At 35.0% G+C, this 109231-nt stretch overlaps 8 protein-coding genes and 3 long non-coding RNA genes across 27 annotated transcripts in view; 6 read left to right on the forward strand and 5 right to left on the reverse strand.

Moving 5' to 3' along the window:
• The window catches only part of LOC113496802 (peroxidase-like), a 14114-nt gene extending 10957 nt beyond the window's left edge, over nucleotides 1-3157 (reverse strand). The window contains exon 1 of one of the 3 annotated variants that reach the window (XM_026876138.1): nucleotides 2865-3157. In XM_026876138.1, the coding sequence (XP_026731939.1) occupies nucleotides 2865-2968 (104 nt within the window). In that variant the 5' untranslated portion in view covers nucleotides 2969-3157. The other 2 variants (XM_026876141.1, XM_026876142.1) reach the window with 2 other exon arrangements.
• A 1810-nt stretch (nucleotides 3158-4967) lies between these two features.
• On the forward strand, nucleotides 4968-6647 carry LOC113496803 (mediator of RNA polymerase II transcription subunit 4). 2 transcript variants are annotated; one of them, XM_026876144.1, is made up of 5 exons: nucleotides 4968-5199; nucleotides 5276-5456; nucleotides 5542-5693; nucleotides 5774-5952; nucleotides 6280-6647. In XM_026876144.1, exons 1-5 carry the CDS (start codon nucleotides 5132-5134, stop codon nucleotides 6453-6455), a joined length of 756 nt encoding a protein of 251 aa, XP_026731945.1. In that variant the 5' UTR covers nucleotides 4968-5131; the 3' UTR covers nucleotides 6456-6647. The 2 variants fall into 2 exon arrangements, with proteins under 2 accessions (XP_026731945.1, XP_026731944.1); XM_026876143.1 differs by having other exon boundaries at nucleotides 4969-5199; nucleotides 6277-6647.
• Nucleotides 6648-6733: 86 nt separating this feature from the next.
• On the forward strand, nucleotides 6734-8700 carry LOC113496804 (putative inner dynein arm light chain, axonemal). The gene is made up of 6 exons (XM_026876145.1): nucleotides 6734-7139; nucleotides 7219-7350; nucleotides 7495-7644; nucleotides 7728-7856; nucleotides 8118-8315; nucleotides 8561-8700. The coding sequence occupies exons 1-6, from the start codon at nucleotides 7053-7055 to the stop codon at nucleotides 8594-8596; spliced, it is 732 nt and encodes a 243-aa protein (XP_026731946.1). The 5' UTR covers nucleotides 6734-7052; the 3' UTR covers nucleotides 8597-8700.
• Nucleotides 8701-8936: 236 nt separating this feature from the next.
• LOC113496801 (protein lap4) lies at nucleotides 8937-72418 on the reverse strand. Of its 12 annotated transcripts, XM_026876131.1 has the most exons (37): nucleotides 72079-72418; nucleotides 70717-70834; nucleotides 57870-58038; nucleotides 52683-52803; nucleotides 52299-52591; nucleotides 51962-52207; nucleotides 51638-51807; nucleotides 50152-50241; nucleotides 49190-49299; nucleotides 46040-46219; nucleotides 45154-45279; nucleotides 43591-43743; nucleotides 40725-40797; nucleotides 28811-29016; nucleotides 28435-28568; nucleotides 28200-28284; nucleotides 27828-28062; nucleotides 26882-27072; nucleotides 26567-26678; nucleotides 26146-26411; nucleotides 25686-25778; nucleotides 23382-23642; nucleotides 22137-22247; nucleotides 21854-22033; nucleotides 20474-20632; nucleotides 20066-20209; nucleotides 19700-19795; nucleotides 19228-19311; nucleotides 18689-18808; nucleotides 14200-15615; nucleotides 13733-13838; nucleotides 13455-13626; nucleotides 12978-13110; nucleotides 12617-12703; nucleotides 11935-12114; nucleotides 10876-10920; nucleotides 8937-10384 (listed from the first exon to the last, which is right to left on the reverse strand). In XM_026876131.1, exons 1-36 carry the CDS (start codon nucleotides 72235-72237, stop codon nucleotides 10903-10905), a joined length of 6597 nt encoding a protein of 2198 aa, XP_026731932.1. In that variant the 5' UTR covers nucleotides 72238-72418; the 3' UTR covers nucleotides 8937-10384; nucleotides 10876-10902. The 12 variants fall into 12 exon arrangements, with proteins under 12 accessions (XP_026731932.1, XP_026731936.1, XP_026731935.1 ...); XM_026876135.1 differs by lacking the exon at nucleotides 10876-10920 and having other exon boundaries at nucleotides 15388-15615; XM_026876134.1 differs by lacking the exon at nucleotides 10876-10920 and having other exon boundaries at nucleotides 15106-15615.
• Nucleotides 72419-72897: 479 nt separating this feature from the next.
• On the forward strand, nucleotides 72898-75602 carry LOC113496805 (pyrroline-5-carboxylate reductase-like). Its single transcript, XM_026876146.1, has 5 exons — nucleotides 72898-73206; nucleotides 73479-73735; nucleotides 74024-74257; nucleotides 75027-75238; nucleotides 75404-75602. Exons 1-5 carry the CDS (start codon nucleotides 73125-73127, stop codon nucleotides 75462-75464), a joined length of 846 nt encoding a protein of 281 aa, XP_026731947.1. The 5' UTR covers nucleotides 72898-73124; the 3' UTR covers nucleotides 75465-75602.
• Nucleotides 75603-78610: 3008 nt separating this feature from the next.
• On the reverse strand, nucleotides 78611-80001 carry LOC113496806 (lysozyme-like). The gene is made up of 3 exons (XM_026876147.1): nucleotides 79204-80001; nucleotides 78963-79121; nucleotides 78611-78802 (listed from the first exon to the last, which is right to left on the reverse strand). Exons 1-3 carry the CDS (start codon nucleotides 79331-79333, stop codon nucleotides 78672-78674), a joined length of 420 nt encoding a protein of 139 aa, XP_026731948.1. The 5' UTR covers nucleotides 79334-80001; the 3' UTR covers nucleotides 78611-78671.
• Nucleotides 80002-80098: 97 nt separating this feature from the next.
• Nucleotides 80099-89307, forward strand: LOC113496809. 3 transcript variants are annotated; one of them, XR_003400844.1, is made up of 4 exons: nucleotides 80099-80113; nucleotides 84061-84228; nucleotides 86054-86416; nucleotides 88384-89307. It is a non-coding gene; the product is annotated as an uncharacterized LOC113496809 (long non-coding RNA). The 3 variants fall into 3 exon arrangements; XR_003400845.1 differs by lacking the exon at nucleotides 80099-80113 and adding an exon at nucleotides 83879-83893; XR_003400843.1 differs by lacking the exons at nucleotides 80099-80113; nucleotides 84061-84228 and having other exon boundaries at nucleotides 85929-86416.
• A 3023-nt stretch (nucleotides 89308-92330) lies between these two features.
• LOC113496807 lies at nucleotides 92331-93669 on the forward strand. The gene is made up of 2 exons (XR_003400842.1): nucleotides 92331-92437; nucleotides 93388-93669. It is a non-coding gene; the product is annotated as an uncharacterized LOC113496807 (long non-coding RNA).
• A 1165-nt stretch (nucleotides 93670-94834) lies between these two features.
• On the reverse strand, nucleotides 94835-103457 carry LOC113496767 (extensin-2-like). Its single transcript, XM_026876089.1, has 11 exons — nucleotides 103347-103457; nucleotides 102792-103013; nucleotides 101554-101765; nucleotides 100920-101069; nucleotides 100486-100572; nucleotides 98803-98836; nucleotides 98168-98398; nucleotides 97610-97729; nucleotides 96674-96885; nucleotides 96137-96286; nucleotides 94835-95006 (listed from the first exon to the last, which is right to left on the reverse strand). The coding sequence occupies exons 1-11, from the start codon at nucleotides 103354-103356 to the stop codon at nucleotides 94914-94916; spliced, it is 1521 nt and encodes a 506-aa protein (XP_026731890.1). The 5' UTR covers nucleotides 103357-103457; the 3' UTR covers nucleotides 94835-94913.
• A 588-nt stretch (nucleotides 103458-104045) lies between these two features.
• LOC113496941 lies at nucleotides 104046-106121 on the forward strand. The gene is made up of 4 exons (XM_026876343.1): nucleotides 104046-104827; nucleotides 105114-105182; nucleotides 105486-105630; nucleotides 105936-106121. Exons 1-4 carry the CDS (start codon nucleotides 104078-104080, stop codon nucleotides 106103-106105), a joined length of 1134 nt encoding a protein of 377 aa, XP_026732144.1. The 5' UTR covers nucleotides 104046-104077; the 3' UTR covers nucleotides 106106-106121.
• A 267-nt stretch (nucleotides 106122-106388) lies between these two features.
• On the reverse strand, nucleotides 106389-107623 carry LOC113496631. Its single transcript, XR_003400837.1, has 2 exons — nucleotides 107359-107623; nucleotides 106389-106951 (listed from the first exon to the last, which is right to left on the reverse strand). It is a non-coding gene; the product is annotated as an uncharacterized LOC113496631 (long non-coding RNA).
• Nucleotides 107624-109231: the final 1608 nt, after the last annotated feature.

Consider the following 109231-nt stretch of genomic DNA (forward strand, 5'->3'; position numbering starts at 1 on the left):
GTATTTAATTGCAGTAAATAATTATAATTAGTCGTACACGAGTATTTCTAAATCCTAGTATCACTGACAAACAAACAAATGACAGATCCTTGTTTATTATCGATATAAACTGTCTAGAAATCTGAATATTGTTTGTTTATTCGACGCACTACTATAGTACGCACGATTAAATTAAAAATATTATGTAGACACGATATTATTTGAGCACTTCGGAAAACAACGTAATTTTATATAATTTGCAAATACATTTACTGAGAGTGAACTTATTTGTTACGAAACTGCGCAGTGATAAAAAGAAGTAGACTCAAGAGAAAGGTAAATCAAATCTACCCGCCTGTTGATAATTCATTGACTTTTGACAGTAGCTTGGACAAATCTAAGGTAATTTTATGTTGTTTATGTAATCGTATAATGTAAGGTAACGATTTAACGTTTTAGGTCAATAATAAAATTGATAATTAACCACGATTTCGGAAATCTTCACCTAGTACTAAAATTATCAGACTTGGGCACGTTTGGAATACAGGAATTTCACATAAATTGAAGAAGAAGCTGAAAAAACAAAGTAACAATAGACATAATATTGTACACACTTATAAGAACTTTTCAAATCAGAAAACCAGTATTCCTGAGAAAGTATTTAATGTGCATTATTTTCTTCCTCTTTAAATAAAGATTACTGAATTCCTCCATCTTACATAAGGCAAGCACTAAGCCCTAGTTCCTACGACCGCTGATCCGTATCAAGTAGATGGCTTCAGGCCATTGGTCTCATAGATACTCGCTTGTAAACCGGACAAACTAGGTTATTTTTAGAAGCATTATAAGAAACCTTGCGTGTATTCTTGTATTAGCTTTTTACTACATTCTTTGTTTGTTTTGCACTAGTGGATGCAGTTAAAAAGCGCATTAATCTCATGAGTATGACCATAAAGTGTAGGTATCGCTTAATCCCTTTCAATTTAGGTTAACATGACGTATTTATTGTTATATCTCTAAAGTGGATGATGCAGTGCAGACCGATCCTTTTTCGTTTCGTTTTTTGTTAACTTGGTACATAATATATTTACGTAATAATATACGAACGCTTGACTATTTACAAAAAGTAGATCTAGTTATGTGCTGTAACAGTACGTATAATATACCTAATTCGTAATTCAGTGTTTCGAAGCCCTGAACACTCTTATACGAATTTAGGACAAATATTTCACAAATTTGAAGAAATATATCCCCTTATTATTATCCTTATCCACAATTTTCAGTACACTAGCTGTCCTATGTCAAGCGTGTGTTGTATTGTACACAACGTAAACACAGTATTACATTTCGACAAAGTGTTTTCGTTTCTTTCTACTGGTTTTCTAAACAAACATCGTTTTTTTTTCAGAAATCGGACTATCCAATAAACATGGTATAGTTTTGAATACTCTCTCATAGTTCTTTAAATCGTAATGACTGTTAAACGTGGATACTTAAGCCTATTAAAATAGGAACCGGCCAGCAAGAGCAATATTAAATGTTTGGCTTATATATTATGAAAAAGCTCATGAAGCTTCTAGATCGAGACACATTCTCGTTATCAATACATATAAAAAGTAGGTCCCGATAAACTGCCACAATAATGCCATATTTATATTGAATGAATAGCCAATAGATACCTAGGTACTATCAATACCATACGATAAGATTAACACATAAATTCTAATTAAACATTACTGATATATAAATAGGAAAGTTTCCATATTGCTCTAGAAGTTATCATCAAAACAGTTTTGGTGGAAAGCAGCCGTTTTAGCGGATATTGTTTTTAAACTGATCGATATGTTTACTGTATGAGGATACTAACTCATACGCCATCAATGACAAAACACGTATACGATACAACGGAAACCAAGTATTAACCGACGTTAACGCATGGATGTGGATAAGTATTGTGAATGATGGCACAAAGGTGACGGGAATAGGATCCATGCGGGCAAGATACGGAGGAGGATGGCATAAGCAAAAAGGAGGCTAGTGCCCATGTAAGAAGATTGATGATGATCTGGCTGTTAGCCTGATATTTTTTGCTCTTTTTGCCCTTTGATATTTTTGAGTGAGTTTGGATGATCCCAAAAAGGACAGTGATTATGTTCCCTCATTATAAGAAAACCAACGGCAATTTTAAATTTTAACCAATTAAGCTGAGTGAGATTAATCACTTATGTTTGTAGAAATTAAATAGATAGCTAAAATCTCAAGACATTGTATTGATATTTAAATTCAGATTAAAAACACGTTTACCGATATCGCTATACCGAATTATTTGAATAATCTTTATATTGTATACAAAACTTACCTTCCTCAACATGTCCTTGCAAAAAATTGTCGTGAATTTATTTATTGTCCGCTTTTTATTGGTGATAAAGTCAATTACTTATTTTGTATATTTAGGTCGATATTTACTAAAACAATTAGCATGAGGAATATGAGGATTGTTGACAAAAGGGAAACTTATGTCTAATTCACACCGCATTTTGTTTTAAGGTCAATGACTGTTACGGAGTCCCCTCTGAGCAATGACCCCTTTTTTGGCCGCCGATTATTATGTAAACATTACAATATATAGGTTAGGACCGTTTGGATCCCTCAGTCAGTGGGTCGATTCGTCGAGAATGTTCACTCGTGGACCGATTTAGAGCGATAAAAATAAACTATGTGCATCTGTACATAAAGTGCATTTAAGGATATTTTGTGTTATTTGGGAAGTTGATAAAGCTCTTACAAGACCCCAAACCGCGTTTTGTTTAGAGAGTGATTTGTTAGTCATTCTATTGTCTACAGTTTTACTAGCACCAAGCTATAAAACTATACTCCAGACTTACGTGAAATGCTCACTACATCCATCGCATTCCGACTTTCTTCTAGAACATTTCTTCGTATCCGTGTTCAACATGGACTTTCCTTCAATGATCCGTTTAAACAACATAATAATAGTAGCAGGATTTGTTGTTTTCGGCAATTGTCGCGCTTGTGGCGAATGTTTGATTTGTTTAACACTGCTGATGACACTTTCTCAAAAGAGCGATGTTCCATTAGATTGGCAGAGGAGCCAGTTTCACCTCTACTGCCAAACTCGGACTGGAACTAAACTTGAGGCAAGCCAACAGGCGCCCGATCGAATCAACAAATGTAACACCCCCCGCCCCGCCATCACCCCGTGCTGCGTTGATGTCATAAAAGAAACCTTCGCCACAGAGTAGATAATAACATGTAGGTTACCATGGTCAGTGATCGTTATTGTTTTAATTTGAAGCGTTTAACGACACTACATTCACTTTTTAGTACTTATATTAGTAAGAAGTTTTGACGACCTCCGTGGTCGAGTGGCGTACGCACCGGTTTCAAGGTGTCGCTAGCTCTGAGGTCCCGGGTTCGATCCCCGGTCGGGTCAATGTAAAAATTCACATTTCTACATTGTTTCGGGTCTGGGTGTTTGTGGTACCTTCGTTGTATCTGAATTCCATAACACAAGTGCTTTAGTAACTTACTTTGGGTTCAGAACAATGTATGTGATGTTGTCCGCATTTATTTATTTATTTATTTATCATTTATTTATTATTATATTTTTGCGCTAATTATGTTATTTTCACGGTAGAAATCGCATAGCAAAACATTGAACTAACTGATTTCTCTAGACTGTGACATAGCCGCCTTTATTTGTGTGCCATTTTATAATATTGCTGTGTTAAACTTTTCTTTAGCCTTGAATCTCTTGTTTAATAAGTAATATAGTAATATTTAGGTACCTGGCTACTCGCTATTATGAACGTTTTGGTCTTTAAAGATTAAATTTGCTGGTAAATCTATATTTTATATTTTTTTATATGACAGTTAGATTCGTTTAAAAAATAAATTCTTCGCCGGAAATACTTTTTCACAGCTGCATTTATTGATACTATTTAATAAGACTGCAAATTTTATTAGATGATCCATTTCCTTTTTAATATCTCTCAGTGAAAATAAGATAGCAAGCAGCAAACTTATTAATCTTAAAAAATTATGACGCACACTAATAAAGTCCCACGAGCACGTGGAGAGCGCATGCTCACAGCGTGGTTGCAACTTTCCCCCCGCGTACCCCGCAAACGACCCCGCCACCATCCACATTCCCCGCGCCATCAGCTGATCACGAGTTAACCGCGTGCACAAAAGCCGGTTCGCGTGAATTGCAGTAAGTATACAAACACAAATCAAGGTGGATAGGTAGGTATAACATTATGCCGTTCGCTGCACGAATATGACTCGCTGTGAAAGCAATGTTCGTATGAATGCAATTGTTTTCGAAAGCAATGTAAGTTAAAACCTGCCTATCATTTGGAAATGAAAACAATTTGATAATGTAAAGCTGAGGTTCTGAAAACAGTAGAAAAGAACGTATGATGAAGTAATAGATAAGTACAAGTACCTGATGATAGATCTTAGGTAAGTATTATCGATGAAACTTACATGATTTGAGTTAGGTTTAGAAAGAAAATTGAATTTGTTTAATACATAATATTTGATATGTTATTAACCTTCAGACCAAAAGTCCAGCCCAGTAAATCTAGGCCTACCATCAGGGCACTATCATGAGACCAATTCTAAAAACATAATACTATTTAAGTACATAATTATAATTAAAATTATTTTAAAATTATGTTTCAGTTCTTGAATTCAATTCGCCTTAACATTTACCGTTACTTAGTTATGTATGCGCCTTAATTTTTTCGTATTCTGTATTCCGTATTTCGTAAACTTTATTACATAGCAATTTTATTCCGTTTTATTCCTAAAAACAGCAAACCTTAAATCAAAAAGAAAATATTAGTGGATTCACTTTATTCGCTTAAAAGTAAACCATTTCTAAAAATTGGTGTGTGAAAAGACGAGTTATCCAAACCGAATTCGAAGAATAAAAAAAAATGAACAAGATTTGTCATTACTGTCAAGCATCATGTCATTTTGAGTTCCTCAAGCGAGCACTGTTTTGCTTAGTTTTGCTGATGTAGTTGGCATAGATATTTACAAATTCTTTATTGGAACCTACAATATATAACAAACAGTGCCTGACTTATTTCGGTGATACAGAAAAGTTATCAAAATAAGTAACATGGCCTCGCATTTGAGTACAAAAGACCGTCTACTAGCATTAATAGACGATATCGAACTCATATCAAAGTATGTTTATTTTAACATTTGGCTGCTATAGCATTTTAAAAGTTTGTATAATAAAAATATTAACGTAATATTACAGAGAAATGATAGAAGTATCTATAGCACCAAAACCACAGAAGCTATCGGCAGCCGATCATGCAAGCCTTACAGAATTGTTACTTTCTAAAGATACTGAATTGAAGAAAACTTTGGAATTAGCTGACGAACAAGCCAAGATACAACAAAAAATGAATGATCTCAAAGCTGAAGTTGAAAACAAGGTAATACCTCTATTTTGAGTCCTTATTATTTTTATATTATACACATCAAAAAGTGCCCCACTAATTAATACTATTCTCAAATTAGGACCAAGATATCTTCCATTTACAAAGACAACTGAAAGATGCAGAACAAATCCTGGCTACATCACTATATCAAGCTAGACAGAAACTGGCATCAATTGTCAAATCAAGAAAAAGACCAGTACCATCTGAAGAACTTATAAAGTTTGCTCACAGGTATGAATTTCAATATATTTTTTAAATAGTATATAGATTTATGACTAAAGAGTACTTACCAAGTGCCTTTTTATTTACAGAATCAGTGCCTCGAATGCTGTAAGTGCACCTCTTTCATGGCAGCCAGGAGACCCACGCAGACCGTACCCAACTGACTTAGAGATGCGATTAGGAATGCTCGGCCGGCTCTGTGACCTGCCACTTAATGGTCATACACCATCTACATTGAATGAACTACACAGAATGACCACAGGTGGAGGTGAGTCACCACATTTTATTAGTAACATGTTACATGTAAAAATTTCTATTAAGTAATTATGGGTATTTCCATACTGGTATGCAGTTTATTACTCATTTGAAGATATATATTATATTTGCTGCACTTCCTTGTATCTGACTAAACATAGCTTCAACACTGACTTCTTGCTCTGGCAACATTCCTCTTCTTATTTTTGTTTTTACTGATACTTTCAAATTAACAGAGGCCTTTTTTATTTACTTATGACTAAACTACACTCGGGTCTTTTTTAAGTCTATAATATAGACTAATTCTTAAAAAGCTATATCAAAACTGTGTTTTCAGTAGTGCCTGCTTCAGCTACTAACCAGTTTACCTGGCACCCAACTGGTGAGCTTCACATGTCGGTCGGCGGCGGAAACTCGGTCGCCATTGACGGCCGTGGTAAGGACGCGCCGAACCAAGAAGACGTTGAAGTCATGTCCACAGATTCCAGTTCAAGTTCAAGCAGTGATTCCCAATGAATAAGAAAATAAATTGTTTAATAAATATTAAACAATTGAAGTTTATAAATTGAATATTCAATACAGTTTATGTGGCAGAATGAAGGACGATTTTCGTTTAACTGTGCAGTGCACAACAAGACTGTTGATGTATGAGTGATTTAGATGTAATTTACTGAATAAAGAAGTTTCAAAACTTACTACTCTAAAAAATGTTTTATTTGACTAGAAGTCTAGAATACGCATAATTGAAATTCTAAAATTGTTTTCCCTTCTTACGTTTTCGTATAGGTACCAGTCGGAATTGCTTAATGCTTAACTGTGCGTCGTCGAGGATCAAACCCGTATGAAGTGATCTTTACAATATGTTGACAGTGTAACTCAGCAATCGCGTTGCAAATTTTATTAACCAAACTGATGATGATGATGATGATGTCCTCCTAGACGTTTCCGTCGACGGCGACTCCCTGGTATACCCTATTAACCAAACTACCATGGACACGGTTACATTTCTATTCAACAGGCAGTTACTATGGAGACGAAACTTTGTTTACAATACAAGACGTGTCTACCGTTCGTTGTCATTGACAAATAATAATTATTCATAATTAATTAGAAATGGCTGAAAGGGCTCCCGTGTCCACGGAAGAAACCTTAGTTCGTTATGACAATCCTGTTTTGGTGACTAAAAAGAAAGAGAATGTCGTAAGTAACTACTGTTTTGAAATTTGCTTGAGAAGACTTATCAATTCGTTCACGTTGCAGTCTTCGGTATTTATTGTAGATATCTCCTCGTGCTGCTGGGGCCGTGCAACCGTGTGTGCCAACAGAAGCCAAGAGGGAAACAGAAGAGATTTTGAATGCTATTCTACCGCCAAAGGAATGGGAAGAAGATGGCCAAATATGGACTCAAAAGGTAACGGATTTCTTATTAGATTAAACTAGTAGACACAAGTGTTACTCACTCGTTGGTTTAAATATCATAAACTTTGTAGTTTCTTAACACCTGAAAAAATATTATTTACTTGTATACCTATGGTGAGCATGGTGTTTTGTTTAGATATCATCGAATCCAGCCACACGTTTAGATGTAATAAATCTACAAGAAATGCTTGATACGCGCTTACAACAACGGCAAGCGAGAGAAACGGGCATTTGTCCCGTACGCAGACAACTTTACACTCAGTGCTTCGATGAACTTATACGACAGGTACGCTTTACTTTAACCAATCTATATACTGAATATCTAAATTCAACTGTCTTAAATGCCATACTTACTGATTTGCACCACAGGTGACAATAAACTGCGGCGAAAGAGGCCTCTTATTGCTAAGAGTGCGCGATGAAGCCAGGATCACGATGGAGGCATACCAAACGCTATACTGTAGTTCCATCGCGTTTGGTATGAGAAAAGCTTTACAGGTAAGAGATAAATATTGTATTCTATCACGGCATCACTTTATCATCAGGGTCTATCATCCTCGCGATTGCGAAAGAGTCTTGTCGCTTTACGCCAATGCAATCATGTCATGCAACGTAATGCGCTTTTTCGCTGGTAATACGAGGTAGTATAGCCTCGAATAACTTCAACAGGACTTAATGCTTTTAGCAAAGCTTTGATCTTCTGATTCAGTGGTTTCTTTTAAGGATTAAATACTAATCAATCGTTTCAAATATTCTCAGTCAGAACAAGGTAAATCAGACTTGATGGATCAAGTGGCCAAGTTGGAAGCAGAACGTTCCGCTCTCGAGAAGCAGTGTATGGAGTTGAAACAAAAGACAGAACAATTGGAGCGACGTGCTGCTGAACTTAGAGCCGCTGAGGAGAAACGTCACCAAGAAGAGTTGCTGGCGTTGAAGAAGACAAACGCTCAATTGAAGGTTCAAATTATTCTTACTTGTGTCGTTGTGTACGATAGGAAATACAGTACAGTGCATTTTGTTGTTAACTGTACAATTGAGCTAAGAGGATTTTAGAGATATTTTGTCACGTTTGTGAAAATGAGCCTTCAATGACATAAAAAATATATTTATAAATTTATATGCTGAAGGTAAAGTTACTGATTTGGAACCTTAAAGTCTACTATGAATTACTGTATTAAGTGTGTGTCTTTATATCTTTTCAGGCACAACTGGAAGGCATTATCGCGCCGAAGAAGTAGAAACAGTTACCACTGTGCTTAGTTCGTTAGTTATTTTTAAGATGTTTTTGTTGTTCTCCTAGATTATAGACATTTAAATTGTGTTCCGCAAATATATTATTATTATCTATTAATTAAATAACTTTGATTTTTTATCTTTTGCAATAATATCGTTTATTAAATACATCAGAATAGTCTACAATTTGTAAAGATATTGTATAACGAACGAATAAACCTACCATCTGTTTGGGCTAATAAACCTGCTAGTTACTAAATAAAAATTAATAATATTAGAAATGCACTTTCAAAGTATATACTTATAACGCTTCTGGCATTGGCTAGTTACAAATAAAACATCATACACATTTTATTAAAATATATATTAAAACATTTAATTGGGACAAACATACAATGTTTTCAATAGTTTACAATGCACATATCACTAGAAAGGTATAAAGGACATACATTCTTCCATTCAACTCTTCAATTTATTATTCGTGATATATACTTTTTTAAATATTATCAAACTCAATAATACATTTCATACAATCGGAATTGTACACTTTGTTTATATCAGAAATATATCAGGACATTTACAGCAAATCTTAATAATACACACTATAGTCATACTGAATCAAATGCGTAATTCATCACCATCTGTAGGATTACAAACAATTACATTTAAATCTAATTTAAATTATAGATCAAAACAAATTAAAAAATAAAATAAAACGTGAAATTTGAATGATACAATTTATCGTATTATTATATAAAATTGATTTCAAGAAATCAAGGCACCACATACAATTATTAAATTAACATTACATTAAATTAAAATATTATTACACCAGCAAAACACAAAATACTGAATGAATCAACAATAATTCGCGAATAAACTAAGTGATTGTATAATGCAAGTATAGAAAGATAAATGTATTATGTCATACCGTTCAATGTGATGCCAGTTTCGTACCATTAAGTGTTGTAGATGGTATGTACATTAGTATGCCGCACTCGGCCCGCATTCAAAGTCTGGTCAGCCACACAATCCTAAGCAGGTACAGCATCAACATTCAGTCAAAAATTAAAAACTTGCACGGAATGAAAATTATTTAAAATTAAATACGTAAAGTATTAAAAGAATAATAACTATTAATATTTCCAAAAATATATATTAACACCTATCATTAACCTAAAATCTCCGTCGCAAAACTAAAATAAAAAAAATAAAAATTGTGATCAAAATAAAATGCCACAAAACGCGTCTCGCTAGTGGATTTCTTCAAGCGCCTTTAAGTAACATAACAAGTCGGTGGAATCTAAATTTATTATCACAGTTACAATACAAAATTAAGATGGAAACTCGTTTCACTAACGTTCGTTTCGTTGAAGAAATCTACAATCGAGTTCGATTCTCGACAGCGGTCGAGTCGTGTCTATTGCAAGTGTGGTCGTAGTCGATGTGTTGTCATGGGGTTGTTCCTGCAGGTAGGTAGGTAGGGGGGGGGGGAGCGGAGATGAGACGTTAGGATAGAGATCTCTGCGAGTCTACTGAGGTTGGTCTGAGTAGGCGGTGAGGCGCTGCGCGGGCCCCACGGGGATGGCGGTGACCCGGCCGGCGCCGCCGTCCAGCAGGGGGTTGACGACCTGCACGATGTCGGGCTGCAGCGAGCTGTCGCCGCCCTCGCCGCAGTCGGCCTCGCCCTCACCTAAGCTAATACTATTCTCCTCGAGGTCGGTCGGCGCGGTCTCGCTACTCGGGCTAGTCGTTAATTCCAGAGATATAATTTTTTCTTGCGTCGTTTCCACCTGTATAGATAAAAACTATTAACACAAAATCTAGGTTTTATGACTAGCGAAAAATGTAATGACTTTAAGAACCAAAATGAAATCTTTAGACATATGTTTTTTGTATTAATGATGATGTTATGAACTGGCTTCTGAAAATAATAGTTTAGAATGTACATGAAGTTCTGTCAGTAGTATATACAGAACACAGTCTCATGACAGATGGATTTCATTAATCTGAGGATAAAATGTAACAAGTTATATTTTTGTGCTCAAACATGTGACATCTCAGACAACAAACAAGACAAAAGCGGTCGCTACAAATAGATCACATTTTTGAGTACCGTTGTTGTGTGTCTTTGTTACCTATGGAATATTACATGCACTAAATACAGTGTTACTGTTCTATAATAAGTTTGGCGTTAGTAGGTTAGTTTTGCTTCTGCTGCGAAAGCAATGATGTAAGCTTTAGTAGGTATATATGTTTCTGAAGAGTAATAAACGCAACAAACCATTGTTTTCGTTGAAGCTTGCCGTGTCTAGAATCCAGGTATCGTCTGACAAATTACACAATAAATTAAGTTAGCATGCCATGCCAAAAATATCATGCAACACTCGTGAAAACATTACATAGATACACAGAAATAAAAAGAAAATAAAGGACACATTTGGGAATCGGGATGCTGTCAAATGAGGCAAATAAATAGTATAAAACATGGGATTCATAAACGCTAGTTACACTAAAACCTGAGTCTTTGTTATTGCCACGTCAATTTTAGTTCTACATGTACGTGAGTGTAAAATACTACGTGATTATCTACGTTTTATAACTGTTTTTATTGAAATAGTCATATCTGTTAATCGACGATGTTTTAGATGGTCTTCAAATTTTGCTAACGACTTACATCCTTTAGTGTTTAACTAAAAACTACTTTTTATTTTTTCATGATTTATTGAAAAATATACATACTCTATCAATGGCGTTGTAGATTTTAAACCTTCACAAATGTGTATTTAAGTGTTTTCTGTCTGCGTGTTAGACATTTTAGGTATCTTGAGTAGCGTAGTATTTAATATTTATTATTTACTAAGCCATAGTAAGCATGATTTTTTTTCCTTTCTCGCTTTTTAGCTATAGAGTAAGTAACACAAGATGTAAAATTAATTATAAGTTGATTTGTAATCTGAAGATAACTTAAACATCATCTATGAAACAGATATTTCCATTTTTCTACGAAAGTCTACAGCAGTTGTGGTGTTTCACGTTTGTGTAGTGCAAATAAGTGTAATTCGTTATGTGCTTTTTAGGCCCCGCTGACAAAAAGTGTTTTTACACGAAGTTAATCTTTGTCAGTCACAATATTTGTCTCCATACAAATTCATAACGTAAAGATCGTTTGTCACAGTAAACAGTTCCGTCATCGTCTACAGTCCGTCATAATAGTTGCACGTTGAAAGCTAAGCGTAGTTTGTAAGATATACAAAAGATATAAAAACCACACACGATACGGCATTGCTGTGTACAGCGTCTTATGTAGCACAATGTACAAGTCGCGGCGTCATACGCGTACCTCTTTCTCAATGACTTTCTCAATGTACTCGACGGTTCGCACTTTAGTCTCGCCGGTTGCCGGGCACACGTACTCCTCGGTCCGGAGGGTAATGCGCTCGTCTAACAATTTTTCTTTCTCCTTGACGGCCAGTATTTGGCCCGGTTTTGTACGTAACGCGATACGTGGCAGGGGCCATTTCTATAATTTGTAAAGCCAAGTTTGACATTCGCAGCCCTTTGTAAACGTACAACAATATGCCAAGCGACATTGATCCATACCCATTTGATTATAAGACATAAGTACAAGTGTTTATAACCACAATGTGTTAGTTACATATTTATCTAGATCAATTTTAATTGCTAGTTATTGGAGAAATATTTCTTTTTTTACTATTTAAATTTCATATAAACAGCTCAAAAGAGACTTTTCCAATTAAGTTTTGTTGACATAGACATATAAAATATAATATCAGTGTTAATCACAATGTTAACAAGTACAGACAAACAAATTAATACAAGTTATATTATTGGATTATGACAGAACATTCTTTATCTGAAATGGGGAAAAGTCAAATAAAATAATTGTAAGTCTAGAATAAATTCTACAGTCTTTTTCCCCATTGCAGAATCGGTTGCTTTAGTGGTTTAATTTGGATGACACTTATTTAGGACATAAACAATCTTTAGTTCTGAATAATTACCTCGGACTTTTCCCTTGGTGGATCTTCCAGAATGTCGTTGGCTGGCCCCACCATGCTTTTTATAACTTTTTGTGATTCGAGTGCTTCCTAAATCAAGTCAATAAAAAAATATGTTAACAAAGAAACTTAATAAATACATATATTACGAATGTTATAGGTGCAATGATAACCCTAACAAATTACAATACTAGTCCTTTACCTATCTGTTCTAACTGATCTAAATATCAATGACAGAATTTTGAAGTTTCAATCTTCGCCAAAGGTTTTAAATTTAAGGACGGAATAAACATTGTTCATAATTGATATTTAGTAAGTATACATGAAGTACAAAGTACGTAGAGTTATGCTTTAAGATGCTAACCTGTTCGAGTGATCGTAGTCTAGCAGCCCGCCAGGCAGCCCGCCTCGCGGCGCGCGTGGCGGCGTCCTCCACCTCCCCGTCTCTCGCGCGTCTACGCTGCGACTTTGCTGACGGACTCACACCACCGGACACACTGGAATTATATTTGTCTCTATTAATATTTAAAAAATATATAAATATTTAATTTTTGACGCTTTTCAACCCCATTCCTGCGAGACAGAATGGGGCTCGTCAGTGAACTTTTTGCCTCTTGAGAGTAGCCGGATCTTTATTTATGAATATTAAACATGCTAATGCCCGAAGCTATCCAACACCATTTTCCTAGGAAAAGTCCCTTGTACTTAATAACAGCTGGAGAGCTTCGGGCTACAAGTCTAAATGTTATAACACAAACGTAAGCCTCTTGATTTCTTTTCATGTCGCATTATTTGCCCATTAGTTACATACTAACTGCATGGAGTATAATAAATTACTTACCTATGGCCATTCTCATAAGGTTCGTCGTCGGAATGCGAGCTATATCCACTCTGACGGTCCTCTCCAGGGGACCATGAGCCGAGCTCTGACCGCGACAGAGATGCCATCTTCCTTTCCTCTTCTTGCTTCAATTTCTCCACCTCATCCGCTGAAAGGAATGTGAAAACTTTTTCTGGAAAGAGAAAATCAAGAAATCTATTAAATGCTCATTTACATTAGGAAGGAGTGAACAAAAATGGAGTTATGTTAGCAGAATTCAAAGTATACCGAATATTTACCTGGCTTAGGCGACGGTTTGTGACTTTCTTCCATAGCATTTTCGAAAAACTTTTTCTTATCGCTGACAGACGCTTTTACAAAATTACCAGAATGAGGTGGGGAAGCCTGTGGACATTTGATTTTATTAAACTCTTACCAACTATTTACTGCCGCAGTTAAACAGTAATGAGTTAAAAAGCTTATGATATTTACAAGCTATGAAAATCCCTTATCCAGGCTTAACACCCATGCAGTCAATGTTAAAAAACCATAACTATAAAATAAAAGGTTATTGCGGTTAGTAAATAAACATGCAAAATATAAGTAATTGCAAGTTAAAAACATAATTCGATGGGGGTAAGTAACAAAAATGGGAAATGGAGGTATGACTATATGTGGTTTTAGTCAATAGTTCAGGTTGGGTTGTCGACGAACACAATCAAAAGAAGCTGAATGTGTATGTGTGTGCGAGGATAAGATGCCGTACATTGATGTTTACCTCGCCGATGGCGAAGGCTTTGATTTTGCTGCTCCATGCGGGTTTCAGGACGGATGTAGGCGTTGGGCTCCCTTCCCTCAAGGGGCCCAAATTGTTCGACAATAGATCGGTTTCGGGCACTGTCGTCACCTCACCGAAACGGACTCTTCTTTCTGATTGAACACTTTTAGGCGCATCGTAATTATTAGTGGGGACAGATGATGTGATATTTGCATTTATATCCTGTCCTAAAGTACTGACCGTAGCGGTCTGTGATTTGTGATTCAAATATCCAGTTTGATTAGAGGAGCATACGGGGACTGTGCACGTGTATGGATTATAAGTTCCAGCTACAGTGGTAAGAGATGGATAGGGATTGATCGGCGGATATGTGTTAGAATGAACCATAGCCGATGTAATATTATCTGTTCTTAAATCACGTAATGACCGATGCACAGGAACATAAATTATTCTTTGATCAATATATGTTTGATCTGGGTGTAAATTACATGGGGAATTAGGCACGTGAGAAACAGAAGGAAGAGTTTTATACTGCGCATGCAGTAATGCTGGAGGATCGGGTTCTCCACTAGGACTGACAGAAAGCTCGTTGTAATATTCATCTTTTGTCACAAATGGAATTTCAGTAGTCCGAAAGATGTTACTGGAAGGCACTTCCGAAATGATGGCTGAGCTAGGAATATCAGGAACAGCGGGTCCTGAGACCAAACGTGAATATGCTTTATAGTTTATAGGCGGAGGGACTTCAGTTTCTGGAGAATTGGTAGAATTTGAGGACTGCATGGATGTTTCGGCCACCGCAGGCTCAGGCAGCACAATCCGTTCAGGTATGACGATGATAGGTGGCAAACTTTGATCAATATCTTCTTCCTCTATTATTTCACTATCACTTACGTAATTATCAAACAAAGGCGGAGGAGGGATGATGAGGTCGGCGTGAAGTACTCGACTCGCTTTAGGGATTGGTCTCGAGACTTCTAATTCGGTAGACGGTTGGTTTCGGATTAGTATAGAGCTAGCCCCTTCGCATGCATCGTTAGTGTCTATGATCATCGGCCCCGTCGGTTCGTCATCATGCACGTCATGCAATGAGGGTCGAAATATCGTTTTCGTATCGTTCGTTGATATAGGATCAGGGTATTCAGGTTCGTCCATCGGCTCTTGTGTGAAACTAACTCGCTTCGTATGCGGTTTGCGAGGCACTTGAGGCTTTTGTTTGGCGGGGGCGGGTTGCGCGGGCGGCGCGGGTGGCGGGTGGCTGGGCCGCAGCAGCGGCGGCGGGTCGGCGGCCGAGCCGGCGGCGGGCGTGGGCGGGGGGGTCGGTGCGGGAGGGGGCGGCGTCTTCGCTTTCTGCTGAGTGAACACCGCGAGCGGCGAGGGGGGCGCCGCTTGCGAACTAGACGACTAACCAAACCAACAAAATATACTGCACCTTGCGGTACTTACGCAACTCATTACTTTAGCTAAATACGGCTAAAAAGACCAAAACAAAGTGCTAGGTACTCAAGAAAATCGAGCCAAATACATTTAATGGCGCTTATTCACACGTTAAACAATAGCCAAAGCTACTTGCACGAAAACACCAGTACGAAAATCATTGTTAAGTAACGTATAATATTATTATCTAGCGTAAACCAAAAGCGTACATTGGCAATCAACAAAAATCTTCCAAAATAAATGTCATTGAAAACTTGCTAACATAAAATTAAAGAAAACTTCATCTGAAACATCATTGTATTTAATGCAACACTAAACATAACTTCAATTTAGAACAATTTTGTACATTTAAAATTAACATAAAATAAAATAATTAGCACAATAGTAATTTATTATAAAATGTAAAATAATTGGCAGTTGAGAATTGTAATTTGGCCAAACATTCTTACGTTAAATCTTACACAAATTTCAAATAATTGAAAACATTTAACAAGTATAAACTGAACATACTAACTTCTTAATAAAAATAACAAGAAAATACCGTCCAAAATGTCCAAAGCGAAATATAAACGTTTCAAAAGTTATTACGACAAAGTTAGTCGAGTCCATACATCATGGCTTATGTATATTAATAGAAGTGTTTAAGACAAATGTGGATAAACAGGTATATAAAATTGGTCTTTTGGAATGAAGAGTACACATTACATAGAATAACTACGTGTTACATATACATATCATACATACAGGTTTAGGGAATTTCATGGGGTTGACAAGAGTTCAACTACTGCATATAAATACTTGGTCGCATCGGGCTGTATCAGAATGGATCAGGATTGACATGTACACAGATATATCAAAGGAATAATATATCATTAAGATACATTTTTTTGACGTAACCCAAATCTACTTTATAGAAAATGCTTGGTATAGAGTATTGTATATGATATAGAAAATAAGCGAAGGCAACGTTTCATCCAAAAGGTTTTTATAAACTTTTTTGAGGTGATTAGAGCTGGCGATTAGTAGATACGTATGAAATTGAGATATAACAAATTTTATTATTTCAAACAAAAAAATTGTTCGACTCATTCATATCTTAACTAAATATTTACCCTTCTCATTAGTTCCTAAGTACAATGAGTCATTTTGTTTAATATATACACATTTACCATTTCATTATACATTTTTTTTACTAATAAACATTTTCATGTTTTACATGAAGTATACGTAAGGTAGACAGCAAGAAGCCATAACATTATTATAAACGGAAGAAATTACGTTTGGATATAGTGAAACATCAATATATCTGTTGATTATAATTGTAAAACACGGACATAAACTATTATCAATGCAACTTAATAGCGTTGCATTTCATAACTACTTGGATTCAAAACATCAATTTAATTCATTATAATAACACTTATTAGATCGGACATTCAAAATTATAAATGTATGCAGGTTAGTCTGGCCAGAAATATACAATTCTGATTTGATTTCGATAAATGCTCTAACCATCCCTGTAGAGGGCGAGACCTGTGCCCAGAAGTGGCACATTTTTAGGAAATCTTGGACATGTGCAAACTAATGACCTAAATTACTCCATTATAAATGCAAGTTATTTTAAAAATTGCACATGTAAGTAAAGAAGTATTCTTGTTACGAAAACGCCAAATTGATCTTGTATTCTGTAAATTTCTGGCGAAACTAGTACATAATGTTCAACACGGACATTCAGTATTTTCCTAGACATGTCATATATCTCCATATTTTATTGAACATTAACTATTTACATCATTATTTGGACAGAAGTTAACATTGGCGTACTATGTGTTTTCCTCCTTTTCTTCTTGGTTTGCATTCTGCAATGGACGTAATACGCTTTGTCATTAATTTTATTCAAACTGCACCAGTCAGGGTTGTCTTCTAGGCAGAACCCATACAAGCTAACACATGACGACATTGAACTAAGCTACATTAAATTAAAATAACAACGACATCGTCTCGCTATAAAGTATACGCTAATAGTACTAGGGTACATTTAGAAATACTATAACATTTCAATGATTATAGACGTCCCAACAGAAAGAACCTAAAGAAATTGAGGATACATGCAAAACAGTCCTTAATAGTCAATATGGATGCTGTAGACCATACGTTACACTTACAGCCTTAAGACAGAAAGTTCGCCATAAAGAGATAGGTGTACTAAGGTATTTGTAAAGTGCCACCTTTCCATTTCATTACAAACCAACTACATATTAAAGGCTCATTTGGATATACTAAACAACATTTATTTTGGAAGACGAGGAGTTAAACATACGTATAGTATACTTAAATTACTCAATACAGATCCAAGTATATTTTCATGCAAGCAATATTTATACTACAAAATATACAGTGCATGCCATCAATAGACAGAATGTCTCGTGCATTAATATACAGCAAAGTTGTTTCGGCCTTTATAATACGAGAAAGTTAATTATAAGTATAATATAATACAAAGCTAAGTTTAATTTATCATGCTGTAATATAAACTTTTTAAATATATCAGAATATAAAGCTTATACACTTAAAAAGATAATGTTAAATCGAATAGTACTTTAAAACTACATGCATTCGGGTAAGAAGTACCTATATATATACAGTTGGTCACAGAAATAGGTGGTATATTACAAGTAATTGGTTAATATTGTGACATCAACTTTGCTGCGACCAGCTGTCAGTTTTTTTGCATTCAGGAAAGTTCTTTTTTTTTATTTAATAAAAAAATCTTAATATTTGATTAAGACAGAGCTAGCCATTCCATACAAGTTGCAGTCCTCTGTCTTTGAGGTTCAATCAATTATGCTAACCATAGGCGAGCAAACTCGCAATAGATCACAACTTATACAAAATCGGCGGCAGTCAAATTAAGATTTTAGTTTATTTTTTGTAGCAGCTTTTTTTAGCTATTGCTAGCAATTATTACGAACCAGCATCAAAGAGAGCCAAAGTTATCTACTCTAATAGGTACTGTAGTGTATGGTGGTTAGGCACTAACCTGAGGTTGAAGTGTGTGCTTGGACATAACAACAGTCGTCGTCTTGTGTTGTAGTTCCGGCGATATCGGTGGTGCGGGCTCGAGAGCCATGCTCTCTACAGCGTGGACAATATCCAACACCTAACGATTACAAAATATATTTAATAAATTTAAGATATAATAGGAAATATATAGATATATACTGTAAAATTACAGGATCTTTATCAACTTAGTATCATAATGGTTGACGTTCAAATGGTGACAGAGCTTAATACCCATGGGCATCCCCACGTGGCTATTCCCACCCTATTATGTGTACATATACCTTATAAAAATACATTTTTTTTTATTGTAATCGCTTAATCCCTTCGGAGGATTTACTGCTACAGAAAAAAAGGCAGAACACATTCCATTTCTTGCCTCGGGGTTTAAAAACATACATTAATGAGATTTTTTTGCTGATTGCAGATTTCAATTTTCGAATCTTGACTTGACAGTCCAATGATATTACCACTGGGCAAGTAATGATGATTTAGATGTATGTATGAATAAAGGTTTACCTTTTCGGGTGTAGATTTTTCCCTCAGTTCTGCGACTTGTTTCTCGTGTTCAAACTCAACCAGGTCCTGTTGATAAAGTTGCTCCTGAAGTCAAAATTAATACACATGAAATGTATTACAACGTAGCACTAAGGTATTTAATTTAAAAAACTTATTGGAACAAATAGTAATAAGTTCCTGGATCAGAGTTGCTAAGCATAATAACAACACTTTGTTCCATATTTAGTAAGATGAATAGGCGAATAACATAGTCTATAATATACCTGCGAAAATATAATTATTTCAAAAACTGAGTGGTTTAGGTCTTCATAATGAGGTCCCGGACATAGACAGTAATATATTTATTTACACGAAAACATTCACAATTAACCCGTGTCATATAAACATTGTCAAGAATATCGAAGTAAAAAAACATGCATGCAAACTCAATAATCGAAGAAATAATTTTGAAAGCGCCAAAAAATATACAAACCTGTTGTTGTTGGTGCAACGGTTCATCCCTGTCCAGGCTTGACGTTGAGTGAGACAGAGAGCCGCCTGTATCCGCCGTTCCGCTCTCGCTACCAGTCTGTGCAAACATTGGCATAGTCTATCTCTTTCTAACAAGCGTTCGCCAAAAAGTTTTTGGACAAATTGGTGGGTGATTGTTGACATGCGCTTAGGAGCGTGCCTTTATTTATAAAGTGTTTCAGTATGCATATAAAAAGTGTTTAAGAGGCGTGTACTTTCAAAAGCATAAGCCCTGGCATTTGAAGGTAGAACAAGACTCAGTTGTTTTGTTTTAAAAATCAGTATTAAGGGTATAAAATTGCAAAATGTATAGTATTTTTTCTCTTACAGTGTTTTTCTCTGGTCTGGTGTACCCGTAGCACACGACGAGGTGCAGCGGTGCGTTAGTGGCTGATCGCAATGCGTTCACAGCTTCGTTGTGTGTCGCACCTAGCAGCGACACACCGTTCACTTCTAATAGACGCATGCCAACCTGATACAAACAAATAATACAATTCAAATAAACAAATAAATACAACAGTGAATGTGATTGATTTGGTAAAATTGCATTGCAAAAAAACAGGGGGAAACATGCAACAATTGTATTTAATATGCATAATAAAAAGGTGTGGCCAAACTTTTTTTTTCGGAAAGTTCTTAGTACTTAAACATATTGATAAGTAATAAGTCTAAAGTTGTGGTGTACTAAGCTAGTCACTCTGGTCATCTTTTTCAAAGTTCACATTTTTCAACCCACCTTAAGTCTGCCATCTCTCCTGGCGGCACCACCGCTGTTGATCTTGGATATGAAGACGCCCTCATCGTTAGGATCGTTAGGGTTCCCACGCTGGCCGTTCAAACCGCCCTTAATGTGCATTCCTAGTTTCTCGCCTTCTTGTTTGACTATTGTTAGATCCTGCATTAAAAATATAATTAGAAACGTTGAAGATAATTTTAATATTGAAATAAAAGCTATTGAATAATTTCACAATATTATCATTCAGTATGTAGAGTAGAAATCTTATTTTACTACGTTACCGTGTCCATCGGAAAACTTAAACAACAACATTCACGAACACTTATAACATGCAGAGCTAACAATACCTCATGCATTCAAGGTCAACAAAAGCTTTCACACTAATAACGTACAACATTCTATACAATCAAAATAAAACCTAGCACATGACAGACAAAATCGTAAAGGGTTTTCTTTAGAGGGGATTATTTTCAGTGTACTGGGTTTTACAGTAGAAGAGCTATAAGCAAAGGTTACTGTATTTATATAGTGTGTCGCGTTTAGGTACTAATGTATAGGATAAGCTGTATTACGAAATAACCATTCCGAATACGACGATAGCTGGGCACACGGATTGACTGGATGGGGGGTTGGAGACTGACATATATTAGTAAAGTAACACACATAAGTTCGAGATCCCCGAACGACGTTCACACTTACAGTTGCATCAACAATCTCAACTTGTATGAGACCCTGAACGTGTCGTGGTGGCCGTGTTGCGAACGTGTGGAACAAACAATGTATTGCGTTTTATAACGACAAAATATATTTTATCTACGCTCTTCAAGACTTGTAAGCTTGATTATCGAGGAAATACGTTAGTAAGCGACAGACTTCGCAGCAAAGAGGTACTAATTGCTTTTGTCAGTATAAATGTTAAACAATCATGTGCATCAATGCATAAGCGTTATGCATACTTTTTATTGGTCTTGTACCGCCAAATGACTACTAAGCGACATTACCCAAATCATTCTACTCGTTAATGCACATTATGCCTTCAACTTCTCACCATGAGATCCACAAATTCTGTTACTTGCATAACATGCAAAACATTGCGCGATGTGTATATAAACACTGATTACGATAAATCATTACAAAACATACCCATTTTGGGAAACTGCTTTTTGTCAAATTAGAAGCATTTTATCACCAATTCTTGATCAAAATTAATTTGTGACACAGGATTGTACTATATTGAAGATTACTATTTAGATGACGTTTTACTACGGTATCTTAAATTAATGATGAATATTGTCTCCATTGTTGCCAAAAGCAAAATACGCAAGAAGTGATCAATCCCGTGTCACAATGCAATGTTAAGTGCGAGGTGACATCACGTACCTGGAATCCGTTCGGCAGCGGGTCGTGTCGCACGGTGAGAGCGAGCGTGTTGCCGGGTTGCAGCAACAGTTGCACGGCGTCACGATGCGTTGCGCCAGTCAACTCTGTGCCATTGACTTTCAGTAGACGATCACCCATTCGCAGTTTCCCTGAACGAGCTGCAACCCCACCAGGAACCACCTAGATACGGACAGAAAATTTTGTATTTTGTCTAGGCGTAATCGTATAATTCCAAAATACATGAAAAAATCTTCCAATATCTTCTTAAACATTGATTACTTACATGTGATATAAATATTCCAGGTTCTTTCCCACCAAATGGCACGCAAGAATGATCGGTCCCGCCAATAATACTAAAGCCGAGAGATCCTCCTTCTTTGACTAAAATCACATCCTGTAACAAAAGAAAAATACGTTGGACAAGTGGCTTTTTTGTAGGAACAAACCTTACAATCAATAATCGTAACAAAATAACTTCACCGGGTAGTAGCTCTCTAACCGAGAAGTTATATTTGTACTTTATATCTAAAATTTCAGATTCGATACTTTGAACAACGATTTTGGCCTATAGTTCTAAAATGTCTAGTGTACTACGTAGACTGAAAGGTGGTATGCAATGAAAGGTCATGCAACGATTGATTAAATTTTGAATGCACAATTTTATGTGTATGTTATGAACTATCCAATTGTCTAAACATTTTGGTTAAGGAATAAGCATGTAATATGTGACAGTATATTTTGCACTGTTAAGAAGTCTAATTACTTCTTATATTAAAAGTTTTTTGTTGGTATTGGATGTAGTTACGTTGTGTTACGTTGGTAATGTAGGTACATTATGAAAGGGAAGGCTTGGGCTTTTTATAGCCGATGAGCCGATGGCGTTATAGAGACAGGGGCAAAGAGGCAGAGCGGAAAATAGCTTTAATACTCAAACTAATGCAAGCTAGCGAGATCAAGAACATGTAAGTTTTGTGGCGCTTTGTATCAGATTCACTTAGCGTGAGCGTTTTTTGTTTAGACAACTAAACCACTGGTCAAGTTTGGTGAAATTCGGAATGATGATTTAGTAAGTAGTTATGGAAACCTATATTTGGTACTAAGTAAATGATACCTCTTGCAATATCGTAAATAGAACTAGCTTAACACAAAACCTCTTTCGACAAACCTTAAATATATCAAAAACTATTACATGCATATTCCCTTCTAAAACTTTTAATAAGTATTTTGTGAGATACTAGATGCAACATTAAACAATTTTGACAATTGATAAGATCTGTAAAAATACTTACTCATACATATTATATTTGTTGCAGGAAATAGTTATTTAAAAAATTAGGCCAAAATGGGATTAAGGAATATGTAGTTCTTTTACTCTATTTTGCACATTACCTTCCACCTGAATAAAAACCCGACACTTTAATATAAAAATGTTGTCCTCAGCATTTATATAGAAAGCATCTTGGCAAAACCACAGTTCAGTTAAAATAATATGTTTGTGTTCGCGCGAGTAGCGAGGCGTCGTTCTTACTTCGATGATGAGCGGCGCGACGAGTTGGTTGTCGGTGATGCGGGTGACGGTGGTCTCGGTGAAGGTGGACTTGGTGATGGTCTCGGTGACGCGGCCGAGCGCGGCGGGCGGCGGCGGCAGCAGCGCGGCGGGCGCGGCGCGCTCCACCGTGACGCGCACGCCGCGCTCGGGCGGCGCGCTGCTGCCCGCCGGCCGCGCGCCGCCCAGGAAGTGCGCCGGGATCATCGCTTGGAACTCCTCGTTGGTTATCGGCCGCGACGGCTGCGCGTTTAACACGTTCACATCGAATCAGTCATGGCCACGAATGGAACCAACATTTGTGTGTACCACAAATGTTTGTTCCAAGCCTGGGAGTAGGTTACGTTGTGTTTTTTACTAGCTATATAAATAATATTGAAGAAAAATAACTAGCATATTAGATTCAGTTAACGTATCATTGTACATTATTCTATATTTTGGTTAAGTATCTTGACTAAAATGGACTACAATATATTCAGCTACTTATTTAATAACGGTTTATTCACGCTCAGCCGACTCGTTTGGGACCGAGTCTTAAGACGTCCCAAAACTACTCATACGATCCCGTTAAAATGTGAGCGTGAGTAATCTGTTATCAATTAAATATTCCGTTTCAAAAAGGAATGACGATAATTTATATTAAATTGGTGATGTAATAGGTATCTAATACTTTACTTCATGTTAATGTAGATAACGGTATTACAATTGTTCGCAGTCGTTGTTGAGTGACTAAAATTAACATGGATATTTTACTGTGATTTCTTTATCTTAGGTGATAAATAAGCACTTCATATATGCATTATGTGATTGCAAAATTACAAAAATTACCCAATTTTGAAAAAAAAGCGTTGTACTTCATCTGTCCGCAACTAATCGCACTTTCTCTTGCATCAATCCTATTTTGTCAATTAAAAACGTCATTTACTAGAACGATGAAGAAAGTGGTAGATGAAATCATACAAAGGACAGCTTAGGAAGCAACCCTCGTGATTTATTGATACTATTTATTTTTCTGGATTTTGTTTTACATCCGACTAAACTTTTTCCTGAAGCATTAAAGAGTGTTTATAACATACAGGGCGACCCAATTCGTTGGACATGACGGTGAACATTTTCTATCTCGAAGATATTATAGCCTGTGACTCTCACAAATTAAGTGGCTCTCCAATGGGGTTAAACGGGAGTTTAAGGACTTAGTAAATTTTGGGATTACTCCTCTGTACCGGAGAAATTTTAGCTCTTTATTATATAAGATAGATTTAAGCATTTGTATTTGATATATTATGACGATTAGAGCCAACAACACTCTCTCCAGTGACTTGTATGTATGGTATATACTTTTACGGGGATGTCAATAGATGATGTTTTTAGGACTCGCAAAGCATAGATTACTGAAATGATTAGTTGGGAATTCATTTCATCTTATCGACATTAAAATCAAGAAGAAAAAACCTTGTAAATACGTAGATTTCCATCTTTTACAATCTGAAAAATTAAAAAGATATGTTGAGAGATATATGCTACAAATCTACAATCTTATAAAGACACATAACATGATCATTATATATATTTTCGTCTCCTCTAGTCTTGCTAAGTAATATATAATAATTCTTTGTAATCCTAAAATGTATAATAATTACATAAATAAAATCTAAACGTTGACTAAAGTTAATAATCGTGTAATATGGCATAGTTATAAACAATGTTGCGTCGACAATGTTTATTGGCGATAGTGCAATTATACAAAGTAAAGCTTAAGCTTCAAATAATGCGCTAACTAGTGAAGACAATCAAATATCACACTATACAAGGTGCAGAATAACTACGATACATAGTATATATTTTAGAATAAATGCAATGATACGTTAGCATTTCCAAACTTACACTTTGAATCACATTTGAATGATATTATTTATGCCCATGTGGTTTAAATACAGTATTATCTAAAGACCGAAAGTAACAGAATATTAAAGCATACATATTTTAAAGAAAGCACGGAGATAGCATTGAACCCAGAATGAATAGTTATGACCGATATTAAATCCAAACATCACGAAATATGAGCTCTATATTTCGGAATGCATTGGACACAATACCTTTCGCAACTATTACGGGCTAAATGTGATCGCCGACTTTCAACTAGTCTACATAATGGAGTGAAAACAGTTAAGGCGTCGCACACAATAGTGGTAAAGCTATGACGTAAAAGCTCGGATGTGAACGTGTTAAACCAATACCATCACCTGCGAATCTGAGTACTATATTTATGTAGGAAGTTGCTCTTACCTGTATATCATCGAAGACGTCGTCGTTAGATCCGTGCACGTTATTGGCGCCAGGTGTTAGGGGCGTGCTCGCACTGTTAGTTGTTGGTTTGGCCTGGAGTGAACGATTATTTATTTGAATGTATATGCGTAGTCAGTAGGAAAATAAAGCAGAATGTTTCAAGTTACTCTCGACACATGTTTTTTTTTTTATCAAACTATTGGCAGTTTTTATTGAAATGTGCTATTTAGTGTGCAAAAACTTGAAGTTGGTTAATCTAAGATACGTCTATGTTAGTCCTATACTCCAGATGGCATAACATTACCTTACAATATGATTGCTGCAGTTGAGAAACAGAGACGAAACTCTAGGCTTTGTAATAGGATGTTACAACGGCAATAATAAAACTTTAAGCTGTGGAGCTGGGCCCTCTGATATTGAGAGTCTAAAGGCTGGATAGATAGCGTTGCCTAAGCCTCACCTGTCCGTTGGTTTGACTGAGTTTCCTGGGTGCGGGTTGCGGTGGGACGGCGGTGGGCAGCGTGCTGGGCTTGTGCGCGGGCGGCTGCGGCGACGGCGCCGGCGAGTGCGACACGCGCGGTGCGGTGTAAGTGTTAGTGTGGTTGCCGATGGCTGTGCTAATGTGATTCGTAGTGGGTTTCGGTGTCGGAGTTATGTTCACATTCTGCAGGCTCGTCTTGTGCTCTCTCACTTCTTCTGATGTTGATTTCCGCGGTAACAGCTCGCCTATACAAGGAAAATAAAATTTAAGTGTTTTTTTAAGGCCAAGCTGTCTACAGACTACACCATAAGCACTTTTCTTGACAAGAAATAAAACGGCCAATACTTAAAAGCCTATCATTTGCAACTGTGCTAAATAGATTATAGATTTATTTATATACCTTGCTCCGTTGTGATGGTCCGTTGCAGAACGAGTCTTACAAATCTTTCGTGTCCGGTGAGAAGGGATACGGCGGCTTCGTGAGGAGCGTTCTCCATATCTACGCCGTTTATCTGAGAAAATAAATCTATATTAAGGCTTTCACTGTGTTACTTTACTAACTTGTTAGGTTGCTTGTGAAATATTTAGGGCGCTAGATAATAATATCTTTGCTAATTAAAAGTATTTCCTAAAGCCAATTCAGTTCTTAATATTTATAACAAGTACAAGGTAATTAAATTGATTAATCTTAAACATGATATAAAATTATTCTTACCGAAACAACTTTATCGCCGACGAGCATTTTGCCGTCTTTAGCAGCAGCACCTTGTGGCGAGATACGCGAGATGTAAATGGCGTCGCTGTCATCTCGGTACGGCGGGGAGCCCTTACCGCCGGCTATACTGAACCCGAGACCAGCTCCGTCGCGGATCAGAGTCGTGTGAACTAGCACCTTCTGTTGATATACTAGAAATGGAAAGAGAATATATGAATCAGACGATTTTTTTGTCAAAAATCTACTGCATACTAGGCAGCTTAGAGTAAATGAGATTATACATTTGCCATTTGCTTTTTCTTTGAATAAATTTTATGAAACTCGTAGAAACGAAAGCATTTTAAATATATATCTGTCGCAAACGTAATTCTGTGTACACCAAAATATAAACTTGAATAGGCCGATTTTTTTTTCTAGAGTCCTAGCCATAACAAATAATCCATCCAGTCATATTATGCAAACATATTGTACATAAATAACTGCAAATAATGATGCTAATCAGTAAGTTATAAACATTATCGTAATATCTTACCATTGTCGTATTATGATGGCAGATTAGTAATTACATACAAGATTATAAGTTGGTTGAACAATTTGGACCGGTGACTGCACACGCTCTCTAATGCAGAGAAACCCAATACAGACTTAGTTTATCACGTCATTTAATTTGCATGTTTGCCGTGCGATTAGTTCCTTTACATGTAATTTAAATATCGGTACTTGGTTTTGCACTCTCTGAGATAAGACCGCTAGGTCTTATGACATCCCTGAGACAAAGATTTTCTCTCAAATAAGTATTTTGTAGTAAGTAGTATTGGAAGTTACAAAACTGATTTGTGTTTAGCGTATATCTATAATTTCCACACACGAATAGAAAACGTCACGCAGCAAAACGTCGCCCTTAAGGTATCATGCTGCCTGTAACTGCTTGGGATTTTCGACTTACCGGGTGGTATATATGGGTCCACGACGGGTGGTGGGGGGGACGCCTGCAGGCGCTGGTAAGTGTCGGTGGTGACCTGTCCCGTGGGCGAGGGGCTGTAGCTCGCTACCGGAGTGACCGCTGTCGGGACCGGGACCGGCTGCGGTGCCGGTTGCTCCTTATATTCCGGTTCGAACTCCTGAGCGTACTGGTTGCTGAAGATAAGCGGCTTAGTCGGAACACCGCGACCGGTGGTAACCTGTACAATCATTTGCGTGTTCATCGATAGTTTATACGATTGTTGCAATAAAAAACATTACAATCTGTTGCGTAGTTAGCTCCGCGGTGATTTACATAATACATACAATGTTATGTGAATACAAAATGAGATGTTACCTGTCCATTTTCCAATGTGGAAACGGTATCGGTAGTGCTTGATACAGAATGATGGCTCGCACCGCTCGGAGCTCGGCTGTGGGTTCTGAATAGAATTGTTTTTATAAACATACATCATTATAAACAAACATGAACTCTACACGAATGCCACGTTTTGTTCTAACTAAATTAAGTTCATACATTTTGTTTCACAATAGTGATGAAACATCAAGATAAGGTGTACAACGGCACTTACCTGGTCGAATTGGGTGAATCTCTGGTCACGACAAGTGTTAGCGTTGGCCCGCTTGCTTTAAGTACTTCCACTGCATAATAATGATCCACCTCTACCACCGACGTACCGTTCACCGAGAGCACCTTGTCGCCAACCTGAAACAATGTTTACATTTTAACTTTGCAAATAACCTTAATTTTTGTCCGCAGCTTTTACGACCTTAATAGACAGTACACGTTTTATTCTGTGTTGTGATACAATATAATAGAAATTTATTGCATAATTTTAATGGCCGAAATCTTTTCGGTTAACGTAATAGTTCCGGAAGCGATTAGTTGCGGTGTGCTAATACTAAACGGTGTGTTAATTCCTAGTTTGGGAAAGATAACCAGCTTACCCTAAGTCCAGCATTATATGCGGGACCATTTGGTGTGACTCTTGATATGAATATGCCGTCGTCGTCGCCGACGTAGGGTGTGGAGCCGCGGCCGCCGGCTATGCTCAAGCCCAGGCCGCCAGCGGTGCGCGCGATGCGGACCTCGATGCATCGCTGATCGTTAACTACACGCACTTCGCTCTCCGCCCTTTCTGACACCGATTCACCTGATGAAATTAATATGGATGAGTTATTTTATTTAATACAGAGATAGGTGTGTTGATAGATACCACACCCAGTTTCGACGAATACAAGGTCCTCGATACGTGCAAACAAAACAGCTTCAAGAATTTAAAATCATTATGTCATCGATCAAAAATATGCTATCGTTGTGTTTTGTTAATTCCTTTATTTACCTTATCGGTGAGACGTCTATTTTTTATTAAGATATCGAGTCTAAGTCGATTACTAATTGTTTGGAAATTTTAGTTCAATGTCAACTGTGTTTTATCAATAGGTATATTACTGGCGATAAAGCGATCCTTTATATGAAATAGAATTCTTCTGTAACGCTCATTGTTTCGGACTAGTGATTTCCGCCACCACGCAGTAGTAACACGTATCTATTGTCAACAAGTGTAAGGTCAAGCGTAAATATGAAAACGGATATTTGTGAGAATAATAGAACCGGTTGTGCATAGACAAATGAGACTAATTGTCAGGGTACAGTAATTAGACAAGATTAGTACGAGACTTTGCTCTTAATGCTCGGAAAACAAATTGTTTAACAAGGTCTGCTTTGAGTTAATGGCAAGTGGGCGATTAAAAGTGCCGTCACTGTACTAATTATTGACCCTCCAGTGAATAGGAACAACGAGCTGTATGCAATGTAGTGCATATGTTGACAAGGTCGGCGCAGTTACGATCATGAACACAAAAATAACCAGTCACGAAATAGACATTACGTGTGTGTGACCTGAGCTTGCGACCGACACGAATTTGAACTATCGGTTACTAAATGTTAAATCTGATACCGCTAGATGAGAAACGTTTCATTCTGAAGACCAACAACAAACAGTGCGCTATGACAATTATTGATGATACGTTTCTACGCAACCGGATTTCTAATTCCACAGATCTTCAATGCAAACTGTATGGAATTGAATAAATGATCGGCGCGTCAGTTTGCAGCGTTCACACGACAATCAACATGTCGAGACGAATGAATGGACCTCAGTGAAATCATGATCCAGAATGGTCGGGCCCGCGTCCTGTCTTGTGCATTACAATAGCCAATCAGTTGCCTTACTTTCACCCAGGGATAAACTTAATGGTATAACTACACAACTATTGTATCCCAGAACGAGTCGTGATAGTTTACAGAGGGATTCGTGACTCTCATTTTACAGTAGTCTTATTGGAAAATGCTCTTTTCTAGGAATGATGGTAATTTAGTTCCAATCTAAATGTAACGGACAGGTGAAAGTCAGTGTTGTGGAATAATACTGTAAGTAATTTAACGAAAAAGCATGTAACTAATAAATAATTGCTACAAGTACTTTATGAAAGTAATTTAAGTAAAAGCAGTAAGCAATTTTCCTCTAGTGTTTGTAGCAAATGCGCTTTTTGTTGGCAAGCGCACTCGAACATTGAGTGGAGGCTTTAAGTTAATAGCAGTGTAAGAAATTACGGCTTGATGACAGGAATAGATCCTGAGCTGCGAGCTTGTAGCGGTCCGTTAATGTTAAATTAAGAGTGGCAATTTGATTTAATGGCGGTGGTAGGCGCATGTTCACGTAATCGTTGTAAACACACACAGCCTCCGCCACCGGCGTCCGCCATCATTACGCCGTAAATCTACTAAACGTATGACTTCATACATACATCATGTGCAACGGTAAAGCACCATCATGTCCAGTATTTTTATACATATGTACGTCAATCGTAATTCTCATACGTACTATATTTTACAAACGGTATTCAAAAATTGCGACCATTATAAATCTTACTAAATGACTATAATTCAACGATAGATTTGGCTTTTTATATTATAGATAATCACTAAAATATTTATCAAAAGAAAATAGAGCTCATGCACCTATGAATAACAGCTCTACCATTAGAAACGTGTGACAGCGAACATAAAAAAGATGCGAGGTCTAAGGTCACAACAAAAAGATTATCTTACGATATTTCTTCTCATATTTATCAGGCGGAGATTATACAACGTCTAGTATAAGAACCAGGAAAAGAAAATAGGAAGGTTTATGTTGAATCGAAAGCTGTTTTCTTGCAGTATCGGTACCCTACCAACAATTTGCACGTTTCGAATATGGGCTGCAAGCACTGATTACAGTTATGAAAGATAATTTGAGCGAAGGCAAGCAATTTACACGAAAAGGACATTACTATGGTACAAAAGCTGTACCAAGGTAATTTATTTAATTGTAGCAAACTAAATCGTAGTAAAAGTTGTTCTTAATGTAACAAGCAACGAATACGGTTTCCAAAACATAGTATAACTTGAAGCTATTTCGGAAGATGACACATCCTTTAAAGGTCATCTGTTAGTAGTACACTAAGGGCGAAGTATACATACATCAACAACAAGAGACACTTCAATAGTGAAGTAACCTTATAATCAGTTTGTTCTTCTACGCAGTTACGAAATAAGAAGTACAATAACAAGTGATACTTATACTAGACCCGCCCGAATACGTGAACGATGACCGCATAACATAACTACCAATTCACCTTCACAGTCTTCACACTAGTATTTACAAACCATGTAAAATATGTTACGTATGGCCTATTTAACAGTGGCGGTAAGCGTTTAAATGTTATTGAGTGCAAGTACGCTAAGTCTGTAGTGTAATAATATGCTCATTGTGTTGCGGTCTGCAGCGGCTAGGATCAAGTGCACATTACCTACATACAGATTAAGAAAACACATTTTGAATAGATTATTCAGATGCGAACATCAATAATACATTAGCTATCGATGTTTTATTGATCAGATTAACCTATTCATGTCGGAATTTGAATATTGAAACTTAAGTAAATAATATTCGAAATGTACTGTTACAAATTGCGATTTATAAGAATTCGTGTCGTAAAATTTGATTACAGCCATTTTATTGTTAAGAAATTGTTTATATGTGTTGTTATTTATATTAATTACTATTTGAACTAGGTCTTCGTAACTATTCTTTTACTTATTAAAAACATAGGATCACGATACGAGAGCTATAGTTATTATATACATTTTGTATTTTGATAATTGGTCAATACTGGCCAATATGGCAAGATGTTAGGTAACTATAATGACTACGTTTATACTTAATTGGTAATTATTAAATTAATAAAGATAGGCAAGTACTAACATTACATCTACTCGCAAGTGATTATTAAGTGAAAATGAAAGGTTTTGTAGCGTCTCCCACAGTAAAAACATAGACAGTTAGTTGCCGAGGTAAGTTATGTTAATGAATATTGAATGTGAACTTTTATTAAAAGTTCTCATAGAATGTGAATGTTATTTTCTAGGTAAAACAATGATGAACCTTGACTCGTTTGTCGCGGAATATTGTAGAGCACGATATCCGTTCCCCAACAACATTTCCATAACCATAATAACAAAACTAAATAACACTAGGCGCACAGTTACGCAGCTGACTGTCATTTGACAAAACATACACCTTTAACAATACCGAATGAAATATTTGGTGAATTTCACAACCACGGTTTTGTGTTGGTTGCATGAACATAAAAAGTGAAAATCGTCCATTATAATGTTAAAGTAAATTTGCACTACTTTCAGCCTAACATAAACTGCATTAAACCGGTCAACTGTTGCATAAGGACACGAAAAATAAAATCGAAGAGAAAGTAAACTTACGCTTTTTTCTCCTGATCACACCCATTTCCTCGTATCAAACTAGTCCTGGCTTACTTCCTGAGTAGGGGCAGTTATGTCCGTAGGCGGAGGTTGAATTACCGGCTCACGTTACGATACTATCGGGCTAGTAACGTACATCAATCAACGCAAGGCACCGGCCGGCTATTCGCCCTAATGCATTCCGACTAGGTCATTGTCCAATTTGATTATTAAATAAATTATACGAACATAAAGATATAAAAAAACTCAATCTTAAATGAGGATCAAATGTTATGTGTTTATGTTTGTAACCGGCTATAGATTGGATACGGTAAATCAAAACAAACAAATCGTGAACACCGAACTGTTTAAGAACGCGTGTAGTGCGCGCAGCCCGGGGCGCATGCGATGACGGAATGCGCGCGCTACCACCAAGAGATGTGGCGGAGGCTGTGGCGCCGGCGCTGCGCCCGCGCCCGCGACCTCTCCGCCCGATTAAAAATAGAAAGTCTCAACCTGGCGCATACCGATTCCTTTATTTTTACCCTAGCGTTACCTACCCATTATCTGTACGGATCGATCGCCTCTACATCCGATCTTGTTTGATTCGATTAAGTGATAAATATACTATACCTATTTATTATTGTTATTATCACTTCTGTTTTTAAATTATAGTATTTAAAGTAAACACTTGTATACTTTTCACTACCATACAATTGCCGATGTCGGTACCGATGTTACCTATAATATTGCATTTTTTTGTTTCTTTACGTAATGATAAACGTTTAATAAAAAACATACGCAATCGGACAATTAATACGTCATTAAGTGGCAAAGTCAAGGTAAAGAATGCAATTACCGTCATCATTGTTATGCGAAAACAGAAAAATATTACTTACATTTTGCAATACTTGCTGTTCTAACTGCCATATAAGTTTGACATTTAAACGTTGGCAAGGAATAAAAATCTCCAACATCTCAAGTCAATTAGAAGATTCGTCCAGTGGCAACAGCTAATCTCAAATTAATTACAATACACAAGATGATAGTTAATTACACTTCGGCGCGATGTAATATTACCAGCCTATCGGAGAAAATTAGAAATCGCGTTGCAGCCGGGATATGGCTTTCAGTTTAACTGTAGATTATTATACAGGACTTCAGCTTTCGAAAAGCAATCCGACCGGTGATCTACTTACTAGTAGTAGGCAGTGCACACCTTGCAGGCTGAATTAATGTATGCAAGGATGCCAATTAGATACGGCACGCGTCACTGTCAGATGTAATGGACGTTCAGACCTACTTAATATAGCGCCAACAAACTCGTTCTCGAAAGGACACTTTTCTCAACGAACGAACGTTTATGCGTCTACGTTTCAAGTAACGGTCATGGTGACATAGCTCTGTAAGAATTTGATACTGTTTCTCCGTAGGTGGATTTTGCGATAAAATATGTTAATCCGTGGAAAGTTGCATATTGCACAGCACGCCTCACCTTAGCCATTCAAAATCTCTAAGACTTTGATTTTAATTATTTTTTTCATCAATTTTTTAAGCCATTTTTAATTTAGATTAGTTAATAACATAAATCTGTTTATTGGAGTTCTGAATGGTTAGAAACCATAAAAAAACATGCGAAAGTATTAAGACAAAAGCCAATCTATTATATTAATAGGGGCTCATGTTCACAGGGTATCATGTTATTGATGCGCTTCAATAACTCATTTCACAGGTTCACTTTCGAGATCTGCGCCCGCGGCACGGATGTTAACCGCAACGCACGGTTTCCTGTGCATCGCCAATTCTATACGCAACAGGTATACATACTCTGTGGTTTAAAGTCCCCGCCATTTGAGAACACAATTGTAATAAAAACACATTATCTGGATATCGATATAAACACACGTCCTTAAAATACAACAGAATAGATAAGATTAGTGATACTGATAACATTCCAGCGTCAAGTGCGATTGCGAGCAACGTGTCTCTTGATGCAAGAGATTAACAGAGAGAGAAATCGAAAAGGGTTACGTATATCTGTAATATGCATTGTAACAGCAATAATAATTAGTAAGTTCACGAGGCCAGTATACACAATAACAAGGACTTTCACGGCGTTGAATAAGACGCGGATGCACGAAGATTGATAATGCAAAAGAACAACATGAGTGCACTACCTACAGTAATTACTATAACAGAGAAAGGTGTTTTGTATAACATTATAATAACATGACCAAATTACAATCTATGACATTTATTTATTGGGTTTCGAAAGTAAAACACGGTAATTTACGTGCGTATGACGTGACTGATAGATCCCATGCTTAGTAGGTAACAACCATTTTGTTACACAATCACATTCTTACATGTATTCTCAAATAATAACAGCTATTTAAAATTACCCACTCATGTTTTATGGTCTCTTACTTCCGTTGTTAATCTGTTTCAGGTATTTCCTACTCCTTTTATCAAAGATCCGTCATAGTTGACGTCATCAGCGATTGAAGACCAAAAACTGTTGGGTATTATATTAAATCTAACTGCACAGCGAGTAAAATCGAATGTCGATGTTATTTTTAGTGAAGTTGTGAGTTCACGAGTGTCAATCGTGCTCTTCTCCTTTTCTATCGGGCATCGGTGCACGAACTCGGCTCAGGCACGCGCAGCCCTGCCTGGCACCACACCGCCTCCTCTACTGTGCTCGCTTCGCATTGAAAGCTCATCTGTTATTATTTGTTAGGGTCAACCAACCTCAACTTTATAGACTCTATGTATCCATTGTACTTTCTATCCGATAGCGCCAAACATTACACAAGAGATATAGATTATGGTTTATGAACCATTTGTAATATATTTTATAGTGTAACAATCGATTACATAAAGGCCGTATCTAAAAAAACTGCAAAAAGAACAAGTAAATTCGAACGTATACTTTCAAATAAGGCTATCCTACATAAAGATAGAACACAGAAATGAAGCATTGTAGTTGCAAGGTGTGAAATGACAAGATAATAAGACAGTTAATCTTGTTCTTTATAGCTTCTATTCAAATCGTTGAAATTTAGAAAGTTGGGTCCAAATTAATCTAGTAAGTCATATTAAACAATACCTACTCATGTTAACATAAATAAGGATCGACCGCTTAACCAAGCCATTGATTGAAGTTAAAAAAACGGGTTATATCGCCTTGATTCACTAAAATACATCACAAATAAACAAAATTAAAATTCACTCTTGCAATCCTTGTACGAAAGTACATACGCGACGTACTTTTAAAGAAAAACAATATAGAAACATTTACTTCAGAGTCTGTGAGTCTGCAAATGTCAGATAAATAAAAATCTATTGGTTCTTAGAAACCACACCCGTACGCATCCTTGTGAAAATGCATCATACGGAACGTTTAGCTGTGACTATCGTGTCATCGAAACGCTGGGAGTTGTAATCGAATTGAAATCTTACTTGCTTTGAATGTAAACTCCATGATGGAACACATGATTCCGCGAACAGCAGACTTTGTGACTGCCATATTGCAAAAAATATTGCTGAATTATAGTTATTTTTTCACAGCACAAAATTTTAATGTACGTTTCGTAAAAGCATATGAAATACTGATACACGAGGCAGCTAACAACGGTCTGGCTCATTAGAGCGCACCAGTAAACGCGGGGAGAGTGCCCTGCTGCAGCTATTGTTGTCCGTCCCTCGGGAGGGTTGGCCCAGATGTCGTCCTATTTACGCACACACGCATAATAAACCTTTGTTTATATATAGAAATGACGAGTTATTGTTTGACATGACATTATTACAATCAAATTCCAAGCCGAAATTTAACAATCATACCAACTTGAATAGACTCAAGCATAGACCCTGCAAGTATTCAAGAAATTCCATATTTTCCTATGTTACAACTTGCAAGTTTTCACCACTTAGTGTAATCGATTTGTAGAGATCTGTAACGAGTTATAAATAACCACACTGAATTTAATTGTTGGGAAGTTGTTTACAAAAACAGGTTAGCTCTAAGCTAATAGGCTGTTAGAATATCGATACTGAACATTCAAAAGACCGTGGTGGTTAAGCTGAAAGCAGAATATTTTATGCTAGTTATACTTTGATATAACGTGATATATTGCAGGTTAACGACTAGATTAGTTTCTATTCAAAACGACTTTCTACCTTGGATTTCTCTTCGGAGTCGACTGTACTAAGTATAATTTACGTACCAATAATATTTTAGTAGAAATTTTGAATACAGAAAGAAGAACTAACTTTACAATTAAGGTAGGTAATTGGGTTCAGTAAAACAGTGCCATATTTGGTAAATCTGGATAGTAATGACCAAGTACTAGACAGATTTTAACTACGGACGATGTTTAACATAATGATGGATTGCAAAATAATATTTATACGCACCATATCCGTGTACAATTGGCTCGAGTTCACTGATTCGCACTCGTCTTGGGCCATATTTTGCTGGTAATGTGTGAGGACTATTTGGATAAATGGGACTGGCTCTCTGTTGGTCTTGGCTGCTTATTGATCTTGGTAGAGATCCATGCAGGCGAGCTGAAGGGTCGTTATATGTAAAGTTGTCCCTTTGTCCATCAATTCGATTAATTGGTCGTGGTAGCGTTCCATACGATCGAGGTTGCGGATTGTCATAGTTTATATTACCCCTTTGCTCATCCTGATAGTTTCCTGATCGTGGTAATGTTGCATGTTGTCTGACAGTCGATTGATCGTTATATATTGGGCTATCCCTATACTGTTCAGTACGACTAACTGATCGTGGCAGCGACCCATGCAATCGAATTGATGTATCGTTATAGACACGCTGATATGTTCCCTCATTATGCAGCTGCTGTGGCTGGTAGCGATATGGCTTCGTCGACTCAGTGTAATCAATATACGGGTTGTTTCTAGCCCTATTGCTATAACCGTTATTTGCAGGTTGTTCGTAATGATTTAGCGCTTGCAGACTCTGAGCTGGATATCCATATTGATTTGGTTGCCTGCGGTACTTGTCGAGTATATCAAAGGATCTATTGTGAGGTGCATAGTAACGGTCTGTAGCGAATATTTCGCTTACCGGTAATGTGCTGCTATTGTTACTTGAATTGCTGTTATTACTTCTACTGCTGCTTCTGAGATTATTTCGACTCAATGAACCATCACCACGCACGCTCAATTTGACTTCAAGTCTTTTCTTGTCTTTCATTGTCTTGATTCAACACTCACATGTATCACAACACTTTAAGATCACGACTTGTAGCTTATTATGGTTAAATTAGAAACGTTGTCAGACATAGTAACAAATTAATTATAGTTTACAATGTTATACAACGAAGTAACTTATCACGCTAAAGAAAGTAAATTGCACTTACAAGGTACAATCATGAACGATGAGTAATGATGTATAAGTAAATGACCACTAGCTCGAGAACAAGACCATCGTTGTCGAAGTTAATTGAGGTTAAAATAGTTTGGAAGAAACATCGACACGACTTTTCGACAAAGGCTCTGTCAATTTTGTGGCAAGCAATTTGACGTATAGACAAAGGAGAACAATAAAAACTTTAAAAGAGAAAATCCAGAGATACATTTATCGATAAGTAAACATTACTCTATCAATCAAGGCATTACTAGCAAGTTAAGTTATTTAATAATTAGGCACAATACATTAGACTTTATTATTCAAAATTTGTTTTTTAATAAAACTCTTTCGAGGTGAATGTCTGAAATTATTAGTTTTCTAAACAAATACGAAACTTTTTGTAAAAACTTAGCATTATTGGTACATTAGGTAGATAGAACGAGCGACGCTCTTGCTTGATAAACAACGTTTTGACATGCAATATCCGTGCAGACGAAGTTAATCCGTTCCAATAAATTTTACGAAGCAAACATTTTTAACAATTTCACTTGCGAGACGGTAACAAATGAAAAGAATTTCCGTCTTATTTGTTACATTAACCGAGTATTTACAATCGAAATAATAGAGAAAATATTAATTTACTAAAATACGACTGCACTTTGAGTAAATTCACTGAGGACTGACGATGAGTTTCGATCGAGTAATTTATTATTATAGCTGATAAGATAATGCCGTCAGTTCAATAACTCGTATCAATGTACACGATAGACCCTAGAGGCGAATAACACCTTCTGTGCAACCTTAGTGAAGTTATTGTTTGCTAATAACGACGTGTTTAATCGACTTGTTATGCCAAACACGTGAACATATACGAAGTACACTAAGAAGTAGCTAAGGTAAAAGAAATGCCTTGAGTTAAGGAAAATACAGAGACTAGGTCAAGGTAAGAGCTAGTGGTTACAGCTCTAGGGCATTGTTATGGTTACATTGAACATATGTTTTTAATGTGTCACCGATCATATAAGTTCCTACATTACACACATTACAAGTAGCACGTATAGAAAATTCAACAATGATCTCAACAGTACTTAACTGGTTTAAAATAAAATAAATCGTAAATAAGGTACTGGAAAAAACAAGGGCTCATAACCCGAACATAATGAACAATGATCCTATTAAGTTCTTAAACACGACCCAAATTAATGTTAGGAAACATGCAGTGTTTGTAAAATAAACAGAACACAATTATCAAGTGTGTGTAGACGCTCGGTTGCGATACTTGTTTAAAGAGGTCCTTTAGCCGGAATTAAGATATCAATTTTAAAGTGTGGAACATGTTCTAATTAAGACAGTATTTGTTAACGATGACCGTAGACGGTAGAAGGCTTCGCCCTCAATTCTCCATAGTAAGCTTGTTACTTGGACCTAATGCCATTATGGGTGAAATAGAGTACAGTACACTGGCGGGGATAAAAGAAAGGGGTAACGTTTTAAAGAATATGATAGTTCACCTAATGAAGTAGTACAGGGAAAGTGGATGCGTTTAATATGCATGCAAGTAGGGGCCAGAGTCTACTATTAAAAAGTTAAATAGAGCGGACCGAGTTACCGTGAAGTAATTTTTTTTTGTAACAGAACACAGAAACTTATATGCTCTTGTGACGCAAATATATGTAACGTTGTAACAACAACTGAGCTTGACCTTCATACATCGCACGTAACTACATATTAACACTAGTTTCTAGAATATCATTTGTACAGACATGACAATAGATAATGTATACGTTGAAGATGGAATCAATAACTGGAACTCAAACCATTAAAAAACACCGGTATTTAATTACGTTATCACTATAACACTGGCACATATTAACTTAATAGCACTTGCTAAAACATTTGGATATTAAGTGGGCTTGCGTCAACACAAACAGTTATATGTGTCAAATATGATCAAGCCGTGAATCTGAGTCATTCAATGCCTAATGCAGGTATCTCACTATTTGGCCACCGATCACGAAAATTGTATCGTTGCTTCGAAGTATGTCACGCGACTAGAACGCTCTGTTATTAATTTTCACTGAACAAGGAGGTTGATTCAGCGACAAACTCGCCACAAGTAAGCGAAACACTGCGGGGCTTCGCTCAACGGAACGAAATGGCACGGCGAGTGTAAAAGATAAGCTGATAACGTAGCGATACCGATTTTATACAACGCCAACATTGCGTGTTACTGGTATGTTGCTTCATTCAGTGTACTTACACAAGATGAGGCCTAAAGTGAGTCATATCCCTAAACATAAAATAATCTAACCCTCAAGACGATGTTAGAGAATGCAAGAATAATAACACGAAAACTAAGCACGTGACGACTAATGATAACGAAGTCAAATGACAATTAACGAGCGCACGTTTTCAAGTTGGAAAGTTATATAGACATAGAAGATTCCCACATAAAAATAATGGCGGGACGATGCGTTTGTATGTGACGCGAGAGTGACAGACGGGCTCCGAGCGGTTCACATTCGTGATCGCAAGACGACAGGCTATGGTCACGAACGTGTGAAATAATGTCGCAACTATCAAACATCTCACAGGGAGATCGTGCTGAGCCAAAATCAAGCTAATCGATAAAATAACATAATAAACTACTTTTTAAGTAAATAATTTCATTTTCAACTCACCGTCGTGGGTATCCTCAGCTGTTTCTTCCTCATCAGTCTTCTGCTCTTCAGCTTGTTCGCGTTTCTTAATTGCCTGCAAACAAACACAATCTCAACACGAAACATTTATACCCAAGTAATTTGATACGGGATTAACATAAACACAAAATAGGCCACCAAGAAGACAAAGCCTCGAGGATTACAGCTAGTAAGGAAATGATCAAATGTCGCATTACACTACATGCCGATGAAATGGTATGATCGTGACACGACAACACACAAGCAAAACAAGCCAAACAAAATGCAGTCGAATCTAAATTGAAATCTTTCGCTAAATGTCTTTCTATCTTGCATACGAATCTCACCCGGGCGAGCCATCCTCCTGCCGCTTTCAAGCACCTCATTTTAATATGTACTGATAAGGCGCACTTTAGAAATTGCCCGATGTTTGCAACTGATTTATTTAACACTACACTTGTATTGAGAAAGTGGCACTTCACTTATCGATTAATCGCGGTACACGAAGCATTGTTACAAGCGGCACAGTGGAAGGCACTCATTTCTGCGAGCCTCGCGGAGGGTCTACCGAGAGCGTTGTGGTCGAGGGCCCGCGCGCATCAGCCCGTAACAGCCGCGGTATTCCAACAATTACCCACGGTTGGGTCGTACTTACAGAAACGAAGCGATTTAGCGGGAGATTTACTATTTACACGCTTACGATGAGATTCTTTCGTTAGATTTTTCAACTTAATTTCGATCTAATTTTGTTAAGTGTGAATGATGTGTGAATACTCGCTCCAATGATCGTTTTATGGTAGTATATTCACATCACAGAGTACAAGTGCGATGCGAAAGAGATCTCACGACGCTATTGTTTCTGCTATTCTCTGGTGAACAAGAAATTTCGACGCGGACTGTGCGTCAGCTTTTACCCTTTCGCGTTATTGTATAGTCCGCAATTTAGATGCCATTGTGATGCGCAGCACGATTGCACGAGAGCAATGAATTTAATTGATGAACGAATACGATACGTACTCTAGACAAAAAATAGCATCGCATCCTAACTGCTTTATGAAGAGACAAATAACGTGTAACATGTAGTCCAATCGATCAAAATATTCTTTACTGAGAATTATATAGAATTATTCAAATCAGTTTTTAACTTCTCGTACAATGTGATTACTACTTGGAGCCCATCCGTGGTAAACCTCATAATGCATAGGTTTGTGAATATGATCTGACAAATATTATCTTGTCAGTAAAATTTTATCAATATAATACTGATATCTGACAGCCAATAATCTCATAAGGCTAAATGTAGAGTTTATTTTTGCATTTCAAGGATAAGAAAATACGGCCTTGGGTTTATTATTTTGGTATTATCCTTAAATTATATGATACATCGCAGTTCACTGCTTTTGTTAGAATATTAATCGATGGGTTTTGTTATCATTTAATATAATCTACATTAAGAACCGTTGCCTGACAGTTCCGGCTAGATAGCTAGCTTTGATAAGAATTACATTTAAATGTCCTAACAAAGATTAATTCACCGTCAAATCTTAATACGGACATGTTTAGAAATCCCGGATTTCCGAAAACAATGAATGAGTTTTGTAACACTGTTTAGACCAATTATTTAAACACTAAAAAAAGTATGTCGGCCTTCCTCTAAATTATAAGTAGCGTTACTTTCTCGGATAGAAACATTTATCAATACGTGTGTCCCCAAAAAGGAACTAGTGATTACCTATGAACCGAACTAGTTATGACTAATCATTTTAGGAAGCTCTATCACTTTAACGTTCCTTTCGCAAACGCCTAATTGATTTAGTATAAAAAGTCATGTCAGCATTAAATTGCTTAATGGCAATACCGGGCAGTAAATCATTATTTTCACTGTCTATTCTAGAGCAAAGACTACTATGAAAAAGCTGAATCACGCAAACGATCTCGAACAAACAATAACACTGCGCGTACAGACAAAAAAAATATATTTCTCAGCTTTTACTTACTTTGATACATGTAAACTAAAGTGTAGGTCACTGTCAAAATGAAATACAACATTCACGAATATAGTTTATACTTCAACAGTAAATATCATGCATGAATGAATAAATTACACAGCATCGTGAATCTAATTATAATGAAGGTCGAAGATGATCAAACATCGATACACTCACTACGATATGATCGGATATTCTAGTCATAACATGAGTACACACACAAGAGATTGCTGTTTAGATTCCACTGCATGACATTAGTTAAACATCTCAATACGCCAAAATAAATGGTACCGAAATAGTGTAAGTCCATAGATTGTAAACATGCAAGAGGTTTTAGTAAGTGTTACATTCTGAATGGTTTTCTTTGGTATACTGAACTTCAAAACTTGTTGTAAAAAGATATTTTCATCATTGTATTTAATAACTTTTTACAGGTCTATGTTTGTTTTGATGTCCAGTTACAGCACAATCGCAACCGCCATCAAAAATTTGCATTTTCGTACATTTTATAGAAGTTCATAATTCTTTATGTTAGAGCAGATTGTTGATATTGACAAGAGTGATCTTATTATGGACCTACTAGCACCTTCAAACCAAGCAAGATTACGAAAAATTTAGACTGCCCGTCTAATTTGATAATAATCTTTTAAAATTGATTATCTTAACAAGATATCAACACAATTTATGCAATTGATAACGGTTAGCGATAGTCTTTTTTTTCAATATTCAGGGAACAATACCATTGTTTAAGTTTATTGACAGAACATGGAAGATGCTTTTTATTGACTTATCAAATTGGACAGGCACGAGATTACAAACATAGTTAACAAGTTCAATAAATACTTAAATACAATAACGCATTAGGAAGACGGTAGCAGCACCTGCGCAATAAGGTCTCGCGCACGCCTTGCGTCGATCTGATTGACGCGTTTGTTCTTGAGGTGGTGGGGTGTGTCGCGGCGATGGAGCCGGCCCGCCTGCACCGGGGCGCCGCGCTCCTCCACCGTGGCCCGCCACGCGACCCGCCGCGGACGCTACCCACCGCCACCAACACACCCGTGTATACATATACCATACAGTCATACCCCGATGTAAGCGGAAACTCTTATTACTTGACAATGGACTTCCACCAGACGTACAATTCAAAGGCCGAGAATTCTTTGATAATAAAATAGAAACTTCTATTCATAGTCATAGATGACAGTTCAAAGGCCACAACCCAACAAAATCGGCGGAGATTGCGCAAACATTCCGAATGACATTTCAGAATAAGATAAGCTGGGTTTAACTAGACCCTGGTCGTGGTTTAAGTAGGAAAAAAAGAACTCATCCCAATGTAGTTTATCCAATTTTATTATTTGAGACGACCAACTCCTCTTCTTTCAATTCTCGAGGAGAAATTTGTTGATTTCAAAAGAACAGAAGCAATATTTACTGTTAAGAGCTTTAATTCTAAAAAAAGCACACCTCTTCTATTCGAAGAAGTAAAACGAGAATGTATCTTGACATCTGAATTATAAATCGATTACTAGTACTCAAACTGGATGCAGTAAACTGATTTGATGTGGCTGGGGACCTGTCGATGCAGTCGTAAAAACGTTGGTGACGCACAAATGTGATTTATATTTAAACGTCCACCTCGTTACGCGTGTTACAGTTACGCACTGACTTTGAATCATAGGTTTATCGGGCTAAGTGGTACCGGGCGTGGCTTCATGCGTGAATACGGGGTGTGACTGTACTAATATAGGGAGTCCAACCCGATTTATGTGGAATATAAAACATGTTATGGTAACGAAAATAAATGTGCTGGTTTGCAGAGTAAATACTACACCATTTATGAACCATTCCCAGTTTTGTTGCTGTTAACTCTAAGCGAATATCAAATGGCAACTTACATATCATTTGGTGTTAGGATTTTTTTACCAGTTATTTATATTTTGCATACAGATCTATTAATCTACCATATCCATTTAAGTTATTCGTTATTTCCTTGTTTCATTTCGTGTTAATTCTTTCCATTAGATTTTATTACAAGCAGGTACAAGGAGAGTTAACTTCTACTTAAGATGTTATATCCAAGCAGCAGAATAGTCATCAACTTTACCCTTTATTTCCTTTGAACTAAGGGCCTACTGCCACTGCATAAAATAATGTTATAGCAGTTGTGTAAGAGTGGCACCGGTGTACGACATATACTGCCCTACACCTTTCCATAACAGCAAGAGTATTAAAATTATAGATGGCAGCAGACCCTTGGCAAGTTAAGTCACTTTCTAGAATTTTTAGAAGAGATTTTTGTGCTTTCATATTTTTTAAATTATCATCCAGATGTAGGACTCTTTAAGCAGATGTAAAAAGTGACTCAGTCTACACGATAGTAATGTTGTTTAAGATTAGATACTTCCAATAACTATAATTATGACTTAGATATACGGACTTACCTCGAGTTCGTCGGAATCGTCGTTTTCATCGTTTTCGCCTTCAGACGATTCTCGGTCAGCAGCTGTTTGTGTGTCGCTGTCATCGTCCTTGGTAGATTCGGGAGCCGGCTGAGTGGCGTGTACGGCCTGCAAAACAATATTAATTAATTATATGCGTCTTTTTACAGTTTTAAGAAGTTAGAAGAAAGGGCACGTTATTTTCTTTTTTAATTTAAACATGCCAGTCACATTTCGTCACCAAAATGCACAAGTTCTGAAACGTTAGAGAAAGTCTTGATAATAAAAAATAAAAGTATGCTCGTGAATTCATTACAATAGTAAATCATACAAAACGTATGCATGTATTGATGACTTGTAGTTAAAACCTAGCTTGTTGAAATTCTAATATCTCACAAGAACAGTATTTCCTACAGGCTATAAAAATTGCAATTGGAATGTGAAAGTTTATTGGAAAATAGTCTTCATAGAAAGTAGGAACATTAAATTAGTAATAAATGCTTTATATATATTGAAGCTCGTCATGCAGAGGAAGTTATTGAAGACACGTTAAGGCATAAGTTTCGTTGAATGGAATTATGGTTCTATATTTTCGCAAATAATTTAACGAGATATTAATTAAAATACATACGGCAATGGATTCCTAGATTACATAGTTTATAAAACAGCGTACGGGTGGAGACTTGCATATAATACTAGCTGACCCAGTGTGCCATGGTGCGGAAAAAATATATTAGTGAAAAAAATCTTATGAGTTTTAAAAATAGATGTTGGCTCAATATGGACACAATATTTCATATGAATCGGTCCAGCCGTTTCGGAGGAGTTCAATTTCGTACACCGTGACACGAGAATTACATATATTACATTAAAATCTGTATAGACTTACTTCAATAGTTTCGACTGGCACTTGTATTTCTGGCGGTGACATAGTGATACCGTTTGTAGTCGGAGCCTCTTGTTTCGCGGCCTGGTTGCTCGCGGTCTCCGGGGAGCGTCCAGCAAGGAGCTTTTGTGCTTTCGCCTTCAAGTCCTTCGGGTGAGGTGTATTTTGACGGACAAAAGGTGTCTGCAGAAATATAAATAAGTTAGCTAACCTGATAAGTTATCAATATTTGTTTTAAAAAAACGTCAATTATATTAAAATTCACATGCGCATGCTTAAAAATAAATATTGTTTGCATATAAGAAAACATTACATAAAAAAAAACTTTAAGCTGTAATTATTGTATCTTAAATATAATGAATTCTGAAATGTCGTAATTTAAGCGAATCCAGAAGTAAATAGTTAAAAAAATGCAGTGAAATATTTTAAGTCAATTCAATAATTAAAATCGAGTGCATGAATTCATGAGAAATAAGTCTAACAATTAAATTGATCTCTACAAAGCAAGCATGTGTATTTTTTATCATATTACTAAACTGTTTTTTTCATAGATAAACTTCAGTACAGTGTTTAGTGAAATGTAAAATGTTTTAGAGAAATAATGATCTCACAAAATATCACAAATATAAAACGCTTAGGATTATTTTAGGCAAATGGTCTTAAAGCTAACACTCAGATATCTGACCTAAGATTCGAAACATGCTATAATTGTCATTTAACCTATTAACCGCATAATGTCGCAATATGTGAGACGACACGAATTTATCCACAGGATATGATATCACACACAGTCTCTTCTTCGTGAAGCTACGACGTCTGTATATTAGTACGAAGCTAATCTACTTTAAGTGCAGTACAAATATTGTGCGCAGTGTAGAATTAGATAGAGGAATATTTCCAAGCAGGTGGTATAGTTTTAGAATAAAGTGATTTTAATTATATTCGTACAGTGGGTCAGTAACGTGTCTTGGAATTAAATAAAAATGGCGGTCGTTCCTTATTGGGATGACAGGTGTGGCTGGTGTTACGTAATTGTGTTGTTTTTTGAACATGAGCAAATTCGAATGCACTAAAATTTGACGATGACGATGGGTTTGCGATGGACAACACCAACACTATTCATCTATGCATTAGTCTACTTCGAAAGAAAACAACTATTGTCTAAATACTGAGCAAGAGGCTTAGTGGCGGTCAGCGATACTCAACTCGATGGTAGTGCATTCACAATATTATTTACAAAGCATGTGTTATGTTCCAGGTCCCACTGCGGGTATCAACAGGACGGTACTCAATACATCACGATATGATATTTTTTTATATAAATATGAAAGGATTATGAGTATTGATTCAAAAGAATATTTAAGCTTTGATAATATTTACATTAGAATCAATCGCCATCCGATTAGGAGTGGAAAGTACAATATTTCATTATCTCGCATTACATCTTCTTTAGTAAACTTGCAGGTAACGCGATAGATAGTTATAAGGTCTGGAGAATAGTGTGGTATTGTTTGTGAATGCACCCCCCGAGACGCTTTGCCGCGTACCTCCGCGAGGTTAGTTATAGAGGAGGAGAGTCGTTGCAGGGAACTCCTCCGCTGTGTAGTGACTAGCTTGCGAACTACGTTTATCGGCCGCCTGAACGCTAGCATCGACTGTTGCGTGAAGAACGACTCAGAAGGTGTCGTCAAGTCCTCATTTTCCTCCTGAATCGATGGAACCTTAAAATTAAAACGTCTGTTCCAGGAACACTTCTACACCAAGTTCTACGTTATGTTATATCAAAGATGCTTGTTAATTAGACCTATGTATTACTCAACAATAAATATTTATCAACACAAACAATAAAACAGTCATTTACGACGGCTTTTTCTTATTTATTTACTTACCTAAATACCATACGATTGAGACTAAATACCGAACTAGATTCAATTCTACATTATAATAATGAATAACTAAGTTAAGGAACAATATTTGAATATTTTCTAATGCATCCACTTCCAGATACACAACAGTTAAGTAGACTGGCTGCAAGTATTAATTTAACAAATATGTACCTTCACACCTTCCCTATTATAATATCTACATAATACAGGAAACTTAAGAATTCGGGAATGATTTTTGGGTAAAAACAAACTATTTCCTATAAACAGAGTTAAATTTTTGTTTCAGAAAATACTATATTGTATGATACATTCACTTTTTCAATTTGATTAGGTAGTACACATTGGACATGAATATTAACACTGAACAAATAGTAATAAACGAGCTAACAAAAATAATACAGTAAAAACATTATTTTAAGATTAATAACGTCATGTGAATAGTTACGTACAATTTAAAAAGGTATTCATAATATTGTAACTTCAAGAAAGTTGTACATATAAGAGACAGGTGTAACCAAATAAAACATGCAAATAAAATAAAAGATAAACGTAATGGAAATTATCAGTTTATTACATAAATAGACATGATACGTGTATATATATATAAATGTCAGACTGAGTAATACTGAGGATATAAAAGTGATCCTAAAACTTATCACGACCCTTTATCACAACTATATAGTACATCCAATATAAATGTATATGCAATTCTGTAATATACATTATGTAATTACATAACTTGCTAAAAAGCGTTTGTAGCAAGGATTATACCACATCCGGCAGCAGAATCGAGTTTTCTTATCCGTCCATCCTTTTCCTTTACTCAGAACCGTTTTATGATGGAGCGAGAAAGAGCGGTAGAACGCCTGAATGCGTCGGAATGTTAAAGCGCTCAGCAACCCGCTCTATCTAGTTTTAGTAAATTACGGTTCCAAGTTTTATCAAATGACAAAATTATAGGAAAGTTCGATTAGATTGTAAGATGTGGTTTAATCTATATTAAGGTGTATTTATACTAAGATTATTCTAAAGCTACAAGTACGGTACTGAGCGCTAAGTAAGCTCTGTGCGTCGAGCAAGAATCGCGTACATTCCTAAACCAATATCCTAATTTCCTCGACCTATCCCGCAGTGTATTACCAGCATTGTGAAAGCTTATAGGTACTTTATACCGTGGATATTTCGAAGCATATCTAGTGTTAAACCCTTCACGCTTATACCTTGTATATTTCTTAATCTTGAATAAGTTACAACAGCAATAGCTCACCTCTTTAACTTCCGGCATGTCTTCGGTAAACTTGACAGAGTGTGTGCGTGAATTCTCCTTTTGTTCCCAGTCCTCGTTGTCCGAATCACGGTCTCGAGATATGCTCGATTCTGTAGAACCAAATCAGTTAGTGGAATGTTGTAGAATAAAATGACATTGTTGTAGTTTTGTGGTAAAATTTTAAATGTAAATATATGCTCAATTTCATATTCATGTTAAATGATACCAATTGATTTATGTTCCTTTCGAAATCCCTAAAACAAATGATCAAGGACAATCACAACACAGCAGCGGTACGTCACAGACTAAACAAACATTGACAGCTAGAATTATGTAACATTGATTAACATTTACATCATCAACAAATAACACAGAAAAACGTACATAAATGTTTAAACATGTAAAGTAATAAAATAATAAACAAAATACAACAATGAAAGATACTAAACAAAACTACTGTTCTATTGAGTGCAGTGCTATAGCATGATGACCATGAGTAGTGTTGTGTCATAAAAATTACTGTGCAAAATTGTCATAATAATAGAGTATCTTCATTTCAACCTTGATAAAGTCGCGCGCCCATCTGATAGTAAAACTAGCGCGAGGTTTTACACGACTTATATGAATAAAAAAACACCACATTTAGAAATACATACAAATATTCTTAACTTTTGAATAAATATATATTATGTTACTTCAATACTGAAACAGTCACAACACTTTAACCATGGACACGATTGAAGTAAACAAAAGCTTATACTTCCTCTTTTATTCAAATTATACTAATATAACTAAGATACAAGAAGTTTGAATGAAATTATCTCTAAAACTATTCTTAATATCAGCCTTTGGGCATAGGTGTATCAATCTAGTTTTACTATAAAATGGACGCCCAATAGCAGATATATATCACAGCATATACCTAAAAATCGAGTTGTAGGTGATACTTATGTGAACCTTACCTCTTACTCTATCTAGCTCTTGCGATTGTGAATTAAATCTGTGTTCCCTGAACCAGTGTCCACTGCCGACCTCTGACGTGTGTTCCAGCTCTATTCGTGACGTGACAAGTGCATTTAGTATATTTACACAGCAAAAACAAAACAAGTAAAGCTCAGAGATAGTTCACATAACTAAGTAACTTACTTCCTCGTCTTTAAAGTTACTAAGATTTTTATAGGATCATTATAACTTAAACGACTGTAAGAATAGAACAATAAATCCATTTTTTGAAGCCCATATCTTTCGCTGCCAAAGCAGTTCTCAAAAATTTGTTTACAATGACCCATTATTTTTATTGAAGCCAAATTAATTGATACGGTATGGGCGATGGTCCCCGAAATGAACGTAAACACATTCATAACGGTTCGATCACATGGGAATAACTACCAATTGATTGTTATAGGTTTTGTTGGAATACGAATCAAAGCAAACAAGGTTTCGTATCAACTTTGTAATGACGTCACACAAAGGCTCGAAGTAGACCAAACCCTTCTTATCGCTGCAATAAGATAAAACGATATTATCTCAGGAATGTTAATCCGTTCCATTCCATTTACTCGCTCTGTGAACTGTCCCTGCGCATTGCATAATTAAACAAAAGCACGAAAAGCATAGGCAAATACGACGTAAACGTACATACCAAAATGCTCACATGAAAGCAAACATACAATGGCAGTAGTATTGTTTTCTATGCCATATTGATAGGGATTTGATATCTGCTTATCATTGCATTTTTATCGTACACTATGTTATGTAATACCATACAAACAAAAAAACAACTTGACAAAAATTAAGAATTAATTGACTACAAGAAACAAATTTATTGTGCAATGAAGATACAAAGTAGTAAGTAAAAACTTTAGGCAGATTTCTTAAAATTTTAGGTGTTCCTACAGATAAAACAAATACAAGAACTTACAATTTTTGTAATGGATCAGTTTTTATTTTTAGATATTTTCTGTCTGTAGAAACACCGTTGGAAGCGAATAAAATTATCTACTCAAATCAATGTATTTATAATTATAATGTAATTTATATGAACCACCTAAGCATATATTGCCTTTACGAGTGACTTGAGAAGATACAACTATGACGTAAATAAAATAATTATAAATTAATATAGCTTTATCCGAACAAGCATGACTTAAAATATCATAATACAGGGGATGTTGACTTAATACGGAGTATACAATTCTCATGCCAAGACAAAAATACACGTATATTATCTGCATTTCACCGACTACAGTTATTAATTGCACCTTGATATCTTGAGTGGATTTTATTTATGCATAATTATTTTTATGTATATTCGTAGGGATAGATATAGACTACGATATAGTTTGGTGAAGACTAGTCTGTTGGTAGATCTTCGCAAGTCACTCGATCTCAAAGGAACTACGAGCAGGACACCAAAAGCAATACCATGTCTTAATGGTTCGTAAATACCTGGTTGTTGTGTATAACTAAGCTGAGGTAGCAAGAAGCAAGTGAGGACATTCTCCCCGGTAGTCTCGTCTCTATCGGTTTGGAAGGTCAGAAGCGGTTGAGCTTGGTTCTCCGATAGCCACACCGCTTTTAGTTCCAAGTTCACTAACGTGTACGGTAAGTACTGCAACCTGAAATTTATAAGTTTTAGGTTGTTTTATGTTTGGTCATCAAGAACAAGGATAGAATATATAGTGGACTAAGTATGAAAAAAATAGTTTATGGTCAGTTTTTATATCGTTTACGGTCAACAAGGATAAGGTTCAATAGTTTTATTTGACTTACCTATTACCGCTAACATCCAAAACATGTAGCGATTTACAATTTCCCAGTTCGTTCGGTAATCTAGTTAGTTTATTATCTCTTAAGCACAATACTCCAAGTAACGTCATGTTACCGATCTCTAGCGGTATTTCAGCCAAGGTATTCCTATCTACATTCAGTACAGTCAGCTCATTGAGATTCCCTATAGACTTAGGCAGCTCCATTAAAAAATTCTCCGTTAATATAAGCTCTTGAAGATTTGTACACCTGGAAGAGAAATACGGAATCATTAGCGTTATAAATAGCTCAAGATAAACTAACAAAATGAAATATATCTTAAACAGTGCGATATACTAACCTTCCTACATTTTCGTTTAATGTATGTAATCTATTTTGGTCCAACTTCAGTATAGCTAACTTGGATAAATCTCCGATACCATCAGGTACTGTTTCCAACATATTCTGAGAGAGGTGTAAGTCGGTAAGGGAGCACAGACCTCCGATTTCTTCGGGAATTTTCTCTAGTTTATTTTCACTCACATCTAGACATATTAGTGCCTTTAAGTTTCCAATTTCAGGAGGTAAATATTGGAGTTTATTGTGGTCCAACCAAAGTTCTTCTAGCGCCGGCAGCTCACCGATGAAACCCGGCTGAAATATGTGCATTTACATAAATACAAACATGCAAAATACTATATTATAGTTCAATCCTTTAATCATAATTAATTAGTTATCAACTGACCAGTTCCTCAATGTCATTATCGCCAAGATCCAGCCTTTGCAATCTGGTAAGATTTTTCAATGATTCTGGTAGAGATTTTAGTAAATTTTCTCTTAGCTCCAGCGACTGAAGTGAGATCAAACTGAAATAATAAAAACAAACGTTTAATTGGTATAAATGGAAGCATACAAAGGTATAGATAAAATCTACGGTGTTACGTAATTAAAGGTTTAACACGAAAGCGGGTCAGATCAACATATGAATTGGTTATATTGAAATCAGTAGTTTTACAGAAATCTGTACTGATACAACAAGGTATCCGATTACAAAGGGTAGATGTATAAAGGGTAGAAGGGTAGATTTCTTTGATTCCTAGAAAAATATTGAATGTGGTTTGTTGACCCAAAATCCGTTTCGTGGAAGTTTTTCGCAGAAAAGCTCTGCGCGTTGCTGATCGGTTTCAAAGACACGCTGTCAACGAAACGGCAAGTAATAATTCGAATCATTAATTGTCGTTTCGTTGTTTACAGATTTTGTTTTAATTTATTGCTGACGTCATACAGAATAATGTACTTTATCTGAGTATAGCCTGTCGGTGGTAAGGTGTTGTTACATAGTATCAGTGCATTTAACCTTCAGCAGCCTACAATTATTGTGACATAATAATTTGATGAGACAGTTCAGCGACGTGGAAACACAATAGAACGACAGACAGCAACAACGACTCCCACTGCATCGTTGCAAGGTTAATTTAACACTAATATTATCTTTTTATCTCAGACGAAACACATAACGAGATAACTGAAGCATTATTCCCAGGGTATTCACACTGGTACAATCCTACATTTAGTGTATAAGATATGTGATTGTTGGATGGCTTTGAAGTCAAATTGAGTGTTAGTATAATTCATTTACTTGAGGATGCATTTTATTTCGAAATTAATGTTCTGAATCAATTCGTTTTTGTTTTCATAAATTACCTATCCATAGCATCAAGTTAACAATTCGCAAATTATACTTCGGAGCAAATGTCTTTCAAATACAACTTCACGGAATTCCTATTGTATAAAAACATTTAAAACTTACTTAACTTATAAATAAGTTTTTGTGATTTCTACAAAAAATAAAACACAACGTAATACAAAAGAAATTAATCAAACGAAGACCCTGAATATTTACAGAATTCATTATAATGGAATAAGGAATTTATTTTCCTTTACACAACTTGTTGTTATTTTTTCTATTTACTCACTTCAAAGGAAGTAAAAAATGTGCTTGGAAAATACTCATGCCTTTGTAGAAGATAAAATATGCAATTCTATTGGCTTAGCCTTCATTATTTCAGTATAACTTTTATTTATTCTTCTTCTATTATTTTAATTATATAAACTATTAAGTTACGTGAAGAAATCAACTGTGTATAAAAATATTTGAACGTGTTCGGTGTGTCATCTGCACACAAACCTCAGCTTCATTTAACGACACATAGTTTTCTTGAGAAGGCAACGATATTTAAAGTTATACATAGAAATAAACGTCAAATGCAGCAAGTAGTAGTACTAAAACTGGCAACCACGCAACGGACTAGTCACGTACCACATAGGTAATGTAAGCCTAGCTGGTTTAGAAGTATTTAACACGTACATTTTTAGTTACACTCGTCAAATGACAGAAAATTATGCTGTTAGGAATGTGGAAGAAACCCTTCTGCAAAAGGCCAAGTTATTAAAGATTGAAACCGGTTTTAAATTACCGTCAGTCCACTGCGCGTGTTTATTTTAGCACGCTTAGTTTTTTACTTAATTGTCTCTACTGGACTGAGAGACTGGAGAATAAAACACATAAAACCTCTAAAGCAAACATAGCAGGATCGGGAGCTTGTTGACATTAACAGTCAATACTTTTAACAGTAGAGCAATAGCCAATATTTCAAAGTGAATTTGTTTTTGTACTTTATAACAGACCTAACAGAAAGTTACCAGTAGGTAGGTACTTATTCACTAGCCTTCTACATTCAAACGTACACGAGCAGAATATAAAATATATTTTTTGCTTGTTATGTATTTCGTTTCCAGAAAACTGTTGCGTTGTCGTCGTCGCTACATTATTCCCAGAAGTAAACAGTCTCATAAAAGTAAAAGATTTACTTTCATCGTATATGGTTTTTGTAACGAATCGGTCGAAGATTATAATATAATATCTGTTTATCTTTAAACGTCTTCTACGTCGTTTCTTGGTTGAGGTTAGGCAATTGTCTGATGTTATAATGTTATGAAAAATCTCTATTGTTTACTGATAATACACATGGGTACACGTCATGTTTGTTTAGAGCATTGAGGCCACATTCCATAGGCGATGTCAAAGTACTTAGCGTTGGTTTTGTACAACAGCCATCGTTCACTGAGTCACTCAAGTCCGCTTATGTACTCAAGTAATTAGAATATCGAGTAAACATCATACCTAGTACGTATTTCAGCGAGTACGGTTCGATGTTCGTGACCCAAATACAGAAATAGCACGTTAATAAAGTTGTATATTTGCTAATTATACTGCGTTGTTAAGCCGCAACAATCACAAAAAAATGTTTTATGTCGTTTAAAATGAGGTTTATTATCAATAAAAAGTAATAAAAATCAAGTCATCTTTAAGCTATATATTGCCTTGAAGAAGACAATTACTGTGTTTGTGTGACGTAAGACATCAATTTAATCGCTGAAATATAAATCGGTGTGAAATAAAGTTTCAAATTAAAGCGACGATGCGATGGTGCGTATGATGTATTCATCGTCATTCGCTACACATTGCACGGATTTTTATACGAAGATGAAATATATGTGTTACACTTTATGAACGTTAAATGTAGTGTTAAATCTTATTGATACAAATGTTTACCAATGATAAGATATTACGGTCACACCTTACGGTCCTAAAACCCATTAAAAATTAAAGAATAAATAAACAGGTTACTAATTATGTTTCTCTTTTTAATTGTAATAATGTTCTATTTTCAACGAAACTTAGTATTTTATAATATGCACGAACTAGTGCATTTCATTTAATATCTACCTTGAGTATTAAAACTTCTATAAAAAAAACTTTAATACTCGTTTATTATAATAATCAATCAAAAAATATTCAATAAATCGAACGAGAAAATGATTTGATGTTGAAATCTCGAAAATTGGATCCACGATAAAGCAATTCCCTTCGCGTGGAGTGTATTTTGATATACCTGAGAGGTTTGTAAATATATTTAACATTCAATTAGGAGTACGTAAATAGCTGCTCGCGGCTTAAAGCGTTAATTGATGTTATTAAATGTCAATCAATTCAAGTAAGTTGTTATTACTTGTTATAATTGATACAGAATGTTAGCGGCATACACATGTAGTACCAACTATCATGTAACTGAGTTAGTCATCAACATTGTGCGTACGATGCAGTCATTGGACAATGACGGTCATATTAATCCAACAGTTTATACCTAGGTACGAGTTAACTTACGAACAGGTTGAGTTTAATTATTCTCATTAAAGGAACAATATTTAAACTTTAATGGTCAAAAATTGTGTCCGGACATTGCAGCATTAACGTCTACTAAAATGTCTGCAAGTAATAAATAATCGAGAATATATGATATTTTCTTACCTTAATCATAAAATTTGTCACTTTATTTTCTCATTTTTATACTGTTAGAACGACTACAAGTAATAACTAACCGGAAACATACTTTAATAATAAATACATCCTCAATTACCAACTATAATGACAAGTTATCATTCTTATTCAAATCACAGTCAGATACAATTATGAAATGTAAACTGACGTATTGCTTCCCTTGTTATTTACGCAACTAGTAACCAGAAACAAAAATACGAATGTCTGTTTTTAAATAATTTAAAACTTCAAATTCCAAAGGTTTCACAATTTTATTGGAATTAAACAAAATGCTATATTTTATTTAAATACCGAATTCAAATATTTTAAATACTTCAGATATAGACACATAAAAAGTCGCTTGCGAAGCTCTTCTCAATATAATCTCTGATCTCTGTCTGTACAATGGAACAAGCGCCATACAATAGAGGGTACTTATAGGAAAAAGAATGTACTCCTGACAAAAAGAACGTGAAACAACTTTAACAGACGTATTATGTGTTTGTATGGACTTCAATAGGAGGGTTATTCAGAGCCGGCCATAGCTTTCCAGTTCAACTTTCGCTTTCGCCTTGAGCTCAAACAAAGCTTGGTCATACAAATTGTTCATGCAACTAGTCTCATGACTCCTCCCTTTCATCAATTTAGAAACTTTCTCGACAACAACGGACCGGATAATTTATCATAACTCCCGTATATATTTAATACATTGTATTTATAGCACGAATAATGGTTTCATATCATTTACGTTTGGTTAACAACTTATTTTCAACAGACAAAAAATTTAAGAATATATTTTCGAATATACCGTTCCGTCAAATTACAATGAAAGAACTGGGACCAACTGCGAAAATCTGATGAATAATGTAAGCTTATTCCCTCTTCATGAATGTTTAAACAGCTACCTTTGAAACTCCACTCGGACCGTATTACATTGGCTTAAATAACGCGTTTAATAATTATTATGCTTTAAATGGAAATTTTTGCTTCATATACTTCAAAGTATTTATATTGTAAACTAATTGGCTGTTAGTCTGATTATGAATAAATCGAAATAGCTTATGGATAAGCTTTATATCACAAAGGCATCTGATCAACAGAATCAATTTCCCACAGGAAATTAGTTCGAAGTCGAGCAGCAATATAATAAAGTTAGCCGTAACCTATTTCGCAGCACAGCTTAAAGCGACTTGCAAAATAATGCTATCATTAAGGAAAATCCGCGATCAGTTTCATGATATAAAAAATAAAATAAAAAAGCAATCTTCCTATTAAACATGGCTTAGACTTTTCCTTTATGATGAGACTATACATGATTTTATAAGGCGCCGAATGGAAACAATGGTAACGGCAATGTACTTATAACGCCTGGATACGGTTTTTATAGGCCCATTTTGAACCCTTTGGCTTCATGTGTGGCAATATTATAAATAATCATTAAAAGGCTATAAGAAAAACCTCCACGGAACTTTTAGGCTTTCTAGGAGCAGCTTTTTCGTGCTAGTAATGAACTACTAAACGGGAACTATACTAGTACAGAATATATCTAACCTGCCAAAGTCGCTGGGCAGGCTTGTGAGCGACATGTCATTGAGGCCGAGCACGGTGAGCGCCCGCAACTGGCTGAAGCCCGCTGGCAGCCGCGGGATCGGGTTGCTGCTGAAGTCCGCAATCTGCAGCGCCCGAAGCTTTTTGATATCCTCCGGGATGTCGGGAATGTCTACGAAAAGAAATTACATTATTATTTTTACGTTGGATTCTGCTTATATTGCTTTAGTGACCAGTATAAGAATTGTGTAAGGAACGGTAATGTGTAGCCGCGGGCAAGGTTTTGAATGCTATTACGATCCTGTGAATTTCGTCGATAAAAGTACGGCTGTAGAAATAGTAGCGTTTGTTTTATAGAAGAAAGAAAAAGATGTAGATATTTAAAACGATAACAAAGCAACATATCACACTGTTAAAACAAAAATGTATACATATGATGCATACGAAGATTTGTATATTCGGTTTATAAATATCCTGAAAACAAGAAACAAAAATAATACCTTACAACTGAAGACGTAAACAAACAAACCACAATGATTTACTTCGTCTTTGAAATAGTTAATAACTTTGTTGTAAAGGCCAACAACGGAATACAAAGACTGGTTTTAAAGGTAACACTAATATGACTTTAGTTTGTAAGTAGTAATATAACTATAGTAGTTTCTTAGTCAAGTAAATAAATAAAAAATCTATATAACATTGCCTTGCCCAACCTATACAGAAAGCGCATCTTGCAGATAGTTGCAACATTGCGCATCCAAATACGGGTACTGGCACCGGATCAGTTTCGGCATATGGCACAGTTTACGTCGCACAAGGTCTTATTACAGCCTGTACTTTGTATAAACTGTTGATACAGTGGAGCTAAGGGCTGCCGAAAGTCAACATGGGAGTAATTGGCACAGGGACGTAAACATATCGGTCACATACATAATTTGCGATTGCTCTGTTTCTAAGCGCTAGACCAAACATTGTTTAAGTAAGGTCAAATGTCTATTTTTTTAATATGACGTATTCCAACTGCTCCTTTACCAAACTAAACATTTTTATTTAAATAATAGTTGTATCTCGTACTAGCAATTTAATATCAACGTCACATTTAACACGCCAACTAGGAACGAGAGCTTGTTGCTTCCAAAGTAATTAAAGCTCAAGCCGGGAGCTTTTAATTGTCAGAACGAAGAGAAAATAATTAAAGTTGAAGTTATATAACCTTATGGACGATAGTAATGAGTGTGTGTATTTTAGTAATAAAGATTTACATGAGAGAAATCCCTTAGATACATTGGAGAGTGTATTTAATATTAAGAGGAAAATGTCTTCATACCATAAGATATTAGCAGATCCTCGCCACGATTAAAAATGAGTTCCAGAACTTCACATTGATCAAAAAATGGTCGAACTGATTATTTTTTATTGGCATCAATTGGAGACATTATGTAGACAAAAATAAAATTGTTAGACGAACAGTGCGTCACTGCGTTAAATGTATTATTAGGTACATTAGCAAATCAATTTAAACTCCAGGTTGCGCTTTAGTGGCGAAGGTCCGTAACGTAACAGGATAAAATGTTGCAAAAGTTCATCGTACATTCGAAGAATTATTGTCATTTTCATTATGCAAAACCGGACACTTCTTACTTTTTGTGTTAGTCACATTAGGCAAATAAAACTTAATAGGGATATACATGGGGCGTGTACCCTGACCCTAACAAATCAAAAGGTTGAACATACATCGAAACACCAACAACAGCCATTTATCGGAATTGTGGGATGATCACAGCCAAGAGACGGTTCGATTTATAACATAATTTACATGAACTGTAAACACAAACAGACTCGGTTGACATAGCATAGAGATTTGATGGTATACCGTATAAACTTGGCAAACCAAAGTCGCTAGCTAGCAATAGCAATAAAGCAGAGAGAGTTACAGAATAGTATAGCTATGTAGAGGATTCACACGTAGGTACAATGTTGTGTATAAAACGATGTATCTACAAAACATGTTCAGTAGAGCAGGTAAAATGTAACAGTCCCGCAGTTAATCGACCGACGGATACTAATGTAGGTGGCGTGTACAACTGATATGCAAACGGCGAGTTTATAACAGAACTATTACTCCGCCATAGCCATTACATCATACGTAATAGGTAATTGTTACATGAAATAATGTTTCGGGCCACTTAAAACTTCTGAATGAGAGCCAATAGAGATTAATTATATTACATTTCTATTTTGATAAGATACATTTAGATAACAGGTTGTGAATAGAATTGTTGCAAAAATACTGTGTTAGCTACAGAGCTCTTTCGTTGTGATAAATACTATCACATTATTTGACATGAATAAATATTATTTACAGGTAATTATGAGTTTTATGGGTTAAGATACATTTTTATGATCATTTTATTAAATAGACTGACTAGCTAACAGTTAATAACACGATAAGAGTTTTATTTCTATAAATTAAATAATATTTGGGGCCTGATGTTGAAATTATTCTGTTCTCGTTTATTTTCTCTCCATTCGCTTTATCAAACAAACCAAAAAATGAGTTTTCGTTAATAAAATCAAGAGATCTCTATGTAAGGCGTAACTTTAATATCAACATTTAAACAGTTCAATAAGATGAATCTCGATCGATGTTTATTTAGCAAAATAAACATTATTACAAAGGCAGTACCAAACTGGTTTTCTAATTTCACGATGTTAACGGTAGTGCGCCCCGGTTTCCGGTTTGCGGGCGAGCATTCCAGCGGGCGTGTCGTCATCAATTATTTGTCAAGCTACGAACCGTATTGTACGAGTGAACCTTTACCATAACATGGGTCAATTACTGCAATCCAGGAAACAAAAAAGAGACTATTTCTAGCCTAGTTTGTAGTTCCTAAAACTGAATAAGAGTTCCATAAGGTCAATGGGAACATCTTATCGGCAGCAACTTCCGCTGCTTGTCAAAAATGTATCAATTTATATACTTAGCAGGTGTTAAAAGTGGTTATAAATCATCAATGTTTACGTTAAATGTTTTTAAATGGCAGGCAGTGCTGAAGTTCTTGTTGGGTTTTTTGGTGTGGGTGGATCTATTTAAAGACTGCTGTATGTCTATGTGGATTGTAAGTGCCGCTGTGTTTATCTGAAGGGTGCGGGAAGATGTTCAGTGTAAGCTGACTGGTAATGGCACTTCCGCTGTATGCCTAAAACTATTAATAAAATGTTTATTTGTGTTGTGCTCTTTGGTTCGAGTGTTCCCGATTATAAATGATTAGTTCGGAATTCATTATATTCATATGCTCCGAATACAATCAACGCTGGCATATTTTCAAACAGTAACAAATTAGCTAACTAGGTCAGATGGAAAGTATAACAACTTGAGTTTCTTTACATAAAACTCGATAACAATTTAAAGGAGTTCAGATGGAAATAAGAAAAGTGACTACCTTTTGCGAAGTTTTAATTTCAGAGTTCAAAGAGAGTTTTATTCCGTATGAATATGTTTTAGACAGAACGTAAAACATAAAAATACTTAAATTATATTTACCGAAACAAAGTCGTATAAACGTTTCGAATGTTATTTTCACTTATATTATACTAGCTGACCCAGCCAACGTTGTTTTGCCTAATAAATTATTATGGTATGTATTTTTAAATGCCACATTATAAAAATAAACAAAAAAAAACAAAAAAATCGTTCAACAACTAAAGAAAAAAAAATTTGGGTCAACAACCCTTACCACTTACGGGTTTGAAAAATAGATAGTTGCCGACTCTCAGACCCGAATACGCATATATTTTTTTGTAAAAATCGGTAAAGCCGTTTCGGAGGAGTACGCTAACTAACATCGTGACATGGAAATTTTATTATATACTAGCTGTTGCCCGCGACTTCGTCCCCGTGGGTAGAAGATATAAGTTACGATTTATACCTGCCCTGTTTTTTTCACATTTTCTATTGTATCTTCGCTCCTATTAGTCGCAGCGTGATGGTTTCTAGCCTAAAGCCTTCCTCGATGAATGGTCTATTCAACACAAAAAGAATTTTTCGATTTGGACCAGTAGTTCCTGAGATTAGCGCGTTCAAACAAACACACAAACAAACTCTTCAGCTTTATATATTAGTATATTGATTAGATTTCGTCCACAGTCTACAAATATAGGTAACATATGACATGTCAGACGGATGGATTCAGTAATATCCGTTGCAAAACACAACCCTACAGCAAATGGAATGAGGACCCAGGAACGACGCCACGGGTAAAGGAAATTGATCTCGAACTTGCGGCGGAAGCCTCTATTAGCCACCTCTACAAACGTTCTATACTATAGCATACAAGGATTATCTAAGACTGCCTTCTGTAAATCTTTAATGAAAGAATTGTATTCCAGGGCAAATGTAATAAATAAAACTCATTTTGTACGTTCACTGCATTATCTAACAAACTCAATAAAGGCACCCGGCAAAACATAAGTAAAAACATGTCGCGTCAAATAAGCAGGTGAATGAATCACATTCATTTTGAATTCTATTTGCGCATTGTTTTGCTGATAACATGCTGGTGTTGTCGCAAAGCCCTATTAATGTGCGTCAACAGGTAGAATAGAGCCGTTACCAACAGAAAAAAAATGTTTGTAAGCAGGATTTGCAATGGTATCAGACTTATTTGCTATCACAGTCCCATTAAATTGACAAAAATCATAATTGGTTTAATGAGAGTTTTTAAGTATATAAATACGCCCAGTTGTAATGTTTCATTGCCTTAATCCGAGTAATTATCCTTGTTAACCTTTAAGCGAAATACGTATAAGGCCAAATATTAATTGTACGAATACTGCGAACCACCAATTTATATTTAAGAGATGATGTAACTAGAGTTCGCCAGACAACACTGATTTCCATTGAGTCTGGAACGCTCATTTCTCATCTCGCATATTTTGGTTAACACATGTTTGGTTCGCATATTACAAACCAAATGGTGTCAGTATAGCTTATTACCGGAGAGGACAAACATTGTACCGCAAAACAAACATATTGTTTAAGTTTTATAGGTCGAACAAACAATACAGGTTCGATAGACGAACAGAAAAAGTTATAGTCGCCGGTCGAGTGGCGGTCTCGCGTGGCTTACCACCAGTGCAATCCCATTAGAACGTTATTGAGTTGTTCGTTGCACAAAGCAACAAATAAGTATCCTATAGCGACCCAACGCTCTATATAATGAATGTCGGTTCAACCAACGGGACACAATAGATTACCTGAGGGTAAAAATCCCATTTGGAATATAGCGCCTCGCGCCAACGACTCTGTCAGCCGCTGAAACTAATATTGAATTGAACATAGCTATAAATATTTATCATATAAAAAGAAGTGTTGATATACTGGTAGTGATGGGTGACGTGGAGGGAATATTAAAATCTTATTTCATAACAATAAAATTCTTTGTGAATGAATGCAGACCTTACTGCATTCTGCTTACCCAGAGAGGCGTTCAGTAAACACTGAAGAATGAAGAAGTATTTCTTCTCATATAGAGACATGAATAGAAAGTGAAATAAACTGGCATTTAAACATTGGAAATGATTAAAATGTGCTATGGCACTTTTACAAAAATACTTAAGTAAATTACCCAATTGACAAGATTTGAGCAGAATGCAATAACGAAAAATATTTTAGGATTTTCATGTACATTTTTCATGTTCATATAAACAGTCATACAACAAATGTCTTTACACTAAGTATTTATAAATAAACCCTTTACATTTCACGATATCGTCAGAACTCTTACGATTTTCTATCGCTTTTGAGCTTCGAAATTCACTAACGGGCGTGTTAAAACATTAAAAACCAGATGTTAGTTAATCGACAGTGTAATTGAATTTCAACAGTATGTGTTAACGCTCATTCAGGTATCCCACGATATAATTATCAACTTGGTAGTGAGGTAAGAGATGGTGTAAACTTAAAGAAACGCACTGACATACAAAACGAACGTTAAATATACCATCATTTTCGCTTTGTAATAGGAAAAAAGGAAGATAATATCTTGACGTTACGTTCTAAGCAGTTTGCATAAACAAACGTAGACGATTGATTGTTCGCAATGCGTGCAGCGCGAGCAGCCCAACTCCACACATTCTAAGTCAAATATTATTAATATTTAATATAAACTAGCTTTAGCAGACAGTTTCTAAGGGAATATACAATGTATGTAAATGTTAAACACTCATCCCCACTAATCAAATTTAAATGAATAACGACTTTTGTTTCCGGAGTATAAACAATGGCCGAAATCCGCGTTTCGATTGTGTTATTAAATAACTTTAACGATTTTTCTCACAAAACCTGGTGAATACTTTGAAGAACTTTATTGAAAACAATTGACTGTACGGAATGATAGCTACAATGAATGCAGTTTATCAATTCAGTAGCATAATTGTGTATCTGTGAGAAATAAAATAATACATGTAGGTGTCCCTGGTGACTGGCTCACCGCAATAATAATTGCAAATTTTATAAATTAATACTGTTATTGTCATTTGTTTAATGTTATACTGCAATCGCCGTATTCGTATGCCGCATCAAGAGGTCACAACGAATTCGAACGTGGGAATTAATACGTTACGTATATTACGTCATACATATTCATAACACTAGATTTAACATGCACAATTCAATTATTTTACACGTATCTTAATATTAACATCTCGTTTAGAGTAGTTGCTCGCACGCGAGTATTAGTCACACCTGCGACAGTAAACGTGCCATTGCTCCCGGTTCGAATGTTTTGTGTCTCTTTTATTTTATTTCAATTCAGTTGAGTATTTAAGCGTGGTTTACTTTGTGTGTAACGTAAACAATTTTGTTTACTTTTTTATATTATTTTTCTCAGCCAATTTGTTACATAAAATTTATCAGAATCAATTTCTGCCCATAATTGCACGTAACAGTAATCGAAGTACTATAAAAAAACCTGGCTAACCAGTGTTTTAATAGCAAAGTTCATATTTTTTTCTTTTTTAAGTTATTTAGCAAAATTGCATACTTATCAAAAACATTCGACTTTTTCTTTATAAAAAAAATAACAGTTCCAAACATGAAAGCGACAAATGCTATAAAAATAAACGCTCAACCCGGTTCGGAGAGAACGTCGAAGGTTCGGTAACGCTAGGTACTCAATTTATTGTGACCAAACCGGTTAAAAATGACCTCACTGTGGTGATATAATACATCTATAATAAAAATCCAATGTGTGTTAAAGCATCGTACTTCCGAGTACCATTTTTAGGCGTTACGAATTTACTTACAAGTCTGTTTGTACAAGTTAAGATAAATGTACAATTAGTAAATAAACTATTTAGTTCATGTGTTTTAATTACGATTTTGGAGAAAACACTTGAAAATTGGAGAGTATACAAAAAAAAAATACACTGCAAAACTTGGTGGTAGACTTAAAGAAGCAGGAGGTGCGAACGCGTGGGAGTTCAGAGGACAATACTATGTACGGGCACGCTGTCAGTTCAACAATCCCATGTCAATACACTGCTAAAAGCAGATACTTTGAACCGAAACCAACGTAATACCTAGATACCTAATATATAAAAATACACGTTAAAAACGTTAATTGTGCTTCGAACTATGTAGAATATAAACTAAGTAAAACATTAAATAAAGCACAAAGATTTCATTTTCTTTATCTGGTAAATTGTAAAATTTGCAATTAGGATTTAATCATATTTTATCCAATAGCAATAATCGGCTTGAAACGGGCTATCATCCCCTAGGGTTCAAGAGTACGCGAAATACACGACGGCAGGACGAATATGAAGAGGTTGTGTATATAGTTTTGGATTATCTTTTTAACATAGAGGTTATAAACAAACACTGTTTGCTAATTCATTTATTGCTTGATAATATGTGACTGTAACCGAAGGTAATGTTCAGACGTGGAAGCGTCATAAATCGTAGTACTTAATACTATCACGATAATATGCGATTGTTTTACGTAGTTTTAAAGATTTCATGGATAGTTTTTAAGACATTCCAGATACCATTTTTAAAAGAACTTTCTACGCGTTGAAATAATATCAAAGATATTCTAGTTTATGTTCTATAACAATTCTAGATTAAACGTCTGTCCTGTTTTACTAAACAGGCATAGCATCAACATCACGTACCCAGTCGCTAAAGCATGCTAAGATTGAATAAAGATAGTGCAAGCGACCGCGGAACTAAGGAAGGCATATTTTATGTAAAATAGACTACGCTTGAAATAATTCAACCAAATTTACATTTAACTTCAATAAAGTCAAAATTATATTTGTTTGTAACAAATTTTCTAGCACTCGGGTAACTTTTTAAAACGGCCGGTTTATAGTTTTTATTTTAACTTATAATTTTTATACAGGTATTAAATTCTAAAATTCGATCTATTCGAGACGATTTCAGATTTGTGGAGACCTGTATATTATACAAATACATAATTCGACATTTGAAAGGAAAAGCAGATAGGAGCAATAAGGATTTAAACCCATTTTCAGAAACAATGTGAAATATTAATGTACTCTTAACTTATTACTGTCTCTTAAATAGGTATGTACATCAAAAGAACCTTTGTTTCTATAACCATTACTAAACCCTTCTGTAACACAGCTCCGACGTTATATAAACCAAGTCTGTTATTTAATACACTGTCAAAATGTTAAACATCGGGTTTATTATTCAACTCGAAATTAAGCACCTCGCAAAAGTAATTACAAGTCTGAAAATTAATGTTATTACTACAAAGGTAATTTAATTACAGCTGAAGGGATTGGCTTAATTAAGAACCCAGTCTGACGATGTCATCAACAAACACGATCTCATTTGCAATAACAAACAGATTTCTAATTGCATGTTGTACGTTTCATGCGATTTATTTATGCAATAAGGTGCATGAGATGTTAAAAAGGTTTGCAACCTACGACATAAACTTGCAATACTTCGTTGCATTGTTTTATATTTAGAACGGAGCAGTTAACTGTGAATAATATACAGATGTTAGTATACAACATAGCACTAACCGCTTAATAGCGAGTTTAACAGGAAATCTAGTTCATCTACACGGGTCGTTGGAAACATACCGAATCACACACCGCGAACTTACCGCATCTGTTTGTTAGTTAAATAACTAATAAAAAGTAAGCTTTTTGAAGTTTTGGGTTGATCCAAGAAATCTATTCTTAAAAAAAATGTACATTAGTCGTTGATAAGTGCAATTCTATATTAAAAATAATAATAATACATAATTGAACTTATCAACTATATGAAATGCAATACAATACTAGATACAGTTAACATATTATTTCATTTATGACAAATTAAGATTTAACAAATCGCAGTATTAGCTCAGTTACTCAAATAAATCATGGAACGTTGTATTTCAAGAATGCCCCGCGGTGCCTCTATTTAGCACAACATAGTGAGCGCTAATTAACCCTCGTCAAATAAGCTAATGAAGTGTACACAAAGGGCTAACATCACACTACATAACCACAACGGTTGAAAATTTTGACATTTTACTGTCCATTTTGAGAATTCTTGAACAGTTTATTCTTTCTTTACATAACATTGTGATTTTAAGTATGTGTATATGTAAGATTTCGTTATTTATTGATGCACGTTTCCCATTTGCTGCACAAGTGCATAGTTCAGTAAAATTTGTTATACTAAACATTAAGTTTACATCAGCGATACAAGAATATAATATGGCTCAAGTATTATGGAAGGCTCGGCAAGGCTCTAGAAATCTTGAAATTCCATAGGGCTTTTTTAATGATAACAAAAATTACCGAGCACATAACTAAACTAGTTAGCAAATTCTTGGTGTTCGTCTAATGTGGGAACGCAATTGTTTAATAACAAAGACTCAATACTTGATGACGTCAGATTAGCGGTAAAAATAATAGCAGTGTGGTTTAAATCGTTAAGTTGAGCGGAAGAAAAGACTAACAGTTTAACGAGATTTAGCCTAAAAACGAAAGTTTAATTGAGTGTTAGGACCGCTTTTTCTAAAGTTATTATTTTGTGAGATTCGGCCATTTTCTAACCTCTTAATTATATAATATACCTTTTAGGGTAAATTGAAAATGTTATTTTTCAAATAAGTTCCAAAGTAAAGTACTTGATAACAACAATCGACACTTAGGAAAACGATGAGGAAACTCAAACGCAAAACTGGTAATTAGCAAACAGGTGTCATGTCAATATTTACTATGATCGCTGGCTGTAGATTAGAATATTCTCTTACAATTACTTCTTGAGTGATATCTTGATCGCAAATAAACAAATCACTAAGAAAACAAACGGGATATAACATAACAAGTACTCGAAAGTAAAATCTACAAGACACATGGCTTTTTTTGTCCATCTATTTTAGATGGCAGCTCATTATTTTCTTGGACCAGCCTCCGTTTGAGAGACCTCGCCGTCAGCATTGAAACGGTATCCATACCGTAAACATTTTATAATGGAACAGCTTTAACTATCGCCTCAACTTTAACGAGAATGGTGTCAATTCGATGCAAATGCGAAACACAACTCACAAGTTAGTCTTCAAACTACAGTTTCAAAATGATAAGCAACTCATCACTTACATTGTTGGAACCATTTTGGACGGGTCTTCGGAAGGTTAGTAAAGTCATTTACTATAATTCTGTTTATATTTGCACGTACGTTCGTTCAAGTACAAAACAGTGTCGCATTGGTCCATTAGTCGATACCCTATGCATAACCGTGCGAATAATTAAGAATGTGAACGTTTTAATATTGTTCAAAAGGTATTCAGAGCAGATTGAGAGGTCGGTCTCAAATCTAAACACATTTCAATATTTGACAATTCATGTGCGTGAGGTTGGTTAAGTAATTAATATCAGTTATTTAATTTTGTTCATTTTTGCGACTATTCATATTAAACTTGAATCGGACATTCTGTGCTTGTAAGGTGTATATAGCAAATTTGAATAATAAGAAGACTCCGAAAGTTGTGTCTCCACTAAATGTAACCTTTATTTGTAAGATCAATCACGATACGAAAGGATTTCTAGAAGACACGACAGTTTTCACAAATGCGAAGCTTAAAGTTCACCTGTTCGTGACATCTAGTGACCTTTGCATCAAACATGTTACAAATAAACTAGAATTCTCACCTGATACAATAGGTACGTACAGTTCATAAGTAAGAATAAATATTTTCCCATTGAATACAGAGAATAGGAAAAGACGCTTAGCAGAGATTTAAAGCCGAGTGCGGCATTTGTGCAAGGCGAGGTCACTGGAAACCTCATGTGAGCATGATGCCGCATATTGTCTGTTATTATCAACTTAGGATTCCCTGTTGAGTAAATATCGTTTCATAGATTCAGTATTTATTTAAGGTAATATGTTATTACGAGTGATATACTTCTTGACACTAGACTTTTTGAATTAACTAACCTATTTGGGAAACCTTGCATATTGTTTTCATTTAGTAGCTGTTCCTAGATGATAATTGATATGTAATAATATGAGTTATTATTGTTACGGATCGATGTAATTGTACGATAGGATGCAGGGACCACATCAACCTCTGCAAGACGCCTTTCTGCGGAATGTGGCAGGACGAGTGATTAATCGGTATCAATTTAATTGATTTAAGTATGTCACGATTCAGTTGAGAGGTGTGTGACGTTTGAATAATTTTCTCGATTAGATTTCGTCAGTTAAACTGTCAAATTATCGAAATCTTGCTCACTTTCGCATTAAACTATGTATTAGGAATTTATTTTGAATCGTAACGAATGTTCTTTACGTTAGATAAACAAGAGTTTTATTGCAACTATAAAGAGAATGACCACCTAATTATATAGATAGTTCCGGTTATGGCTCTAATGGGACTCAAATTACGGACTAATGATGGTCAATTTTACTAACTAGTATCACTTATTTTCATTTTATCAAAATGAGTATTGTTCAGTTTGGTGGCCCGCTTTTTAAACCGATAGAAATGATTAGATAGTGACGCTAATGCTATTTTAAGAAATTTACAGATAAATCAGTTACTTATATAAATGATCTTTTATTTTGGATATTTTTTTTTAGTTTGGTCTTTGGAATTGTTTGTTCTTTGAGTAGTTTTCGTAGCTCTTAATTGTTAACACTATTATTTCTTTTAAACTTTGGCGTCGTACGTAGAAGTCTAGCTTTTGGTTATGATATTTCATTCACAAGTAGGTTCGCACCTGCTCCGTACGTGAAGATATGCGCTTGATGGACGGCACGCAACGTGCATACCGATAACTAGTCACATACCTGAAATATTTACTTCCATTTTGGAGTGCAATATTTTTGGAGCTTCTTTTCTCATGTGCAATACTTTCGAAAGAATAAATATTCCAACGGCAAATGTGTTCCCATTATTTGATCAACGAATGAAACGTTCAAAACGATTCTTAAATTTGGCGTTTCCATTCCATTTCATTCATTTAATTGCGCTAATGAAAATAAGTATTAACCAAATCAACTTTCACAGTGTAAATTGTTGGTCTCACGATCGAAAATGTGACATAATCTGCTACAAAGTTACCTTTCTTTAACTCATGAAAGTGTAATCAGGTAACATTTTATTTTAGCAGTATTATTTCGAATTTATTTCTTTTGCCGGACAATCACAATGAATTTATGTTCTTAGTTACAAAAACAATTATATGTGATAAATCTATGTAATAATAAAGTACATATCATTTTACCCACAAAACACCAGAGGAGGTACTTACTAAAGTCCGCAGATATTTTTTTCATACAAATTTGATTAATTATTTTAGTGTGATGACTTACCATTTCGAGATACATCTAGCTCAACTAAATTTTCAAAATTCTGTATGTCTGCTGGAAGTTTGTGAATTTCATTATCACTGAGGCCTAATCTTCTTAGTCTATGAAGTCTGAAGAAATTCTGGAACAAAAAGATTTCATACAATTAGAAGAAATCATATACTTACAGAATTTAATATGATTTAATAAAGTTAGTGAATAATTCAGCAACAAATATTCATTTCAAAATAATGTTACTCAAATTAGTTTGGAAACATCTGGGATTAAGTAATTTAATTGGATTTTTCCTTGTAGTTTAAGAGTAAAGTATATTTCTGCACTAAAGCAATTTGAATCCGAAAACACATCATCAGAATTTAATGAGCAATTGAAGAGTGTTCTTCTTTCTATGATTTTCCAATAATTAGAGTTATATATTAATAAGATGCAATTGTGTCATTTTCAGCAACAAGTAAGTCTAAAACTTGTTTGTTTTTAAATGTAAATAGATTAATAAAAAATAATTGTCTGTCACTATGTTTCTGTTTTAATTTGGCTATGCACATGTGTCACAGCCATTGGGTCTACTATTGATGAAAAAACAAATCTATAACTTATTTACATATATCATCTATATTGCCATAACACAGCAGTGCTTCTAATTTTAACTCAATTGCCAATTTTGAATAAATCAATTTTATTTTGATTTTTAAAGACTGCAAGCTGGTAGTTCAACTCCAAATGAAAGGTTCGCTCTATGGGGAAGAATTTTGGCAAATGTGATAATTAAAAGATATTTGTATATATTGTTTTTTTAATCTTGAATCCCTAATGCTGGTATAGTCTTCCTAATTTGACTCCAGACTGTTTGGACCTGAACTATTTCATACTAATGAATTCGTTATCTATGACATTTAATCATCCTCCTGTTACCTCAGCCCCCTTCTTTGCAAGCTTGGACTTTAGGAACCCATTCTGTTCAACAATGTTAATACTAGATTTATTTTTTAAGATTTTATCATTGTTCCATTAATTTAACATGTAGCAATAAGTTAACATGAATTATGCAGTATAAAATGTACGAAACACATTGTACATACGAATTACGGTAAGATAAAATGTTGCATTTTAAAATTAATAACAGTTATTTACACATTATCTTATTAGTGACTCCAAAATTCAAATTATTTCATTTATGAGCCAAGAGACATTTTTCTATAAAATATTCAACTTTTGTAAGCAGTAAGTCTAAATCACATACTTATAAATACGAACTTAATCCACCAATACAACACAAGACGCACTGATACTATTTACACCTATCCAGTGATAAAGTAAACGCCCACGAGTGATTTCTTAAATTATATAGGTTACAATTTCACTCACCTTCGGCAGGTCTCGTATATGATTAGCGTCCAAAAAGAGTTCCTCTAAACTCCTTGAATACCGCAAAATGTCTTCGGGTATTGTTGGCAGGGAGCAATGCCGCTTGTCTACACATTCCACTTGGCGATTACATTTGAACAAAGGTATACATCGAAACATGTTGGACACTACACTTCATACAAATTATAATTGAAAGAATCACTACAACGACACATATTTGAGCACTTTCAAGCTTGAAACATTATTTCAGCATTGTAAAATTGATAACGATATCAAAATAATCCAAAATACACAACTAACACCTCACCCTACAAAATGAAGCCACAAACTGTCAAAGTTACCATCACATAATAAGCTATCCAACCCAACGGTAAATATTTTTTCTTGCAACACAGCATAGAATAGTAAACAATTTGTATTTCAATAGACTATCTTTTCATACCAATGGTCTAGTTCACAGGTTCAGTTGAACAGTAAATGTTTGGATACAGACCACAATTTACAAAGTTATTCGTGTATTGCTCTAACAATTCCAAAAAAAGTCTGTTTGTAATCGTAATCTGTTCATTCGAAATCCCTATGTTGTTTGTTTTTTTTGAAAGAAACCATTATTGGTCTTGAATTAAATAATTGACAATTTAGATGAAAGTTATGCAGGACTATTTGATACTTGACAAAGTTACTTTACATTTTCGTTGTAAACGACAGGAATTTTGTGATGTAGCTAAACTTGGTGCCAAATGAAAAAGTTAGGGTAATATTTTTAACGTCTCTGGTGTATATTTGACAATTTGACATTTGTCGTATGACAATGACAGCAAGTCGAACAGACTATGTTGTAACAAGTATACGACTGCGTAGATAGCGGATGAACTACAGACAAACTGACCACATAACAATAATTATTGTATTAAAGTAGTCCACGACAAAACAAAATTATTTTAAAATTTATTTTAGGCACGTTATTTTCAATCTGATTACGGGCCTAAATTTATACTACGTGTTTCCGTCAAGTCTTACTTTAATAAACGTAATATTTCAATAACATGGATTCTAATAATCTAAATGTGGGATTTATTGGTGGAGGTAACATGTCTACAGCAATTTTCAAAGGGATCATAAAAAATGGTACGCATTATGAAAATTTTAATTTACCAGTAAGCAAAATATTAGCAGTTCTTCCGACAATACCATTACTGCTTTCTCCATATGTCTTTTTAAAAACAATCTACCCAATTTATTGGGAATCCGTATATAAATTTTATTGAATGAAAATATTAATGAAATCCTTATGTATTTTTGCTTTGTTATATGTTTGAAATAAAACATATTTCTGAACTACTACTGTGCATCAATGCTTTTAACATCCCATTTAAGCCGTTTTTTTTTTGTCATTTCAGAGTCACATCCTCCTTCAAAAATTTGGGTGTCTGGCCCTCACACAGAAAAACTAAAGTATTGGAGTGAAATGGGTGCTAATGTAACAAATGTGAATGGGAATGTATTAGATACCTGTGACATGATATTTCTAGGAGTCAAAGTAAACAAATTAAATGATGTAATCAGCAGTTTTCGAAATGCCAAAAACATATCAAGTGAGAGAACCATTACATTTGTTTCAATGTTGGCTGGGGTAAAACTAGAAAAAATTGAAAAGGTGTGTTATGTGTAGTGACTAATTTTATTTATAATTTTAATATGGATTTTAACAAACCTGCAATTTTATTTTTAAAATACTGGATTAAATACTGTTTAGTGCTGTAGCTGTCCCTATCTCTTTAAATTAGTGTGAATCTTTTGATTTGTGTCATCTTTCTGTTTCTGCTTAGTCTGTTCTCAAACTATATTGGGAGTTTTAAATCTATTTTCCTCAGGGGGGAGGGGTAGATAGCTGAATACAGAATGAAATGCGATTAGAACATAAAGTGTTTTTTTTTAATTTCAGTCAATAAAAGCGTATTATCCAAACTCAAATTTTGGGTTTATTCGTATCATGCCCAATACTCCAATAACAGTTGGATCTGGTATTTGTCTTTACACTTCAGGCCAGTTACCTAATAATGGTGGAAAAACACTAAATAAATTAATACTACTCCTAAGGGGTTCTGCAGTTCTTCAAAATGTTCCTGAAAGCTATATGGATTCCTTGGGTGCACTGACAGCATGTGGACCCGCTTATGTAAGTTATTTGGTTTGTTAAATAGCTTTTTATTTTTATATCATCATTGCAGTCTTATCTTAATGGCCAGCTGTTGCCCGCGACTTCGTCCCCGTGGTTAGAAGATATAAGTTATAATTTATATCTACCCTGTTTTTTCCACATTTTCCATTGTATCTTCGCTCCTATTAGTCGCAGCGTGATGGTTTATAGCCTAAAACCTTTCTCGATGAATGATCTATTGAACACAAAAAGAATTTTTCGATTTGAACCAGTAGTTCCTGAGATTAGCGCGTTCAAACAAACAAACAAACAAACTCTTCAGCTTTATATATTAGTATAGATTAGTATAGATATGCCCATGATATGCATACAGAAATATACATATTGTTATACATTTTCACATTTTGAGGTAAACTTAAAAGATTCACTTAAAAAAGAGCTTCTGACCTGTTTACAACACTTAATTCAGTAACTACTAATTCCCTAAAAACTAATTCCCTACTAATATTATAAATGCGAAAGTAACTCTGTCTGTCTGTTACGCTTTCACGTCTAAACCACTGAACTGATTTTAATGAAATTTGGTACAGAGATAGAGTTGACCTTGAGAAAGAACATAGGATAGTTTTTATCCCGGATTTTTGAAGATTTCTCTTGGAAACGCGATTTAGCCGACCTCGACGCGGGCGAAGCCGCGTTCGAAAAGCTAGTTAATGATAAAAAGTCAATTTGTTCCCACAGATTCATGCTCTCATAAATATTAATTATATCATTTTATTACTTTCAGATGTATTTGGTTATAGAAGCTTTGGCTGATGGGGCAGTAAAACAAGGTGTTCCAAGGGACATGGCTATCCGTCACGCTGCTGAGATGGTTGTTGGAAGTGGACAAATGGTGTTGCAATCAGGAAAACACCCTGGTCAGCTAAAGGATGAAGTTTGTTCCCCGGGTGGATCCACTATATGTGGAATTGCAGAACTCGAAAATGGTAAACTAAGGTAAGTTAGACAAAGATCTTTAATAATTGATTTGATTATGAATACACACATAAAATTTTAATCAATACTATTCACAATAGGCAACCATTTCGCTGAAATGAATGTTGTTTAAGACAAACTATTGTTCTAGCATAATTGTAATAATGTACCGTTTTTTTATTACAGAGCTACATTAATCAATGCAATCGAAGCTTCTACTAAAAAAAATCAAGATCTTGGTATTTAAATAGGTTTGATTTCTATCAGGTGTGATTTCCTTGTGAATTGTTACATATTTGTGCTCAGTCTTCTTTTTTAGGATCTAATGGTATTGTCACTATTGGCTCGCTTTAACGCCCTTTAAAAAAATACTTGTACTTTTGTGTTTATGAATCTCAATTAATATTTGACTCTGAAGCTTTATATAACTTTCATTACCTAAATAATCGCAAAGACACTAACTTAAGTACCTAGTAAGCAAATATCCCAGTAAAAATAAGGGTCTACTTTCACAATACTTCATATTTTACTGTTAATATAGTGCTTACAGATTGGTTTGTGCAATCCAAACGAGACCAGAAATAGTACCAGTCTAAAACCGCATACTTTGTGTCCATGTCACAGCCAACTAGTTTAAAGCCGCTCAACCAACAGCCTAGTCCCTTCACTAAATAGCGCCGTTTAATTAATCAAACAGCTATTTTTTGTAACACGTAGCTTGATATTTACAATAAAAAAGGAATCGGGCTACCCAATGGCCTCAGTTCTAACCTAACTTAAAAGATTGACCGACCTTAAATTTGTATTTTTTATGACGATTCTCGCATTCAGGAATTTAATCATTGTGCTGCATGTCGTGGAGTTTTCATAAACATTCAAGGCGCATACACAAAGACAAGCATTCTTGTAACTTGCACGGGCATCAAACCCGCGACACGTCGCACATAGTGAATCTGGTGTTGTGGCCTCAGCTACTCGTTTGAGGATATTGATTGAACGACGGTTATTGATGTTCAGCTATTGACTGCGGAATCGTTGAGTAAAGCTATTTGGTTGTGACGTGCATATTATTGTGAAGGCTATATTCAAAAATTATTATTATTTAAATTCCCGGGTCACGATGCCGCGATGTTAGTTACCGTACTCCTCCGAAACGGTTCGACCGATTTTTATGAAATTTTGTGCACATATTGGGTAGGTCTGAGAATAGAACAACATCTATTTTTCATACCCCTAAGTGATAAGGGTTGCTCACACTAAAAAAAATACTTTATTTTTTGGACGAAATTGTTTGTTTTTATTTTTTTTATAATGTGGCATTAAAAATATATACAACTAGAAAAAAATATATTCGGCAAAACAACGTTTGCTGGGTCAGCTAGTACATAATAAAGAACTACTTGCGCTTTTCGTAGATGGCTTCGCACGCCTACGATTTTGCTGCCGTCAACTTATGTTGAGTGTCTTAAAAAGTATTTAGTTAAAAAAATAAGTATTTCTTTGTTGATTTTATCGCGGTTTAATTTTAGATTTTAGTTCCCGACGTTTCGAAACCTTCGCAGATATCATGGTCACGGGCAGACTGAGATGGCGTTCGTCTTGACAGAAGATGTTGCTCGTTCTACCTTCATATTTTAATTGTGACTGCGGCCTCTCTTACATCGGTCAAACCAAACGAAGCATAGGGACCCGCGTTAAAGAACACATAGCTGACGTCAAACACCGCCGCTCAACGAAGTCTGCAGTCGCCGAACATGCTGAAGGTTCCAGCCATTATATTAGATTTGACCAACCACAGATCCTCGCTAAAGAATCCAAATTCCTACCTAGGATGTTTCGCGAGGCTATTGAGATTAAAAAACACCCTAATTTCAATAGAGAAGATGGCTGGAAGATTTTACCTACTTGGGATCCAATAATAAATAAACTCAAACCCAAGAGCAGCGCTGCAAGACATCAAGACACAGTGAGCTCATACTGCGTAGGTCGGACCACAAATAATTAATTAAAATATGAAGGTAGAACGAGCAACATCTGTCAAGACGAACGCCATCTCAGTCTGCCCGTGACCATGATACCTGCAAAGGTTTCGAAACGTCGGGAACCAAAATCTAAAATTAAACCGCGATAAAATCCGTAAAAGTAGTTTCATTTCAATGTCTAACATTCGCGTAAACCTAAGAAACCACTATTTCTTTGTTATAAAGCACTAAAACATTTTTCGGTATGGTTTTAACGTTATAAGTATAGTTTTATATTGATTAATTTTTAATTTTTTAGTCTTATCATCTGTCTAAGGGCTTTTTTATGTTCTAGAATATGCAATAGCCCTGTACAGTATTATTAAACGATTGTACTATGCAAATGAATTATTCTTGTTAATTTAATATTCGGTAAAGCAGTCTGCGTTTAGGTGAACTGCTTATAGTATCTACTGGTTACCAAAATTTGTTAGATAATGGTATTAGTAATATGAAATGTGATGCTTATAAAGCAATTTATCATTAAAATTCGTTAACCCTGTGTTTGTGCCGTTTCATATTTTTATTTTAAAAGATCTGAATACAATAGAATACTCTGTTACTTGACATTTGTTTAAGAATTTAATTTAATTTGTATTACAAATACATCACTTTATAGATGAGTTATTTTGAGTGCCTACTATTACATCTTAAAGTAGAATTATTGCCGTATTGGAAGGCAGTCGCTGCTCTACGCTGTACAGTGTGTCACGCTTGCAAAACTGCAGAAATGTTACTTCAAGACGTAATGGTGGACCCACTGCCTTTGGTACTTAAAACAAAATGTTAAAAACTTAATGTTATAAAGTTATCTTTTACTACACTTTTTATAAGTTAATAGTAAAGTATTACTCTAGTATTACACATTACATTTGTATTTAGTTATGTACGCTGTAGGTTAAAATCATATTATCCACTTAAGCTGTACCTGGGTACGGTTTCGCTTAGCATAATATTGTCTCCTGTTGTCAGAAATAAACAGCTTTCTTATTTGAACCGGTACTTTTATTTGATTTTGAAACTTTTTCTTTATCTACCAGGACACAGCACTGTTAATTTGATAAAAAAAATGTGTAGGAATATACAACATTTTTATGTTAGTTATACTTACTGTATTATTAGCGGAGTATTCATTCATAATACAGAAAGTAAAAAAACTCGCAAGTCCAAAAGTAAGACATCAAAATTGTTTGCGACGGTGCAAAATAGACGCTGCGTTGTCTAGCTTCCGCAAGTTGTTTGTAGTGGTTGCTCACTGATACGGTAACAATAGCAACTTAGGATGCGGCTCTTAGTAGTTTCGGCTTCAACTATGCACATACCTCAACACGTTGAAAGCGGAGTTACTTATAATTAAAATGAAAAAAAAATGTATCAATAATGTTTTTATTACAAATGAATAACTGTAAGATAATGTCCACACATCATCAAACTTAACAGGGAAGATTAGGCAGTCTCCTACCCCTACATTTATTTGCCCAACCCACCCAGGCGTTAAATCCATGGACTGCAAAAATCTTTTTTGTGCACTGTGAGGCTACTGTAATGTCGTCCAGAAGCAGATCTGTCAAAAACAATTATTTATTTAACATATTCAGTTAAGTAAACTAAAATTAAAAAAAAAATTGTATACATAGAAAATAAATATTGCTAATGAGTGTTTATTTGGTACAGCAGCTATGGAATTTTTATTGACGAAATTATGCCTTTCACGCCAAATATACCTTTGCAGCGTAGGTTGCATCCTTTGCCGGGTTGGTCGCCATTATTGCACCAATAGCGATCGTTTATTTGAAACAACCCGAAGTCTTGGGACCCGTCCCCATTGGCTCGTCCAACGACATCAGTCCTTCTCGTACTTTCTGCTTCAATTAGACACATCCCTAAAAGAGATGACAAAAGGAAATAAAAACCATTCGAAACTTTTTCCTGGCTTGTTAAAAAAGTATTAAAAACAAAACTTACAGTCTTTCAGCTGGTCGTGTGGAAAGCCTTGACGCCTTAATTCCCTAACTAGTTCACATTCGGAGAAAGTTTTACCAAGGCTTACAGTTATAAAACATAAACCTACAATTAATATACAGGCACGCGTCATTTCGCTGCTTCGACTTTTCAAGAAATACGCTCACACAGCACTGCACCTATATCGTGTCAAGGGTAACAGTTTTTGAGTTTTTACAAAATTGATGAGGCGGACAACTAATTGATTTGCGAAACCTGTTGAAGTTAATAAAAAGTTAATACTTTAATGCGTATGGCAACATCAAAGACGCGGCTCAGTTATTCCAACTAAGTGGTTTGTAATTAGGTCTGCTGGGTTTTATACTCAACGTATTCGGACTATCCTTGTGTCATAATGGGAAGGAAAAGCTTTCAAAAATTCCATATTTTAGTAACTTAAGTATTCATGGTAAAAACCTATCAAAACAAATACCTACCTATTGCGGTTTTCAGGACGTTACTCCTGTTGGAATACCATTGCCAAGGAATAATGCACCTAACAGTTACAGTCTCGTCAAGAGAATAAAACATTGCATACAGCTTTCTACTTCAAATTTAATACGAAGCCTTTTATTTCTAAATCTCAATAGACCTGATTTCTTACAGATTAGTAACCAAACTTATCCATGTTATTTCTAAACGGGCCCAATGTCCTCGGCTTAGCCAATGAGGATGTCGGTTTTGTTTCATCCAGTGTTGTTGTGTCACCTCAACACCAAAGTTTATCAGAATTGGTCCGGCGGCTGAGCGAGAAGAAATAACAAGCACACACACAGAAATATACACTCATAAACCTTTCGCAATAATTATAATTAAGCTAATTAATATAATGGAGATTATTAAGGGACAAATTTTGCAATTATATTACCATCTTGTAAGTAAATTAGACTACTTAAGTTACATAATTCGTAAATTTTGCTATCTCTAACCTTTGAGTAATTAAGTTTGTTATCATTTTAAATACCTATTATTTTCAAATATATTGTAGACACACGAAAACAAATGAATATAAAAGGTAAATTTGCCCTCCAAAATCTGTGCAGTTTAGTATAACCTTATTGTACATATGTACGTAATAATAAATAAATAACTTTATAAGCTTCTCGGTAGGTACATAATGTTCGTGAAAACGTTAATGACATAAAAATCTTCAAGATTCACATAATCTCGAAATTCACTGTTCACATCATAAATCTTTTTCCACGGAAAAAGAAGACGTGCTTACTTATCTTCATGAAAAACGTAGATTTTCCTCGTTGTTTGCTGCGGCGTGTACGGGTGATAAGGATGTACGGAGACTGTCCGTTTGGTAAATAAGAACAGAGACATCCGTCGCCTCAGTGAAACACCGATGTCTATGCTCTTGTGGCGAGGCGGAATCTCCATCATCGGCATTTCCTCTTCTCTATTGTTTTTAAAACAATTCAACTTTCGGCAGCTCCTTCGAAAACCGTTGTATGAGATAGTCAGAGCTGTCTGTACACTCGGCAGTCGCCGTAATAACGATTTCTTTGATTTTCCTTCATTTTTCGTCGCTAGTTTTTTGTATTTATTGGTGATTTTCGTGTCATCAACTTTAGCTGATCTAGAGTAATTCCTTGATGTTTCCGCTGTTTCAATCACAGATATGTCTTCTTCAGACATCACTACTTTGTTTTATTATTCACATTTTGTATATACACCGCTCGCTTATCACGCTAGAGTGAGCTCCTGTCTAAGTTTTTGGCATTGATTGAGTGTGACGCAGTCGTCTGATAAGATATCTAGATTACTGTGATTACAGTTACTTAGGTTTATAGTGATTATACGCCGTAAAAATCTCGTTAAAAATCTTTACTTACTCATAAATGGCTTACATATTTGTATTTGTATGGATATAATTGTTTATATTTGTTTAATTTTAAAGGCAGTTTATTTGTCATTATTTATTAAGACACATACTGTCTATATCTTACTATTTATTGGGATTTTGTGACGGTTCCGAATAGGGTCACGAGTCGATCTGCCAACTTGCCACCCTATTGCTGCGACAGCTCATCTCTAAGCGTTTTGAAAAGACCAATTAATATCGCGAATTCACGTCACGCAATTAATTGAAAAAGTTAACTTGTCATTCTTATCTAATAGTATACGCCGTATACAACTTAAATGAATAAGTTATTACAGCAGGTATTTCGAGTATTATCGTTAAAAAAAAAAACAAATAAATACATTGACAAAAACATTTCCTAATCTTTGGCAACCTTGTGTTCACTAACCGTGAGTTTGAAACTTCCGCAAAAATAACGGATGAAACTTAGTACCGTCTCTTAAACAAGACTGTCGTTAAGACGGCTTACTACTTGGTGTAATGCGGATCAAAATCCACCGAACCTGTGACCGAACTTGTCTTGCTTTGAAAGGTGAACATAGGTCTCTAGATTTTTTCCTCACCTCATCATCATTATCACCAGCCCATATTCGTCCACTGCTGGACAAAGGTCTGCCCAATAACACGTCAACGAGATCTTCGGCCGCCTGCATGCAGCTCTCATCTTATTTAAGCCTCTACTAATTTATTTACTTTATTCTTGGTCAGCAGAGGTCTCTACTTTCTTGCTGTCATTCGTACTCTAAGATACCAATATAACAGCTAAATTTAAAAAAGGATAAACCATAATTTTTTTCTCGTGCTGGTTTTGGGCGTTCCTACCCATATATACCCACTATACCCAAAAAATAAAATCGAAACCTTATTACTGAGAGGTCCCGCTGTCTTTTCGTCTGTTCGTATAGCCGTCACCAAGCTACGTGTCATGAACCAAGAGCAAGGCAGTTAAAATTTATACAGATGATGTATTATTGTTGCCGCTAAAAAATATAGATCAAGGTTAAGCAACGTTTGTTACGGTCATAAATTCGTTGTTATTATTGGTCTCCCAAACCGATTTGTTTTTCTTTAGCCTATTTATATAGAAGCCTCAGTATCGCAAGTCAGATTTGTTAAATCTGACTTGCGATGTTGTTTTTTCTTAAATCAGTGCCCTGATTCGGCTATTCACTGCATTGTTTAAAAAAAAAAACTACGCCCACTGTAAGTAATTTAATCCTTGTGTCGCGGGGGATTTCGCAAAAATACAAATCACGTGCGCACATATTCAGACCAAGCATTCCTGGATCACACAAATACTTGTCCAACGCGGGGATCGAAACCGCGACACGACGCGCATAGTGGGTTTGGCGTGGTGACCACAACCACTCAGATATACGTGAGAACGTAAGTCAAATTCATTACCTATATTGATTGATTTTTAGGCCCTTGTAAATAGCAGAATCGGGGCCCTGTAGTGGTGTATAAAGTGAAAGCCAGGTAAAAGTAAGCCATTTGAATCATCACTAAGTACCCTATTTAGTAGAAGTAAGCGGAATTTTGTCACTTGGGTATATGGCTAATGTGCATTGTGCAACGTCAGTGTACATTAGCTAAATAGACCTGTCTTTATTACTACGTTTTGTGAACGCAATTGTCTAGAATATATTTCAAATACAATGTTTAATTAGCTACTTGTTAGAATATTAATATAAAAATAATAAGAAAAGTTGTTAAAAAAAAGATACAAATAATATATAAAATGTAGTAAATAATATTCATAGCATTTTACAGGCTAAACTAAAATTGGAATTTAGATAAAAACAGGTTGTAATGGAAATATTCTGGAACTTTAATTAATATTAAATTACGTGTCACTTTCAGAAAGCATTTTTCAAAGTAATCATATGACTCTTGGTAAATAGAATACACAGTATTATCTGTAGGTTTTTAGAACGAAAATAAAATAGCTTTACGAGAGGGGGCAATGCCTTTATCTTTGTCTTCTCTTTTCCTTCTCTGCTTTTGTTTATAACCAGACTTGCATTTACAAAGATATACACGACACGACACAGGTACAGACCGTGAACAAACTTGTTTCGTGTAGAAATAACGTTAAATCAAACACTGAGTCTAAAGAAAATAATGGTAATTTCACGGTCGGCACAAAGAGGTCTTAATTGCCAGTGTTAATAAGCAGGTTAGTATTATTTCATAAGGTTTATAACGATCTAACTAGGCTATGGCTACGTAGTACCTAGAAAGTTACTAGTACTAGCTTCTAGTACCTACTAAAATACTTAAAAATAAAAACCTACATACATAGTGGAATTATGTGTTAGTAGGTAGTTCCTAATAAAACTGTTACTTGTGGGGAAAATCGTTTTAATTTCATTTCCGTAATAGAATAGAATAGATTTTCAAAGATGATGTTTTGCTGATGCCGCTGTAAAACATATACTTACTTAAAATTAGAAATCCCCAATAATATCCCACATAGCAAATCATGTAAAGCAACGTTGGCTACATCATAAAATTGTTGGTGTGTGACAAATACATTTGAGGGTGGGTACCTCTCTTGGCCCCGCAAAATTTGCATTGTCCCCGACTCGCACTTTACTCTTTTTTTAATAACTCTGCATCGAAACCGTTTACTTCATTTTATCGCGCGTTGTGACGTATTCATGAGCTTTGTTCTTCACTGCCCAAATAAATATGAAAAGATAAAGTTAGGCCATGAAAACATAACGCCACTTTTCCTCTTTGTATAAGTAAATTAATTCTTGAATGAAGTTTTCCCAAAACGTTAGTAAAATATTCAATTTATACGTGCAAACTTACAAGGTTGAATCGACATTGCTCTCATTTACAAACAAACATTGATAGTAATGAGGTTTTTCATTTTCTATCTCTTTTGTTTCGTGGGTTAGCTCGTTATTTAGAAAGAGATAGATAATTGTTTTATATTACAGGTGTAGTAGTGCGCAAACGACGTCATTGCAATGTTTCCCTAGTCAGTCAGTATGACAAACCGCGACCCACGAACTACTCACAAGTCACAACTCATTCTCCTTTGTTACTTTCACGGAGTGTTTATATCGTGAAGGTTACAGTGTTTTAACATATAAAAATAAATAAAGGTGAGTTGTTTAATACAATTTATATTTATCAGTATTTAGTAACTAATATATACAGATTCAGAGTGCACTATTAACTGAATATTTATTCGACGTTGGTCGTCCACTAACATTTGAAGCATTTAATTAACATTTATTTGTCAGCTGTTACTTGACTAACAGTCATGTGATAATTGTAATCAATGACATTCTTCAGTGTTTGCCAACTGATTTTCATGTGGAAATGACGTTGGGTGATAAACGAAACTTAAATTTCGTAACAACTTATCGCATGAATTCTACACATAATATATTATTATATTTATTTAAAACAGTTTTCCAAAACATATTATAAAGTAATTTGGGTTGTTGTGTCAAGTACTTTATTTTAATTTGTAAACGTAAAAATAGAACACCGTAATTTACTTTCGTGACTTACGAATAGTACTATAGTTGTATTTACATTTGTATAAATTTATGTTAAATTAATTTATATACTTAGATACTCACTAATAATCTAATGGGTACCTAACACTAATTGATATCAGTGAAACAGTATAACACGTTTCGTATTCAATAGCTACGGCGATTAGAATGATTTTAGTATGAATTTCACTTTGGATTTTACAATGTCTTTTTTCACTTCGTTTTTCATCCATTGCGATCACCTAAATTAGTACATTCGACACTCGCTAATAGGTACCTAGTATACCTAACTTTTTTTATCGATCGCATGAAAGTAAATCATAATATAATCATTAATAAGGTTCATTTTAGCTATATCTTTTTACAATTGATGCGCAGCCATGAAACATACAGATTTTCCATTTTCCTTAACACTGACCCAGACATAAATTAGATCATTAACACTGGTATTCACGTAATTAATAGTCTTTCGTGTGAGCCTATAGTTAGTGGCATATAATAGGTACTTTTTTAATTAAATGTAAACTAAAACTAATTAGGTTAATGGTCATTTTATACTGGAAAGTCTCACAGGCAAACCTAACTAACGGTTGTTATCTACTCATTGTTTTATCAAGAATATATAGGTATTGGGAAAACCATTTCATAATTTGATAATTTTATATTTATCGTATATACCATTAAAATACCAATACCAATAGTTAATAATATCAAAGTGTAGGGAACAAAGTTCAAAGACAATTACCCTATTAGGGATTTACATGTGATAGTAAACAATATACATTATATTATACACTGTGATTTTTAGTCGTCTTAGAAAAGTAGCCCAGTAACAAATCACCGTGTATACCTATGTCATAAAAATGTAATATAACATAACAAACATCATAGTTTATTTATTTATACCTCATATTTAAACAACCAGACACACATTTAACAGGCAGAAGCACGTGGCTAGCTCTTTTGTTACAAATAAATGGTGTTCATGTTATGTATTTGTGTCAATTTCTATGTTGGGTCTGATTAACATATTTCTTTCATGTTTATCTCAGACAAATAATAGTCATCATCAATAAAGAATGTTTGCAAGTTTTGAAACATATCTAGTAATATTTATCAGTACAACCTGTTTGATATTTTTACAAGATAATTATTAATAAAATTAACAATCTATGCTTATAATATTTTGAAGATACATAATAGTTATTTTCCTTATCCACATACTGAGTAACGCCCGACTATCGTTATCGTTAGATAACAACTAATGATAAGAGGCTTGAACAATGATAAAATCCGCCATTTTGTCATTTCACAAATAATACTCCGGTACATAAAAGTCTAAGCATTATATCTGTGCAACTAAAACTTATTATCTTGTACTCATAGAGGTGTAAAATAAATAACTGGTTGCTGTCGATTTTAGTGTAGAAGTCGGTCAGTGAGCAGTGCTGCAAGATGGGTTTATGTCTGTCGTTCGACTGCGGAGACGCAGAGTTTTGCTGCAACCCTTGTTGCTTGGCGTTGAGCGCTTGTTGCCTGGTGCCCTGCCTGTGTCCGAACGCGTGCGGGCAGCAGCAGCAGCCGACACATACCGTGGATGTGGTGCATCACCAGCCTGTCATAATCCAAGACCAGAGCTATCCTCCACCGCACGGCTACCCGCCACCGCCTGGGGCCTACCCACCCCCCGGAGCCTACCCACCTCCCGGCGCGTACCCCTACCCCCCACCCAACGAAGGATACCCCTACCCACAACCTATGGCCAGATGAAAAGCTTATAGTTAAGGTAAGGACGTGGACGACCTTTTTAATAACTGTTGCACTAACTAACCCAACGGAATTTGTTACTTTTAGATGACTAATCTGTTCGTATACTAGGTATACCTAGAACTAGGCTGTATACGATATTACCATGATTGTGATAACTGGCATTATCAATATGATACTGATAAAATTTTGTAATATATAAAGATATTTTTACTGCGATAGTAATTATTGCAGTGGATTGGTTATAAACTCTGCTATCAGTTAGTAGAAGTTTAAAAGTTATTACAAATTGTTTCGAACTGTAACGAGAAGTGGAAAACACTAAAGGTAACACCTATTCTATAGTTTATTTTATCACTAAATCATCATTATATTTGATAGGTACGTATGTTGTAAAATACAATAGGTACCAGCTAAAGATAATGTTCATAGTTCAGGGTCCTAGCATCTCAACGTTTTAAAGTGATACTTATACTGCCGTAAGACGTTGCCCTATTGAGTTTGAGCGCACAATTGCAGCGGTCTTAGTTTACAAACAGCCCCCTCTAGCCGATGGACAATCTTAAAACGTTAACGTGAATAAGTAACGGTCAAAGGTATGAAAATGACGTTTCGTTTCCATACGTCACGTGACTTCGACTTGTCATATGCATACATTCCATTGAATTCAGTAATTGTAACTATGGTGATTAGCCAAAGGGGCTTGTGGAAGGTTTTCAGTACCAGTATTATGCCGAAGGAGGTATTCTTGCAAAACAGAGCAAGGATTGTTGCTTCTTTTGCGGTGATATGTTATATCGTGGAAATACCATGGCCATTTGTCATAAGACTACTAAGAAATGTGACCGTGATTAGTATACCGGTTAGGCGACGTCATCGCGTTTATAATTATTCCTGACATTATAAATTTACCGCTTTAACTAATTGAATTGTCAATCATACCTTTAGTGATTAGTGAGTGACTACAATAAGGTAATTTATTTTGTATAGACGAGTCTTAATTACGAAGACATTCGTTTCTATTTCCAATTAAATGACTTACTTACCAAATACTCGTGTTAAGTTTGTTAAGTTAAATATTAAGTAATTCCAGCAGGGTTACAGATGCTATTTTGAAAGACTGAAATTCCCTTCTGCTCAAACGAGGAAAAGAAAAACTAACGAGGAAAAAAAGGGGAAAATTAATTATAAAGCTTTACTTTCATTATTTTATTTTCTCCTTTTCGTATTTCCTTTGTTATTTTAACTTTTTGATGAAATTGAATTCCTAGTAACACCTGCTTGTGCCTACTCGTACTTATTACTACCTAAAAACGAAGTTAAGTTTCTTAAGACATAGAAATCTAAAACGTAGTAGGTGACGTAGCAGATGACGTAGCAGATGACTCATTTTCGTAGAACTAATGACCGGCAATAGATATAATTTATGCAAATATTGATACGCTTATCATTCCTTTTGCATGTCAATTTTCAATCCTCTTTGACCTTTCACAACACAACATCCACCTTTATTTTTATCTAGTCTGCCTTTGAAGCGTCTAAGCATCTAAGCCTGCCATGCCTTACATTTGAGCTTAGATTTAAAACACAATGTAAAATGTACGTAACCTATTTCATTGCTTTTCAGTTCTTATTTAATGTTAAGAAATTGAACACAATTTATTATTTCACTAAATTATTATTTAACGCAATTATTTAGCGCAAGCTGTAAGTCACATAAATTTACACAGTGTTACTTTACGTGCATTTTTGTTATTTGCCGTGTAAGCTATTTTAAGACCAATACCCGTAATGTGGCTCCTTGACTTCCTGAATATCTATGCCTTACAATGTATAAACGTTTTTGATATCAGTCTTATGAACCGTGGTGCTCAATTAGCATCATCTGAAGACAATGTGAATTACTTCGATTTTACGCCACCTTATAGGGAACAAAATGTAAAAGTTATTTATCATATTTTATAATTTGTTTTATGTTATTTCCAGGATGGGTTGCAATATATCGTGTCGTCCCTGCTGCTGCTGTTGCATCCCTGGCTGCTGCTGCGATTGCTGCAGCTCGCCTCCACCACCCCGGCCTGTCGTGACCCACGTCACCCACCAAGTCGTAGTACAGGCCCCTCCATCTAACATGGCCCGATCTGGAGCACCACCTCCCTATTCATAATATAGAAATTTATGCATCAAACCGATAAATGATTAGGTAAAAAATCGCGCAATCAATCAGATCAATTTTTAAAATGCATTTTTCGGCATTTCCCTTCTACTTTCAACTACAAGCTCCTGCTTCCGAATAATAAGTCACCACAAGTACAAAAACGCATTTGAACGAATTATTTTTACTTAAAACTTTTGTGAAGTGATTTTTTATATGAATTCAGACGATTTAATTTTGGCTTTCCCGAAAAACGTGCGTAACATTTCTCGGGAAAGCCCTTTTACTTTCTTAGTTCTTAATCATGTAGTTGTTATCAAAGTAAACGCGTGACTAAACCGTTAGTAAACATTTTGGTTGTACTTTTAATCTTAGGATATGAGTCATACCATGATTAATTCTCAATTAGCGGCTAATGTGGGGGTGAGTCATGGTATTGCTTTAACTTATCGCAATGAATTGATGTAGCAGGTGGGTTTTTTTTTACATAAAAAAATCATAACTTGTTACTGCTGTAATATATCAGTCGTATATAGAACGTCACGACACGAGTGACGAGTTATATTGTCATCGCCTTCGAAAAGTGAAATGTAGAGACAAACATACATTTGAGATCATCACATGTCTGTGTCGTTCCTCATACGGCTATAAATGTTGTATAAAATGTTCAAGTTTTATTGTATTAATTTTAAGAAAGTTTGTTAATGACCATGTCACCACTTATTGTTAATGTCATTATTATATTGTTTTATATATTTCTTTTGTTTTCTTCTTCTTCTAACTTCTTCTTTTATATTTCAGTTTTGTGTATTTAGGGCTTATAGGTTTTTTATTACTGAAATTTAAATTAAAAACCTTTTAAGAACAATATAGTATACAAGACACATATTATGCAAATCTTTATAAAAAGTGCTGTGCCAAGTTGGTACGTACGGTGTCTAGTGTGGGTTTAAAAACAATAGCCAGTTACTAGACACTTTAATAGAGCTATGTAAATAGAGAATAGTCTTAAGTATTTATTTTAGGATATTACCTATGTCTTATGATAAGATTTTTTTGAGTAAAATCGCGGTAGAATAATTAGTAAATCACATTGTGAAAAAATAATCTAATTTTAAGACAATGTATTTGTACATTATAAATTTTATTAAAGCACACATTATATTACTTATTGCGTCTTATAATTATTAGAAATAAAACACAGGGAGTGAAATTTGTACATTTTAGAGAGAGATGAACTGTAAAATATAAGCCTCGGTTTCTGAAAGGCTGACCAAGCTAAATTGATGTAAAAACACCTAATGGTTGAAGAAAAGTCTGAAAACGAATCACAAAGGTTAATGTGAGGTCTGAGGGCTGATTGCTTCATCTTGATCAGCCTTTTAAATAAATTATCTTTTTATTTGTTACCAATACTAGACTAGACTATTAAATAATTAAGTAATTAGTATTGATGTTTTGTTTAAGTATAAAAATTTTGTGTGCGACTGCTATTTTTTGGATTTTTACAGTGATTAAGTTATAATAATACGTACATCTTTATCTGGCCTCTTTTACAATTCTTTATCCAAGAAATCGACGAATGGAGGATAAATATTTGAAGATAAAACTATTATCTTCTTTGAAACTGATGGCCTTTTTATAATTTTATGATGACCTCAAAGAATTCAATTCATATTCAGAAAATACGACGTCTTGGTGAGTATAATACATTGATTTTTATTCTACTTCCTTACTGTATAATACCGTTATTAAAATAAAATATTATATTTGTTATTAAAGGTAGATTATTATTGAACAAATAAAAAGCGACTTAGTTAATGTATAGAACACCTTTATCACGTTACCAAATGGATAACTCGATTTCGAGTTATCACGTTAATAGTCTTTAGAACCTTGAGTTACTTTGGTTTGAGTGTTCGTTACAAATCTGAGAGACCTTACAACAATAGACTATCGTAACTTGCAGCTGAGGCTTTCAATTGTCATGTTTTGACATAGTTTTGTTGGACAGCGCTGCGTATGCGCTAGAGGTAGCAAAATCTCTTAAAGTAAGACTTGCAGTTATGGAAGCGGAACAGGACCTGATTCTGCTTTTTACAATGGTCGATGAATAAATGGCAAGTTGGATAAATTTTGAAAAATGCTTAGAAAATAAGAACACTGCCAATTTAATTGCCATTTATTCATCGGTCATTGTAAGTAGAATTGGGGCCCAGCACTCTACATGGCGTAGAACGAAGTTTCTATTTAACTTAATATTACACTGGCATTTCACGCTCAACAGACACCATTAATGACACTGTTGTAAGAGGTTTTTGGTGTAACTTCTTCTACAAAAACAGTGCATTCTTGTTAATTGATACCTTTCATGCAAGGTGTGTTAGTATTCGTACATGTTTAATCAGTTGCGTTACATTTTACTATCCGGTGCTTTTGTGGTTTCCTTAGAAACATTTTTGTCTACATTTCTACTCATTTGATTATTTCTTAGTAATTTCCTACAGCTTAAAAAAGAGCTCGTTCGCAAATATTTTAGTTTCATTGTTATCATGTACGTCATTTACACACAAGTTGCAATAAAACTAAATTTACCTATACGTTTATCAGTTTCCTGTTAATATTTCCTGTTTCTTCAGAAGCGTGACTGACGATAATAAGAATAATCTGCAGATAGTTCATGCTAATTTATTTTATCAATGACGTAGCGATGCGCAACGCAATGTCTTGAGGATGTTGATGCTTAGCTATATAATGGTATAGCCTAAAACCTCAAACCCGCAGGCTACTATATAGCCTACCAATGCATTTCAATTTGCTTGCCAAGAGTAAACCTTCTTCCACCATAATGTGACTGTAGATATTACTGTGTGGCGAACTGACCGGTAACGGTCAAATGGATGGAAGTGCCACATCTTTATCCTTTTAAGCCTACTGCCATTTAGTTTCACAAACATGAAATGTGATTCATACCTGTTATCGAACTGTCGTTAGCTTACCACTCAGCTGATTTTAGTTACTTTTTCTTTCAACGATAGAAAAAAGGTTGGTCGACCTTAGAAAAGTAGCTAAGTATAACGCATCGAGTAGAAATAAACTAGACTTAACTCTGTAAGCATCGACACACGAAATAATTACGGATATACAATACACGCAAATTACTATCGACTAAAATACCGAAAGCGAAGGTGAAGCAGGCGGAATGATTTGCTCCTTAAATAACGTCTTTATTGAGGAGAAGCAAAGCCGAGGGCAGAAAGAGAAGAACAGGGTCTGAAATTGATACCGATTTTGAGCAGAAGGTACCTACTTTGTGTCAATACAAGAAAGAAAGAAACAAAACACGCAAACATTTAACTTCAAAAACAAAATGCAAAGTTTTTCCTTAACAACCACGGTATGTAGAATATTGAATAGATTTTCCTTACCTAAAATCTTGAGCTTCAAAATACCGCCAAACTGATCAAAATAGATAAAAGACATCCTTAATTAGAATAATGGATGGACGAAGATTGTGAGTAAACCGTTTATAACAATTAAATATACGTGGAAAAGCGATATTTTGGATAACAAATCGATCGTACTTTTCGAAATTGATAACATAAAGTCTTCATGTAGTTTCACCGATACGCCTTAATTAATAGCTCTGTTTTCCTTTAAAAATTGCTGAAGTGTTTATTACAGTCCGAAGACCCCTTAGATGATTCATGACAATTTTCAGATACCTATATTTGGAGAGGGGGTGGAGGGAGGGGTTATCGATAATTATCTTATCAGATTGGACGGACGCATACCTCTGTCACAAGTAGGCTACATAATAAGTCGCTTCGTTAAATAAACAACATTTTGAAATTCGTTGTGGTTCGAGCATTATATAAATAAAATGTAAGTTGTTTTTTTTCTTGTAAAAAGCACTGATAGGTAAAGATTAGACACTGCTCTTTCATCTTAATTGAGATACAAACAAGTATGTTACAAAAAACTAGATTTGACCTGGTCTTAATAACTTAAGCCATTGTTAATCTTAATTAGTTCTTTATATCTAAGAAGTTGCAACAAAAGTATAATAAATTAGCCAGTAACAGTACAAAAATCTCAAACGTTCAAAACTTTATGTGTTACGGAATAGATAGTAACTGATAACTTGATATACTTTGTAAGGTGTATCCTTGTTCCAAAAAGGCTACATTCATGGCTCGCAAGTAGTCCATGGCCCCTTGGAGCAAATGCCAATTGCCAGTATATGTTGTAATTATAACTAGAAAAAGGAAATTAAATACTTTATTTGTTACATCGATGAAAAATATTATAAAGAAGCTATTTGATACACATAGATAACAAAACGAAAATATTCCATATATCTTTTGATAAATACATTCTGCATTCTGTAATTACCTAATTTACAGTAATCACTACGATTGTGATATCGAAACAGTCCTATCTAGGTATATTAGTGCAAAATCGACAAATAACGGTTCGTACAGGATTTACGATTGATTTAGGAGAGTATTAATATTTACTGTGACAGTATTTACTAATTTATAACAGTATATCTTCGTAGAAACAAAACACAACGCTTTTACGTTAATAGTTGCTTTTACCTACTTTGGTACTCTTTCCATTGGACACGCCCAAATGTTTTAGAACTTAAATCAGTCTCAGCCGGAATTAGGACGACTCAGAAGGCATTTCCGAAATATATAAACGTATTTTACCGCAAAAAATAAAAGATATTTTTAGACGACTAGTTTTAATAATACCTATGTAAACCGCAGTCCGACACTAGGGATTTAATTGATGAGGAATTGACAACTAATCTTTGGTTTTACTTTCAGATTCCATCATGGGTTTATGCTGTAGTTCATGCTGTGGTGATGACGACAACACAGTACATGTTGTGGACAACGTAGACCACGGCTTCCACCAGCCCCCACCACACAGCGTCCACGTAGTCGACCACGATCCCGGAATGGAAATGCAAAGATGATCCTGGACTAACTTCGTAGCATAATACAACCAATTTATTCTAATTTAATAATTTATGTGCATTCACGAAAACGACTCTACTATTTGATTATTCTATGTATTAAGGAAATACATTTCTTTTACATAAACTGCAGTTTTGTTTATTGCCAAGTCTCACCTGTATTATTCGAGACAATTTAGTCAAATATTACTAGTACGTGAGTACTTGTCGAGATCATTCGACTAGTTATGAGATGAGCTGTAGAGGTGGCGGGGTCGCCTCATGTAAAAATATTATATACAATGGGAGTCAATACATCTGTTTGTCTGTATAAACAATTACATGCCCTATTTCGAAAGGTAATTTAGTTTTATATTATTAGAAGTTTAAACCGGTATATACGTAAGTAATAGTAAAAACAAGTATTTTTTTAAAGTGACGCAATATATTGGCTAAAAAATAATTCACCGTTTATGTCATATGAAACAGAAGTTGTATATTCGTAATTGTTCTGCATCGTTAGCGCCTAAAGAAACCGCTGAAGTGTACGTAGATGATACTGAAACAGGAAAAATTTAGAGATTTTCCCAGTGTGTTGAACTTAATCTGTGTTTTAACCCTCGTTAGTTTTTGTGATCACAGTATCAGCAGGAAAATAAATGATAATAACTTTTAATATTGCGTAATTTCTCGGTTTAGTCAGTGTTTACTATCTGATGATAAGAACACAAATATAAAATAAGTTGCTACGAAAATCAAGTGAAAAATGCGGACAAGCGTACTTAACACCAACAAATCAGGGAATCGACCTCAGTTAAAACTTAAGAGTCTTTAATCTCGCAGTCGTCAATCAATCAAAAACTATAAATTCGAATTAGTTTAGTAAGCAGCCCATTTTTTAATACAGTACCCACATTCACTGAGCAAACTCCCAAACAGCACGCTGTCTTTCCTTTTAAAATTTATGCAATTGGGGAACAGAGATGCGTGTACTTACCTGCGGGTGTATTAATACTTCCATAAATGAAAAAATACAGTGTTCTTAACGCAATTAAGAGTTTTTAACTTTTTACTGACTTTCACAATTTAGTGAGAGTAGGTATTAGCAGAATGGGTAAATAATATTCAAAAACCATGCGATAAATATTTGTATTGTATTTCGGAGTACCTCGGTGTTATTCTTAATGCTTTTGAATCGCATCCATGGACATAAATAAACAATTCCAAAAAACCTTTTAACTTTTTAGAAAATCAATTAATGCATTATAAATCGACATGTGTTTAAAACATTGTACGTTTAATAGATTCACGTAATCTCGATTTAAAACTCAGTCTATGATTAGGTACATTTTTATAAAGATGTTAAAATATTTTTAAAGACTCATTTCTTCCTCATTAACCGACGATTTTGCACAGGACTTCGTAGTTTTTGTAGGTAATTTCTGATCCGCCGAAGGAAATGTAGGCGCAGCCGTGACTGGGGTGTACCTGTAATGCAAACATGAATTATTGGAATCTCATAAAACGTCCGAGATAAGTAAGACTATTAAACTACTATTTATGTTACTTACGAGTACATTATAAGTAATCATAAGTAATATTTGTACACTAGAAGGTAAACTGCATGCAAATGGTAATGGCATTTTTCTTTTTATTTTATATCGAACAAACAAGTGTTAACGAGGACCCCTTTAGGCCTTTAGACTCATCCAAATATACTAATATATATACTAATATATAAAGCTGAAGAGTTTGTTTGTTTGTTTGAACTCGCTAATCTCAGGAACTACTGGTTCAAATTGAAAAAATATTTTTGTGTTGAATAGACCATTTATTGAGGAAGGTTTTTGGGCTATAAATTATCACGCTGCGACTAATAGGAGCGAAGATACACGGGAAAATGTGGAAAAAACAGGGTAGATATAAATCTTAACTTATATCTTCTAACCACGCGGACGAAGTCGCGGGCAACAGCTAGTATAATATATACACTGAACTTCTTCTACTGAAAAACGGCTTTTACTATTTTACAAATGTACCTACCGAAATATGGTAATTGTAACAATATACAAAACAAAATATTTCCTTGTGTAACAATAACTAGCTTACTAATGAGTATTAATTATAGCATATATCTCTGTTAATATGTGGACAATTATATAGTGGTTATTATATTTATACCTTACTGATAGTTGTTGAATATATTGTACCTAATATCAAATATAATAATGAGGTCCTATCACCTATACCGCGCTACACGTGGTAGAGAGACTCTCGTTATCACAACTGCAACAATCCTATTTTAATAGTCGGTAGCAGGGCTTCAGAAGTTAGTAAGTCTATCAAAACAATGGAACAAGGGGTTTTCCGCTTAGCAAGACATTTTCGTATTAAAGCCTTGTATTGCGGTAAAAGGTTGATAGCTACAGGAATTAATATTATATGATTCATATGCTAGCAATTCCATACTTACTTGGGCATGGAATTGCTGACAAATATTTTGCATTTTGATTTGCTCTAAGGCATAAAATACAACAAGCGCAGTTCAAAACTCATGTTTTCGCTTTAGTATTCTGCTGTGCTAGTTGTTTTAAAACTCTGAGTAATCTATATATTACCTTTCCAGGTGTAATAGACCGCATGTGTTTAACCCTCGCAATGTAGAGAGGTTCACCGTGGTGCGTGTTGCCAGCTGCGATCGCTCCGACTGGGACCTGGCCGTTGCTGGACGGAAGCCAACGAACCGCATGGCTTGGAGCACACAACACCTGGAAATGATAATCATAAAAGTTAATAAAAATTCACTAATTTACAATCTGCAGGATTGGAAACGTCGGAGAAGAATGAAACAGAGCAAAATTAAAGGTAGATTTGCCATAGCAAAAATGCTAAAGGCATACCTCTAAACTAAAATCTAAAATTAAACCGCGATAAAATCCATAAAAGTAGTTTCATTTCAATGTCTAACAATCCCGTAAACCTAAGAAACCACTAAATGCTAAGGCTATTTGTGGCTTCTGTTCATTTTATTTGTATGACCGATAGTTGTCAGATTACTATGACTCACATTTAAATTTTCTTCTATCGAAAGATTACTAATCCTCGAAAGTCCATGACAGTTTTGACTCATGATTCAATTGAAACAATTTTCTTACCTCAAAGTTGTGTACTGGCACTTCTCTTCCAGCGTGAGGTACATAAGCAGAGCGGTGTTTGATGGCTAGTTTCCCGGGTATGAACTCTCCGCTGTGGTGAGCTCTGATCACGCAGAGGGGACTGCCATCCCATCCTTCTTTGCCAGCGATGTAAGCGCGATGGGAAAGTGAAGAGACATCGGTTGGTGTAGCAGGAACCCAATCAATGAGCTCTGAAATATTAAAATAGGAATTATACGTTTATAGTTTGTATTTAAAGTTTCGCGTTGCATAATTATATTAACATAGAAGAAAACGGGGATTAGCGCGAATTTTACTAGTGAGTGTAGTTTGTGACGGTGTACGTTAAATAAGTTGCGACGGTAATTGTGAAAATCTGAAAGTGGAAGACGGTCAAGCCGCCCCATCAACGGAGTGACTCGCCGCTCCAGTCTGCTCGTGACCACGGCCGCTGTAACCTGGTCGAAACGTCGGGCTAATCGAGGTAAAATTCGCGTTCCTATTCTTCTAGGTTAATATAAAGTTTATAGTTTGATAGGGGACCATCTCGGATTATTTTGTTTACAAATGTTTATCTTAGAATAATGGGTGCAAGATTTTTTTACTAACCGAAATGCGAACGTACTTTTGACAGCGGGAAAGGCAGATATGACAAAATTAAAAAAAAAATACAAATTTAAACTGATGAATTCTTATTAGAATGATGAGTTATGTCCTTGGTAGTTTTATAATATAGCAAATGCGGATAAAATAAAATTATGATGAAGCAGATGTTCCACTTTGTCTTTTGTATTCTTCTTATTTTAGAGAGAAGGGCAAAATTCGGAGTATTATGATCGAACCTATATAGGTCAAAAGGTTTAAGCAGTTTGAACGTAATCTGTGTTCAAAACTGTATTTTAGGAGTGTTAATTTATAAAATTATTCAGAGCTTACTATTATTCAAATTCTGGAGGCTATTTCCGAGCCAAGCCAAGCCCTTCTCGACTGTCGCCAATCCGAGTTCAACTGGAGTCTTAACTCTATCCGGTACTGGTTGAGGGGGAGGTGGGGGTGCTGTAATTGAAAGGAACAACGCGCCAGCTAAGTACGTTAGCAAATACTTAATGTACGTTTTGTGTGGTCATTAAATTATGGCTTTGTCAAGGGCTCAGTAGATAAAGCTGTTTCGGATTTTTCGATGTATAATGCCTTTAATATTCCCGCCAATACCCCAAACTTAAAGTTAAACAGAAGAATAAGTGCAAATGAAGTTGTTAAAGAAATTTGCGAAAAATCTATACAAACAAAATAACAGGTAAACGAAAGGAAAACTAAGATAGAATGATCAATTCTGTGTTGGTGAGAATAGACCAGAACATCGACTTATAACAGAACAACGGGCCATCTATGTGCCATTCGCACAATCTGTTGCATTTGTAAGAAAATGTTCCAATGTATGTTCACCACGGATAATTTTTGGCAACAAGTAAAAACTTAAGTAAAAACTATTACCTTCAACGTAAATGGGCTGTGGTGGTGGCGGCGGAGCTGGTGGTTGCTGATAGATGTAGTTGGTCACGTAGGTTGGTTGCGGAGCAGGCTCTTGGGGCGGTTGTGGTGGCGGGGGATGGTACACCGGCATCATGACTGGTGCCGGCACGTATGTGTAGCCGCCGGGGTGTGCTGGGGTCGGCCCTGCCATTGGGTACCCGTAGTAAGGTGGAGGAGGTCCATTTGGAGGATCTGAAAATAAATCAATCAATATCAAAATCGAAATCTGAAGTTTTTATTGCATGTGCCCGTTTTAGGCTGTTTAAATCGTAACAGTCCTAACTCTAGGTGTGCAAAAAATTAATGAAATCTTTCATGATGTAAGTAGGACGTTTTATGATTTATCATATCTGACTACCCTGAATTCAAAGTTTCGATACAAACATTACGATTGTTATATTTGTTTGTGTTCCCAATTTTGTACATTTTTTTTTATCGATGGTTCCTCGTAAACTTCTAATCAGGACAGGGACTCACAAAACTGTTTGATTGTTACATCGAACATTAAAACAAGATTAACTTAAAATTAAATAACTTGGTTGTTTCAAACACCAGTGTTTCATAAATATTATACTTATGGTAGAATATGGTAATACATAGTTCAGTTGTTGTTTGGGCGTACAAATCAAAATCAAAATCAAAATCAAAAAGTTTTTATTTCAAATAGGCCGTATCTCAGGCACTTTTAAAACGTTATATTACTGACTCTAGTTGCACGGTTCCAAAGTGTCATTCTTATGGAGAAGAACCGGCAAGAAACTCCATAAGTTACTCTTTTCAAAATAAAATTTTACAGTAGCATTTTACATTAAAATGAATGTCTACAAACTAAGTAACATTTGGGTTTTAAATACTAAATGTTGAAAAATACATTTGCCATAAGTAGGTGCTTCTATTAACAAGAACAAAAGATTACGAGATAAGTCATATGTGTCACTCTGTGTTTTTTTGATGATAACGGTGAGATAAAGAAATTATTGAAAGTATTGGCACAGACACAGATCGATTTTGTTTTAAAACTAAGATATAAGTATAGAATAGTACTACAGCAACATATGGATCAGTGCTGATTACATCTGTAAATTTTAAAGAGAGTATCAGACGTCTGATCACGACCTCTAGAAGCAGTATTTTTGCTGATGGGGAAAAGAGACACCGTTGTACTTTTTGTAGTTTGTTGTCTCGCTTTTTTTCGCGCATTCGTCATAAATTGCGCAATAAACAATCACATTTACCTAGTTACTTTTATTATCAAAACTTAGACTTAAACTTATTCAAACAACAAGAAAAGATGATTTTGAAGTTCTGATCTTCGGTAATACCTATCAATTTAACACTACGCTCCATACTTACACAATTGACGCTACAAAAAAGCACTAATAGATAAATATTACAAGGTACTTACGTCCAGACATAGTTGTTTTGATAAAAAAATACAAATAAACAAATAACTAAACTGTTTATTTCACTGGTGTTGGACTATTGACTGCAGGTTTATTTCGTTTATCGATTATTTGTAGCTATCTTCTGATTCATGTCTTTATCATATCGGCTGAAACTTATACGCATTTCACGATTAGATAAATGCTTTGACTTTATAAGAATTGAGGATTCTAGGTGTAATTAAGCGTTCTTTTGTGTAAATGTAAAGGTATCAGTTGACTCATTGTGTACTTATTTCGTCCTTCAAATATGTTTTGATTGATTCAAACAAGATCCTGTTTATTTATACAAATACCCCTATTTTATTAAAATAATTAGTTTTGTTTTAGCAAGCTCTACTGATTGTTATTGAACTTTATTTATTAATTAGAAAGCATGAGATGAATTTTCTTTTCTATAAAAGTAAATTGATAAATAAGTTGATGTGTTGACCTTGATTCATCGAAACGCAATAACATACAGTAGCTTTAATGCATGTTATTAAACTGTGTTATTAATCAATTTTAAAATTACTCCCGTAGTACAAAATTACTTGATGTAGTTCGCTGTAATTTAAATGGAAACTCAAAGGTACAGCTAATAGGCAAAAAAGTTATACTATGCGAAACACAGTTACTTTTATAAGTGGTAACTAATATGAAATGTATGTGAAATGTAGTTGGGATCAATGACTGTTCGACATACACAGTGCATTAATATTTCGTTATTTTTCTTCTAAGTATTTTACTGAAATGTACTTTCCCTTAAATATTCAACCCAATAATTTCGAAACAAAAAAGTAACATGACATTATTTTTATTAAAAGTATCAAAGAGTAAAAATGTTTGATGTCGTCATTTGCTTCTACAAAGAACCTCGTAAGTCTTGTGATTGGTTTCGTATCTTCCTATCGGTATGTAGCAGCAACCATGACTAGGGTGTACCTGCAAAATAAATATTGAAGTAAATACAAAAACATAGTTCAATACGTTGCCATTGAAGTTGTAAAGAGCAAAATTCCCAATCTAGAATTCTTGCTATCCACGAAGTACAAGGTGCTTTATATGCTACGAGCACTGAAAATTATTCATACCATTTGGTAACACAACAATAAAAAAGATTTGCAAAATATATCTACAGAAAAACAAAAGTGTATTTAAAAAATAAATGATTGACGGAATAACTCACTAACAATTTCGGAACAAAAGTAGTTGGCTACTTCAATTGATCGACTATTTGACACAGATTTCACTTCAAACGTAGGATTGCGAAATAGTCAAACTGTATCTACCTTTCCAGGTATAAGAGATCCCTTATGTCTGACCCTGGCAATGAAGAACGGTTCTGCGTTCACGTTGTTGCCAGCTACGATAGCATCTGGAGGAACCTGACCCTTGCTGGATGATTTCCAATGTACTGCATCATTTCTAGCACATAAAACCTGAAACAGAAGATCAAATGAGAAATTAACGTCGTGTTGCTACTGGACTGGACTGGCTCACGTATGTATTAATAATAATATTTCTTTTTTTCATTTATAAATTATCATTAGATATCTTAAATAACTGTAGCAGTTTCACTCGTTATAATACTACGAGTGAAAATTGCTACGCAGTTATAGTGCTACGCAAAATGGCTACGAGTCATTTATTTTGCCAACAATATAGCCAATGACGGGAGAGTTGTCGCAATAATTTTAGATTTCTGTTTACCATGAATTGCTACAAGTTATTTATTATATTATTATCTTAAGTAAGTTATTTGGGATTTTTTGAGATATCTGGCAATTAAAGCTGAATTTTGTGTAATGACATTCACATGAAATTATTCTCTTCATTAATATTTCCTTTCCTCTTATTTAACATCAACAGACTACATCCACAACCTCAGAAATGTCTGTTTCAATAATCACATAGCGTTCTTACTTCATAGGTATCGACAGGAACTGCCCGCCCTCTGTACGCTACATAAGCAGTAAGGTTTTTGATTGACAGCTTGCCGGGAATGATACCTCCTTCGTGTTGTGCTCTGATCACATACAAGGGGCTTCCATCCGAATGGTCCTCACCTCCCACGAAAGCTCGCTGAGCAAGTCTCGAAACATCGAATGTTGTCGCTGGAATCCATTCAATCGGTTCTGAAATGCATAAAATACTGAATGTTAAAAGCAAAGAAATGCAGCCTAAAGGAGTTTTACCACAAGAAAGTTCAATATTAACATTTCCTGAAAACAACTAAAATTAATGCATACTCTAAAGAATATTTTAAAACAAGTTGACTTGCATGCCGCTCTATTTACGATAAAATAAAAGTGAAGACAAAATTAGTACGTGATTGCTCTGGAAGCGTTTTGAAATCAACTTAAGAATAATTACTACTTAAGTGTTTGACTTCCACAACTTTTGCAAAAGTTAAAGAAAGGAAGACGCCGTTCACTGTCGTATGCAACGTCTCGTTTCTTCAGATGCTGCAGCCTTACTTGGCGCCGGCTTGGTGGTATGCCTGATCACAACCTTGTAGTTAGGAAAAGGATAAGCGTTCAGAGGCCGTCACCATAGCCAATAATTATAACTATTATACTTTATAGATGATGAGATTCTGAAACATTTCTCCGACATTTGTTTCGCCGTTGAACGGTTCACCGACAGAACGATTCACTTTTCAGTTTTTCACAGACAGAACGTTTCACTTTTAATTTTTTCATAGACGGAACTTTTCAACGACGATCGTTTCGCCGACGCAACGATTCACTTTTCGTTATTTCACTGATAAAACGTTTCAACGGCGAACAATTAGCCGACCGAGCTGTTCATGTGCCTCTGGGGTATAAAACATAGGTATTCGACATAGAAGGTTATAATATGAAATATATTTACAAATGAGAATAATTTTTATGATTTACCAAAATTACCAAAAAACACACCAACATTATTAATACCAAAATGTCGGAGAACAAATGTCGGAGAAATGTTTCAGAATCAGATGATGATGATGGGTCGATGACATAATAAAGGTCTCGGGTCGAGTCTGGATGAGGCTAGCACAATACCGTAGAAATTGGCAAGAGAAAGGGGAGGCCTATGCCCAGCAGTGGGAGGATAAAGGCTGTGGATGATGATGATGATAGATGATGATCAATAATACTAAGAAAACAATAGTATACCTTCGACATAAATAGGGCCTGGTGTTGGCGCTAGTGTAGGTCCCACCGATGGTGTTTGGTACACTACGTTAGCTATGTACTGCGGCTGCGAGGGTGCAGGTGCCTGGAGTAGTGGAGGCTGGTACACCGGCACCATGTAAGGACCTGGGGCGTATGCGTACACGCCTGGAACTGCCATGTTCGGAGGCGGTATTGGATGCGCATGTGGTCTGTTTGGCACATCTGGAATACATGACAAATATAATAGCTTTTCATATCCAGAGTACATTTTTACAGTACAATATTTGGATAGCTAGGGAAATTGATTGCATAGATAGGGTTCACGTTTTTTCTTCTTCAGATTTCGTTGCCCACTTGGTAAAACGACTTGTAGTGTTTTGTATGGGTAGGTATGGCATAGCATAATGTTATATTATAAACACACTAGATTTTATGTTCCTTTACAGATCATCAATCAAATACATAAGTAATGTTTTAAGAATAATCACAAGCGTAGCATTTGTCCTTTTTGGATCTTTAAAAAAACTATTGAACGATTTATTAAAATAAACTTACTTCCAGACATAGTTTCTGTTGTTTGTTTGTCTCACTAGAACGAATAAACAAAAGTCTACACTTCACACAAGTACTGGTACTAAACAAAACTGCGATTATGACGTTTTCTTTTTTCGCCTGTGAAAACTGATAATTTATTTATCGGACCAGTAGAAATTTGCGTTCAATTCATGATAAGATAAAATGTTTCGATAAAGAACAAATTAAAAATATACTATAATATAGAGTTTTGTTTCAATCGAATTGAGATCGAGTTGACATTCTCGATATCCACTATACACTAGCGCCAATTCCGCCGGTGGCAAGAATTGAAACTACGCTCGATCTACGTAGATGAGACTGAATGTTAACTCGATCTTGGATTGGTTAGATAGTGACAGTTCAGGACTGATTTGAAAGCTGAATCTAACCTAATGAAACCAGTTTTGGGAGTATCGAAAAGTATTTTTATAATTTTAGCATCAAAATGCCATTAAAAATCAATTTAAAGGTTTTTAATGGGACCGCAAATCATGTCCATTTCTTACATTAGTTAAGTAAAAACTCATGTCATACAATACCAACAACCGGAGCAGTTTAATAAATGTGATTAAAAAATATTGAAACATGTCTGATTTATTTTTAATGACATAGTATCTACATTTCAGGGCGATTGACATGACTTAATTGTAATTAAACTCCCTTCTTGCCAAACATTCTTACGTTGTATATTGGCTTGAGTGGTCGGGAAAATGTTTTACGTGTACTTTCGCCCATTCAACTTAATCTGTAATTTCTTCGGTTTGTCAAAACCAACCATAACAGTGGAAGGTGTTTCTAAAAATATCAGTTCTTGGCTGAAACTTTGGTCCATTCTGATTGTACTGGCTTTAATAAGCAGCTTCTGTTTTTTGTCTAATCAATACGTGAACTTTGACATAAAACATAATCTACAAATTGTACCAGACATAAATGATTTGATTGTGAATGTTTTGTTTATAGTCATAAATAATATGAAAAGTGAAAGAATATGTATGAGTCTGCACCAAGTGTTTGATAATACATTTGCTCATTTGAACTTAGACGGCAAGATTTTGAAGTTATTTTTCATAAAAATGTACTTCTGGTTTTCTTTGTTGACCATTACATTTTTAATCTTTATAATCATGGAAATTGCGCACAGTTATCCACCATACATTTTATTAATGAGAATTCCAACATTTTTATCAATTTTACATTTATTTATGCATTTGTATTTGATTCTTGCGACCATGAAACTGATCAATGATGAGTTATCTACTATCCTTACTCATAAAGAAAAAATAAAAACTGTTCCCGATGTGGATAACAATTTAGGACGTATTTTGAAATACGTTACATGTCCCGGTATAAAGTTTATAGATACTGAAATTCTTGTTCAATATGACTTGAAACAACTTTGTTCAATCTATGACAACTTGAGCACGAGTGTTCAGCTTTTGGAAAAATATCATGGGTTACAGGTAATTATACCGTTTTTTATTTTCAGAGCAAGGAATTGATTGGTAGTGAAAGGTTAGGGAGCTGAATACAAGTTTTCTGTTAGGTGTTACAATTTCAAAGTATTTGGAAACCAGTAGTACTGACTATAACATAACAAGAGATGTATTTATGTGCTTTAAGACTAGTTATTAAAAATAAATATGCAGATTGAAATAAAGTTTAGATATTAAAACTTCCACTTTCAAAGTATTTGTCAAAAGCAGTTTAAATGTAAACTTTACCATGTCTATATCATCATTATTTCAGATTTTCCTCTCAATTTGGTTGATGTTTACTAGCGCAGTTGTTGGAGTAACGGTAATCGTCTGCAAACAGGTACGTGACTATGGATAAGTAGATACTAACCTTATATTCTAACCTATACACCGTGATTTTTTAGTCGTCTTACAAAAGCAGCCCAGTTCATGTAACCAATGATTAGAACATGTTCAAAATGTCAATGTCAAAAAATGACTGTTAAGCGGCTGTAGAATTGGATCTTCGCTACAGGGCCAAAAGCGATCGATTAACGAATGCGGCTCTACAAAATATAATACGGAGGAACTGAGCTGGCTGAACTCTCCTGGTTTCTTTTGCATGAATCCAACGTTAAATTATAGCCGTTTTCAAATATTTCAGGTCCAAATATTGTGGCTTGTGATCGCGAAAAGTACTTTACCATCAGTCTGGTGTTTCGTTGGATGCTACATTAATGATCAATTAAGTCGAGAAGTTGATCAGACTATTACACTTATAATTAAAATCCTGATAGACTACAGATGCGGTAAGATTTTAATAAATTATTCTCCTTTTAAAATTCTTTTTTTATAAATCTTACATAAACTACAAATAAAAAGAGACCTTGATTTGCCTCCCTTCATCGCTTGTTACGGCCATAATCAAGAACGACGTTAACTAAAATATTCCCTTAAATATATCTTTGTCACTGTCAAAAAAATGTGAAGATAAATTATATACTTTCAAAGTACCTTAATTGCATTCCGCCATATGGATTCTACTGCGGACCTAAATCAATCCTAATAATATGTGGACTCAAAAGGAGTAAACCCTGTTTCGTAATCATTTCAGTGCCATCCAGAAAGCCTGTTTTGGAGACATTCAAAGAGCTTGTCAGCAACAACCGCCTTCAGTTCACCGCTTGCAGTTTGTTCAATTTGAGCTACGCTATGTTGCTTGGTACTTTGTTAAACGTCATCACTTACAGTATAATCCTGATCCAGTTATTTACTACTATGTAATGTATTAATGTTTTGGCTTAACAAGAGTTATTATTATCTCTTAGTATGTTTAAAACGCTTTTATTTTTTGCTTCTTGTGTGATTAATATTACTGTATAAGATATACTCGTAAGTGTTTCTTAGAGCGTAAGTTTGATAAATAAATGTTTTGCACCAAACTTATTACTATTTTTTCAGGATCTTGAATGATGATGAATGATGGGCATCGACATTTAAACCGTTTACTTTTTAATTCATCAATTATTCTGAAGAACATAAGGAGCAAATTATTGAAAAAAAATTATTCAACTCATTAAAATAATTTATTCGAGATTCCACAATTCAATTCGACACATAACTGTCTAATACTAAACACAAAATTAACAACATTGTGATTTAGATTTGAGTATTTTGATCATCTAATATCTATGGAACTACAACAAACACAATTACTCTTGACTGATCGTACTTGATCGTTTTATCTCTGCTGGGTTTTCTCGATGTACGTCATGTACCTTGAGAGGACCTTGAGACTTCATTCATTGCCCACACACTTCAATTTGAAACTTAGTGAAAAAATCCAAGTTCACAAATAGTATCCCATTTGCACATATGTGGACCATTATAACGTCAATAACGATGCTGTTTTGGTGAATTCTGGATCAGAAATACTTCTATCCATCGGTCGTCACTACACGAAGAATAATTAATTAATAATTTTGGAATAACTTCTATCTTAATAGCTAATAATAATGTTCTGGTATTTAGGCCCTGGGGCGGTCTTTAGGTGGTTCTGGAGGCGCGTATGGCTTCTCGTAGGGCGGGGGGCGGAAAGGTTTCTTGTCTCCTGAGCCGGACATGTTTATTCTGAAACAATAAAAGATGTGGTTAGAATTGTTTTATGTTTGGGCACTAATCAATTCCTTTTCCAAAATAAGCCATTAGACACGGTGGTCTTGCATATGGTAGCATTAAACAGTATTTCTCGATAAGGCTCCTCTTTCTTAGAATCGAGATAATTGCAGATTATATTTCGCATTTATGGGTATAATCTATGTAAGCTACTTAATAAATTTTCATTTTTTATAAAAAAAAATGACTGACTTTTTTAAAAATCTTCTACACTTAATTCTCTCTTATTTCTCTAATGGGCAAAGTATATTGAGAAAAAATAGCTACCAGCCATTATTATTAAGTCTTGAATATATTTTTTTATACAGATAATACGGAAATGATTTTTTTTATAAATATTAATGTTTTTATCTTCAGCTTACCTTTTTATTTTACTTCTTAGGTCAGAACACTGAACAAGGTGTAAAGTTGTTTGGTAACTAACTCCAAGACGAATGTTTTAGTTTATAAATACAGCGGCGTGGAGAGATAAAAGAATTATCTTGAAGGTATTATCGGCGGAATGAAGCTTGCATTTGGAATTCCCTGATCTTCTAATATCTCCGGTGTAAATAATACTATTAATATACTCGGATTCGTTCGTTATTTATTTACAGAAATGGAGAAAGGCTAAGTTCTACTTGGGGTAAAATTGTAAATTACGAAAGAAAATAGACAGTTACCTAGTAGCATGTGTTTTGTTTTGTAATTTAGATGTTAATAATTGATAAAATACTTTAATTGATTAAGAATAAAATAGAAACTGATTTATTACTCAACTCTTAAATAACTCTTTCAAATGACCTTAATTTTTTTAACTTCTCTTATTCTATTTTCGGCAATTTGCTGCATTTTTTTATATATTAAGTAAACAAACATACAAATTTCATATGCATATACGTATAGAGACACTTGCGAATTGGGGACCACCCAAGAGTGAAGACGCAGATTCTGTTATCGATTTATTTTTCCCAACCTTCGGTAGACTATGAGAGTAGGTTTTTCTTAATTTAAGCTGTCTGTTACCGTTATTATTGTTGTTTAGAGGCACTACCGTACGATATTGTTAATTCAGTCACTATTGTTCCTTGAGTCAAATACGCCCGTAAAACTAACAATGAATATTATCCACCCTTTCATTATAACCCCGTTTGTTTGTAGTATTTTGGGCGGGAATTTGAATTGGAATAAAGGTCAGTTGATATCACACGAAAGGACAAACATTGAAGTATGTTCTAGAAAGCGATGTGATTAAAAAACAAAGTGTTTTTTTGGAAATGAGCTTGCTACAAACATGATTTTCATTTGGATAATTTTTACTTAAATCTAATATTTTACATTAATTATGCCTTGCATTTCCCATCACTTCCCACTTCTCCGACTTTAGAAAAGAAAACGATAAATAAAATAATAGTCATTTTTTTCTTGTAGATATTGTTACTAAAGCACCCTAGAATACAATGAAATATATTAAAAAAGGTGGTCCTATAATTTGAACACAATTTTGTACAGTCGATAACAAAAGCTCATACACATATCGGCAGGTTTACAAAATAAGGTAGGTAAGGAAATGTTTGGACATTTAAAAAATTCAAGAATTATTAATGTTAACATTTAAATAAACAGCAAAATGTTGCCAAATAGTATTGGAGTCATGAAAAAACTAGTGAAAATTTCAGAAAATTCTGTAAGGGTCATTACAATTATGCCAGTTAAACGACTTATGCTATTATTAATACGTAAGTACTCGTATGACTTCAAACGAGGTTAAATCTTATTTTATTTATAGTCGAAAAAAAATATTTTATTACATCATGAAATAAGACAAATCTATCTTGGGTTTTATTTTGTAAAAATAGTGTTGTCTTTGTGTTGTGTTGTTATCTAATAATCATGACAAAGTAGGATCTCATAGCGCTTCACAACAGATAGTGAGTCATGAAGAAATAACGTATGTATATTCCCAACTGTTAACATCTTACATAAACTGAATTACGGATTACGGATAAACTGAAGTACCTGTGAAAGAAAATCCTTCGTATCTACTTTTCCACTAACACTACTTTGCTTGGTTGTTTTATATTGGCTTTTATTTATTTAAAGATCTTTGTGTAATTAAAACGTATAACTAATCAAATTAATTGCGGGTACTGTTGGGGTATTACGTCATGCTTTTGACAATGACTAGACATGAAAATAATGTCTGAGACACAAAAAGCCTCCTTACAATTAAATAAATTAATGAAAATTCAAGTG

Source organism: Trichoplusia ni, chromosome 8 (genome assembly GCF_003590095.1).
Source record: "Trichoplusia ni isolate ovarian cell line Hi5 chromosome 8, tn1, whole genome shotgun sequence".
Taxonomy (NCBI): domain Eukaryota; kingdom Metazoa; phylum Arthropoda; class Insecta; order Lepidoptera; family Noctuidae; genus Trichoplusia; species Trichoplusia ni.

Excerpts from the sequence above, each read along its gene's own strand:
- LOC113496941 (XM_026876343.1), top strand. The coding sequence starts at position 104,078 with ATGTTTTACGTGTACTTTCGCCCATTCAACTTAATCTGTAATTTCTTC. Across the intron at positions 105,183-105,485 it reads CGGTAATCGTCTGCAAACAG|GTCCAAATATTGTGGCTTGT; the intron begins GTACGTGACTAT and ends CAAATATTTCAG. Across the intron at positions 105,631-105,935 it reads CCTGATAGACTACAGATGCG|TGCCATCCAGAAAGCCTGTT; the intron begins GTAAGATTTTAA and ends TAATCATTTCAG.
- LOC113496805 (XM_026876146.1), top strand. The coding sequence starts at position 73,125 with ATGGATTCTAATAATCTAAATGTGGGATTTATTGGTGGAGGTAACATG. Across the intron at positions 73,736-74,023 it reads AACTAGAAAAAATTGAAAAG|TCAATAAAAGCGTATTATCC; the intron begins GTGTGTTATGTG and ends TTTTAATTTCAG. Across the intron at positions 75,239-75,403 it reads CTCGAAAATGGTAAACTAAG|AGCTACATTAATCAATGCAA; the intron begins GTAAGTTAGACA and ends TTTTTATTACAG.
- LOC113496803 (XM_026876143.1), top strand. The coding sequence starts at position 5,132 with ATGGCCTCGCATTTGAGTACAAAAGACCGTCTACTAGCATTAATAGAC. Across the intron at positions 5,457-5,541 it reads AAGCTGAAGTTGAAAACAAG|GACCAAGATATCTTCCATTT; the intron begins GTAATACCTCTA and ends TTCTCAAATTAG. Across the intron at positions 5,953-6,276 it reads CAGAATGACCACAGGTGGAG|TAGTGCCTGCTTCAGCTACT; the intron begins GTGAGTCACCAC and ends CTGTGTTTTCAG.
- LOC113496767 (XM_026876089.1), bottom strand. Across the intron at positions 97,730-98,167 it reads ACAGCCCATTTACGTTGAAG|CACCCCCACCTCCCCCTCAA; the intron begins GTAATAGTTTTT and ends TTTCAATTACAG. Across the intron at positions 96,287-96,673 it reads TGCCAGTACACAACTTTGAG|GTGTTGTGTGCTCCAAGCCA; the intron begins GTAAGAAAATTG and ends TATCATTTCCAG.
- LOC113496806 (XM_026876147.1), bottom strand. The coding sequence starts at position 79,333 with ATGACGCGTGCCTGTATATTAATTGTAGGTTTATGTTTTATAACTGTA. Across the intron at positions 79,122-79,203 it reads ACACGACCAGCTGAAAGACT|GGATGTGTCTAATTGAAGCA; the intron begins GTAAGTTTTGTT and ends CATCTCTTTTAG. Across the intron at positions 78,803-78,962 it reads ATGCAACCTACGCTGCAAAG|ATCTGCTTCTGGACGACATT; the intron begins GTATATTTGGCG and ends TGTTTTTGACAG.
- LOC113496804 (XM_026876145.1), top strand. The coding sequence starts at position 7,053 with ATGGCTGAAAGGGCTCCCGTGTCCACGGAAGAAACCTTAGTTCGTTAT. Across the intron at positions 7,857-8,117 it reads GTATGAGAAAAGCTTTACAG|TCAGAACAAGGTAAATCAGA; the intron begins GTAAGAGATAAA and ends AAATATTCTCAG. Across the intron at positions 8,316-8,560 it reads AGACAAACGCTCAATTGAAG|GCACAACTGGAAGGCATTAT; the intron begins GTTCAAATTATT and ends ATATCTTTTCAG.
- LOC113496801 (XM_026876125.1), bottom strand. The coding sequence starts at position 72,237 with ATGTTTCGATGTATACCTTTGTTCAAATGTAATCGCCAAGTGGAATGT. Across the intron at positions 50,242-51,637 it reads TAGTTATACACAACAACCAG|AGCTGGAACACACGTCAGAG; the intron begins GTATTTACGAAC and ends CGTCACGAATAG. Across the intron at positions 19,796-20,065 it reads CCAGACCAGAGAAAAACACT|ACTGGTAGCGAGAGCGGAAC; the intron begins GTAAGAGAAAAA and ends ATGTTTGCACAG.